The sequence below is a fragment of the Ixodes scapularis genome, unplaced genomic scaffold (genome assembly GCF_016920785.2).
Source record: "Ixodes scapularis isolate PalLabHiFi unplaced genomic scaffold, ASM1692078v2 PGA_scaffold4__175_contigs__length_147842914, whole genome shotgun sequence".
Taxonomy (NCBI): domain Eukaryota; kingdom Metazoa; phylum Arthropoda; class Arachnida; order Ixodida; family Ixodidae; genus Ixodes; species Ixodes scapularis.
In genome coordinates this window covers 95,316,857-95,460,457 of record NW_024609879.1, presented here as the reverse complement: position 1 = coordinate 95,460,457, position 143,601 = coordinate 95,316,857, and the positions used below count along the sequence as shown (strand labels likewise).

The window sequence follows — 143,601 nt, the reverse complement described above, 5'->3', positions numbered from 1 at the left end:
GGGAGCGACGCCGTGACGTAACACCTAGCAACCGAAGATCACCGGAGACGTCCCCCTTCGTAAATTTCGGCGCCGCGCAGTGGGAGACGACGGGTGTATCACTGGGGCGCGTGTTAAACCACCCCGGCGTCCCCAATCACGCCGCTTTAAATTAGCTGTATCGAGCGCAGACGGACGACGCTTCGGGGCGACAGTCTGCAGATGGCTTATTAAAAAATATTATTTAACCCACCTTGGGGCACCCGTCACGCCGCCTCGCGGCGCCCCGCCGGCAGCCCAAGTACGCCCTAGCCCCGCTGTCCCCTGCACCTCGGTTGGTTCCGTCCGCCATCGCTCTAAGCAGCCAATTCTGTGCGGCCGACGTCCTTTATGCACACGCTAAGTGACCTGGTCTGCCTGAATTTCGGGAACGTTGACCCGCGGAAAAGTGCCAAGTGACTGCGTTCACCGCGCTTTGTTATATATAACCGCTGCGCGGAATGCTAAGCATTTCTTCGAGAGTTGTGCGTTGCGGCTGCCGTGATTTCGTACCATTTTTTCTGTGTGTTGGTTTTGGACATCCTGACGTTGTATCACTTTTGGGGAGAAGTTGGGGCTTCGAGCCAGAACCCCTCTTGAAAAGTCCGAATCCATCAGTTTGAACTTCAGCTGGTATATTATGATACCACAATGAATAGCCGCGAGAGTTATGGCAACGAAAGCGGTCAAGCCTTCTGCAGCTGACGGGATGCTGCTCGAATCCCTCTGTGAACGGAGCTGTTTGTCAGTTGCCGAATTTTCTGATTGCTCTTGTCTTTGTGAAAATGCGTGTGCGGTGCGTGGTGCAATTTCTGTGAACCTATGAACACTAGGCATCCACGCCATCAGGACTTGACGACCGCAAAGAGGGTTATATCTTTTAGAGCGCAGCTCTTAGGGGCCCGTTCCCGGCTTGAGCGGCGTCGCCGTCGCCGTCGCCGTCGCCGTCGGCGTAACCGCGCGGTGCATTATGGGTAAATTTCCCCGCTAAATCTAGCGGAAAAAATTTCCCCGCTAAATCTAGCGGAAAAATTTCCCCGCTAAATCTAGCGGAAAAAAGTTCCCCGCTCAATCTAGCGGAAAAAATTTCCCCGCTAAATCTAGCGGAAAAATTTCCCCGTCAAATCTAGCGGAAAAAATTTTCCCGCTAAATCTAGCGGAAAACTTTCCCCGCTAAATCTAGCGGAAAAAATTTCCCCGCTAAATCTAGCGGTAAATATTCCCAGCTAAATCTAGCGGGAAAATTTCCCCGTCAAATCTAGCGGAAAAAATTTTCCCGCTAAATCTAGCGGAAAACTTTCCCCGCTAAATCCTAGCGGAAAAAATTTCCCCGCTAAATGTAGCGGAAAAACTTTCCCCGCTAAATCTAGCGGAAAACTTTCCCCGCTAAATCTGGCGGAAAAAATTTCCCCGCTAAATCTAGCGGGAAAATTTCCCCGCTAAATCTAGCGGAAAAAATTTCCCCGCTAAATCTAGCGGAAAAAATTTCCCCGCTAAATCTAGCGGAAAACTTTCCCCGCTAAATCTAGCGGAAAAAATTTCCCCGCTAAATCTAGCGGAAAAATTTTGGTCACGTGACCCGGGGGTCACGTGACCTGGGGAGTCACGTGACCCCCTCCCGATGTCACGTGACCTCTGAGGGGGCACGTGACCCCCGAGGTCACGTGACCCCCCCCCCCCCCCGAGAACACGTGGCCCTCAGTACCCTCCCCTCCTCCTCCTCAAGAGCTGCGCTCCAATTCGGCGTTACAGGGAGTGGTAAACGGCTTTCACTTTTTTCTGTCTGATTTTTTTCGGTAAACTTTATTCAGCGGTAGCGGTCGTAATGAGGTTTTAAGGCTGGTGTAAAAACGTGTTCGTCATTGTTGTGTGTATTTACTAGCTTGTGCTAGTATTGCTGCGAGGCAAGAAAAGCAGATCTATGTATAGTGTCCTTGGTCGGTTAACTTAGTGGCCCGATTTGCACGCTCAGTCCCGGTCGTAGCCTGCCGTCCTTGACTGTTAATTATTTTTGTCGCACAGTTGGTTCGACTTAGAATTAGTATAAATATAGTTATTTTTAAGGCCTGTTCACACATGCAGCGGACCGCTACAAGCATAGCGCTAACCTCGTGCTTAGCGCGTGCTGACGGCAGCGTTCACCAGCTTTGTATTGCATCGTCAAAACTGTTGCTCATGGCAGACGATAAGTAGCTGACGACACGTGAGGAGCGCTACATCAGCGCTTCGCTGCATGTGGGAACCGGCCTTTACTTGTACGATTTGTTTCCCCCGCTTCTTCTACTTACACTCGCATCCACCTCATACCAGCTGTCTACCGATCCAACTTAGTTCTCTCCGTTTAAGTTAAATTCAATTTGCTGACCTATCCTAGGTCAGCAAATTGAAAATATATATAATCTATTATTAGATTATATATATATATAATCTAATAATATATATAATCTGACTCGTATCAGTGCCTTCAGTTACACCACTTTTCTTGTCTCGCTATTCTTCTTCGCTTCAATATATATATATATATATATATATATATATATATATATATATTTCTTCTAACTCCTTTGAAGCACACCTCTAAAACCGCATTCTCTCACGGCTCCGAACAGAGGCAAATTCGTTTTAGTGAGTCGTTTCAACACGAACGGTTCGCCGACGGCACAGTGCACTCCCGCGCAAACTGCTCATTGCTCCGGGATGCATTTCTCTTTCCTTTATCCCTTTTTGTACGATGCAACTGTCGACGAGCGGGGGAAATAGAATGTCAAAATCTAGCTTTAGAGCTTCTAAAATTTCGACCGGTGAGTGTTACATCGGCTCGGTCTTCTTTACGTCAGTGGCACGTCGCGAAATGTAAGCCACGGATTTCCACGCTGAGCAACGTTGTTGATGTTTACGGCAAGACGGCGTTGCAGGTCAAACAGAATCATCATCATTGTCTAGACGGTTACGCCGGTATTCCAATTCCCTAAGCCACGTCAAATTGCATGCCCGGTTTCACGGAACGGTGGAGTTGAACCGCTCAAAATTTCGGAACGCATGCTTTCAAAACGACTCACGATAACTCCCTATTTTGCCGCTGCGGTGTAGTCGTTGAAACCAGCATTTCATTTAAACAAAGTGTATTGCTTAGTCCTTCGATGACGCATGAGGGTCGCTCAATCATTCGCAAAAAGACGAGCAAAGGCGATCCAATTATAGTTTTAAAAACATATATTTTATGAAGTTGACAAAAGCATAATGAACAATATGAAATCACAGCAAATTAATAATAGACCGATCTCGCTAAGCGTTCGGCGCATGCGTGACGTCGCCATAACTTTAGTTCTCAGGAGGCAGAAGGCCGTGCACGCGAGGGCTGATGCCCTCTCGCGCTTTACACACGCGGTGCTCCGGCGAGGTTGTCGCACGTGCAAAAAGACTAAAGTTCCCTCGATGCATTGCGGCAGCGGTGGCGTAGGCAAACTGGCTGGTGAGATCGGTCTATTGCTGTCGAAGTTTGTATCCACAGCCTATTGTCTTATTGTTTTCCAATAACGCTTCCACCCAAAGCAACGCAAAAGTAACGCTCGTTAGTTTTTAAATAACGGTTACGGTATTTCGTTGCGTTTGCACGTATCTCAGTAGCGTATTAATAGGGAATTGTAGTAGAGCGTTTCCGCAGCCCGCTAGGCACCCGAATAGCGCTCCGTAATCCGCCACAAGACCTTGAACTATGCAGACAAGGCTGGGGGCGCGCATGCGCAGCTGCGGCGTTTTCTTCGGGGATACCATAGCGGAGGAGAAAAACGATCTACTACAACTCCCTAATGTTTGACGATCTCAGGACCGTAACGCTATTTCGTTACTTATTTTAGGTAACGGGCACAACACTGACAAAGATCGGCCACCTTGACACTCTCGCCAGGCGCCGCCATGTTGCTGTGGATTTCGCTACGATGGCGCGTTTTTTATTGATTTCTGACTTCCGTTGACTGCGTTTCAACGAAACTGCGCTGCGTGCCGCAACTGAACGCATCGCGCTCAAACACAAATGTATGTAACCACCGAAAAAAGAGAAAAAAAAAAGAGGCGATGAAGAATTACACTTTTTTGGCACTTGCCATTAGAAAGAAAAAGAGCTCCTGGAATCAATATGAGCTTGAAGGGCAGGACGTATCGACGGAACGCCACAATTACGTCAACTCAAGAGGGAAATAATTATCTTCCATTTTTCCCACCTTTTTGCCTCTGCTTCGCGCTGCGCAGCAAGCTCGCTGCTGTCTCGAGCCATAAACTGGCTGTATTCCAAATCTTACCCAAATGGATCCGAGTTACTCTGGCGGGTCGTGTCACGTGACAATACAGTTTGAAAAGCGCTGGGCGCGGGTAGGTTTTGGAACGCCAAGGTACAATACCCTTACCCTGGAGTAAGATCGAGTAAATTTTGGAAGTCGGCCAAACTGTCTCGTGCTGGCGTCATTCATTAGAATTGCAAAGGGCGCGCGGAGTAACCTCGGGGGAAAAGAATGGACATGGCCGAACTTTTCAGTTTCTTTCTCAGGCCGTGCGCCAAGTTGCCCAGTCCGCACACGACAAAGGAACCGCTTCGCGAAAAAGCGTATTCGACCCGGACAAAAATGAACGTTTTAGAATGGAGTCTCTCTCGCTCCCTCTCTCTGATACACACACGCACACAAATATGCCAGTGCCCAAATATTTCTTAATAAAGTTTGCGATGTTCGCGAGAGACATCTTCGCGAGAAATGCGACAGCTGGCAGTCTCTAGCAAAAAGCCATAATCATCTCTCTCTCTCTCTCTCTCTCTCTCTCTCTCTCTCTTTTTTTTTTTCCTTAATTTTAAAGGAGTCGCCCCAAACGACTGAAACCTTCTTTGAATCATCGCTCCTGAGACATTTAGAAAAGAAATAGTGACAAATGAGTTTTGGCTGGACCAGCGGTTGCCGTTATGTATATTTTTCGTTTTATTCCTCGTTCCTCGGTTGAGAGAGTGAGGCTCTTTATAAAGAAATAGTTTCAAGATATATTAGAGCGCAGCTCTTAGGGGCCCGTTTCCGGCTTGAGCGGCGTCGCCGTCGGCGTCGCCGTCGCCGTCGGCGTAACCGCGCGGTGCATCATGGGAAATGTCCCATAATGCACCGCGCGAGCCCCCCACCAAGGTCACGTGACCTCGTGGGGGGTCACGTGACCCCCCGAAGTCACGTGACTCCCCTGAGGTCACGTGGCCCCCTCCTCGAGGTCACGTGACCCCCGCCGATGTCGCGTGACCCCCGATGACGTCATCGTCACTGATGACGTCACCGGCATCCACATCGTCATCGTCATCATCACTGATGACGTCACCGGCATCCACATCGTCATCGTCATCATCACTGATGACGTCACCGGCATCCACATCGTCATCGTCATCACTGATGACGTCACCGGCATCCGCATCGTCATCGTCATCATCACTGATGACGTCACCGGCATCCACATCGTCATCGTCATCATCACTGATGACGTCACCGGCATCCACATCGTCATCGTCATCATCACTGATGACGTCACCGGCATCCGCATCGTCATCGTCATCATCACTGATGACGTCACCGGCATCCACATCGTCATCATCACTGATGACGTCACCGGCATCCACATCGTCATCGTCATCATCACTGATGACGTCACCGGCATCCACATCGTCATCATCACTGATGACGTCACCGACATCCGCATTGTCATCGTCATCATCACTGATGACGTCATCAGTGACGTCACTGATGTCGTCACCGGCATCCGCATCGTCATCATCACTGATGACGTCATCAGCGACGTCACTGATGACGTCACCGACATTCGCATCGTCATCGCCATCATCACTGGTGAAGTCATCAGTGACGTCACTAATGACGTCATCGGTACCCGCATCGTCATCGTCACTGATGACGTCATCAGTGACGTCAGTGATGACATCATCGGCATTGGGGGTCACGTGACCCCCAAGGTAACGTGACCCCCCCCCTGGTTAGTTTAACCCCCCCCCCCCCAGTGCCCTTCCCTCCTCCTCCTCAAGAGCTGCGCTCTAATTCGGCGTTACAGGGAGTTGTAAGCGGCTTTCATTTTTTTGGTACTTTTCTCTCTGGGTCATGCTCGGTTTGACCGCGAGTCATACCGCAGCCGGCACTGCGAAGCCGAAAAGGCAACGCTATTTTGTCGTCTTTCTCTGCGTTTGTTGCTGCCGGCCATTCAAATCACGTGCGTCGTGACCTTGCGATTTTAACCTGCGTCCTGCGTGACGTGTACAGGCTGTCACAAAAAAAAATATTACAGGGATCCTTTTACTGCAAAAATAAACTAGGCATTGCCGAACGCTCATTCTCCACCGAAAGGTAGCGCTAGAGGTAACAACCAGATCTCAAAGTTCCAGCCCGATCCGATACCTTATTCAAAAGTTATAAGCGATTTTCTGAAAAGTTGAATGGGAAAATGCCGGCCGGCGGAGTTTTCGAACACATGGGGCTCTATGGCACCAGAAACCGAAAACGGGCAAAAATGGACTCCATTTTTCCATTGAAATTTTCAGAAAATAATTTACAACTTTGAATAAGGTATCGGATCGGGCTGAAACTTTGGCATCTGGTTGTGACCTCTAGCGCTACCTTTGGGCAGAGAATGAGCGTTCGGCGATGCCTAGTTTATTTTTGCGGTGAAAAATTTCTGTATGTAATTTTCTTTTTGTGACATCTTGTATTTGCACCGTACACACCGTTTGTTTAGGAGTTCCTTTTTTTACTGGATGAGATCTTCACGACATTATCATACATTTCCATGTTTGTGTCAACAGTAAGTAGAAAGTATGTGTAGGATGATCACTGCATTTTTGGACGTTTTCCAACAACCTCTTGTCTTTTGCGTGTTTTTTTTTCTGTTTTTTTGTTTTTGCTTTTTGTTTTTCATTACAAAAGCTTTTTGCTGTAGTCTTTCGTAGTCAAGATGGTTAAACCTAAGTTTAAAGGTGTTGTAATAGTTAACCATTTTGTTCTTAGCCCGAGACTGAGGCAGGAAAAGAGGAAAGTTTCGAAGTAGAAGAAAAATGAACAGTCGAGGACACGTCTCTAACACAGCTAAAGACAAGTTTATTTGGTCACCTTCTTATATACACTCCACAAACTTCACCACAGCACCTTCCCGATCTCGAAAGCCAAAAGATAACAAAGGTCTCACATCTTTCCACCACAATTGTCAAACGACCTTGACGTTTTCCACAAAGCAATGAACAATAGCTCCCCTCATCCGGAAGACACTTGTGAAGCCTTCGCGTACACAGTACACTCTCTCCCTCTACTCTCCGACCCATAATCACAAAGCATCCTGGTAACAGAAGATATCAATCCACGTGATACACAAAGGAAGAAACCACTTACACCTTCACATTCAACAAGCACTTCACAAAACTTTCAAATCCGCAAGAATGATATTGCGCTGCTGCTAAGCTGTAACGACACCTGACTAATGCAGTTGCCCATTGATTTCATTCTTATTGTTTCTTTTACAACCCTTTTGATGTCGTTTAACTCCCTGTGTATTATCTCTGTTTCAGACCAGTGGGGTATACAATTATTACATTCTTGAACATGTTTCGCTATTTCCGAATTGGCAACGTTGTTTTTGACATTCCTTTCGGGTTCAGTCAATCTGTCATTTATACACCTTGACGTCTGCCCCACATATTTAAAGCCACATTCCAGGGGGATTTCATATACCACTCCATTACCACACGGAATAGACTTTTCTCGATGTGTTTTTGCGCATTCCCTTACACTTTTGTGGAAAGGTGTGAGCTTGCTCAACTTATAATCCGAACTAAAAACCAGATCTACATTGAACTTCTTGGCACAAGCCTTTAAGTTGTGAGAAATTTTGTGATAAAATGGAATTACAATAGTTCTATTTTTTGGCCTTTGCTTCGGTTCTCCTGTACATTTGTTTGCGAATTTTACGGATAACTGCTTCCTTACAAATTCATCCTCATAACCAGCACCGTTTAGCCTTCTCCACTGTCTTTCTACCGATTCGGCCAAGAAATGTGTACATGATCTTTCCATTGCATTTGTGATTAAAGACTTTACAATACCCGCTTTCACTGTTTTTGAATGGCAACTATTTTTTGACAGCAGCGGTTTCGCGTTTTCTTTTCCATATTCCCAACATAGCCCTTTTTCATTGTGAATCATAAGTTCTAAGAACTGCAGTCTACCATTCGTAGGTCGTTCGACCGTAAACTTCAGTTCCGGGGCTGCCGATCTGATCAATGCTTCCAGAGTGTCAGATAATCCCTCCCGAAAAGAACAGATTAAAATGTCATCGACATATCTTTTCACAAAACAGGACTCCGACGTCATCTCCTGCAATCTATCAGATACAATACAATCCAAAGAATTAAGGTAAATTTCCGCTAACGCCGGTGCGACACTCGACCCAATGCATACTCCCTCTTTCTGTAAATACTTTTTCCCTTCATACTCTACTATCGTTGACTGCAAGTAATAATCAAGAATGGCAAGAAAACTGTCCACCGAAATGCCTGACCGCGATTGGAACCTTACCAAATTCATTTCAAGCACCCCTTTTACCCTTTCCATCAGCCGGCTCTTCTCTAATGAGTAATAAAGATCCTTGATGTCCATTGACAACACATCTCCTTCCTTTCCATGATGATCATCGAGTATTGTGATCAACTCACTCGAACTTCTCAGTGACAAAGACTTATCTAGAATTGCATGTTTTAAACCTTTTTGAAGAAACACGGAGACTACCTTCTGCCAAGTCCCATTCTCATTGATCACTACTCTAAGTGGCATCTCCGGTTTATGATCCTTAAGGAAGAATTTTACGCTCAACGCTGAGTTCGACAAATTTAACATAGTCTTTGCTATATCTTCAAATTCGTCTTCCTCTAAAATGGAAACTATATTTTTCTTTAACTTTCCGATGTTTCCACTCCATTCATGAAACAAGGATTCCATCGCGTCGCCTGTTTTCGTTTGAAATGACGATTTTGAAATAACCGCGAACCTACCGGATTTATCCGTTTGTAGCAATTGTAATGAACGATCCTCTAACTCCTTTCTAACCGAGTTGACGACACGAAAATTTCTTCCGGATGAGGGGAGCTATTGTTCATTGCTTTGTGGAAAACGTCAAGGTCGTTTGACAATTGTGGTGGAAAGATGTGAGACCTTTGTTATCTTTTGGCTTTCGAGATCGGGAAGGTGCTGTGGTGAAGTTTGTGGAGTGTATATAAGAAGGTGACCAAATAAACTTGTCTTTAGCTGTGTTAGAGACGTGTCCTCGACTGTTCATTTTTCTTCTACTTCGAAACTTTCCTCTTTTCCTGCCTCAGTCTCGGGCTAAGAACAAAATGGTTAACATCCACCAGCTCGCCTGCGCAATCACTACACTACATTATCGTTGTAATAGTGTTATTTTACTTTTTTATTCTCGAGGAACAAATGTAGAAGTCTGGGTCAGTCCGCTGCAGAACATATTGCAGCTCGTTGCGGATAATTATTCCAAAAAAAAAACGTCAGTGTTGCGAGGAAACTCCAAATGAATGGCAATTCCCGATAAAAGAATTACCCAATTGCAGTCGGCATATTATAAGATGGTTCATCTGTCTTATGCTTACACTTGAATGACTATATTAATACGAAAAGTTGAGCAAAACGTACAACGTACATTCGGATAGCTGTAAATAAAGTTCAGTTCATGATCCGTGAAAGGCCTACCATGCTTTCAAAACAAGAACTTTTTTTTTTGTGGGTTTATTACGGATTCTTTTTTAGCATTCTCTGAATTTAATGTCTCTTTATAGCAGAAGTACCCGGGTAGCTAAGCAAATAAACACACTATTTTACGATGAAAGAAATGTATCACTTAAAGTAAAAAAAAAAGACTCTATTCGGGCACATTTTAAAAGGATAAGCCTGAAGTTTGAATATACGCACACCTTTAGTCAGTTTCATATATTATCGACGGGGCAGCTTCGCGTACTGTAGATGACTGTGTTTCTTTCTCGGCTAAAACCAGCGCTGTAGATTTATCAGGACGATTTTGGATACGCTCAAAAAAGCAGCTCAATCTATCACCACCGACTTTGATAAAATGAACACTCCATTCCACCTGAGCATCGTCCACGTCCTGCCAAACGAAAACTAACACAAAAGACTAATCGAGCTTCAAATCTAGGGTTATAAAGTCCAATCCGCCAAAAAAAAAGTAGAATGTCTTAAATAGATCTTTTTTTTTTTTTCTTAATATCATTTTGTTATTTGTCTTTTTTTTTTTTACTGCCTCTGCGTTCTAGCTTTAGCTGCTTCTGGTTTGGAAAGCTCTGTGCGTATCGAACTCGGAGCAATACATCATTCGACACTTTTTGTTTAAAAAATATACAAAGATATATACACTATAAATAACCTAATTCAAGAAAAACCACTTATCAAGTGCGGTTTCTGCAAGTTGACTCGACAAGTTCTCCTGGTGATTTTTGCTTTCTTTTCCATTAAACGTTTCTAAGCGGAGTTTGAATGAAAAGGTGAAGCTGGGGGGGGAAGAAAAACATTTAGAGCAGTAACCGACGTGGAAACATCCGAGCAAAAATTAAACAATAACAAGTGAGTTACGAGTGCCGACGAGGTACTCTACTCTGAAACCGTCAGCTGAATTCTCTTCTTCAACTCTGAACGTCATCGAAAAATGACTTTTACCTCCACTACGGGTTCTTCTCTTTTTTTTTTTTTTTTTTCTTTTCACGTCCGCAAGTACGCATCTTCACAGAAAAAACGAGTAAAAAAAAAAACCCGTTAAAATCTTAAGTTGACAGAAATGAAATAACTGCTTAGTATATACTGTGGGGAACGAAAATAAGAGAATAGAGATGGTTAAGAACCGGGTGACTGGCGGGCGCGCGGGGCCAATCGGAGCTTGAGCACCGTGAGAATCGGTAGTTTTTTTGTTTTTTTTTTTTAGTCTTCACATTTGGCGCCCAACGTGGGGCCAAAAGGGGCCTATTAGAACGTGACCCACGCTGGATCCAATTTAATGGGGGAAAGCGACCTTGCAGGCGCCGAGTTTCGGGTGTTTATCGTCTTGCATTTATGAAATATACATCCTACAATAAAATCGAACGGTCTGGAAGGTTCCTTGACCTATGTGTGTAGCCACTGGGTACAGTATAATCGCGTTCCTTTATAACGCGAGCGATGTTTCCAAATATGTTTCCGAAGTCTGGGAAGCAGACGACTCGAAGGATGGTCGCGTTGCTCGCGTCTGCGGCGCTCGCGGAGTGATACGCGACCGGCACATCCGGGCACCGCGGACCAGACAACAACGCACAACTACGGCTTGTGAAAGAACGACGTGTTCATTGGCTACTGCGTTCTACCGAAGGCATAGAAAGGAACAGGAGACAGATGACGGGACGACGGCGCACGCGCGGCGCATGTCGCCGCACTATATCTTCGCTTTCCCGCACGTAGTAGCACGCCGCCTCACAATCACGCCATCCGCGCCTCCTGTCGCCTGCAGAAGCAACGGGCGCTTCCCGCAGTGTGGCCAGAGGGGTGCAACTTTCTATACCGACCATGGAACGCGAACTGGTAAACCCTGGGAGTACTAAAGACAATATGACTGCTCATCAAAACGGAAAACGAAACTTTAGGGCAGCATCAGCTTGTTTGGGCTGGTACAAGCTTAGGAATCGCATCGGTTTTTTTTGTTTTTTGTTTTTTTTTGCTAGATTTTAGTTGTTTTGCTGCTGGTTTCCCTGTTTCAATGCTGGCGGAAGCCAACGTTGAAACGCAGAAACCAACAGCAAAGCGGTTGAAGCCTAGCAAACATACACAAACGACAGATAAATGAGAAAAAAAAAATCAGTTATTTTCTTATTTTTTTATTAAACATGCATTTAAAAATACAGTACGAATTTCTCACATTATCTGATATGAAACATATACACTTTCTGCGATAACAGATTATAGCAGACACCAATTATAAATATTTTTTCAGTATTCACACCTTCTAGATTTCTAGAACACATAGAAGTTGTATTGAAATTATTCTTCCTTTTTATTATTTTACTAAACAGGCATTTGAAAATGCAAAAATAATTTCTCGCGATATATCTTACATAAAATATACACATTTTCTGCGATAACAGATTACAGCAGACGGCATGTAATTACAAATATTTCTCAGTATACACTTTCTAGATCCTTACACAAATAAGTTGTATATGTATAAATTAGTTGTTTGTACAGCAGGAGCTTAGTCTGCCAGACTATAGCGACTGGGTATATGTACATACAACTTCTTCCAGACCACCCGGACGAGGATGATCGAAAAAAAAACATGTTTTGGAAGAGAAAACGACAATGTGAAGATTTTTCTGTCACGCATAAAACAATAACCTTGCAAGCCCGACTTAAAGGTAAACGAAAAAATGCAAAAAAAAAAAAAAGGAATACAAGTTACAAAGACAAAGAACAAACAGCGAGTTGGTGAAAATACAGAAATGAATTAAAAACTGAACTCTTAAAGACAAGAACAAACAGCACTATGCTGTCTGTCCTTGTTCCTAACTGTTCATATTGTTTAATTGATTTTTGCCTTAAAAGTTACAAACATTTTCTTAGCAGCTCCAGATTTTCTACTACCGTGATTTGCGAATATGCCACATGAGACGTGTTCTTGTAAATAGCTTCACCACTTCAATATGTTTCAGTTTATTGCTGGGCTGCAGCACATTTGTGTTGGGGAACTGATGGCTTTCTTTCCTCATCTGAACCGTGAACTAGATAGGAGCATTGTGTTGGCGCAGCTATCGCAGATGCCTGCTACAGCGGGTGCTACCACAGTGCTTGTGAAAAGCCGAGTTTCCCTGAGGAAGAGCTGACAGATAACCCTGACATCGTGCAGGATAATATCCTATACTATGTCAGTGGTTACCTGGTGCGTCAGTTCCTGTTCCACCAGCCACAAGATTGTGTCTGTGAACGTTCTCCGAAGAAAGAGGACACAGCTTACAGCATCGCATGAGTTCTTTGCGATGCTGAGGTTGAGTGGCCTTGATTCGCACGCAGAGATTCTGCTCGCTATTTTCGGCCATGATGTCCCTCGGGCTGCAAAAGCGTGAACCGTAGCTGAGATGTCGACGTCGATACTGAGAATCGCAAGCAGAATCGGACCAAGTGAATCAGGCATACAAGTCGGTGATGGCCACTGGTAACAAATATTAAATTATTTTTGTATTTGCTGTTTACATCGAGCCTATTTATTCCAACCAATGTCGCGATTCCGCTGCATAATCGCAAAGAAAAAGTCGAGCTTTTTCCCCCACCTACAGCCGCGAGTGGCAGCCGAAGGAACTACGGCGAGAAGCTTACGCGACCTTGCTCGGCTCTAAGCTGCAGCATAACGCCCGCTAATGTCAGCAGAGAGAGGTGTTAGTTGTTGTTGTGTTGTGTTTTTACACAACTAGGACACGCAGGCGAAATCAGTTTTCTGTTCTTTACTTCAAAAGTGTCAGAGGGCAACTTCCACAAATTTTTGACCGAAGTCCGGAAAGCGTTGCACCCTCCTTTTAAAGACCCCAGGTTAGCGGTTGTACTGCACTGGCTAAATTTCTCATCTACAGCTAAGAGACAGGTCAACCGTTGAGGCGTACATAGCATCAAGGCTGTCTAAACATACAAGTAACACAATTTAAGAGAGTAGTTCTCTGCTTCGATTTGGTTCGCTCACGTCGCTTATAGGCAGCAAGTGTGTATTCATGGTAATAAAACCCGCGACTCAGGAACACATGAAGGGGACGAACCTTCTGTGTTCCTGAGTCTCGGGTTTTATTACCATGAATCACCACCAACTAGCTTGTTTCTTTAAGTAGTGTTGAAGTGTGTATTTGTGCACTCTGTAAACACTCTTCAACAATGTAATTAAACCAAATTTTCTGCGGCTTAAAAGTGTGCTTTTCCGCTCCACCCCTGGCCCTCTACATGGCTCGACCATCCTCGGAACCGCACCAAACGCAACAACCCTCATACTTTTATGCGTAAAAACGAGTGATTGCCAATCCACTTGCGTTTCCGCCAGAACTGTTGTCTTTTTCTTTTTTTAACTTTTTTATGTGACCCCACAACGGTAATTTTGAACATAGTTATTTGCGCTGCAAATAAATTAAATTAAACTAATAAATGTACAATTAAATGACACTATTTGCACTAAAAATATTTTGTTTGCGTATTTTTTTTTTCTTTCCTGTTTAGGCGCAATTATACTTTCTATCCCTGCGCCAGGAAAGGATTGTCAATATTACGTCTTTCTCTTTGAGCAAAATATAATTAATTTTGAATTAATTTTCAGCCGTACATTTTCAGTTATTTACCTTTGTGAGGTGTCCTGACGTCCTGGTCTTTTTTTATGTTTCTTTACTTTTATACATCCAATATTGCCAACACGTACGTTCTAATTATCGACCCAGGAATTTTTTTTTAAATTTCGTGCACTGCAATTATACCGGTTTCAGACTAACTACATCTCTTCAATAATATATTTTAAAAAAAAACGGAGTACAGCCGTCAATTTCTTTTTAATTAGGCGCTCAAGTCAGTACGTAATAGGGACTATAGATTATCTGCCACATTTTACCTCATATTTTTTGCCGCTTACTCGCTTTCTCTTGTAAGCTTCATGGAACCAAGTTGGCGGTAAGCAAAGTGAGCTTGGTTCTCACATTTAAAGTTGTTTAAAAAGTTGAAACTCATAGTCGGGTTCCTTTTGTCGACAGCCACGGGGAACCATCGTAGCTACTACATTGGGAAATTTTCGTAGAACGTCAGCTGCGGATTGCGGGACCTGCGGGCGCGAGCTCAGTCCGCCTTCAAAGTGACGGCCCCAAGCAACGCAAAACTCTTATATGCTGTTGCGTGTGGTCTACAAAAATCCTTATTAAGGTGACCAGTGAGTGTATAGCTGCACCATGAACCATGCGACAAGATAGAGAAATAGTCATTAGCCCTGTCGTCCGCACACCTGGCGATCGATCCAGGAACCGAATAAAACTTCTCGGGAGTCACATATTTACCTTTCTGTTTAATACTGTGCTGTGGCATTTGAGCACAGAACATTACCTGGTGCCCTGCCCTTCTGCATTCGGTACATTACGACAAGCGCCTCCCGCGTCGTCGGCTCCTCCTCGTCTGCTAACAAGTACGGGCGCACCTCGCCAGAAGGTGCGCCCGTACTTGTTAGCAGCACATGCGCCCGTACCCGCACATGCCGCCGAACATGCGCGGCGCGCATGTGCGGCGGCGAAACATCAGCCGCGCAGCCCTCCGTGCAACTGCAAGCTTGCCAAAGTCATGTTCACGCGCAAGATCCACGTGCCTGCGCGCGTCGGACACCAGTCGGGAAGTCATGCTTGCAAACTGACGCCCTAAACAAATAAAGAAGAAAAACCAGAATCACAAAATTTCCCGATGAGTCATGCCGGGTTTTCCTGGCTCTGGAAGTCGATGGCGAAGCAAAAGTCGGAGGGGGAGTCTGTCTACAAACTCTACCAAACACAAAATATTAGAAGGGGAATCAAAAGCAACTTTGGGATGCTTTTGGATAATCGATATCCTGTTGAGAAAGCAGCGTGATGACATACGCGAGCGTTTGCGCGCTCTGTGCGTGCTTCGAATGTTAGCTAGGATTCCCTGTGTAACGACCTGGGATTATCGTGCGCTGGACTTCGAGTGATGGCAACCTTGGTTGGCTAATACCGGTCGGGGAAGAATATTGACCACCGGTGTTTCCCGCTCGTGTGTCACACATCGGCACCTGTCCTGCATGTATGTTGGCGTCTTCTCACCAAGCTGGGGCGTAGCCGGGAAGTGTTTATGGGGCTTGAGCCAATGCGGAGAGCGAGTCGTCTACTTCTTGCACAGGAGTTGCGGTGGCGCCAGAATGACGCCGAGGTCTGGTCGGCTTTGATTGAAAGGATAGTGGGTAGACCTCAATGCTAGATGCCTTCAGGTCTACCTTCTATTCTTTTTCTATCAGCCAATAAGAGCTCGGCGTTCTGACATCGTCACAACCCCTGTGCAAGAAGCAGACGAACTTGCGCTCCGCATAGCAGACAAGGCCTTTTTCTCGTCACCAATAGTAGATAGCGTCACCTGAGGCAGCATCGCCTCCCGCGGGTCTTCTCACAACGAGCGCGGCGCTCGATGTGCGACGCCCAGCTTTTCATCGTAAACTCCGGATCTCAGCCATCCCGACTACCCCAGAAGTTTTTTCTGACTACGCTACTGTTACCACGTGAGCAACCTACAGGAGCAGACAGGTCACTCCCTCAAAAGGGCAGGGGGTCGCGTGCTGACTGCAGAAGCGCGTTGCAGGTGTCTGAATATATCGCAATTACGACGATCAGCATAATTTTCTACTCTTCTATATGTGTAGGCCTTTGCGAAGGGCGCACGAGCCTATTTGTTGCCCGTGTTGGTCGCCGTGAAACGCGTGGATTGTGCCAGCAGCGGCTCTGGCAGCATGAGTATAGTACAAGGCTGTGCTTCTGACAGCAGCGGGCAACGCCAGGGATCTTGAGACAAAACTTGTTACTCAAGATAAGAAACGAACTGTCTTGCTTCTTCGCCAGAACATACGCCTAAAGACAACAATAAAGTTTCGAATTCGTGTACACCAATACGCGGCCCTCACGGCACGCCGCTGCGGTGCAGCTGCTATTGGCAGGGCTCATTAGCAGACGCGCCACTTGACGCGAATCAAGTTTCTGCGCACGCGCAGCACCCACACCTCGTGTGGGCTTGTTTGTAAACAGTGCGTTGGCCTATAGACTACTTTATCATTTCCTTTTTGTTCTCAGTTACGTGCGACTGGAATAGACAACCATTCCTCAGGTCAATTCACTTGGCAGCTTTCTCCCTAAATTGACCACAGCAGAAAGAAGTTTTTTTGTTCTGTTTTCGTGTACATACTATCGGAATGGAAAAAAAAAAGCGCAAACAAAACGACGAACCAGTAAAACAGTATACACACCGTATCTGTGTGTATACTCTTCCACTGGTCCGTCGTTTTGTTTGCGCTGTTTTTTTCATTAGGATGCATCACCAACTCACCCAGATTTCTGCGCTTCTACATACTGTCGGGTTCGAATGAAATGCGAACACTGGAGCGCGTGGCCGTCGACATCATGCTGTGCCTCCTCTAGAAACTATAGTCGGTGACAGGTTAAAGGGACATTAACACACCCCAAAAATTATTATTTTTTTTTTTGCCAGGCAATTTATTATGGTGTCAGAAGACTACCCAATCAATATTTTGCTGCAGCATCACATATATTTTTTTTAATAAAGTCATAAAACGCAACTGCTCGAAACCGAAACCGAAACTGGAATGGGGAGGAAGAAGAAAAATAGAGGAGGAGTGAGTTGGTAAAAAACACATGGCTGTGCAACCTTTTGTTTTTCTACAGTTAACGTATTTGCAGTTTGTTAGAAGTTAAAAAAAAAATGGGTATAATCTTTCTTTTCTATATATAATATTGAGTGTGTGCCTTCGACGACCCATGACTTCGATTACATTTGGTGGTTGTGTCTAAACTATACACCTTTGCAAGTGGGATCCCGGCTTAACCTCGAACCGCGCGCCAAGGTGAGGCGGACCTACTCTCCAGCCAGGACGTTCGCTGATTGTCGTACAATGTTGCCAAGCGTCTCTCGCCGAAGCGCACACCACTGAGCGCAGAAAGAAATTTAAAAAATAACTATAAAACGTACACGTGTCGTCTTCGACCGCGAAAGAGCACGGATAATTAAATAAAATGCCTAAACCGGTAACAAATCGAAAAATTTCAAAAAGATCTAAAGTCTTAAGGCGCTCTTCAGAATCCGCCACAAGTCGCATGGCCTTTGCATCAACGATGGCTGCGCTCGAGGCAGCTCTGGCTACCACAACATGCAGAAACAGAGGCTGCGATCGTTATAGAGTCAGCTCCAACCCTTAAAGATGCCCCGTCCTACAATATGTGATGCTACGATTCTGTGTGGATACCTCCTCCTGCGTTCCGAGACAGTAAGTGTGCCACTAACGTTAGCCATCGGCGATGCAGCAAACGGCACCATCTTGTCATCGCGCACCCCACTGACGTGCCCCTGGCGCACCCCAGCATGGCGGAAACGGTAAGGGGCGCCAGCATCGCTCAAAATGGCAGCGCACAGGAGCCTTTCTTGCAAACGTGTATAGAAACCATAGAGCTACGGAGAAGGCAGTAAACGCGACTCAGACCGGCCAGTTCTCGATCGGCGGTTTTCGGGTGGAAAGAAAACGAATTTCGATCCGCAAACTGTTTTCTGGGTAGTTGTGATCTCATATGTCATGTACAAATAAAAACCTTGGCGAGCGAAAATACCCTGTCAGTGCCAGTACAGTGGAAGCTGCTCCCACCTCTTTCCACGTGAGCAGAACGAACGCCGGAGAGGAGGGCGACCCCCTCTGCAGCGTGGCAGCGTCCGCTCTGTCAAAGGGCAGAGAGGTGGAGAGGGTCATCACAACCCAAACTTCGACGCTGCGCCAGTGGTGCGCTGGAAGTTCCGTCACTTTCGTATTTCATTCGAACCCGATTACACGTATGCGCCGAGAAAATGAGAGCTCTGGTGGAACGATTACCTCAGACCTGTGCCTATCTTAAATACTCTACTCAAGATACTGTATTTCAAATACTTTTGGTAGTATTTCGGTATCGCACAAACACATCGTCTAAGGCATATTTGCTACCCTATCTTAATTACATTTTTCGCTATCTGGTACTCAATATCTCAAATACATTTTTCAACCTTCGAAAATCTTTGACACTGAAACAATCTACGGAACTAAGGATAGTCAGACTCCGGGAAAGAGCTGAACCGATTGCAGACTTGAGGCAAGCAGCCAAACACAGGACACGAAACAGGGCACAAGCAGAACGCAGTCTCCGAATGCCAACAAAAGACCAAATGGATAGCCTCAAGCAGACTTGTACGTAATCCGTTACAAGTAACGAAATTATTTGTAATCCCTTACATTTATCAGTAATTTAGTAACGGAATAATTACATATTTTCTAGATTAATTTTAAAGTAATTCCCTTACATTTTTGACGTAACGGATTCCTTGTAATCCGTTACATTTTTTTTGTCAGCTCCAGCCCCCCCCCCCCCCCGCCCTCCCCCCCTCCCATTCTAAATAAAGTTTTTTTTTTTTTTTTTTTTTTTTTTTTTTCATTTTTGTAAAGTCGAGTGCTGTGACACTGTCACGCGAATCGACCAGCGCAAAGATAGGCTTGGCACTCCTCAGTTCCGCAAAGCCTTTTTTTGCAACACCAAGCCCCTGAATATATCTTTTTTTTAGACCCTAACATCAATGTCAAAAAATCCAAATAAACAATTCTTTAAAAAAGAAAAAAAAAAAGGGGGGGGGGGGTCAAGCTATTTTCGCTTTTTTTTTTTAGTCCCTTTGTTTTTTCTTTGCGATCGAAGACGGGGAGAGGAGGACACCCAGTGATTGTGCGCCTCTTCGAGAAGCTCGAGGGGGTAAGTGCACTGAAAAGAATTAACAATGTCCTTCGCGGTTATAGTGACTACGACCATTTTCATAATGTCACAACACGAGACAACGCTCCGTGTACCCTACCCTTTTTGTGAGTCAGCTTTCTGCGAGCACTTAGAAAATGGTAATAACCTTCCTTTTTCTTCCTGTTTTGCCCCAGCAGGACGCATCTTATCTCAAGCAGATATTTTTACAAATGAAACATAATGGTGGCTGACCTAGACTTGATATTCTTAAGGTGCCTTCATCCCTAGATATTCTGGGCTTGAGGATAGAGTGAAATTCGCGAGTGGGGCCATAGCGCGGCTTACTTAGAACTCTACCCTTTGCTGCCCGTGGGATCAGTGGACGTCTATCTGGAGAACACCGGAGTAAACTGCAGTCGGTTCGTGCTCCGTGTGTTTTTGAACGGCACCAAGGTGCACACGGCAAACGTGCGTTTACATTTCCTTGTATTAACCGACGTTCTAATTAATTGTTGTTATGAATGTCCTTCTTTTTCTTTTATTACTTATATTTACATACTGGAAACTTTTTTTATTCACCAACGTCTCAAGTGAGGCTCGAACTGTTCAGATCCAAAGGAAGAAGAATATCGAGACAAACCTTATTTATTATTTAATTATCACCTTACTGTTACAACTATATTTTGCTATTGATGACTTCCACAGCTTCGCGATTTAGACAATAGAGAATTTTAGTAGATCGGTTCGATAACGATATCCGATACTTCGCCGCCGTCTTTGCGTATGCATCATATCGTTATCGGGTACCGTTATCGCGGGTAATGGAGGTATCGGAAGGATCCACTAAATCTCTCGAATAGCAGGCAACGGCTGCAACGACGAAGCTTTGCTCTACATTCGAGGTAGATAGTACTTCCCTTGCTTCGCTAAAAAAGCTCAATGCAGAGCATGAAGCATTCGTGAGGAACAATAAGGCACTCCCATCCAGTGCCTCAGCTCAAATGGTGTTCAGCGTAGCAGTCGGCATACTGAGTAAGAAATCACGCGAAATGTCTGACGAGACTTTCGAGAGCCAGCTGTTGCACAAAATACTGAACGTCATTAAATGGAACAGGTGGCAACAATAAGAACTTTAATAGCCCTCTCCTCTTTTTCCCTTACTTGAGGACAATAATGTTAAAAGTAACGCCACGAAAGTAACGGATTACTTTTTGTGGTAACGGTCAGTTACTTTTATGAGAGTGTAATTGTAATTGTAATAAATTACAATTTAGCCTCGAGTAATTGTAAATGTAATTCCTTACTATTTTTCAGTAACGTGTACAAGTCTGGCCTCAAGTACGACCGCCCATAGAGTTATTACAATGAACGCTAGAGGCTCAGCTGGCGCTAGTGTCTATGGGACTTCCGGTTGCAACTTGAAGCAGACAGCATACAGTCTAGATTTCCAGCCTCCCTGTGTATTCCTATGGGAAAACGCGCGTGAATTTTGTCTCTTCGCCGGAAAAGAACATGAATAACTTTGGTCATTTCGGTTGTACCGGATAGTATGTACCTTTATTGGTATTGTGAGAGTGTAATTGCTTTAGTTACAACATTTTTCTTTACTACTGAACGATGTTAAACTTCGCTCTATTTCAGGCCCAAACCTCTGTTGCAAGGAAGGTATGTAAAAACGAGCGACGATTCTAAGCAACCTAACGATCGAAAGGAATATAGAGTGTGTTCAAGGTTTTCTAGCATTTCGGTGGTGCTTATATAATGCAAATATGCCCGTCCTGTCATTGGATGAAAATGACTCCGTCGTGCATCTTGACGATCGATTAAAAAAACATTCGAACGCAAAAAATAAAGCATGTGAACTACGAAAGGTGTGTCTTTTTATTATTTCCTATGTCGGGCACTTTTTATTGGGCACCTGCTCTCTGACTCCTGCAAAGATTTGAAGCGTGCGGGTGATGGGTGATGATTTGAATTCCCCGAACAAGCATCTTCGCACATATTCATGAGGAGGAATGAAGCAATACTTATTTATTGCAAATCAGACTATATTACATGGCATTCAATTTATTTTGATCGTCCGCATGCACAATGAGTTACTTATCCAGTGTTAGTGCGTAGTTCTTGCCGTCTCTCCTGGTTTTCCACGTGTCCTTCGTTCGTTTGGCACGTATATCCCCCATGCTGGAAAGCGTCGACGCCGTGTTCGCGCTAACAGTGTCCGACAGTGCACATAAATACGCGTACCAAGCGGTTTTAGCACCGTTTTTCATGCCACGAACTTCAAATAAAAATGCTGTAACTGACCAATTATTTCGTCTGCGTGACTGAGAAATGTTCCAATGTGCCTAGTACGTACAAATTATTCGTGATATTTGCTCTTATATTCAAGCGCAGAAAGAAAATGCACTCGCTTTTTCTCATAGAAATGCATTAGCGGAAGTCAATTTCTGACTGCTTGCTGTCTGCTTCAAAATGCAACAGCACACTAGCGCCAGCTGAGCCTCTAGCGTTTATTGTAATAACTCTATGCGACCGTCTATGTTAATCCTTTTGTCCACTTTTTTTTTCCTTTTTTTTAAACATGTCTTAGTACAATAACTTCGTTCTAAGAAAGACAGGATTTACAGTATTGAGGGAAGCTCAATTCTTCGACGATGATCTTAGTACGCACCTTCGACCATGTTGATCAAAACCGGAATAAGACAACGCCAGCGACTCTGACGTTACCATGCCTGATGTGACGTAACGACACAACCAGCCATGCATACTTGCGAAATTTGGCGTTAAGTTTCGCATTGACGTCCATCATTGATTTAACAAATATTGGGGTGCCTTTTAATGAAATCAATATCGCGCATGACTATATTTAGGGTCCCTCTACGTGACTAGCGCAAAAACGTAGTAACTTCCGGATATCATCGGACAATCCTGACGATGGACTGCCTACATCATTTCGAGTGGACGGAAGACAGCTATCGCTCTAAAAAAAAAAACTGAAAAGCCACAGGAGCTGGTAAAAAGTCTGTTTGCAAAAAAAAAAAAGCGTCGTGACGTCAGTTCCTGCCCCTGCGAGTAAGGCGGCGATTCCGTCAACGCTCGTCTTTGCCCTCGCAGCCAAATTAGGAGATGGACTTGGGGGCGGGATTAAGGGATCAGCGAATACGCGCGAGGATTAGAGGACGCTGAGCGAGCCTCCCCGGCTCGCCTCAGGCTCGGGATTACGCAGAGAGGAACAGCGACGGGCTCGTCCAGGCTCGTCGGCATCTCCAATGCTCGTCCCTCGTCGTCGCTGCGCCAGCTGCGCGTTCAGAACGTCCGGAAGACAGCCCTCTCTCCCTCTCTTCTGAGAGTGAAAGATAGCCCCCTCGCCTTCTTACAGAACCGCAGCAGCAGAAAAACGTCGCGTTGTTCTTCAAAACAAGAACTGCAGGGAGCAAGGTCGTTGTACGTTCGAGACAGCGACAACCAGTCTATGGACACCGGGACAGTGGCTTCTTGGACGGCTCCTTCGCCACAGAAGGATAAACAATAAAAATAAATGAAGAGAGGGGGTGCGGACAGAATGGGAAGAGGGGGAGAGGCGGTGGGGAGATGAAGATGTCAATCTTCTCATTTCTTACCGACCGCGGGACAATCAACTCCACAAAAAAAAAAAAAAAAAACCTTTGTTTTTCTTTTTACTTCCTTCAAAATATCACGACAGTCCCAGCGATAACTCATCCGACAGTTTTCTTCTTTTCTAAACCCGGCTGGCTGCTATAAAAAAAAAAAAAAAAATACAAAAGAAGTTACCATTTATACCCTCAATAGCCGAACGTTTCTTTCCTCCAAGAGCTCATACAACGTAAATGAAAGGGCTGAAAACCCCAGAAAAAGCCCCACTTTTGCTAGAAGAAGCGAAAACATAAATGAACAAAATGGTAGAGATTTCGACGCTGCGAACGAGAGTGCGCCAGTGTGCCGCGCGGCTGCGAGAGTGCGCCTGGCGAGGCTCGGATTCTTTTCCTCCCCGCTACCTCCGCTCCCATCCAAAACCTTCCAATCAGCTAATAATAGACGTCTAAACAGACCGGAAACGTCACAGCTCGGTTTCTAATTCTGTCCGACGTTGCCTTTCTCCGTACCCGTAAACTTGAAACGAAACGGAGAGCCCTGAATTTAGTCGTAGTCGGAGCCAAAACACAAGCCGCCCTCAAAGGCGTCTATTTGGACACGATTGATTCGGACAGAGCCGTAGGCGAGCAACCGGATTGGACCGGTTTGTGCGAGTGGGATGGGATGGCGTCGGGGCAATCCCGGTAGACGGCGCTGCGCTCGGGATCGCTGGATTGCTCCTCGGAGGAACGTCGCCGGACGTCGCTTTCCCCACGGCACATAGAAGCTGAGAGACGACAAGCAGAGCTCGAGGTAAGTGTTTGTTTCCTTTTTTTCTTTAAAGACTACCTCCATATTTAGTTTTTAAAGCTCAATCAATCCTATGTTAAAAGCTACATTATCTAAGCTGCACACGCGCACGAGGCCGTACTGATCAGGTGCTCCGGAAAGCTGTTACTTGAATGCTTCCCACCGATGGAGAAAGATACTTTGGGATTCGGGATGGATAAAGCTCTTTTTCTGGGCGCTGCTTGCTCATTCCATCACTGCGTCTATTGCTCTCGCACGATGGTTGTTTCGTTGAGAGTGAGGTTCGCGGTTCCTTTATTACTAATTTGCTTATCCGAATTTATTTTTAATCATTTCGTTGTACTGGAGTGAAGAGCGTACATCATCCCTTATCAAATGAAATTATCCATCGCGCTGTGCTGCGAATTTTGTTTTATAGTCGTAAAATAGCTAAACTTCTCGGAGTACTGGCATCTATAAATGATTCGTCCGAAAATTGACATCTATAAATGGTCCGTGTGAAGTTCATAAACTAGTTTTACGCCCCAAAGAATTACAAGATTTTTTTTTTTCGTTCAAATATGTATATTGTAACTTTTTTTTTAATTTGTGATATAAATTATTGGTGTTTTATTTTGATACTTTTCTAGAGACGCAAATTATGAGTTGCTAATTTTTTTAATGCGGCGACAAAAAAAAATATTTCTCATTAAAGGATGTTGCTGTGGCGCCAGACAAACAAATAACAGAACGGTAAAAAGCACCAGAAGAAACAGGTTCCATATTAATGGCGGCGTCACGGACCTGTCAGCCATAATTTAAGACGCATCGTTGGGTTGTCCAAAGACCTAGTGTTTTGCTGATCCCCCATTGAATGTATAGTCGTTGAGTCGCTCGATCATATATTAGCTGGATGTACCCGAGTGTCTACTTAGCTCGAACGCAAGTAGAAAACAAAACTCGGAACTATTCAGATTTGGTTTCGGTTTCCCAATCTTGCCTATTAAATTTTGTTTAGCCTATGTAGCTTTCTTTTTTTTTTTCTCCGAGTTAGCAAATATTTGTGCTAAAAACGCCCCCTCCCCCCCTTTTCTTTTTTTTTTTTTTCTAACAAACACACGCAAAAAAAAAAAAAATAGAGGAAGAAATAAAGAAAGGTATTAATGAAACGCGCCGAGTGGACAGTGTGACAATTAAAGTTGCCCCCGAAATAACTAGAGTATCACGAATAAATATAATTATATTTTTCTGTTTTTTTTTTTATATTTCAAAATCAAAAAGCGTTTAATAATTACTTTTCAAAGGCAAATTATTAAAGTGTACATATTAGGCTGGCATATATATATATATAAAGAGATCCTGCTAATTTAGTTTTAATTTATCATGATGCTGCCATCAGCTCGAACAAGTCGCTAGTTCATTTATTACGCTGGCAATACTTAGCGTCTGGTAGGCAATCTTAGGCCATGAGTACAAGACTCTACAATATTAGGAAAACTAATTCAAAGCTATTACGCATAAGAAACAAAAAAGAAAATCGTATAATAAGCAGATTTTTTTTATCAAAGCTCGGAAAAAGGTTTCTCTGGGTGTTAATTGGGGCACTTTGGCTAGCTAAATTTGTGCGATGACTTCTGGGCTAGATTGATGACGCAGGATCACTGCGCCACCAATTCACTCGCATCAAAACACATGACAAATCTTCATGTGCAACCCCACTTGTTGTGAAGTCTCTAATGGAGCCAATTTGTTGCTTCCTCCCGCCATAATCTGGAGGGAGCTTTCGTTGGGGGATGATAACAGCCTGCGAGGAAGCAATTAGTTCAGCTTGTAGTATCGCACTTTGTTTTCACTTTTTGCGAGGTCAAGTTGCTGCAGCCCGAGATATCAAGTTGTCTTCTGTTGTGGTGTCCTTGAACTCCAAGGGGGCTTTGCGCAAGACAGATTTCACAATCTCTCATCATCACGTCCGCAAGCAGCCTCGGAAAATTGAGGTCCACTGACCGCTCCTAGCTCAGACCTAAAACTGACTATGGCCTGCTGCTTGTTCATTTAATCCACTTTAGGCTGATGCGCCATTTCCGTGCGCATGTGAGGCAGAGAGTGTTTTTTTTCTCATGAAGAACGGCAGGGCCTGATTGGCTGACTAATCATGCGTCTTTTCAAGTGCTAGTTCTAACAGGGCGATACTGCCATATCCTATTTTTAAAAGCTGTAATGTGCTGTGTCAAGAAAACAAAATAAAATATATTTCTTTTTTTTTATTTACAAAAATAATTTATGCATTGCCGAACGCTTATTTTCTGCTTGAACCAGATGCCAACGCTTCAAAACTATCCGTTATCACATTCAAGAGTTGTAAGTGATTTTCTGAAAATTTCAATGTTGAAATAGAGCTTCTTTCCCATTGAAATGCACAGCTTATTTTTGCCGTTAAAAAGCTGTAATTTTTTTAGACACCCTGTACAACCATACCGGTGGCAATCAGTTCATTGAACGACATTTTATCGGCACTTAATTCATCGATAAATTGTTTCATCGGCGGATTGTTTAATTAACAGCTCAAAATAATTTTTCATTTTTTGTAAACAAATTATAAACTTTTTAGAAATAGGCATTTTTTAAAATCACCCGAAAATCATGTGTGTTGGTTACTGAGTGTCCTCCACACTCCTTGCAGCCGGGCCACAAAAGTAATTTTATGTTTGACATCTTCATGCAATCGTAGAGCTGAAATGTAATTGTAGAACAGTTATCATTCACGTTTTTCGTCAGAATTTTGGTGACTTCATTCCAAACATGCAACTTAACCACTACGTTCAAATCGCGATGCACACTTTGCTGGCTGATTAAGACTAGATTTTGGCAACATTCTAGTTTCTTCCACATTTTTTACCCTGGAACCGTTTCTTTTCCCTAGGTTTAAGTTAATTTGGCTACTCTTGACAGCCAGACTTGAGTCAACATTCTGAATTAAATGCACGGGACACACTGAACCTACCGCCAGACTGCACAGGCTACAACACAAAGGGATACCAGCAGGAATCTCATCGTGAAATGAGAAGCGCAGAAAACGTGTTTTGTGCACTTTTTATCTCATCATGAAGGAATACCAACCCCTTCTCTCGTTTGTTTAATGGAACCAAAGCTTTACCAATATAACTACGCTTGACTCAGAGGTGGCACGACTGAGCCTTTATCTCTGCGTTCCTTCCCTAGGGCCATGCATCGCGCACTACTCCTGGTGGCTCTGGCAGCCATTGCTGCCAGCGTTGCCAATGCCAACACAAGCCACGACGACCTCTTTGCCGAATCAGATCACGAGGTGGTCTACCGAGTTCCCCGTGGAGCTAGGAGCAGTTCCAGGGGTCGAGGTAACCTCTCCAGGGCTTATCATTCAGCTCAATGTTTTGAGCTTGTTCAAAGCCTCCATGAGAGTTGCTTTTCTTCCACTCTTAATGCCTTCTCTCTTTCACTATCCTTTAGAGTTGGGAGAGGATTATCTGCCTTGCAGAAAACCAAGGTTGTATGTCAGCATGCTGGGGCTATATTTATAGTTTCGAAATGTGACATTCTGGGCATAGGCTGGGCAATGGGAGTGCCTTCTGAATTCAAACTTCCAACGCTTCTCGGAAACGAATTCGGAGGATGAGGACTCATCATCCAATGCTCTGTAAAGTACACCAGATTCTCATTATTTCAAACTCCAGGAAGCTGCAAATTTTGTTTGAATTATCAGAAATTAATTTAAATATGATGCAAGATAAAGTTATGCTTTTTGATATGAATGGCTACACATACAAAGCAGATATTTTGATGATTTCCTGTATACATACCTACTGATCATAAGTAGGTATGCCACCATAAAACATTGGTGAAATGTATAAGTTTATTCATTCCTCAAAAGTGTTTATCGTGAACTGTAAGACAGCACATGACACCTCAAAACAAAATTAGGTTTGTTCATCCAACAAAAATGTTGTCTACTGTGAAGCGAGCTGTGCAGGTGTTGTTTCTCTGCAATGCACCAGTGCTCGGTAAGAAGCGCACTCAAAGGGGCTCAGAGAACAAAAAGTATGAATTACACGAAAATGCCGTTCGAATTAAGCAACTTATACAAACATTGAAAACATAGCAGAACAACCAAAATCTCGAAATTTGTTTGAATTACCCAGAAGTATGAAATATCCAATTTTGAATTATCGCGAGCCTACTGTACCTGCGGTTTGAGTCTGAGACCGCAAAAAGGTTGATTGGAAGCAAGTTCACGAAGATGAAATCCAATCGAAGAAAGGCAAGTAACTTTTGTTCTAAATATTTGCATTTTATGCTTTCCCAATCTGGACAGCTTGCAAGCACTGTATATGCTCCCATTAGATATTTTAAAAAAATAAAGCAATGTGCATTGACTTATTGACTCGACTGCAAAAGGGTTATATGCCATGCATGATTTTGTGAGATTGTTTTGGCAAATTGAAAGCAAGCATTGGTGTTAATTATAATAGAGCTATCTTGGGTTCTAAAAGATACAGAAGACAGGATGAATGGTTAAGTGAAGCGTGAACATAAGCGAGTATAGTAGTGGACGCATATCAGAAATGATGACCCAGCATCGTTATAACAAATCTGGCTGAAGGTAACAGCTCTACTGGGATAGATATTGAGCAAGCCTCCGGAATTCTCTATATTCTTTTTATATAACTTCTGTTATACTCAGTTGTAGAAGTTTCACTTAAATAATGAAATACTGCCTGGACTTTGTGAACAAAACAGATGTACCGAAAAGCAGGCTATTTTTTCATCTAAAAAATTATTAAGCGCATAATTAAGCTTCAAGTGTAAGCAGTACAGATGCTTTTTGTCCCTGGCACATTGTAATCTTCAAGCCAGTTGCTGCTTTCCACATATCCTCTTGTATGGGTTATTTTATTCTCTGTTACAGTCCTGCTCATCGCTGTGCTACTCCCTTTTAGTATAGTACAAACTTTTTTTAGCTCATACATATAAATAAGTGGAAAAACAAAATATGTACTGCAGGGAAGCGACACAGCATGTGTGGGCATGAATGTGCATGTGCATGTGTGAGGGAGTTTGCACTGGCTATTAGCAGGAATTGCAAACACTTGGTTTAGAGTAATTTGATTTAGTCTAAAGGCTAGAATGCCATGGGAGGTGCAAGATAAGACTGTTGCTGTCTCTTGACTGTGTTTCTTATAGGCAATGTTTGATTGCAAATCGCTGCAGTGTTAGTACTCTTGTAAATACTCTTTGCCGAATATGCTGCCTTTTTACAAGGAAATTAGCTTCAACAACTGTCGTAGTCTGCTCGAAGTGTGCCAGTGCAGAAGTTGCTCAGCTATGTTTTTCTCTTTTTTTTGTTGATGATTCTTGATCTGCTTCCTGCATTGCCCAACTGGGCTATTTGCACTGGCTTTCTGCCAGTGCAACTTGTCAGCACTGGAGATCCTTGTTTTATCTTTAACTGCTTTCAAATGAGCTGTTGCTTTTGGCACTGCGTCTTTGACTTCCTCGTGCCCTCCTTTGCTACATACAAAAAAACACATTTCATAGATAAAAAAAGAAAAAGTGAAGTGAAACTGGTTATTAGTTTCCATGCTTCACATCTTGTGAAATAGAAAGGAAAGAAAAATAATGGAAAACCATAATGTGAAGGGAAAAACTTGGAGTCACATCGCTCAATATGTTTGAGGGCTGTGCATGGTAAGCAGAATTTTGCATAAATATATGGCAAGCATGCAAAGTTGACATGATCATAGTCACTAAAAATTTTGAACTTACACAGTCCTGTATAAGCATAGCCATCGCATGAAGATCAATTACACCCCCTCCACAGAGATAGCCTGCTACAAAGTTTATTTGCTGTTCAATCTACTGGCATCCGATCGAGAAAGTAAAACTGTTTTTCACCCCACATAAATAAACTATACATTGCGAAATGCTGAAGCTCTGCGACGACAGGGGTGGTAATAAAATGTGAAATTTTTGAGAACATGACATGGCCTTGATCAAAGGGTAAAACAGACAAAAATATTTTTATGAGCCGACGTCCACCTAGGCTTAATGTTTGTCACACCAAGAAATTACATTTCGACGCCTGTGACATTTATTTCAGTGAAAATGCTCGTCAACAAGAAAGACAGTCTTTTCTGACTTGCTGATAAGTTTGTTTCAACAAAATAAATGACACAGGTACCTACAAATGGCACTTCATGGTTTTTCTATAAATGCATTCAATCCAGCATCCACCTAAAGTGAAATAAATTTCATTAATTGTAAAAAAATTAAAAATCCAACATAAAAAAAGTTGGGGCTGCAATCCACGCTATGAAGGTGGTTGGACAGCAAAGCTGTGGTATCGCAGCTTCGCTGTCCAAGAGCAACGATTTGATTGCCCACTGCATTATAGACCCTTTTTAAAGCAAACGCCACCAGGTAGTGTTCCAGTCTTTGAAGTACCAGAGAACTTTCGGTTTATAAAAAGAATGAACAAGGGCCATCGTAACACTGCTGCTTGAAATGTAGATGAAACATTTAACCATCCATTCTCCAGGTGAATGCCAAAAGAATGAAGGAGTGCGAGATCTGTTAAAATGTTTAGAGTATTCTTGTAAACCAACTTGCATCCTCGAAGATGTAATTTTGTGCAGCCGAAGGGCCTCGTTCAATCTCCAACTTTGTTGTCTGTGTAGCACTTATGCTTCTAGCACTGGTGACATAAGCAAGCTCAACAGGCTTGCAAAGACGGTGCGACCGGAAGTCACTTGCGATGCAAGCGTCAGTGCAAGTTTGTAAACAGCAAAAGGGTCTATACCAAATGATTGATGAAAGAAAAGTAAATGCATTGTACCAAAGCTTTTTTTATGTATGAAAGACTTTGTATGCTGCCGATGTAGCTTATGCGACCGCAATCTCTGCTGAAAAACGCATGCGGGGATCGTTACCCGCTTATCATTGTTCCCCTGCGCCTCATAATCTATCGCATGGTTTTGACACTTGTCTTGCGGTATTCTTATTGAAAAAAGTGTGAGAACCACACGATAAATGATAAGGCGCAAGCATGGGTTTTCTGTCGACGAACACAAAAAAATCCCACCTGCAAATTATATACAACTTCGCTGTAAAAAAAACAAAAAGAAAAAAAAATCGTCTAAGCAGGAATTTTTAGTTCCAATATTATAATTTAGTTACCTAAACACAATTGCCTTTCGGAAAGGCTTGGAAGTAGGGCTTCTTCCTATGCCACTGGCACATTGCAGGAAAGCGATACTGACTGTGCATTTGTGCAATGGGAAAAGTACACATTGAGTCAAATGCAACATTGATGAAATCATTATTAGAAAGTTAGGAGTATCGACACATGCCCACAAGTATTTTGAAGACTAGTGGTTAATCGGGACAGTCGGTTAATCCTGAAGTTTCAGCCCAAAAGGAAGGTTTGGACAAACAGGCTGGATGATAGAATGTATTGTTCAGCTTGTTCGTCCGCATCTTTTTTTAATGCCCTTTCCAAACTTTTTGTTCGTAACTGTGCCATACATTTTTAAGCGTAAACACCTTTACAACTTGACAAAAACATAGGCAGGAATGAAAAAATTATGAATCGGGCACCATGAAGAAGTCTCTTAACATTCTGGCAAAACTGCCACCAGAAAATTTGTGCTCGAGCTATTCACTGAAGCCCTCCCGTCTATGCTTCGGTGTTCCTTACAATGAAGCTTTGCTTAGAAAACAACCATTCAAATTCAAATTCTTTTAATATTCTTTATTTACTTCTCTTCATGTAGAGAAGGGAGACAGAGAAAAAAGTAAATCTGTTGCTGCTTGACGATACCCTGCCTCCCCGCAGCAGCAGAGAGCATGTGTACATAAACGCAATATTTTAGCCATAAAACTTTTGACTCAAAAGATAAACAACAGGGGGTAGGGAGGAGAGTGGTAATCGATTGACCCAAATTTTTAAGAATCACAAATTCCATGGACACTCCCTCACAAACATTGAATGAACACTTTGCCAGGATTCACTCAACACTTTTACATTCAGTTCAGTCAAATGATATAAAAAACGTGGCACTGTGAATTTCAACATGTGATTATACCATAGTTCATTCTAGAGTGTGGCACTATCTGCATGTCTACACAGCAAGTCTCATAGGCAACCTCCCTCAACCTAAGGTTGGAAATCGATACGGATACATTTCCATTTTGCCTGAGAGACTTTTTTAATGCAAGAAAAAGTTTATAATAATACTGATTTGGAGCTTTTACAATATCGAATGTATTAAATAATGGACTGGTATGAGTATCATATGCAGTACTACATCTATTGTGAACAGCTTTTTTTATATAGAGTATGCATTAATTTAATGTTTGTGGCGGTCATATTCCCCCATACTAAGAGGCAATAATTATACTTTGAGTAAAAAAGGGAATTGTATATAAGAAGCATAACTGAAATTGGGATGATATGGCAATATTTGTACACAATACCTGCAACTCTGATAGCTTTTAGCATGTCTGTTGTACAGTTTCATCCCATGACATGTATCAATTAAATATAATTCTCAGAACTTTTCCGCTTTCCCCTATATTTATACAGTGTGTTCCAAGAGAAAGAATGGAGGAATAAAAACAGTTTGTATTTCGTGATCTGAATAAGACGGCTTTGGTTTCACTACAATTTATTTGCAAAGAGTTTGAACCTGTCCAAGCATTCAACTTTTCCAAGAATGTATGTGTACTATCTATAATCTGATCAGTATCAGCACCTGAAAAAAATATACTGGTATCATCAGCATAGATGATGAGACTTACATTGTCATCAATATTTGCAGTATCATCGATGTAGAGATTAAAAAGAAGTGGTCCCAGTATACTTCCTAGCGGCATGCCGGCGGTTTGTGGCCTAAGGTCAGAGTGTTTTTTTTGTTTATTACAATGCACTGGTAGTGGTCACAAAGATAACTTCTAATCACATGCAAAGCAACACTGGGAATACCGCACAGATACAACTTTTGAAGTAATGTAACATGATTGATGCGGTCAAAGGCCTTCGAAAAATCTACAAATACTCCAAGAATTAGCAACTCCTTTTCAATATTGTTTACATAAAGTTATTTTTGTTTTAACAAAGTAAGCTCCATAGGACAAGCCTTCCTAAATCCATATTGACTGGGCATTAGAATGGAAAATTTTTTGCAGAAAATATGTAGCCTGTGATGTATTATTCTTTCTAGACCTTTTGAGGATATGGGTACAACAGAAACAGGTTTATAGTTTGCAATGTTGTTTTTATCCCCAGACTTATATAACACAGTCACCTTTGCCACTTGCATTTTAATGTGAAGGCATTAACTGTCCCATGGAGCGAACTGGCATTATCAGCTTTTGAAGCCGTGCCAAACAGCCCCTAAATTCCCCTGTTCCATGTAGCAAAGCCTGCAGTCTGTAGCAAAAAATTGATGGATAAATTCCCATCGGCTGCCACGCATCATAGTTTCAAGGAACGCCACCCCACAGAGAAGCCTTCTCCATGGTGCTACAGCCTCCGCCGAGAAGAGCAGAAACGGCCACTTCTGCTCCTCTCGGTGCCAAGGAACATGGCGGCGCCTGAGGCATCTATATTGTCGGCGGTCGCAACCTGGGCAGTAGCGAAACCTGGCCGTCCACGCCAGTACACTGCAGGCAACTAAGGGAGCGGAAGAACGACATTCATGCTTTCACATTCACAACTGATAAGAAGTGCTCAGGTGTCCTCAAAATTTTTTTGTAAAAAAGTTCTATTCTCAAGTGCTAGATTAAAAATATGCGTTAGACAAGGAGCAATCAAATGAACACATGTTTGATTGACTTAGTGTGAAAATCATATATATCAGAGCTCTTACTATTTTTAAAATTTGGAAAAACAGAAAACATTTTGTCTTTGTCAGTTGAAAACAAAGACAGACTATGAGAGACCCTCTGCACATACCTCACGGCATGTGCACAGTGGACAAGTGAAACAAAATGATCATTGAACTTTTGCGCCAAAGCAGCTCCTTTTACGGTGATACCCTCAATTTATATCTCAGTTACCCCATCTGCGTGCGACCCTTGTTTTATTAATCCATTTCATTTTTTCCATACAACATCTGATCTCATTATCTTTAAATAAATTTTCAAAATATGTGCATTTGGACTGCCTTAAAGTCTTTGTTAAATGATTTTTAAGTTTCTTTGATGCAAACAAGATGTTAATGTCTTTAGTGTGTAAAAATCTGTGGTAGTGCACATTTTTTAAATTTATCTTTCTCTGTGTTTTAGGCGTAACCCAGGGTTTATGACACTTTCGAGGAAATTATTCAATTTGTAAGAAAAGCAATGATGATATATAATCTTAAACATTTCAAGGAAACAATTAAACGCTTCGTCGGCAGACATGCTAAACAGTACCGCACTTCAGCTTTTAGAATTTATCTGTTGTTCAAAAACATCAAGGTTTCTAGTGCTTATATTCCAAAAAAAAAAAGTCTGAGGATCACATATCTTTTTTTAACTGTAGTCCACATTAAAAAGCATGTGTATTGGAAGGTGATCACCAGTAGTTTCCCTGACCATGCCAGCAACTATGTCCGTTTCTGAAACATTTGCAAAAAATAAATTCAGCAATGCCTTATTTCTAAGTGTTATCCGAGTAGGTTGAAATACAACATTAAAAATTCATGATTGATATAGAGAATTTTATATCTATATGATTATATAGATATAAAATTCCTTGACGTGGGAAGACACAACCATGTCTATATTGAAATCCCCAGCAAAAATAGACATTCAATTTAATTTTACAAGTAAACTTAAAATACCCTGTGAGAAACTCGAGAAAGGAGGATATACTACCGCTTGGCAGGCGATCGACAACAAAAAAAAAAAAACAGTACTTGCATGTTGTAAAGTTAATATTTCATAGTCGTTTGTACTAGCTGTAAAGTCATTAGTAAATGTACAACCCAGACTTTTTTTTACATGTACACATACTCCCCTCCTACTTTATTGGTTCTGTTTGCACTAAATATTTCATAAATCTGGGGCCTATCCACTTCACTGACATTTTTATTCCCATGTTTCAGTGAGCATAATAACCTCAATTAAAATTGAAAACCTTTTAAAAATATATTTATAGTTCATCAAACTTATTCCATATCGATTATACATTTAGCCGAAATAATGAAAAGGGCACATTCACCTTGTTTCCAAAAACGTTTTGATTTCACTTCACAAGGAACAGGTTGTGTCATTCATAGCAAAAAGAAAAGAAAAAGAAAAACCATTCAAAAGAAACCACCAGCAGCAGAACTATTCAAGCGTCTGCAAGTCATTCAGTTTTCACTATACATGTGCTTGTGCCCCATGTTTCTCCCTTACCAGTACTTTTCCATGTTTGTACCAAACATATTGGCATCTTTGACGTTTGAGACGTTTTATGCTTGTCCCCTCCTTCGTCTGTCATCTCCAGTTTCTTCAAATATGTGTATTGGTATTGTTTTGCCTTTGCCCATTCTGTCATTTTCCAAAGAAGTGTGTGTCCCTGTTGCGTTAAGTTTTCCAAGAGATACCGTAGGCTCTGCTTCAAGCTCACTTCAAATTCGCCTATTTCTCCGGCCACAAGTCCCATGTTGCTTGGCTTTCTCTCCTTATTGCCCCTGAAGTGCACCTAGTGGTGTTTCATCTGCTTATCATTTGCTATGCTTGGCAGGCATATGCTGCTGCAAGACCTTTCAATCTCTTTCTGGTGATAACAAATCAGTGCAAGTTTAAGTTACACAGTGCTCAACACTTATAGGTAAATGTCCCACAGAGAATAAAGAATTGGTCCATAAAAAATGAATGCTTTCATTATCAGTATCTGTTCAGCTCACATCACGAGCATACCAGGATAAATTGATATCTCTTGATTGCAAATGTTTTTTTGTCTAATTAAAAAAAAAAATTAAGTGTGCTTGTTTGTACAGGATATATGGTACATCTAACTGAGGTTACACATGTTACCTTTAATGAAATCAGCTTATTACAATTACATGCCCATTTAATGCGACAAATTGATCGCTAACAAAATGGTGCCAAGCTGTTTTCAATTATATCAATTCATATGTGAATCTTGATTTCATACTATATTATAAATATTAGATGAAAATCTCTGGAGCTGCATATTACATATATATAGACAGCTTTAACATAAACGAGCGAGTTATACAGCTATAGCTTGTAAGCAACAAAGACATAAAAATAAGGGACATGAAATGAGCCAAAATGTGCTTTTAAACTCCTAAGGTTTTCCGACAAGCATTCAGCTTTGCTTCAAAACACTTCAAGCCGACAAATAAAAAGAAACGAGCCCCGTTAAAAGGTTTTACACTATACAGGGTACTGGCACAAATATAGATTATAAGTAGGGCAAAATAAGACAACATACAATAAAATACTGAGCATGCATTTCAGGGGTTCCCAGATATCGGGCGTCCCAGTAATGCACACCCACTTTGTTGGTTGCAATCTTGGGGAGTGAATGGGGAGGGGGGGGGGGGGGGGGGGGGTTGCTATGAGAGACATAAGGGCTCCGAGTGCCAGATGGCCCAGCTACGCGTGGCCCAGCTATGCGTGGCCCAGCTATGCAACTGGGAGCAACAACGCAACAAAAATGTAGAAGGGGCACATGAGAGGGTACACTCCACCAGGAGGTGGAGCCCATCCTCTCGTGTGCCCCTTCTACATTTTTGCATTCTGACATAAGTGCCCACCCTCTTGTTTTCTAAGATTATCCCCAAATATTGAGTGGGTGCTTGCTCGTTACCAGTAGTACTTTCATTTCTTTGATTCAGAAGTTTTAGTTGTGCATTAAACTGAAAATATAGCTGCAGATTATTAAGTTTCAGCTGTTTTCAAGGCCTCATCAAGTAGCTAACATTTTGAGAAATTTGCATCTACATCTTGAAGCTGCTCACGATGTGGGCCATCAGGCTCTTGCCACTCGTTAGATGTTCAGGAGCAGATGGAAGCGACTCTAATATAATATGCTGCTCTTTAACATCAAGTGTTCAACATTTGGCATCTGTGGGAATTGGAGTCAGAGGTCTCAAATCCTTAAAAAGTGACCACCTAGCTGAAAGGAGGTGAACAGGGGCTTCAAACACATGCATCATGCACACTACGATAAACGGCATCGCTGCTTTCCGCCCAGCTTGAATGCTTCAAGATGCACGTCGCCTGACGCTTCAAATTTTCGGGACAGCTTTTACGAAAGCTTGAGGCGCAACCGAACAAAACCACCGATTATAAAGCCAGCGCCCTTTTTTCACCTTTTTAAAGGCTCCAGCTCATCATCTTCATCACGCTCCTCCTCATCATCTCGCTCATCCTCAAGCAGTTCGTCTGCCTCGAGGCCAAGTCAATCCAGTAGCCACAGTTCATCTGTTTGGAAGCCAAGCCAACCCAGCAGTTCATCCGTCTGGAAACCGAGCCAGTCCGGCGGCCACAGTTCATCTGTTTGGAAGCCAAGTCAACCTAGCGTCTCCAAGCCAAGCACTTCCGGGTTTGACTCGCCTTTTTTTGCTGGCCACAAGCCGGCTCAGCAGCCAAGCGTTGCTCCTGGCTTCAGACCCATGATCCCCAGTGCTCCACCAGCTGAACCTTCTTCAGTCAGGATCCCAGGTCACATGCCAAGTGCACCTGGCTTCAAGCCTGTGGCATTCCCAAATGCTCCGACATTTCCCCAAGGAGGCAGTATGCCATCAGCCCACTATCCTAGCCATAACCAAGGTCACGCACCCAACTTTAAACCTGCAGCTGTCCCAAGTGCTCCCACAGCTGAAGAACTTGGCATAGGATCGAGCCACTATCCAAGCCAAAAGCCAGATCAGAGACCTAGTGCTCCTGGCTTCAAACCTGTGGCTATCCCCAGTGCTCCCACAGCTCAAGGGCCTGGCATCACGAGTCATTATCCAAGTCACCACCCGACCCAAGCCCCAAGTCGTTATCCCAGTCACTACCTGACCCAAGCCCCAAGTCGTTATCCCAGTCACTACCCGACCCAAGCCCCAAGTCATTATCCCAGTCACTACCCGACCCAAGCCCCAAGTCGTTATCCAATTCACTACCCTACACAAGCCCCAGGTCATTACCCGAGCAACTTTCCAGTAGTGGCGCCGGGCCATTACCCCAACCCTGTTCCAAGTCATTATCCAAGCCACTATCCAAGCCATGGCCCGGGTTCTTACCCAAGTGGTTTTCCCAACCTTTTCCCTAGTAATACCTCACCCCACCACCCAGGCTACATTCCAGGCAGGTCCCCAAGCCATGGCACAAGCATGCTTCCAGGAGGTATTCTAGGCATGATCCTAGGCAGCTCGCTTAAGCCAGGCAAACTGCCAAAGCCAGGCAAACTGCCAAAGCCAGTCAAACTCCCGAAGCCTGGCAAGATTCCAAGACCGGGCAGGATCCCAAGGCCAGGCAGTAACCCAGGGATTGTTCACAGTCCACTTCCGGGTGGCCTTCTGGGCCCGATTCGCCCTTCGAAAAAGTCCTTTTTCATTGACCTTCTTCTGGCTGCCATGCTGTCCAAAGGCAAGCTTGAACACCGAAGACGCTGGGCAGCCATGTTCGGTTCGCCTCAGAGGATTCGCTTAGGACGGAGGGTGCACGGATCCTATGGCAATGTAACATGGAACGGAACGATGGCCGACACTCAGATGGGAAACCCCAGCGATGATGCCTACGTTGGTAAGCGGTGCCTTGTGCTTCCGTGTGGGTAAGCTGCAACTCCGAGATTTGTGCTAGTAAAAAAGACCACTTTATTTAAAATAAAAACTACAAGGGGCTCAGTATTGCTGTCTGCCATTTGAGCACTTGTCAAGCGGTAATGGACATTGTGCACTCCAACATTTAAAGAATTAAACTTGAATAGAATGTTTGTTATCACCAGGTCATGTGATTGAAACTTGCAGATGACACCATTCAGAAAGAATATCATTGCAAAGTTGTGCAATTGTGGTAGCTTAAAGGCAATAATAACAGCCTGCAAACAATTGGTTCTCAGCAGTGTTTAAAGTAAATATTGCAATTGTTTATTGATGCCAAATGCTGCCCTGCATGCAAAGCCATGCCATAGAACAGAGACCCATCAAATTTCTTGGTTTAGAATATTTCTACATTGAACCTCAGCTGACTTTGGGCTGCCCGTTTCTAAATTTGATTTTTTTTTTTTTTTTTTTTTAAGTTTCGCTATGTTAGCAGAACTCCTCAAATAATTTTGTCAAGCAAAAGTTGCCCGAGATAGCATGCAAGGGCAATAGGGAGTTTCAGAAGACCATGTTTTCCTAGAATATTAGTATAGAAAACTCGCCTTGCCACTTCCACGACCGGGATTGGGAGTCTTTTGTCAATGTTTGTGTCTCTTGCGTGAGCCCCGATTGATGAACAGCACTATGCTTGAAAAGTCGTAACCAGACCACTTGGGCATGCATGCTGGAGAGACCTTGCAGTAAAATATCCCGCTTCCGCAAGTACCTTTATCTCTGACCACTCCTCACGTAAATTGAATGAAAATTTTTCAATATTTTCTCGATCACCACAATTCCTCCGCGCTCGAAGAAACTCCCCGAGAAGTCCCCCATTTCCGAGGGTTTCCATAGTGCACAAACAGAAGCTCAATCGAATGCGTCGTTCCTACGTCCATAGCACAAGGGCTGCGGACTCTGCCAGCGAGCTAGAAACAATTCAGTTTGTGCCACTGTCTATTTTGGGATGCATGTAGCACAGTCTACCCGTTGGTCTGTCTGTGTGCAGAGGAGTGCCGCTACAAAAAGGAGCCTTGGGAGGACTGCGACCGTGCCACCAACACCCAGAAGCGCAAGCTGGTGCTCAAACGAGGCAGTGGCAAGTGCGAACCTACCAAGGAGCTCACCCGCAACTGCAAGAAAGGTGTGCATGGGGCGCGACCCCCAGCGAGCCCATAGAAAGCAAGGCCTGCAGCAAACGTCGTCACTAGTGGATCCACACAGCGCTGCCTAGCTCGCGTCGCCGCCAGCATGTCTTTGAAGCGTCTCACGAGCAGTAGTGTGCGGTGATGCCGTCTGCTGCTTGGGGCGGATCCACTAATGACAACATCGTGAGCAGGCCTCGTCTTCTAGACGGGTTTGATGCAAACTTCTGCACAAGCACTAAGGAAAGTGTAAGCAGTGCTCGTGCGGAGTTAGCCACGTTGCTAAGGCTTCCGACGCGTTTTAGCCGACGTCAAAGTCTTCATTTTACGCAGCAGCCGGAATGCCTTCCCGCCGTCTAAAATGCCTTAAAATGGCATCTGGTGTCTCTGCTGTAGATGGGGCTTTTGGTTCCTATAGCATGACTGCTAACCGGGAGTCTTTAATGTAAATTGTTATAGTTGACCTCAATTATAACATAAGGTGGCAGCCACAAGTTTGCCATACGTTACGAAAGATACCGACGCTTTCTTCAGGGAGAAGGAGACGGCATTCAATTGTATTTTTGCAGGATGTCCCTTCTCAAGATAGTTAAATTTTAAGCTAAGAGCACCTCCGTGTATTCCAGCAACCTGGCACGTGCAGAAGGGGCTGCAAGAATGTGCATCACCCTAAAGTGAAAACATAAGCAAGCCGAGAATTTATATCAAAATGAAAGGGAGAAACGGACAAATTCCCTTTGGTTCCTCGCAGCATGCAGATACGAGAAAGGTGCGTGGAATCCGTGCAACACGACAGCCAACACGAGGACTCGGGTGGACAAGATCAAGCCCCGCAGCGACCCCACCTGCGAACCCAACCGCACCGTCACCAAGAAGTGCAAATCCGGTATGTCACATCCCTTTGCTCAACCGTTTTATATAAAAATGCTGAAAAAAATTTAATTTATATATTTTTCCTAACTTCTCAACTGCCTAGTTTACGCCGCACAACCCATTAAATCCGAATGTGATTTCATCATAATTTAATACGTGAAATTTTAGCAACCAAGTTCTAGCCCCTCATGGCCACTTTGGTTGCCACATGCACAAAGGTTAGTGTAAAGGCCCATTCACACACTTTAATCTGCTTGCGACCGAGCTCTTGGATCTCTAACGATGAGCACATCCTGGCACCATCTATGAGGTGACCCTGGAAGTGCGATTCACTCGAGCGGAGGTTTGGCGATATTAAATGTGTACATACTATCAACAAGAAATGAATGTTTTTACGTTTCAAAGGTTTTTCGAGCCAAGAAAGAATGCTGTTGGAACACAATAAAAACGGAAAGCGTTTCCCGATAGATGGTGCCAGTGCGAGAGGTTTTAAGGCACACAGGTGTAAGCTGTACTTCTATCTTTTGCCATGTGATCACACTCTCTCGTGGATACCCACGCGCAGAGAGTGGGGTCGGGTGATGGATTTAAGCTCAAAGGCGGCCGATTCGTCCGGCGAGTGCGTAGCTCCTACCACCCCGTCAGCCTAGGGGTGAACAGAGTATAGTGAGACCGTGTGTCACACAACGTGCTTTGGGTACCTTGGACATGTCGCAGTGAAAAGGCGGAGAACTTCGGAGGAAAGAAGGCAGAAATAGTCCGCTCTTTCGAATTTTCGTACCAAAAAGCGGGCTTTTGGCTTCTTACCTCCTTTCTTTTGAACATTATGCTATTAGTTCCAATCTAAATTCATTTATCCTAGCCCAAATTTAATTTCATGGCCCCTTTAACTACTCCTTACAACGGTCGTTGGAGCGATTTGTGAATGTGACGGTGCTCGATAATCTGCTCCGGTGGTACCGCAGGACTGGGCTGCCGCTACAACCGCAGCGTGAAGTGGAGCGAGTGTGACCCCCAAACGCTGACCCGGACCAAGACCATGCCCCTGGTGAGCGGCAACGCCCCGGGCTGTGAGAGCCACAAGCTGGTCACCAAGCCCTGCCGCAACGCCGACCGAGCCGCCAAGCGCAGGAGCAAGCAGGGTACGGCACGTGCGCCCACACTAGCTCCGGGGTCTTCCTCCGGTCCCCTTCTAGACACGTAGCCAATTGGCCCTGATCTACGAAACGGGCCTGGCGACGATATCCTCGTGCAGCTTTGGGAATGGTGGTTTGAATCGAATAGTGCCGCGTCATTCGCGACAACGTCCTCGTGTGGCGACGTCGTAGTCGCCGACGGATTGGCAAGTCTTTGGAACCTCTGACACGCGCTCTGTTGAGGTGCACGAGACGCGCAACTACTGTGGGAGGTGGGAAGCTCGCACCGGGGGTGGGACATTTCCTTCCCACCCTTCTCATTTTGTCAGCGACTGCAGCGGACCAATTGAATAGCTCCGCATCATTCGTGGCCTTTGCAGTACGACGTATCGATTCTCTTTCAAGCACTTAGGCTAGGAATTATAGTGCACTACACTCCCCTAGACAATGCCATCAGCGGTGTGATACTAAATGTTTCAAGTTAAAGGGATACTACAACGAAATTCCGGCGCTAATTTTTTGGTCTCTATGTGTTCAAAAGAGCAGCATCACATCGAACATACCAATATCTTGTTAAAAAAGTCACGTAAAGGAATTTTAAAACAAATTAAACAATTAGCAAAGAGCACCTGGTGGATGTCGCTAACGCCTCGCTTGTAATGCCCGTCTAGGAACCTTGACAGCTAGTGACGGAGGTTGTCTCGCCTCCAGCCACGAAGAGAGAAGAGGGGAAGGGGGAACTCCTGTCTTCCTGAGGGTCCCTTTTGTGTGTCGCAAAAGTCGCTATTGTCCCCCTACAAGATTACAGAAGATTAACCCGTCACTTAAAATTCTTACAAAAGCAGCCGCTTCAAAGGCTGGAATGACTAGGCCACCCTCTCGACGTCAGCCTCGCCGTAGCTTTGGTCGTCCTAAAATGACCAACGTCACGATTGCGTTGGATGTTACGTGGTCTCCGCTGGGCTTTCTCCGGGCGCTTGCCAGAGTGGGCCGTTTATAACGAAAAATACAGCCACCAGGCTCAAAATACAAACGGGCGATTGTCATTTGCGGATATTGTGGATCATATTCAACCTATTTTTGAACACGACGGGGATATTTCAAATTTTGTTGAAGTATCCCTTTAAAAAAGCAGGGGGGGCTTCCTCTTCCAGGAACAAACATTTTGTTTAATGTCATTCGTTGTTTGGCTTGCTCCGTCGACCGCAACAAACTGTCCACATGCTATGCTGGAACGTAGGTGCACGGGCCTCGCTCGACAACATTACTATTCTTAGACTAAACAGGGCTTGTCAGACGAACCTCGTACTGCGGCAAAAAGTCTTGGTCAATGGTGAATTAATATGCTTCTGTTCTCTCCCACAGATGAGGAAGAGGAAGAAGAGGAGGAATAAGATCAGCCTCTGCCTTTTTGTGTACTTTGAGGGGTGAAAGTACTCCACAAATCGGTCCCATTTACCTTCTCCCAGTTTCACAATTGCAGTGACTGGTCACAACATTGAAACATTCGTTTTGAGGGGAGGGCTTTGGGTTTGTTCGCAAACATTTGTCGCTGTGCCAGTTTCAGCCGCTCAGGCTCCAAAGAGATGGTGATGACATCCTCAAGGCACTACCATTCATTTTTCGTGCGTAAACTTGCTCGTTGCTGGTTAAATGGTTTGAGGGGTGGGTTGTCGCGAGTTTTCCGTCTTCACTCGATAGCTTGCAAAGAACTGTAACCTCATCGAAATCGCGGTGTCATAAAATGCAAGTTTCCAAACTCAAATGCTCATAAATGTAGGTCAATGTAGAGTTATATACAAAGAAAAAAAAAAAAAAAAAAAAAAGCAGTTTCAGACATTTGCGTTTTTGCAAGTTTGCTTTTTGCGTTCCAGCGTTACGACCCAAGTCCTGACACTTTTTAAGCCCGCGTTCAAATACCGGTGGCATGGATGAAACAATTCCCGGTTTGGGGACGGTGTAAATTTTTTACATTTTCATCGACATGAATCGCCCTTTCATACCTGTGGGTCACAGCACAAATTTACTCAACTGTTTGTGGTGGCAAAAACAAGAACAATTATAGCAGTTCAATCTTTTTTTGTTCAAGACCTTTTTTTTCAATTGAATGCCAGTGGCTCTGTTCTGCTAGGGTACAGCCAGCTTTCCTCGTGAACCTCCCTTCCTTCTCCCCGTGTGCTACGTGTTAGGTGTACCTGTGATGGGTGTTTTTCGGTGTCTGGACAACGAAAATATGTGCCAAGTTGCATTGCTTCCTCTCAAAATAAGATAATAAAAAAAAAGCCTTCAACAAATGGTGTTCATTATTACATTTCATGAAAACACGCTGCATCTTTAATAGAACTTGCAAACTTCCAACTGAAAATCCTTGAAAACGATGGACAACATTCTAGCGTTTTTAGTCACTGGTTCTCAAAGTAGGTGTCCACAGACCCAGTAGGGTCTCCAAGGCCTTGCAGCCCAGCCTTAAACCATCAGACCAAGCTGAGCAATACAACTTTTTAAATTTTTTTTATGATGTTTATTTTTTTACATAGCTAGAGAGACCAAACAATATGTGCCCAAGTAGGGTTCATTATTCTTCGTTTCAGAGCTTCAGAGTTGGAGTGCACCAGGGATGGGAAAAATACTTTAAAAAATGTATCAAGTACAAAATACTTCAACAAAAATGTATTTAACTACAAATCCAATTACCAAATTTTCCAGACTTTACATGTCTAAAAGTTAGAGAATTTACCCATGCAGACTATACAAGGATGTTTTTTCTCTTCTAGATCCTTCACTGTGACAATACGTGAAGAATTTTATGAATAACCGCCGAATTCACAAACTTCACTCCAATTGAGGGGACCCTCAGCTTCCTCGAGTTTGTAACAAAGAAGTGCCTTTTGAAGTTCCGTGAAATGTAAATAGTGCATCATAGGGTTTGTGCATGCCACCTAACACGATACAACATTTTACAGTGAAGCTGTTTATGGCTAAGGTTCCATGGAATTTTTCGTGTCATGACCAAAAGCTCTATGCTCGCTTCACCGCACGCCTTCCCGGAATAAGATTCAAAGTAATTAACCAAAATTAAATGTTGACAAATGCACCTGCAAGATGCCCTTTGTTTTACGCTCATACTTTAGAAGTTACTGCTGCAGATGCTAGCATGTGGAACACCATTCCCTGCATTCTCCTTGATGCTTGGGTAATTTAGCAATAGGTCTATTCAGTAGATTAGTTATCAATAGGCACCATTTTCAAGATCAGTAGACTCTTGGGTAGGTAATAAAGGTTTCTCAAAGATTTGCCGCTGTGCGACCCAACGTTACTCTATCAACTCGGTTGGCAAACTCCCACGGAGAGCGCCATCCCTTTTCATAACCCTCAGCCGGGCGAACGCCGTTTGAAGCGCCAACCTTCTTGCTCACTGCGACGAGTCTTGCAAGAGCAGTTCAAAACACAGCCGCAGCGAGCAAGAGGGGCGACGCTTCAAACAGCATTTCCGAATCTAGGGGTTATCAGCGGAAACTGGCGTGCGTCAGCGCGCCTTAGAAGGGATCACGCTCTTCATGGGAGTTCGCCAACAGAGTTGATAGAGTAACATTGGTGCGATCAGCGTCGGCCATGTCTACGCTCGCACCACCCTCTCTGTCATTATTCCAAGCCGTTGCATGCCTAATTTCCTTTCCTTCCGCTCTCCCGGGGTGGCAGTCCCAATGCATTGTCTAATTTCCTCCGGTTCCTCGGGGTGGGTTGGTCATCCACCGTCACAGAGTGGAATGGCTCATGATTTTTTTCTTCCATGTTTATTAGGAGCAAAGTGCAGCAAGTTTCACATGATCTTAGGCATTGCAGAGTGCATATCACATTTAAATGACAAGTGCCCAAAATTGTATTCGGGCAGTATTTCAACTACAAGAATTTTAAATACATATTTGAAATACTGCCCATTCCTGGTTTGCATACATCTTTTTCATTTACCCTTTGGTCCCTGCAATCGTCCTCCCTGGTGGATAAAGTCTGCCGATCCAGGCGGGGTCCCCGAAACATCGGCGGAGGGGAACCACTAATTGAACCAGTGGAACTATCATCCCTATATGTTGCAAAGAAAATATCTGTGCTCCACATTTTTACACGTTCCTGTACCTGTTCAGCGATTTGGTTTTTGTACTTTCCCTCTACTATGCATCTCATTTTGTACTCGAAAAGGATCCACAAAATAACTTTTAATCAAAAAAGCGAAACTTTTGCGTTTAAACTCGACAAATTACAACTTGAGGAGAAATATGTGGGGCAAGTGAAATCATGCCAGTCAGTCTTTACCTCTGGCACACGAGCCTTGGAGGTAAAAAAAAAATTACACGCACCCCATCGTATGTGTGTAGTCCTCCCAGGCAGAAAAACTATCAGTGCAAACCAGCCAGCACATCTAGAGGAATCTTATGTCGCGCGGAACAGTAGTCTTTACTCGCACACCAGCCGGGGGATGTTTAATTCGCCACCTCCTAAGCAATAGACCCTTTTCAAAAGTCCCTCAAGCAACATTGGCGGTCACCACTGCTTGCTCACAAAGTGCGATTGGATCAGATTTCATGCCGAACGCCGAAGCAGAACGTTGTGTCCAATAAATGCTCATAGTATGTGAGCAAGCAATGGCGGAAAAGTGATGGCACAGACTTTTGAATAGGAACTATTTCTCCAACATTGGGCAGACATCCCACATTGCTGGCACAGGGGCCTTGCCAGTAGGCAGGAACATGAATAGCCAATGGGCCTTTTTTCAGTAAGCTTCCGCACATGTGCACAACCTCTCCACCGGCCTTGCCGTCTCCATGTTCGCGGGGCACCATCTTGCACAACGAACATTGTTAGTGTATATCTTGCCGTGTATTTAGTCTTTCTTGGCAATTCTTTTTCTGGGTATCCGTAGCATCGGGCATTAAAAACAGTGGAGACCGATGCAGCGGCACAGTGTCAACGCGCTTTGATAAGCGGAGTCCTGTTCGGCTGCCCTTCATTCGCAGTTTGTGGACAAACCGCCGCACGGCGCTTGTTACTCGAAAAAGGTCCATCCAGCAATGTGGAGAGCAAGTCTTCTTCTTGCACATGAGTTGCGGTGGCATCAGAAGGACTCTGAGCTCTTATTGGCCGATTGAAAAAATGGTGCATAGACCTCAAAGCATCTAGCATCTTTTTCAGTCAGCCAATAAGAGCTTGGTGTTGTTCTGACATCACCGCAACTCCTGCGCAAGCAGCAGAGGACTTGCTCTCCGCATAGACTTACCTACTTCCTCTCGTGGCATAGAAGCAGCCAAGAGGTGGCCGCGCTTCGACTAGTCTGCACTTGTTTGCTATTATTGGAAACTGACCTTGAAGAGATTACCGAAACCAATTTATACAAGGTCCCCCGAAGTGGTAACGAGAGGAGGCTATGCACAAGCTAGACTGCAGACGAAACACCTTTATTGCTTCTCTGTACAAAAATTGTGCACGATCCCAAGGCCACCACAGGGTGCAACAATGTGCAGTAGAAAAGAACTGTCCATATGTACAATATCACAGGATTCATTCTCTGCACCTTTGCCGAAGTGTTGCACAAGGATTCAATACCGCCTAGCACGACTCGTCAAGCATACCTACCTGTCTTGGGTATTAGGAAAATGGAGAATGGTCTTAACCTGCCTGGCATTTTAGGATGTTGTCAGAGCTGTCTCTGGAGAGGACTTGGCAATTGAAATAACATCCAATAAAATGGCAATTGTGCTAACCCATTCTGTAATCATCGAAAAATCAACGCATTTAAAAAAAAAGTGACAGTTATTGATGACCAAATCCAAAGTACAGCCAGAAACACATAAAATATATAAAAGTGTTTAGCATTTTTAAAAATTCCTCTCCATCAGCTAGGTTGCCCCACATTTGATACAAAGTAATCTAATGTTTTGACTGACGGCATATTCGCTCGGTTTGCTTTTAGAACGTTGTCTATGAAATTACACTTGTAATACCAAATGTAACCTTGCCACGCTAAAAATACATCGAAACATCCTTTTCACAATGCACTTGGATCATTTTCAATGGGCAATAAGGCACACTGCAAATATGTCACACACACCTAGTCCAGCAAGCATTGAAATGACAAATGAATGGATATCACTCTCAAAACAAGTTCAGGTCTGCATTTGTTACAGCATTTGTAGCTGTAACCTTATGTTGGTGCGATTGTGAATTCTGCGCTAAAATAAACCTACAGAAGAGTTTTTTTGTTTTCCAGCAACGAGCCAGATTTAGCAAGGAATTAAGACTAAGGCAACCACGTTCAAACATGATAAAAATTAGATAAAAAAGATGGCAGCACCTTAGCATCTGCTATCAACTGCAAGTGCTAAAAGCACAGTTTAAAATACGAGTCAAATCTCTGCACTTTTTGTTTGCAAATTCCCTCGAAGACCATCAATAATGTACAACTGTTGGCTCCCTTGTGCTTTTGTACGACCTCACTTCGAGTATATGGTTGGACTAAGATAATATTTGCACTCGAAACAGTCATCTATTTCTGTGTAATTCATGGCAAATCTACAGGAATTGTAAAGCATTGTATCGAAAGGAAGTTTGTTCAGACATGCTTGTCACTTACCAATGCCTTCCTACATACTAAACACACGTAGAAAAAAAAAAATGTTTCCTTCGGTTGGATTGTTAAAGCAATTTTAAAAAATTGGTTTTTTTTTTTTTAGTTGTGCCAATAAGTGTTGAGTCTACCCATTTCATTTCTGTCTTGAAAGACTGGAATACACATTTTGCTCATTTACTAAATGAAAATAATGTCTCAAACATCATCAACTGTCAATTGATATATTTGAAGGATTGGCAATACTGTTCAGTGTGCAACTTTAGTTCAGGCTCTACCGACTTGCCACCATAAAAGAATCGTGCAATCTCCTGCGATCACGCGAAAAGCTGCAACTGCATTTAAGGCCCGCTACCAGTATACTGGGAAGTTGTGCCGCATTGCACATCGTGAAAGGGACACTGAACGTAGCTTTTAACCCTCTCTAACGAGCGACCCCTTATGCCCTTGACAAGCGAGAGCACTTTTGGCAGGGATTCTTGAGTTCATACTTATTTGCACAAAAGCAATGCGTTCTCAAGCCGAGAAGGCCTTTTCTTCTCTAGCTGCATGGTGGAAGACCCGGCGCCTACGTCATTTCAGAAAGGCGGTCGCAACTGTCTCGCAGCACGAGCGATTAACTTTTTGCGCTGCGCAGATATGTTCCCGCATGCAAGAAGACAATTGAAGCTGCGTGCTCGTACACCCCTACTTTGCAGGATTGCATCCGAGCTCGCACCCATGTTTTGTTCGCAGCTTGCGAGTCGCATCGGACATTGCGGCGACGTTCGCAGTCAATCACCGACCACAAAAGGGTCAGTGAGCGAGCCAAAATCGCACTGCGGCGCCCTCGTGTATATTCTTATTCTTGAAGGGGGTCTCGGAGAGTACTTCTGTATCCCCTTAACAAGAGCACGGTGAGGACACATAGAATATAGCGGGCAAGACGCTGCCCCAAAGCTGAGAAAATGCCTTCTTTCACGGGCTTTGGCAGTGCCACCCGAGTCTGGTACAACGAGCAAACTTTACGTATGAATCCCTGACGAGTGGCCACGAGCATATCGTGAAGAGACGTTCTAAAGCGCCGAAAAATGAGTGAGCGCTTACCAGAACGTATACTTCCTCGCTGATGAAACCAAAATGACTCTCAAGAAAACTCTAAATTCAAACTGCTCAAGATGACACCAAATCAATCACTATAGGGAAACTAAATCAAACAATGCGAGACTCTTTAAAATCAAACTGCTCAAGATGACATGAAACCAATCAATTTAAAGAACCTAAATAAAAGAAATAAAAACTTCAATTTGTAAATAAAAATCTGGATTACATGTGGTAAAGACGAGCAAACAACCCAGTGTTTACACAACTCTGAGGCAACTCTCGTTTAATTTTCTCGAAGATTATTATTTCTTTTTTTATGCCAGGAAGTTCTTTTAGAAGCAGTTAAGAAGCAATAAATGAATTCTGATAAAGAGGGAAGGAACTACTAGTAGCTGCCCCAGCGCCGAACAGGAGGATGGCAGGCAGAGAGCAAACATAAAGAAGTGCCTAGGCAAACCTTGCCTAAACATTCATTACATTAGGCAATGAGGGCGAGGCTTCAATATTGTTGGGGACAGAAGAGAGCATTCTATACGGGAACATTGGAGCCTTTGCTTCATTGTGCATGCTCAGCCACACCTTATGGCTGAACTGCAGCAAAGCCAGTCTGCCGTGAGCACGCACAATGGGTGCGTTTAAAAATGGTGGAAAATAATGTTTCTAATTAGTTTTCTTCGTTAAAGGTCGGCGACCAGACACAAGATTCTGCATGGCAGAAGATCCTCCTAACCTTGCGGGAGAAGGAAACAGGCAACGGTGCACAGGGTAGAAGGGGGAGAGGAGGAAGTAAGAGAGAAGTGGAAAGCGCAAACTGGTCGTCAATCTTCAAACTGCTCACGAGTGTTACTTAGGTAGGTATAATGTTGTTCCTACAATAAGCTAAAATCGAGTAAATCTTTTACTTCTTTGTCTGCATTTCTTTTTTTTTTTTGCAGTCTCTAAAAAGATTTTGTAGAAGAATTTTTTCTGTACACTGTAAAACCTATTTAATTTAGATAGAATAACCTAGGTGAATTTACAGTTCAGAGATGCGGAGGTCTGGCATCATGAAATGCACTATGCGGCCACAGCAACACGCACACAATTAGAGAAAAGAGATTATAGACAGGAACAGATTGAAGTTAAAGTGCCTTTTGGACTCGACACTTCTTAACCTGCAACTTAAAAAAAGAAAAGAGAAAAAAGCAACAACACAAGGAGGGTAAGAGGAGCCAGTCGCACGCAGCTAACCAGTTAATTAAGCTGCACAACACCGCAAAAGTCTCTGCACACAAAAAGCTCTGGGATGACGATGAACTTGAAAGCCAGTGATGAGCCTCCGACTAGGCAATGCTCCGAAAGATGGTGAATAGTCTGTATTGCACACTGTTAGCCTCCCCACGTTCACAAGTGTCTCTCCAACTGCAAATGAGCGGTCACCTTTGGAAACTGTCAATGAGGCCATCATAAATTCGGCCGACTGCTCGCAGAGAGAAAAAGTGGCATCTGTCTCTTGACTAGCATCGTCACCTCGAAGGGCACCGAGGCTTCCGGGCCAGGCCGAACCTGGATTCGCACAACGGGAGACACCCATTCCTCCTTGCCATCTAACGTGTGGGAAGTGACATGACGGAGAAAAACAAACTGAATAGCAACAACCTGGCTAAGTGGACAGGGTCTGGAGTTTGTTCCAGCAGAACACTGACCCGAACAGCCCGTCGATCTAGGAATGCTGTCGAGGCAACCCACCATAATTACCTTAAGCTTCAACCAAGTAATATAATAAAAAAATTTGCTAATTGCAAAAAGCATTGTTTTTAAGAGATTAATTTTAAGGTGCAAGCTTACTCGCGGTTGATCCCTCAAACGTCAATTGCATAGCTTTTTTTTTTTTTTCCTCTTTCGTATACAATTTGTTTTGCCTCACCCATCAGTCTTCCCTAGAAAAGGTCCTAGCACGCATCAAATGTACCATTAGTTCGGCATGTCTGGCCGTTTTTGACGAGTAAGACCCGGTGCCCCGACTGGGTCCTTCGAGGACGCGAGTTGAAAAAATTCCCACACACTTGTAAGGAAGGCGAATAGCTGCCCACCCCCGCAGTCGTTTGGGTCGAGAGAGGGGTCAGTCCTGGAAGTAGTGGTAGACACGGTCGATGTGTCGCCTGCAGATGGGGCAGCGCTTGTTTTGCTGGAGCAGCTTGCGACTGCACCTGTAGCAGCCGAAGCGGTGGCTGGTCTTGCCGTGCCCCAAGATGGCGGTCCTTGGGCGCACCAGGCACATGGAGCAGGGGTCCTGCACACTTCCCACTTCCTGGGACACCCCGCTCGGCCCCGCTTCGAGCAGGTCCCGCAGCTCCTGACTAGAAGTTTCGCTGCCGACAGACGCCTCTGGAGACTCTTGTGGAGACTCCTGTGAAGACTCCTGTGTAGACACCTGTGTAGACACCTGTGTAGACACCTGTGTAGACACCTGTGTAGATGCCTGTGAAGATGCCTGTGAAGACGCTTGTGTAGACGCCTGTGAAGACGCCTGGGACTGCAAAGTGCATGCTAAACTTAATACAGACCCTAAAACTATTTTTGAAATGTGTAATGCATTACAGGGTTGGTGCCTAGCAATGTCCCGCAACATAGATTCCCATAACGCAACAGTGTCGCACGACCATTGGCGGTCTAGAAAATTTGAGGCCCTTTCTCAAACACGTTTGGCAAAAAGCATGAAATTTAAAGATGTCTCGGACAAGCAAGCTACGATGTGACGAGAGTGTTCCCACAGCTGCGGGCGACGCAGCTGGAGCAAGACGCACATTGACACGCGATGCAGAAGCGTAGCCTCGTAATCTGCTACTTTTGTTACTTTTTTTTCATAAAAGATGCTGTGGCAAGATGCCACAATACTGGCGAACTGAACTTGGCAAATGGTCAGCATTGCGGCAGCTCGAACACTTTCTTAAAACCTTCCTTCGATGTTGAATGGCAAGGCGACAACAGTACGAGAGCATTTTGCGCTTTCAAAAGCGTCAGACAAGGCTTGGAAGCAGTCGGTCTCGAACCGGGGTCCCTCCGGCTGCGAATCCGACTGTGCAGACTAGAAAACAGAGTCAGAAATGCCGTCAAGAGGCAGCGAGCACACTTACACATGAGGCGGGCGATCGCGGGAACCAAGGGGGAAGAGAATAAGTGCATGCTTTGGAGGAAACGGGGAGGGGAGAAATAGTGAATCAAAGCTGGGCTGTGCAACCCCCCCGCCAGCCTCGAACTTCGCGTTCCACTGCCACTCGAGCGCGAGTTTGGCAGGGCTTTCATTCAGAGACACTACGTGCGACGACGTTCGCGTAGCCGAGGTTTAAATAAAAAATAATGCTATGTTTAGCTGTCAAGGCCAATGCAACTACCTAGTACGAGACACAAAAAATGCAAGAACTAAACAAAACTGCAACTAAAACTTACCGTCTGTGTCCGAGTACAATCCTCCTGACTGCTCGTACTTGGCTCCTGCATGCCACAACATGCAAAGCGTCAGGAATAAATAGGACAATTGGAATGTCTACTTGCATGACACTATTCCATACTTGCAAGACACAGCCAGATACTGACTACCGATAATCCCCTACGAGTGCCCTGCCCCGAGAGGTCGTCCATCCCATTTCTTGGGCCACGCGATGGGCCTGCGGTATTTGTTTCTGAGAGACGCGTGTTTGTAGCAGTTTCCAGCGTTTCTTGTCCGCGATCTGCACGTGTGACATCGGTTCCCGTGACATGCGAGTTCGTAGCATGACAATGATATGGAGTTCCTAGTGACTTCCGGCGTATCGGCTTCTGTGATAGCCTAACGTGTAGCGAATTTACCAGTGTTTGTCGCACTGTGCAGTGCGAATCTGCTTCGTCCACGATCTACGGTATCAGTTCCTGTGACACGGGAATTTGAAGCGTATTTCCAGCGTGTTTAGCACACTGTGGAATGTGAATTAGTCATGTCCACAATACCAGTTCCTATTTCTTGCAGTTTGTAGAGTGTGCCCCAATGTTAATGCTAATTTTTTATAAAATTTTGCCGTGGCACGCTTAAATATCCCTTACCCCATATTTTTCACCATTTATCTCTTCATTTCGGGTGGGCATTCTGGGATTTTACGGTATTTCAGTCCTCGTTGCTCAAACAGTGCAAAAAACTAGGCTCCCAAGGAGCACTGTATAGTCAAAACATACTGCCTGGATAGGCCTAGTATGCCACGAAATACACATGCACCTAGAAAAAAATGAAGACAATATTCACACCACAGAAGGCAATTTAGACAGAGCCATGGATGGAGCGTATGGTCACTCTACCTTCCCACCTTACGCAGTGCGTGGAGGCAACAACAAAAAGGTGTGAAGGAAAGGTAACCAGTGTACGTGCCCCCCCTCTGCATTTTTTCCAACCAATCAGAAGCTAAGAAAGTGGCTCCTATTTCAATGCCGCTTTTGACCCAGCACGTGCAAACGGACGAAATCATCCGTAACTCAAACTGCCTCGTGCGGCATAAATATGGCTCTAATTAACCTCCCTTTTGGGAGGACAAGGGTCTTAACTATAGCCCAAAATTGCAAAATGATGTAATTTTGAAGCATTCATAGCACCGCAACACCCCCCCACTGGATACCTTCCACTTCGGTGCATTTGTGAGACAGATATAAAACGCCGAAAGGCAAGGTGAGGTAATGGGTTGGTTAGCGTAACTTGGCGATAATGAGGAGAGCCGGAGTTTGATTTCGGGCCCTACCAGAACTTTGCCTTTGGACGGCCGTGGAACCTTTATCCCATTTTATCAATTCGGTCCGATCATCCGCACATTTAAACGCTTTCACAAAAAATAAACGCTTGATTCAATCTTTAAGGGATACTGAACCGAAATATCGAGCTCACTAAACAAGGCCGGGCGGATAGGCGGGAAGCTGCAAAACTAAAAAAAATATCCCTCATACGGCGATATATCTAACGGATCGCAGTTATTTTTGGAAAAGAAGCGCGCGATTGAACCCGGCCGACGAGGCCGACGAGACAAGCCACGTTACCGATTCCCATTCTCTCTCCTCCTCGCTATGTCCCGTCATGCTGGTGAACCGAAGTGAGGAGGAGAGAAGCGAGGCCACTTCTCCTCATTCTCAAATTTTCCCGGAGGACAGTTACGTCAAAGAACTCGCTTGATCGTCCCTTCTTTTCCAAACATACGGCCATCCATTTGAAATATTGTTGCACGAGTGATGTTTTGGAGTTGGTAGCATTCCGTTCAACACTCCTACAGCCTTACTTTGCGAAATCCGAATTTCGGTTCAGTATCCCTTTAGCTCTTAAAAAACAGCAAATTTCAAGGAAGACATTAAAGAAAACTTGGTACTATTGTTATTTTCTGGAATAACCATAGTGCATGCTAAACCTTTAGTTTTTAAACTTGGGCTGGATAGACAAAAATGAACGATCAGCAACTCTGCGCAGCCGGTTGTCGTGGGTTCGGACTGTCTTGACGGCAACGTAACCGAGCAACGGTGGCGAGGCGAGGGAAAAGTGTCAAGTCACTCTGGCAGGCTGCTACACACTGGCGACTGCTTACGACCGTGTAACCTAACTCTTACAGAACACACTGGCGTCATCTGTTGAGTAACACTCGCAGTTTCCCTCCTACTTTCATCATTCTTCCTTTCTTGGCTCAAAAATCTTTTGCCAACATTATAAATTAGAAATTTCCACAAATCTCACAACTACTCCAAACCTGCGCTCTAGTGAAACTCCAGGGCCACCTCATAAATGGCACCAGCATGTTCTCTCCTCATCGCAGCTGCTCTGTCCCAAGCAAACTTGAGTGTTTCAACGGGCGGTTGCCACGCGGAGTCGCTCCAGGCGCAAGCAGACGCCACAAGGTGCCCAATGGATGCAGTATGCTGAACGAAGGCAAAGATGTGGAATGCTCAACATATGAGGTATGTCAACAAAGGCACGAGTGCGGTATGCTCACCGTAAGCCCCTGGGAGCCCAACGATGCGGGGGACGGCTTCCGCTCGTCGTCTCTGCCTATGGGCGAGGAGGTGCTCTTCCCGCTTCTCCTTTCGTGTCTCCTCTCCCTGCGCTGCCTCCAACGGCGCTTCTGCGGGGGATGCTTCTCTTGGCGGTCGGGCAGCCAGCCAAAGCGCCGCTTCCAGCACTTCTGGCAGTAGCGGTGCAGGGGCGTGTTCTGGGTCTCGCACAGCCGGCACTCCCACAGGTCCTGCACCACGGGGAAGAACGGCACCCCCGAGTTTGCCAAGCTCATCAATTCCAGAGTTCAACCAGTTCATTCATTCGGCCGAGCTCGCGCGTCTATCGACGAGGTATTAGAAGCGAGTCGGAAAGCGTGAGAGCAAAGCGTAGAAAGGAGCAGGCGGGTCCAAACTCACCTCCTCGCCAATCTCCGAGTCCGATGAGTGAGAAGAGTCGGAGGAATCGGCAAAGAAGCCTGCGTCCTCTTCGACACAGATCACAACGTCCACGGGAGCAGAGTCCTGCAGAGACAGTGCAAAGTGAGCACCCAACTTTCCCTTCTTCCTAGAAAGGTAAAACTGAATGTGTCGATATTTGAAAATGGCATATTTTCTCGCTGGGTAGCGGTAAAAAGCATGATTCAGTACGGACATAAAACGCCACCGATGGGTTTGGTATCTCTAAAGAGCAAGCCGGACCATAGAGGTTTGTGACAAATTAAAGGCATTTAAGTGACTGCAATTAATTATGATTTCGGTAACAATAACTTGAAGGCCGACGTACAGTTCACACTTTCCCCTTTTGCCGCCCTGCTCCTTTCCTTTCACCTCTCCACTTTTTACTTTGCCCCAACTTGGCTCCCCTCGCAGATTAGGAAAGGGAAGCTCTAAGAGGATTATCTTCCCTGCAGAAAACCGAGGTTGTATGTCGGCCTGTGGCATTTTGGGGTAACTTAGTTCGATCCTAATGATGTTGGCAAATACCCAAACGTGTTTGCAACGTCAGCTCTTATTGGAGTGCTCCGATGAGACGGAACTGTTAACTCCAATTGGAAGCCCGGCCAAGAACGCTCACCACGATGTCGCTGTCGGTGGAGTAGGCGTTCCCGTCTCCAGAGCTGTGGGATTCGAGCTCGTATTCCACCTCGAAGGGGCAGTCCTCATCGTCCGAGCCCGCCAGGCGGGACAGGTGCGAGGCCACCGCCGCCACCACGGCTGCGGCGCCCTCCTTCGTGTTGTCTTCCTCCTCGGACTCCCAGAGGTAGTCCGTCGAGTCTCTCACCAGATCTGTCTCGTGGCCCTGTTCGTGCGGATTAAACCGCCCAGGCCACTCGTCTCAGTCACGGCTAGCAAAGATGCCGTTCCCCGACAGAAATGATACGAAGGGACACGTCGTCCGCGAACGATCAGTCGCCAGTTTCCTCCGCCTTTATCCGTGTCGAAAGACTCAACAAAATTACTACGGTAGTCGAAAGTACTCACCTGGGTCGCTAACCCTAAGTGGTACATTTTAATGTCTGCCACTTCAAAGCAAATTGTAAAAAAGCGCTTGTGTTTGCGTGAAAACTGAACTGCAGCCCAAACAGAGAAAAGCTTACTATTTTACCACTCTGGCAGTCTTTAGAAGTGGGATTTGAACGACTCGCGCGAGTAGACGAGAAAAAAAAAGAAGGCCCCGCACCTGGATGCTGAGTTCGGACTCGGCGCCGCTGTCATACTCGGGCGAGCCCGGTATGAAGAAGACGAGCGGCGTGGACGGCCGCTTCGGGGTGGAGGAGGTCACCGCGTCTTGCCCTTCCGTCCGGGCCCTCTTGGGGTCCTCCGCATCGCTCGGGCCAGCTGTCGCCGCTCTCTTCAGTTTCTCTACACAGGGACGGGGCACGCGAAGGACGTCAGGCAACGTGCGGCGGAAGTCTGCCCACGGGGTGTCGGACGTGTGTGCATGTCGGGGAGGGCCACATTCGCTCGGAACCACGCACGCAACGTTCGCTCGAGTGCAGCATCCGAAACGAGAGTGCGAGAGGCAGAAACGTGTGGTTTCGCAACTGCAGCATGGCGGTACACCCTTTTCAAAAGTCCGTCGAGCAACGTCGGCAGTCGCTGTTCCTTGGGCACGGCGCGTGCCGTCGGACTCAAGTTCTTGCCGAGCTTGTGCCAAATGCCGAAGCAACCCCCGGGTTTGATATGAGCTCGGTGTATGTGCCGAATAAATGAAGGGCCCGAATGTTTGGCGTAGCAGCTACTAGGTGGTGCCGACTTTTGAAAAAGGACCGGTGTGTCGCACTTAGTTCATGCTATTCAAAATTCATGCTCGTGCCGTCCATGTTACGACGAAAAAACAAACAAAACGAAGCAATAGCAGCGTCTCGTTGCTACGCGAAGCTTTTTCGGTAATACTGCCACGTCATACTCATTCTTTCTAGGGCATGTCCGTAACGCACATCTCGATTTCGGATCTGCTTCAGACACCCAGTTTCTGCCTCCACATGAAATGCTCTAAGAACATGCTTTCCTTTTTTTTTTTTCACAAACATTTTACGCAGGTATACATCATACGCATCTGATGGCTGTCCTATAATGAGGCGGCAACATTAATTAGTCAAACCTCGGAAATTGCGAAAGAATTCCGAATTCAACCTAAATCGGTCGCGGCAGTGGAACGGCCATCAGAATGCGAGAACCACACGCAACCAGTCATTCACACCGAGGGATCTTTGGCCGGAGAACGAAATTTCTCGGCCGCCCAAGTCAAATGCCGCGACGAGACGATGCAGGAAGCTTTGTCTGGCACGATGACGACGACGTGGCGTTACATGTGCACGTTGTGTCGTTAGCTTTACATTACCGTTTGCCAAGGTTCCATCGCAACGAATTGAGCTCTCTGCACCATCTCTCCACGGCATTCGGAAATGTTGAGCGGTGTAGAACGGTGGCAATAAAGTTGCAAAAGTGTCAAAGTGGAAGAAATGCACCAAACCACTACTTGGTCCCCAGCATGCAGACGCACATACTAAAAACTATGAGAAAAAAGGATCGTGAGTGATCTTCCAACAGGCAACCCACCAATCAGCCGTGTCAGCGCCACTACCGAGCAACATCCGAGATTTCTCTAGGGAAGACCCGGACTCGTTCGTGAGGGCAAGTTGGCAACCACGAGGCATTCACAATCGAGTCCAGGACCTCGTTCGAGCCATCTCAGACGGCTCGCACCAAACGCTTTGTCAGTTAGTGTACTTTTTTACGGAAGGTCCTAATGCAATGCCCGAGAAATGTCTCACGTCGTTTAAACCCCCCCCCGACTACTTGGTCAGGTTTGCAGCAAAATTAAGTTAGCTTACTGAATTCCACTCTCCGTTACGTTATAGCTATTTCAATATTTGGCACCGATAAACTATCACTCTGAGTCTTTAGGCATAAACTGCAGATATCTTCTTTTATTTTCCAGCATGCTCCTGCAAATGAAGCTCAAATTCCATTTACGACTTAGTAATCGTCAGTATTTATTACAGGCCTAACCCTTTGACGGTGAAGTTTTTTTCCAAAAGATGTTCCAAAGTGGTTGGGTTTTGTTTCCAAAGGAATAGTATAAAGGAAGAGCCAATGGACAAGCTTTTTCTTAAGTAACTAGTGAGATCATAGGCGTAGACTACGGGGGGAGGGGGGCATCGGGGCTCGTCCTCCCCCTGGTGAGATCCAGGGGGGAAAGAACCCCCCCCCGGCCGTGATCCTTACCGAGACGCTGTTTACGTGCCATGTAACGAGCTTCTAGTAGTGGCATGTAAATAAAATAACATACACAGCGACGGACACATGGCGATATACATATGCTGTAAAATGTACCCCCTAAAATAAACTACTGATAATTGCCAGTGTAAAAAAAAATGCAAGTAACCCCCCCCCCCCCCCCCCCCCCCCCCCTTCCCCGGAGAACTCAGCGTGCCCCCTTGCCCAGGAAAATGGAAAGACTACGCCGCTGAGTGAGATCAGATGCAGTGCTTGCCAGCTGCTCAGGTTTTAAGCATCAATGGATATATTGAAAGCAAATGTCACCTTCTTTTCATTCTATTTCATTTTGGCGCGTCCACTTCCGCGACATTCCGTAAGTTTCAGATTCCCAACCGGAAGTACTTTACAGATTCACCATCAGATGCAAAGCCCTGTTAATTTAATTCTGAGAAGCATCAAGTCTGAATAAAAAGAGCTGGTGCTCCAATTTCCACTACCACCAGACATAACAAATAGCAACACCTCCTGCGGTGCATGGATAGACAGGCACTTCCATATGTGTAATTGGCACCATATAAATGTAAGGCGACGACCGTCAAAGGGTTAATTGGCCAATCTCACTTGAAAAGCTAGCGCCACCCATCGCACCGCCAAGGGACCGACACTACCTCCCACAAGATTAACCGGCCAAATGAGCTAGTTATGGATACTTGTATTAATCGTACGTCAAGGCGCGTGGGCACAGAGACTTATCCATCTCAACAATGACGGAGCATGATCGAACCGACCGAAATGCGAGCACCGTCCAATTCTGCTGCAACTGACCACAAAGTGACTGATCCCCCGCGCGTTGCTTGAGACGCCGTGCAGCCAGCCGCCCAATTGGATTGCTTAAAATGGGCCGCAACACGAGCCGACAAGACGCCGTTCCGTCCACCAACGGCCAGAGGCCGGGGCGACCGGCTGCACCTCTATGGAGGGAACGCAACGCGAAATGGGCCCCCTCAAAACGTGAGAAGCTGTCGACGGCCTGGTTTGGAATCGGCAAAAAAGCATTCCCGCACTGGGCAACCCGTGGCATAACTTTTCTTTTCTGCCGTTTTTCAGGGCAACCAAGATTGTTGCGTCATCAGTGAAGCCCAATTTAGCACACCATTTCATTTCCCCAGCACATTTGCAGTAACAAAGAGGAGAGAGTTAGGGCTATCTGGCTCATCTAATTCAATGTATCGTCGCTTCATAGGGAAGGCTGGCAGTTATGAAGCTAGACTGACTAATTCTCTCAGTTTGTAGAGCGATTTTAGCGTGCCTTCAGAGCACGCACGATGCAGCCATAACTTTAGCTTATGAAAGCATGATACACGGGCACGACCGTGTTTTGCTCTGCCCGCGAAGACTCGAAGCGAGGTCGTCTCCCGTGCAAAAACGTTCTGTTGATGCATTGCGGCAGAGAGGTGAGATCAATTTATTAATCTCCTACTTATTCGGTTGGCTGCCCATAGGAAACATGCATTTTTAAATAGATAAAGCATACTTCTATAATTCCTCGTCAGCTCTCCAAGCTGCAGAGTTTTCCAACCCATTCCGTCGCGAGCGTGAACATGTCCTAGGCTATGCCATAGTAGCGGAGAAAATGGTTAGGCAAGCTTAGCAGGTGTGCAGGCCCCCCCGAAAGTGCTGGTGGGCCGAAGAGCTGCCTTTCAGGACGCTTTCTACCGTAGCAACCAGGCCGTCGAAGTTACAACAAGAGCACAGCATTGGCAGGCAGCCGGAGCAACGCAACACTCTGGGCTCGCGAAACTGGCCGGGGAACGTCACTGTTTCAAACTAAAACAACTGTCGCATACTGTTGAGAGATTATCTTCCCTACAAAAAAACTAGACTCCAACAAGTTAAGGTAAAAAAGCGAGAACGGATGAATCCAAAAAATGGTCAAAGCTGGCACGTTCATACTGGTATCCAGGATGGATTCTAAAGAACCGCGGTGAGGTTCCAACACCTGCCAGCCGATGGCGCGATCCGAGTCGTACGCTAGCTGCACTGGCCTGTGGCCTTCATGGCGTTAACCACCGGCTCTGTACGCCTTCGCCAAAGTCGTTGAGCCGAGGTCGTTCTCCGCTCGACCCGCCGACTCCCGTCTGCCAAATCCCGCGAGCCAGAGCCCCGCGTCCCACGGGCATGCCTGCAACCTACAACGACGACGCCCGTTCCGCACCATAGAGTTCAGAGGGCGCGGAGTCCCTCGTCGCGCCCCAAGCACCGCGACAAAGCCCGAGAGTTTTGGAAAAGGTGAGAGCAGGCCACCACTCTTAGTTACCTTGGGCATACACAAGCTGCGCTGGGACAGCCAATAAGTTTTTGTATAGGGGAAGGCTACTGTGGGAGAGGAGAGAGAGGGGCGAGTGAATAAAAGAAACGACGATCGCTCGTCGCGCAGCTCACTCCCAGAAGGAGGCGCCTTCGGCTTAGAACCAAAGGCGCCTGTCTTTAGAGGGACCAAAGGGAAAACAACGAAAAGAAGGGGTTCCAAGACTTCACGGCGGCAGACGACGTTGGCCGACGGGGGACGTTGTTGACGGGGTTAAGAGATCGAAACCATCTCTTAATTAGGATGAAGCGAGAAAAACAAAGTGGGAGGGGAGGTCAGAATGAGCCCCTTCCCAGTTTGCCCCAGTCGTCGGCTGTAATATTTTGAGACTCCCACGGCTGTCCCTGGGGGAGGAGGAAAAGAGACAAAAACAAGGCACAACAGCGCAACTCTTTCGTCAGCAAAGTGAATGCACTGTGGGCCTCTCAGCGAGGCAAGCCCAATCTGCCAAGGACGACGAGAAAGACAGACATGTCCGCAAGAATTGAACTCGGACGTCTTTAAGTTCATCGCTATCCCAGCACCGCAAAAGCAGTGCTGCAAACTTTCTTTTCTTTTTCATGTTAGAGACAAACTTTTGAGAAGTCGGCTAAACTTCCGTGCTTTGTCCCGCAGATTGGCTTCGCCTTCGGCCCATCTTAATACTCTTAGCAAAGAAGTACAAACCTGAGTGTGCTGAAAGAAAACCCCCACCAGCGTGCGCCACTCGTGTGGACGTGCGGTTCGATCCACATGCAGCGTAACTTCACCCTCTTATGAACAGTGACCTTTAAACGGACCACAAAGCCCATTTCTCGGACGTCGAGCAAACTCTGCAACCACCGACACGCATAATGAAACTCGGCGGTAACTCTTCACAAGATCTGGCAAGCTATTGCCTTTAACGTTTCATTCTAATGCTTTTAACGTCGTCAGAATATGGGACGGAAGAATACCGCAAGTGGATCAAACAGCAGCAATGCGCGATCAACGTTTTCTCCGTCACCCCAAGTTGACGATCGAGGATCCAATGCAAGCTGCATCTATCGAGGTATGATAAAAATTTGTGCCCTGTCATTACTTGTTGGCTTCCGCCATTTATCTGAGTCACGGCGCGGCTCTTATAACAGAGGCTAACATCCAAAGCCAGGAAGGAACTGGATAAGAAAGGGAAAGTTAAAACATTCCGATTCCCTTCCAACCTTTGTCACAAGGACAGACTTTGTACCTTTCCAATCCACAAAGCTACTCTTTCCTTTTCTACTGCCCTTGAGACACAATTTTGCAAATACCGGGTGTGCTTACGTTTGGCATAAAATGGATGCTGACCCAAACAATAAGTGGCCAATTATATATATATATATAAAATTCTCCTCTGGTTTTTGGATTCTCGATGACAACCAAACTCGAAGCACCGCAGCAAATGATAAGAAAGAAACATGGGTCGAGAAGAAAAGACGACGTCAACACTTACTTCACTTCCTCGGCTAGAAACTGCTCCACTCCAAAGACCTTGCCAAGCTTGTCGTTGGCGCACAAAACCATCTTGGGATCTTTGGGGTCAAAGAGTTGCCGTTCCAGTATGTAGGACTTCAGGTGGCCCAGAATCTGCAGATTGGGCAGCTGTAAGCTCCTTGGCAATGACGGGCTTTTTTTACCACTTTCAAGTTTAAACAGACACGAATGACACTATGTTTCGCCTTAGAATAAATTAGTTTGAATGAGATTGCAAGAATTGTGAGAAGAATCACTCAAGTGCCACGAATGGCCGAGGAATCATGTTCTCCTCTGAAAATTATACAGCCTAATGCTAAAAGGAATGCCATACTAAAGCCCTTTCTAGGGTCTTTTTTTAGACTAGGTTCTCGGAACTTACACTCAACCTAGGGAGGTCTAAATTCACGTTGACATGCTCGCTCAAGGATAATTCGCGAGGTTAACGAGAGAGCTCGAAATGACTTGCCGTAAAATAATGGGCATCCACCCATTCCACAAGCGCCCACCCCTCAATTTTATAACATTCAGAAAATACACGAGACATATCTTTACACATTGTTGCCCTAAGAAGCGAGCATCCCCCAGTTTTACACGATTGGCTCCAAACTTTCAGTGGGCGCTTGCTTGGGACTTTATGGTAGCTAGGGGTATCATGTTGCTGGCAGAGATGTTGTTGCGCCTCATTTTTTACTCGCTTTAATATTCGAATAAAAAATTTAAATCGACAGGTTGGGAGTCTAGCGAACGTGTAACGGCTTATGCTACAAAATCAAGCGCGGTTATCGTGCTACAGTTGTGTCTCAATAATACGGACACCCCGCTATATAGACAAACTTCTCGGCAACAAAGTATGTCAATATGTGCATTTTTGTCTCGTAATTACGCACAATTTTTTTTTTACCGAAGTGCCTACGTTAACGAGACATGACTGTACATGACAGCTTAGTCCAGTGGATATCGAATGAGGGTCTGCGGACCTTTTCAGGTCCCCGAAACCCCCAAACGTAATTGAAGCCGAGCAATTGAACTTTATTTTTTTCCTTCATGCCGGCTGTCTCACAAAGCTAAATAAACTAAGTCATGCGTGCCGACTATAGATTATTCTCAGAGCTTCAAAGTAGGCCTCCACGCATTCAGTATTTTTCATTTGCCCTTTTGTCATTGTGATCATCTAATAATCTCCCAGCCATCGGGTAGATATATCTTTTGCTGACCAAGAGAGGTTGAGAACCCTTGGGCTAGTGGCACACCTTCGCAACTATCCCACTGATAGAAAACTTGAACGCACACCCGTGGTACTACTTCAACCCACAGCTGCTTTCCAAACCTTGTTTCGACGCTTCACTGCCACGAAGCCCTCGGACAGCAACGGAGCGGAGTGAGGGGCCGGGAATGCTAATGCATCGAAGGCCCGGCCAGGTCTTAACCTCCTCAAACCAAACATTCCGCCTCCCACACCGAGCTTCTGGCCACTTCGCGGATTTTCCTAAGCGCTGAGAGACCGGACCATTATTTGTGCCGGAAGCGTTCGGCCAGCGTCGACCGGCTAGTGCTATTAAAGAATGCCGCAAACTCGGCATGACCAAGAATATCGGATAACGACAGTACGATGCCACACTTACGAATCTCTCCGCGGCGCATAAACATTAGTTTTATTTATTCAGATAATCCTACGTCGCTCAAGGGGCATACTGCGGGATAAAATTATTTTAACTATTTTTGTGGCACATAAATGCTACGTGCACAAGCTCATAAAGGCTGCCACCAAGTAAAGGTACATAATACGATAACACCGGGAGAAAATGCGTTACATTGGCCTCAAAATAAGTCAAATGGCGAGCCATTCGAGAGTAAAACAACATTGTTGGGCACGTTCTTCCGACTGTTTGTGGAAAAGATGAGTACATGAGAGCATCAGTTCTACAGTTGGATTTCCCAATTATGCGAGCGTGACTCAACCCTTGTGAAATCAGGAATGGTAGGTCCAAAAAACCTATGGTTTTGTCCATTCTTGTCAAAGCCGGACGACGCACAAAAATAAATTCTTTCCCGCAGAAAATGTTTTTCTTTTGTTTCCCCATCTTTACGTCCTCCTCGCATACCTCTAGCCCCCAAACATCAGGAATACACTGGAAGGAAATGAAAGGGGCTGTTGCTGTCAACGATTTGGCCGGGAGGACGCAGGTATTTCTTAAGTGGGGGGTCAGGTGTTGGTCAGCGTATCATATGTTTAAGACCCCCCCCCCCCCCCCCCCCCCCTTCTCGTTTCCACTCCCTAAATTTTTACACATGCAGAATTCAAGAGGGGGGTCAGGACATCCGGACCCCCCTCTGAATCCACCCCTAGATATGGCTCCATCTTCTTTTCCTGAATTGCTCTCAGGCTAAGGACCCATACTCCGTTCATTCCTCAGCTGACAGTAGGATGGAAGCTACCTGCTCGTTAAGGGCCTACCTTTAGCCACCTAACTACGCTCCTGCCCATACGCAGGCACAAGGGTCAGATGCTGAAAGGGAAGCTGTTGATCAATTCGGCCGAGCGTGTAACTCCCACTACACTGTCAGCTCAAAGGTCAACGTTTTTTCTTCTTCTTCATTATGTCCCAAGCTAAGTTTTAGCAATACACGTTCAAAGGCGCAGAAATGCCATTAACAAATGACTCGCAAGTCATTGTAAGCAGTTCTTTTTTTTGCTCATTGAGAAGTTGTACGAGAACACCAAGGTGTCTCGGAGGGGCACAGCGGAACTTTCACGACAATGACACATAGTGAAGTCTTCACTTTTAGTCCGTTTCTTTTAGAAAAGGGTTCAACATTAGTTTCAGTAATTATTATGATACATCCAATATTTTCTTTGAGAATACAGAGTATTAGTAAACTAAAGATTAGTTATGACATCCACCAGTTCTCTTACTATACTTTTCACCTTCCACAGATGCATCTCGCGAGACTATAAATCCCAACGAATATAAACAATGAGGTTTTATCTTTTTTTTTTTTTAAAAAAAAGAAAGCACACTGTAGTGGTTTGAAGTGCACTGAGGGGAGAAATTTAAAATGCGCCAAGAGAAACTTCAGCAACTCTGTTCACAAAAAAAAAAACAAAAAAACAGCCACACGCAGGCAGGAGACACACACCTGTTTCAAGGACAGTGGACCCCGCGGCGCCCCAACTTCTTTCAGACATTCGTAGAGGCCATCCTTCAGTATATAGAACTGCACACACACACAACCAGGCACGCAGCAGAAGAAAAGGGGGAAACAGGAAGGACAAGTTGTAATCATCGTGACCAGTAGTAGTGAAATGGCTATCTGCCTTAAACTTGTACTAAACACTAAAACCACTCCTGCAGTTCGTTTCACTTTATCTGCGAGCGAAGCCGAACATGTTCCCTGAATGATGCTTGCACTGCACAAGCGTGCGTGCTTGGCAGGGATGTTTACTCACTATTGAAGCTTCAGCTAGGCTCACACTTAAAACAAAATTAATTTTTGAAACGTGACTTTTACTACTTTGAACTCTCTCCTCACCACGTCTATTAAAATCTATCAATTCCATCGAGGGATTTAAAATTCCTATCTCAACGCAATCAGCGCTGAAACTTTTTTAGACATGCGGTACCATCTAGGACATTACGGAGGAGCTCTGCTTCGAGTTCTGGTTTCGCTTTTTGCTCTTCTGAGAGGGGTTTTTCACGCGACTTTCCAGGATCGTGAGCGATAGCATCAAGCATGGCGTCCTTGTCTCAGGCAGGCGCTTCCCAACGAGATAATCTAAATCACGACTCAGGTGCGTATGCAATAAATTTTGTGAATGAAATGACAGTAGCGAGTTAGAAGGGGACATTCATTCACTGGACTTCAGTTTCGATTGTGGCAGTGGGCTGAACTAGCCGGAATTATCCAGGGTGTTGGTATATTTTGTTCTGCATGCCTAGTGCACTTATTAGGGAGTTTTAAATAGCGTATGCAGAAGCTTTGCGTAAGCAAAGAATGGCATTGTCGCCACTGGGCATGCGCCGAATGCTAACTGTGCGTTGCACTTGGCATCCGCTATTTTTTGGAAATTGCGTGCATACTGAAAGAGTCTCTGCATTCCTCCAACGGGGATTCGTGATGCGTGAGACGCTGGCTAAAGCCAAAAAGAGCACAGTTAGAAAATAGCGGCTCCCAGAACCCCAGTTGCAGTTGTTTTGGCGGTCGCCGTGGGCACGACGTCGGCGGCATTCTTGCAACTGCGATTTTCAGTACAGGAGGACATTGCACTCCTAAAGGAGGTCACAAACAGTTTGGAAGGTTGGGCAATGATCGCCGGAACCTTTGTGCTTGCAATGCACAAACATTTCTCGGCGAAAGGTAGTGTGCGAAGGTGAGTACACGAGGCCTTCCTTGCCGAGGCGATGCACGCAGACACGGCCGATTGACCGCTCCCGTCACATTCTCATATTTAAACAAATCTAAAATGTTGTTGACCTTACTCTGGTGAAATAAACTTGTTTCTCATCAAGTTACAGCATTTCATGTGAGAAATGAAAATTTTTACTGTACTTTGGTAGCGTTGGAAGCATGAGATGCTAGGTTTTCTGTGTCGTGGCGGAGAAACGTTATTCTAAAACTCTCTTGCGTAGTGCGCAATAATGCAAGCGCTAAATTTAAAGCTAACATGCACTAAAATTGTGCACATTCTTCTGAAGACTCCTATTGCCTCCGTGAGCTTCTGTGGACATACTGAGTGTGTTCCGAACACATTATTTTTCGTCTGCAGGCTGTTAGCAGACAAATGTAGGGAAGGCATGGTCACAGTCAGGCTGCTGCAGCTTTTTCCCCCGTCCCCTTACCCCCATTTTGTATGTTGCATTCAAAATAAAATGAATTGAATACAAATACGATTCTATGCCACCAACGGGCGGCCTGCCGCCAAGCTCGGCATAACGCTACGGAGTAAGAAGATAACACTTTGGTCGGAGCTTCAAGGAATGATGCAGTCCATTTTAAAAAACAGCGCGAATAACACACAGACAAGGAGAGAACACACAGGAGGAGGTGCTGACTATCAATTCAGAAGACAAACAGAGAAATTCACGCAAGGACGACTTCTCGTCCTCGCGTCCTTCGCACCTTGTCCCGTGGGTTCTCTCCTTCTTGTCCGTGTGTTGTACGCGCTGCTTTTCAAAATGGATTCATACCAACTCGGCCAACTTTCCATTCTAATGATGCAGTCACCACGAGGGTGTAATGCTAATTTCCGCAAACCAAGTGTAGCATGGAGACTTTTCAAACTTTCAGAATTTGTTTCTAGAAGAGTTAGGTACAAAACATATATTTTTCAATTATTTTTAATCTTAGTACTTTGCAAAGCATAATAAATTAAAGCATCCATGCTGGTTACATAAAAATTTGACATTAAATTTTTTTTGTTGCGCTATTTTATAAAAATTTTGTTTAAAATTTACATTTTTAAAATTATGTTTTTAAAGCTAAATTTTGGTGTGCTTTGGTACCAGCAAAATTTGTGGCTAAACAATTTTCTAAACAAACAATTCCTACAATAAGAAAAAAGTAGTGTTCAATGGTTGCTATTAGCATCTGGTTGCTACCCCAACTACAGAGTCCCCGGAATATGATAAAATAGCCCCAATACATTTAATGCATACCTGCATGGCTTCTTGGGTACGAGGAAAAAAAAAAAAATCCTACGCCGGGTCACAAACTGCTTTGGGCAATAGATGATCAGGCTAGATGAAACATTACTTTCTGGTAAGATAGGAAATCAAAATAAACCTCTATTCACACTAAAGTAAACAAGTTTGGTCATATTTCAAGCTTATGCCCCTTGCACAGTCCTTTTTCCTTCCGTAGCATATCATCTTCCTTCAACCAAATCAATACTGATCCAATCACAGCTTACTTTGCTGTCACATGGTTATGTTAAAAACTATGATGAAACCCACTATACCAGTTCATTGCTGACGATTTGGATTTTGAAAAATTGCATATAGTCCACAAGAAGATCTGGAGGTCAGGGTTTGTGCCCACAAGTAAATGCAAATATTGTTCAGAGGCATTTTTCTCATATTTCCTTAAAGGGGTGCTGAAGTGCTTTTTGAGACCATTGTTGTACTGCCATAACTCAATCTACGACCTCTAACCATCCTTAAAAAAGTGAAATTCAACTAATGAACGTCCGATTTGCGTATTAAAACAGTGATCAAAGTTCCCAAAGCTTACCGATGATGCAGAACGACAGATGGCGCTACAGAACCTTGTTGAATATGGTCGAACGGACGGCGTCTGTCACTCGCTCAAAGTAACGGGTTCCCGCGTGGACGAACGACCGACCAGTCCCGCTCGTTTACACGGGACTTGATTATATTTATGACAATAAAATGAGGATCTCAAGAACTAGTCTAGTGCAACTTTAAACCTAGGCCAACGGTGGCGACCGATCCTGGTATTTCGAGCCCAGTCCAAACTTGCAGACATCGGCAGGTTCTCAGAAAATCACTTTTCACATTGATATAACCATTTGCCAGGCAAAACTAAAAATAGGCAACTGGTGGTTACCTGAATCTCAGACTAGAAGAATGTTACAAGGAATACTGAGGCAAATTCTTTCTTTTCAACGATCAACCCTCAATGTTTCTTTTTCTTATAAAGGGCCAGTTGAAAGTGAAGTCATTCCTTTCTTGGCCAAGGTTTTCACCAATCCTCCTTCCTTAAGATTACCCAGAACTGAAAGTTGGCCTAAGAAACCACTTCTTGTCATGGAATTAAATATCACTGGGGAGTGGGGCTGCACTGAAGTTTGTCACTGCCCAAACAACTGGGCATTTTGAATGGCCACTGCAGACAAAGACTGTCTTCTCTGTCGGAGGCCCCCAGTAACACCGAGACCAAGGCCAAATAACCAAATACGAAAAACAAATATTTTAGCCAATGATAAACAACTGTCTGCCTTCCCGGCAGCCACTTACCCAGTCAGATGGGTTGAAAGTCATAGTTTCTGCCTGCAAGAGCACACAAAGCAGACATCAAATTTGCTTCTGCTCCACCAATTGCCGCTGTGGAGGGTCACACGGCACTCACACACCACTTCTGAAAGTTTGCCCGGAAACCCCCGAGTCCCACTGCCAGCCACCATGTGCAAAAATGATTTGTCATGCATGTAGTAAGGTCCAATGACATCCCACTTGATCTTAAAGGACACATGCAAAGGAAAAAAAAAAAAACACTTTTTTAAAAAGCTTAGATGGAAAAAGGATGTCATAGAACAATTTTACAACAAAGAAAAAAATTGTTAGAGCTACATTTACGGCGCAATACAACTTTGTAGTTGGAGCCCACGGGCGCCGCGGAAAAGTGGCCCTTACTTATCACGTGACTGGTACATATTTGTCACGTGGTGCTTGCGTTCTTTTGGAAGCTTCGTATGGCCTCTAAAAGTAACTTATTCATCTTTGTTTGGTAGAACAAAAAACTAAGAATAATAAATAGCTTTTAGAGCCCGAAGGAAACTCCTGAAAAACCGCAAGCAGACGGGATAGACCTGTGCGCTGGTCAGATGACAGCGGCAGCGCCCCAAAGCACACCAACTTGTGCGGCGGCGGCGACGGCGGCATAGAGAAACGCGTTGGAGTGGCGTCGCACAACGCTCAGCGTGCGGCGGCGCACAGGCCTGCCACGTGACCAGCGAAGGCTCCCGCCGGCGCCAACTACAAATTGTTTTGTGCCGTAAATATAGCTCTAAATTTTTTTTCTTCGTTGTAAATTTGTTTTACAATATTCTTTTTCCATCTAGCCTGTTTAAAAAAAAAGTTTTTTTTTCTTTGCATGGCTCCTTTAAGGAGATCATTCCTACAGATGCTGTTCCTTAAAAGATTTTCTTCTGAAACTTCAGGAACGTTACCTGCATACATATTGCATATGTATGAAAAATACATATTGATGAAACAGTACGCTGGATTCCTGCTGGACTACATATGCTTGAAATGAAGATTCAACAAGTATGTGCTGGCATTTCAAATCTCACCATCAATTTATTGCAACCTTTTTAAAAATTTTATCTGAAAATTAGAGGTTTAGAGTTCAAAGATTTTGTGCTGAAGTAGCCATAAACATCTCAAGCTCTTGGTGGGTATCAATGGGGTAATTCAGGAGTTCAGAAGAATGTTGACCAGACAAGCCTCTAGCAGTGACGTGATTGGTCAGAGTCATTTTGGAGCACCTCCTAGAGCACCTTAAGTCCAATTTTGGAGCATAAGTCCCTCGCTGACCCCCGACCCGACCCCCTCCCCCACACACACACTTCATTTTCATTCCTAAAACTGAAAATAATATATGTTAAGATTCATGAGTTTGCCTGTCCATCAAGCGACATGGTCTAGTTTGCCTTCCCACTTCTGTGCAACCTTTTGTTAACATCAATGCACGATAGGTTTGGTTCCCTCAAACAGAGAATCAGCTGTTGTATGCAGAAGTACCAGGCACGGCAACAACATGCTGACTGATGGACAGTATGAACTACTGTGAAATGGTTGTTTTTGGTATAGAGCCAAAGGTATATCAAATAGTATATTCCATAAAAATATTGCTAGAACAGAATAATATTGAGCACCCAAATTGATGTTTCATTCAAATAAAAAAGGAAGGTTTTGTCATTCGATTAAGATCAATGACATTTTATATGTAGAACTTTATGATAAGAAAAGTCTGCATGCATACAATATATGAGACCTAGAAACAGTCCGGTCAAACTGATTAAGGTTATTCCCAAGTTTCTGTCCTCAAATCCAACTAATTTAGAATCTCGAGTCTAACCAGACTCGAGATTCTACAAGGCAGAAGATCCTCCTCACCGTGGGGGAGGGGGAAACAGGCAACGGTGGACATGCTAGAAAGGTGGGAGAGGAGGAAGCGAGGGAAGAGTGGAAAGTGCGAACTGGTGGTCGACCTTTAAGGGGACATGCGCCAGAGGAAAACATTTCTTTTTATTAGTTACAATAACTAAATGAAATATTTACAGTCTATAGTGTTTATTCTCCTCCATAAATCTGGTTAGATCTGATATAGCTTTTTTTTTTTTTTTAATGTTCTGGGTGCAACGCCCATACAGAAAAAAAAAAAAAAAAACATGTTCTTGCGCATACGTGGAGCATAGAAAAAAAAAAAACTAATTTGCTCCTTTTAAACTTTTAAACCACTCAGTGCAATGAACACAAATAATGTGTGCAGTGATGTGATTGGCCTAAGTCATTTTGGAGCACCTTTTAGAGCAGTCAAAACAGTGTTCTAAAGCACCAAATGTGGCCTTTGGAGCAAGCAACCAAAACAGTGTTTTGGAGCAGCGAAAGTGGCTTTTGAAGCAACCAAGACAACGTTTCAGAGCAGCAAAAGTGGCTATTAGAGCAGATACTGTAAAACCCTTTATTTTCGCGGCCCCTATTTTTCGCGAATCGGTCACAGATGACATAATCGCGACCACTAAATTTCGCGAATTCCAGACGCCTGCATTGAAAATCTTAAGGACCGAAATTTTTGCGCGCCCTTAAATTTCGCGAATTCTTCAATTTGCAAAATTCGCGAAAATTGAGGGCTCGCGAACAATAAGGGTTTTACACTATTCTTAGAAGAATAAAAATATTGGTCTTTGCTGTACAAAGGAAGGGCACTTTGCGTTGTGCTGTGTTCTGATCCGATTCGTCGTGACGGAACTCTGCTTAGGGCTTTACTAATGAGACATCCCACAAGTGTACAGTGCAGTAGGCATTTCCAAGCAATTCCGAAAAACCGCTTGCCGCCATTTTACTGGTTCTCGACGTGCCAGATTTTCCTCAACAGTAAGCACGTAAAACCGCGGATTGCAAGTGTCCCTGCTGGTGCCTCTGTCGTGCTATCATGTTCGCATGCACGTGAGGGCAAATTCGGCAGGCTTGCAGTTGCGCATACTTCGTTGCGCGAGCGGAGACAACAGCTGTTCCACCCAAACCAAAACCATGCGACTCCGCTCCGTCGCCAACTGATCCCCAAGTTGTATGCAAAATGTAACTGTTAAGCATACGACAAAAAACAGTCCAGCGGCGCGTGCTTGCCAAGCCAGCAAACAAGGTATACGAGCTACACACACAAAAAGGAAGAACCCGAGCGCATCGATGCAAGTCATCGCGAGCCAGGGCAAAAAAGTTCTTGGAGCACTTCGTGTAACGATTGAACTCGAGACAAACAAGCGCGCTGTGCGGGTTCAGCGTGCAGACATCGCCTTCTTTGCTTTAGCTCACGTCTCTTCACCAACCTTCTTTCGCGGCAAATTTTTCCCGTACCGGAGTCCCTTTCGAAAGCAAGCCCACCAAGAGAAACCTAGGTAATCAATACTTCGACACAGCAGCCTTTGAGTAAAAGAGAAATTTTTGTATTAACGTATGATTTAAACAAGTACAGGAATGTTGATAAACACGTGGCAGTACTTAGTTTCGTTTTAGAAAGCGCCATATCTGCAGCGACGTAAGGATGGCAACACCTGACATTGCGCGACCATGGTGACTGGAAGGCAGGGACCAAATATATAGTTTTCCCAAGGCCCTTGCTTTCAGTAGCAAGTGCTTCAGCTCAAAAAAAAAAAAAAAAGCAACTCCCGCCGCGCAAAAACGTGGTTTTATTTCATACAGTGATGTGATTGGCCTAAGCCGTTTTGGAGCACCTTTTGGAGCAGCCAAAACCGTGTTTTGGAGCAGCAAAAGTAGCTTTTGGAGCAGCCAAAACAGTGTTTCGGAGCAGCAGAAAGTGGCTTTTGGAGCAAATTTTTTTATAAAAATACAAAAAAAAATTTGTTCTAAATGCTGGACAAAGGAAGGGCACTTTGCTCGCCACAATGAGCAAATTATTGTCAAGTTAGACGACCTGGGAGTCTTTCAAGTTGTTGACTGAGATGCCAATGACACAACATATTTTGCAATGCTTCAGTTAAATGACATATATATATATATATATGTACCCGCTATAGATAAATAAGAACCAAATTGCACATATTAAATTTATTTGAAAATGACCAGCTTAGCAGTAAATATGAAAGCATAAACTTCACTAGTTATATAATATAATAAATTGAAGCAGTATCCAACTGATGAAACACGTACCTACTGCAATACAATACGAAACTATACACATGAAAAAGGTGCAATACGACTGGTGGGTGCTTTTTCTTTTGTTTGTTGAAACTTTCTGCAAGTCTGCTGCAATCCTCGCTTAGCTTTCGGCAAGTAATGAATGTCCACTTTCAATGTCTCCAAAGAGACGTTGAGACATCCCACAAGTGTACAGTGCTGTAGGCGTTGCCGAGCAATTCCAAAATGTCTCCCACCGTTACACTGGTTCCCGACATGCCAGATTTTCGTCAGCAAGCAAATGTAAAGCAATGGATCGCAAGCGTCCCCAGCTGGTACCTCTGTCGTGCAATTATGTTCGCATGCACGTGAGGTGAGGGCAACTTCGGAAGCTTTCAGTTGCACGCGCTTCGTTATGCGAGCGGAGACGGCTGTTCGATCGAAACCGAAGCACTGCCACTCAGCTCCGTCGCCATCTGGTCCCCGAAATTGTATGCAAAATGTAACAATCCAGCATAAAAAAAAGAGAAAAACAGTCCAGTGGCGCGTGCTTGCCAGGCCAGTGTGCGAGGCACAAGCTAATTTAAAAAGTTAAAAAGCGCAAACAAAACAAGGACAATAAAGCTAATAAAGAAAAAAAAAACGAACCTGAGCGCATCAATGCGAGACATCGCGAGTCAGGGTCAAAAAGTTCTTGGAGCGCTTTGTGCAAGAACTGAACTCAAGATAAACAGGCGCGCTGTGCGGGTTCAGCGTGCAGACATTGACTTTTTCTGCTTTAGCTAACTTGTCTTAAACTTTCTTTTGCAACAGACTTTTCACGTACCGGGGTCCGTCTCAAAAGAGATCCCATCAAGAGAAACCTAGGTAAACAGTACTTCGACACAACAGTCTTTGAGCTAGAGGGATTTTTGTAGTAGCGTTTAATTTAAACAAGGACAGGATTGCTGATTACCCTGCAGCGGTCCTTACGTTTCATTTTAGAAAGCGACATATCTGCAGCAATGTGTGGACGGGAACACCCGACGTTATAACCACGGTGACTGGTAGGAAGGGACCAAAAGTAGTTTTGCCACGGCCGTTTCTTTCAGAAGCGAGTGCTTCAGATAACAAGTAACTCCCAATGCGCAAAAACGTGGTTTAGTTTTACAACATGACGGCATGGCTGGTACCCGGCAAGCTAGCGTCGGGGCGTCCATATACGCTTGCATCTATCGTTAAAATATTTTCAAGAGGATGCGAGACGAGACCCACGAGAGCGCGAAATGAGGAACGGCGGGAAAAACCATGCGAGACCAGATGGACGATTGATGCAGCATACTTTCTGTCGGGCGGTCGCTTGCGCCACCTAGCTCACGCATGCTCAATTGCGGTACTCAGTTTAATTTCGGTTTTGAAAGGCGACCGAAATTGGTCCTTTGGCGCAGGCTTGGCAAAGATTACCCATATTTCGGCGAAATGTAGCAGGATGTAGCAGGGTTAGCCCCTTGGCGCAGTTTGGTGCAATTGGCGCAGTAATCCCATCACTGTTCATAGCACGACGGCATGGCTGGTAGCCGGCACGCGAGTGTCGGAGCGTCCGCACACACCCGCGTCTATCGTTGAAAATATATATATATATAAAAAAGATGCGAGACCACGAGAGCGCGAAACGTGAGACGGCGGGAAAACTATGCAAGACCGGATGGAAAACTGATGCAGGGTACTGTGTGCGGGCAGCCGCCTGCACTATATGACACAGGCAAGCTCAATTACGGTACTCGGTTTAGTTTCGATTTTGAAAGGCGACTGAAATTGGTTTTTGGGTGCAGGCTCGGTGCAGATTACCCATATTTTGTCAAAATGTAGCAGGATGGAGCAGGGTTAGCCCCTTGGTGCAGTTTGGCGCCGCAATCACAACACTGTGTGTGTGAGATTTCAAATTCTTGCGTGCAAACTGTGAAGATTTTCCAAAATTACATGAAGAGAAAAACATGTATAAATGTTATCATAGACGTGCATAAACCTTTCTCACAAGGGCAACTCCATCGTGAAATATCGACACTTACAGCATGTCGAAAACATTACCTGCATTCGATTTACTACACCTCCTGCACCGGTGCAGAAAAGTGTAGTAAATCGAATGCAGCTATTGTTTTGCCATCGCCAAGCCAATAGAATAAATTTAGGATACAAGCGTAATCATCACCCATTCTTCTTCTGTCTCCCCTCTTTTTTTTTTTACTGTTTGCAGGTTGAAACATTCTTGCTATTTTTTCGTTACCCATACCAGATATGCCTGACAGCTGCCTGGGGACTAGAGTTAAGTGAAAAAAGACTATATACCTACTCATGTTTACAAACAACCCTGACCACCCCTACCAGCATGCCACTGGCGTTGTGCATATGCGATGCGGCATGGACAAGCAGCACCGCGTCCTGCATCAACAAACCATTGAAATGTGATGCTGTCGGCATAAGTTACCGTGCTCTTTTTCGCATTGGAATTGTTGAGTCTACGTTGTCATAGCCAGGGTTGTAAAGCACCTAGGTACAGGTAACCGGAATTCAGTACCTAGGTACTTTTGCTGTACCTGAAATACAATCCTAGGTACTTTCATTTCTTGGTATCGGTATCTTAAGTACATTTTCCATTAACTTGCAACTAAGTGAGGTTACTTTTTGACACTTTAGCGAATGGCGGTGTTCATTTGAGCGCTCTGTGGATTAGCGATGCCATTCTAGTGACACCAATTTATTGAATCACTTCGGAACTCTGTTTAGGGAAAATAGCGACCTGCATCCTTCATCTCAAACCGAAATCAACTTCATTGCGTGTAGGAAGCTCCTCTGACAGCTGTACACGGAAGGAGATAACTTGAAAGATGTGCACAGTTTCTGTAGCCTGTGGTGGCTCTTCTGCCATAAATACAATATAAAATACAATTGAAAATAAATTATAATTACAATCGTAAAGCAATGTAACATCGCATATATAATACAGTTTCCACTCAATAAATCAGACTCCAAATTTTCAGTTATCAAAAGTGAAAAAGATCAGAAAAAAAAAAAAGCTTAATTTTCTTCAGATTATATTAAAAAAAGAATAGGAAGTTTGAAGCGTTTTTGCTTGTCGTCGTGAAGGTTCGGTGCATATGCCCTCGACTCGTGCGTTTCTTTATGCGGCTGACATTTTCTGGGCCTGTCGACTTCAGCACCGGCTCCGAGGGCAACGGCAACAAGAGAGTTTTGGCGGTTTCGGCGTGACATGGTTAACAGTGGAAGCTGTGGCTTCGATGAACCAGTTGGAGCGTGGGAATAAGAAACGTGAGGACAACTCTGATGTGGACATTGCATTCTCACCAATAAAGCACATTTATCAAACTCGTTTTTGTTGCTATCCTTAGTATAAACAGCTTTACTTCTGGAGAGATGTGGGGATTCCTGTGGCCTCCCCTCCCTGATGGCTGTGAGAACGGCTGCGGGTCGGAAAGCTCGGCCGCCTTCTACGTAAGCTCTGACCCGTTCGTGAAGCGGAGGGTCCCCGTCTTGGAGGGCCCTCCCCTCACTCTCTCTCGGGGGGGGGGGGGGGGGGGGGGGGGGGGGGGGCCTTTTTTCATTCCCCCGCTTGGATGTGAATCACTGCTGACAGGCAAGGAGGGTTTCGCCTCTTGTTTCCACGCTTTCGGGAAAGGGACTCGTCCGGTAACCGCGAAAGGGATGGGACGTGTATCGGCGACTGACTTCTCCAGTGCTTCCCCGATCTTGGCTCTGGAACCCCGCGTCTGGCAAGTAAGGACCTTTTTTTACCTTGCCGGCATGGGGGAGCATTTTGGATGGGGACATAATCATTTACAGAGTTTTAATAAATGCTCTCGGACACTGCCCCTGATCTGGTAAATGTGCCATCTCCTCCGCTATGCTCAGCCGAACGCAACAGCTGGTGGCAGTGGTGCGATAGCGGACCTACGAGAGCGCTACGGCAGCGGTCGGTGAGGCTTTGGCTCTTGCGTTTTCTGGCAAGTAGTGTTGTAATTTTCGTGTTGAAGCGAAAATAGGAAAGGAGACAGAAACAATATTTCGACGTTGCACCTGGCAGAAATGAATCTGGATAGCGTGCTTAAAGTGGAGTTTTAATCGATAGCTGAAGAGCCCGGTTTGAAATTAAGCAATGACGAAACGGCCGAAGCTGTCAATGAAGCGAAGAAACGACGCCTAGAGAAAAAAAGAGACAAACAACTGAAACAATTGCAACTCGATTAGCTAAAGCTGACTTCAGAAATGACCGCTGGTGGAGTCTCGAAAGCAGTTAACTAGGACATGAGAAATTTTCTGCAGCCGTTTTCTGTTAGGAGCGAATTGGGATTCTTCTAAACCAACTTTGAGCGCGCATGTGTTGGGATGGGTTCTAAAGAGTCATCTTGGCCTCGGAGGCTTCTAAGCGTGTTGCCGGCCGAAGCAGCTGATGTACTAGCAAGGTAAGAGGCAGAGCGTTACACGGATGTAAAGGGTGCTTAGTTGAGAAAATATAAGTTGTCACCCGAAGCTTTCCATTTGAAATTTCAAGAAGCCAAGAAAAACCCAGAAGAGAGCTACTCACTCTGCATGTAAGCAAGCAAGTTTTCTGGAAAACTGGCTCAAAGGAGCTCAGGCGTACAAGGACAAAGCGAAGATGTTTGAGCAATTTCGCTTAGAGCAGTTCTATTGTGTGTGGCCCGAAAAGCTCAGAAAATATGTTCAGGATCCACCAGACGTAGGAACATTACGCAAGGCAGCATAATATGCAGATGAGTACTGTGCAAAGGGGGGATCAAGTTGCAGCCTCGGGAAGACTAACCGGCTTCCAGGGTCTTCGTCCAGGGGAACTAGAGCATTCCGCAAGCCGGAAAAGAAGACGAACAGGGAAGTTCCTAAAGACGAATCCCCCAAAACACGCCTGAAGAAGTCGTTTGGAACACAGAAACCAGTAGTATGCTTCCGGTGTCAAATGCCAGGGCACGTGGCTACCGGATGTCGTGTCCCAAAGGTTTCCCCAGTCCAGTTCGTTCTTTAAAAGAAAAGTCCCTAAATTCATGACATGGAAGTAAACGGCAAGAATTGCAAGGTCTTAGGGGACACGGGTGCGACGTACGACGTCGTGCACTCTTCTTTTGTGAACGAGAACGACTTCACAGGCGACTACGTGTCTGAGGCAGGCCCTGGAAGGAGGCACTGTCAGCCAAGCTGTTGCAAAGGTAATCCTGAAAGCTACTTTGGGGAAGTAGAAACAGAGGCAAGCAGTCTCGGACGTCTTACCGAGATGCCCATACGTTTTGTCCAACAGAACAGCAAAGGAACTGTTTAAGTCAGGGGTAACGCTTGACATAAACCCGGTCATGGTTGTCACGAGATCAATGACAAAGAAAAGCTGCGAAGAAATTGTAGACCAAGCTGTAGCTTCAAAAGCCAGTGCAGCAGACGACTCGTACCATCCCGTCGAAAAAAACTACCGCCGTGCTTTAGATGAGCCCGACCGTGACGACGAAAAAGTTGACAATGAGTTGATGTTCATCCCTCTGACGGGCAGTGATTTTAAGGCGCTCGCTGCAATCGATAAGACAACCTTGATTGTAGAGCAGAAGAGTGATTCCACATTGATAAAATGTCGGGAAAGCATCCAAAGGCCTGAATCGCGCGGCTCGATTCTTTGAAAAGAGCGGAATACTGTATTGCGAGTTTTGTGGAAAGAAAGGGATGAACGTCGACAAAATTGTTGTTCTTCTGAAGTACCCAGAAAGCCTTTTGGAATTGTCTCACCTGGAGAGCAGGTCAGGCCACCTCAGTATCAGTAAGATTAAGGCACGGCTCCTAAGCGAGTACTACTGGCCTAGTTGCTTCAACGATGTCAAACATTTCGTTCGGAGATGTGACGTCTGTCAGCGGATGGGTCGATCTAATGAAAAATGCAAGGCAACCATGACAGCGGTCCCAATCATTACAAAACCTTCCCGCAGAGTCGTCACTGACATTGTGGGACCGCTGCCCGCAACAAAGGAAGGTTTAAAATATTTGTTGAAGGCGGTTTGTCCTGCCACTAAATTCTCCTAAGCAGAGCCCTTGAGCGGCTCAACGTCCGTGGAAGTTGTGGATCCCTTTTGTCCATTTTTGCACGCGTTGGATTTCAAAGCGAAATCCAGTCGGATCTTGGCAGCGTATTTACCAGTGCGTTGACCACGACATTTCTGCAAAAGTTTGGCATTAAAATAAACCACGGCTCAGTCAACCATCCATAGAGCAACAGTGTAGAGAAGGTACACTCTGTGATGAAGAGCATTCTGCGGGCTTGTGTTATGAGAACAAGAAGACTGGCATGCAGTGTTGCCTGCCATGTTGCTTGCTCTACGTTCATTGGCACACAAGTAAATGGGCTTCAGCCCAGCTGAGCTTGTCTACGGGCGAGCATTAGACTCACCGCTTAGACTCCTCCGAGAAAACTGGGAAGGAGAGGACGTAGCTTGCTTCAACGTGTGTATGAGACGCAGCTTCTCGTGGAAGCCAACGTGCTCGAAGCACAGACAAAGGCAAAAGAACGCTATGACAAAAACAGTAGTGTTCGCAGTTTCCGTGAGGGACAGAAAGTGTTGATGTTGCGAACTTCAAAGGCAAACAAACTAAGTTCAATGGGAAGGTCCCGGGACGGTACTGCAAAAACTGTCAGACACAAACTATATCGTTAATTTGCTTGGTCGTAGGAAGTGAGGATCTACCACTGTAATCTAATGAAACTGCACTGCACGTAGAACGAACTCAGGTTGTGGGCGTCTCGCTAAACAAACCTGAGGAAGTAGCAGTTAGCCTTCCAGAGATCCCATGAGATTTAACCACCTTCTCTCCAGAGCAGATCCGCACAACCACGGTGCAGCAAGCAACCTTAAGCGAAAGCCAAGTAAGGAATTGCCAACCTCAATAACAGAGTACCAGAAATTGCTTTTGAAGGTCCCAGGTTGACGTAGTCTGATGACTCATGACATTGAGTTGACTTCGAATGACACCAAGAGGTGCAAAGTTTACTGGTACTCGCCTCGACAGGAAAACCTGATGAAGGAAGCTGTCGAACAGATGCTTGCTCTTAAGCTGAATTAAGCCAGGCGAAGGTGACTTTATATACCCAGCGATAATCGTGGAAGCTAATGGCAAAGAACCATGGTCTTGCATTGATTATTGAAAGTTGAAAGGGTGATCGCAACAAGGTTTTTTTCTATTCCGCACATTGAGATTGCCTCAAAAAGTGGGCCAGGCAAAGGTCATTTCCACTCTAGATCTTGTTCGTGGATATTGGCAAGTCCGGACCACTCGAAACCTTTCCTCGTGCAGTGCGACGCCAGCGAAAGCGCAGACGGGGGAAAGCACCCAATCCTGTACGTGAGCAGGAAGTTAAGTACTCGAGAGCAGGTGTACAGCACAATTTTTAAAAAAAAGTGTGCTTGCCTAGTATGGGCTGTCGAAAAACTTTCATGTCATTTGTCAGGGTCGCAATTTGTTTTCATCACAGACCACCGACCGCTAACGTGGCTCCAACAGAAGTTGAACGAAAATTATTGATTGCATCGTTGGAGTCTATGTTTGCTGCCGTACGCGTTTACTGTTAAGCACAAAAAAGGATCCCTGCACGCTAATGAAGACTGCTTGAGCAGGGCTTTCTGTATAGGCGAAGAATGGCATTGAGGCAGATTGTTTTGTTTTTCTTTATTAATAAGTTTCTGCCAGTGCCGGTGGTTGGTTCTCTTTCTGGTAACCATGTCTGTTTCTGTAGCGCTGCTCTAATTAAAGCACTCTGCGTGCCGAAGGCCGGGCCTTCCTTTGCTTGGCCGCTGTTTGTGGAGTCCCTGGGTTTGCTTTCCCTTTCGTTGCCCAGGGCTCTTGATGTCAGGCGCCACGCCTTCCAAAGCACGGACCAGTTCTGCAGGGACAGGACGCCTCTCCAGTGAGGTGCTATCGTCGACCCCTGGACACCTCCTCAGCATCATGACATACCCTGACCTGCATTGTGTGTCGGCCGGAAACACGCCACTCCTTCAAAAGCACAGAACGGCTCCGCAGGCACAGGGCGCCTCTCCAGTGCAGTGCCATCGTTGACCTCTGCACACTTCCTCAGCGTCCTGACGTACCTTTACCTGCATCGGCCAGAAACGCGATCCACGGACTCGAATGGGACCTTGAGCCAAGACTCACCCCTGTTCTTCCGTGGGGGAGAAGTTGCGTTGTCACGTGTAAGTGCACGGGGGCGCGCAACTGTTGATAGCCGCTGCGCCGAAAGTGATATCTTCGGCATCCCAATTTTTCTTTTATTTGTTCTTGGCAGCAGCCGATAAAGGTCGATCTTGCCGCCACCAGCATTGTTTTTCAGATTTCGTCTCTTGGCGAGCCTGCCTGGGTCGTTGAGTCGTCTTCTCGCTGTGGCCTGGATGCCTGCTCAGCCAAACGCAACAGCGTGAACGCCGCAGAATGGATGCTAAAGCCCGATTCACATGATGAGATTCTGCCCGCTATTTTCAGTAGCTACGTCGCTCGGGCTGCAAAAAGCATGGAGGGTTGCTGCGATGCTCAACGTGGATACTAAAATTTGCAAGCAGAACCGGACCAAGCGAATAAGGCATAACAAGTCGGTGATGGACATCGGTAACAATGATCAGCTCCTCCTTGTATCTACTTTTTACACCAAGCCTACTTACCCTAAACAACCTTCAAATAAATCTTTTGAGGCCTGCACGTCTTACTGCAATGTTTGGTCTACAGGCCGCTGTTGTTTGAACGAGCAGACAACAATGTGAACGAGGTTGAAAGAGCAGACGACAGTTCGAACGATCAGACGGCTGTTTGAATGTGAAGAAACACTGAACGTAGTCCGCAGGTGGTCCAGACAACTTGATGGTTTTCCCGCGTTCATGTTGGAACACTACAAATAAATCTGATGACCACAAGATCCATGAATTCAACCAAAAGTGCTTCCTGCACTAGTAAGCGTGGTCCGACGATGTTTGCTTTGTTTTTTCGCCATACTGATCTTTACACCTTTCCCCACTCTTAGCCTTAGTCGCATGCATTTTGATGAGAAGGCAGGTTTCCAGACTGGTTTCTTCTAAAACAACACAAGAATGCCTGCATGGCAACTCCCACACACAGCCCCAGACCGGAAGTGTGCCCGACGGCAGCAGCACCGCGGCATGACGTAACGGGGTTGAGTTGGTGTATATGGCCTGCAAGTTTGTCTGCTTTTTGCGCACTTCGTGAGCTTGCTTACCCCAAACGCCCCCCCATACTTTCGTTTATCCCCGACCTCAACAAATGATGCGCGCGCTTGGCTGCCTCGTCATCGCGCATTCCCTACATTGCCCTTTGACTGGTGCACTTTTCCTTACATTCCGATGTGCGAAAGAGGCATTTTGAAACACTTGCTCAATGTATAAACCTTAAAAAAAAAAAAAAAAAAAAAAAAAAAAAAAAAAAAAAGGGCCCTTGGACGGTTTTATTTTTAGTGTTTGTGCGTATGGCACGTGATTTGCTCGCTTTCCAAAGTGACGAACATGCGCATGCTGGACTCGAGACTTGTAAGTATTGGAATGGAGTGTACTCCGTTTCATACTTCGTATTCAACGCTGCCAAAGCTACTGGCACGAGCGCATGGCTTTATCCATGGTTTCGTTCGTGCATGCCAATTATCTGCGAGATAAAATTCCATGCTTGTGCCAACAGCTCTGCAACATTGTACACTAAGTACGAAACAGAGTATAACAATACCCTTTTCTGACAAAACGGAAGCTACAGATTATTGCGATGGGAAGGAGACGGCTAGGCTTACTTGCCAATGTAAATGTGATGGTGGGCGACGTTACAATTTGAAGAGCCTTGCGGAGAATAAGGGACCAAAATTATGCCGTTCTGTCGCTTATTATTTTTATACATAAATTATGAGGATTCAAAGATAATAATAGACCATAAAACCCAAAGTCACATTTTTTTTTTCTGCAGTTTTTCGACTCGCATCTTTCTTTAATTTACTTCAAACATTGTGCCTCCGAACAGAACCTCACCTTAACAGACCCCGGATGTGAGAAATATTGTGCGGCTTCCGAGTACAGGGATCAAATTGAGTAGCACGTCATTTAAGGCAACAATCGAAAGTTCCGAAAATTCAGACGAGCATATTAAAATGACCCGGCCGTGGTAGCACATTTTCTTTACCAAATAAAGTGAAATTATGTTTTGGCACAATGTTGGTCCCATCAGTGGCTCCCTTCCAAGGTCATCTTATATCACCGTCGTTAGTGATTAATATATTAGACACATCATATTGAACCACGACCAAAGTTGCTTAATTCATTAATATTATTACTTGTTTCTGCCAAACTGAACACAATTCAAATACCCTAACGCCAGTTGTAAAACACGTACACATCCATCGTCCCGAAGGGCATTTAAAAAAAAACTTGCAGCCTTTCCACTCTGGTGAAGAAGAAAGACGAGCAAAGCTGTACTGTAGTGGGACTGAAGTAATGGCCGGCCACAAGTCGGCAAGCCAGAGTGGAAAGGCTGGAATGGTTGCCGCCATCTATGAGCAACGGCGTCAACCGGCAAGCCGGTTGTCTGGTTGCCACGGTTGCTCACAGATGGCGGTAACTGTCTATACTGTTGTGTCCACATTTATTTGCTGGCGGACATGATCCTGAGGAAACTAGCCCTTGAAACGCTCCAATGTAAAAATTAAAAAAACAGGTGCGCTTGCAGCAGTTCGCTGGCGAGGGGAGGCGGTTTCCTCCTTCCCTTGCCCTTGCCAGTGCTGCATCTATTTTCTCCTCTCCCACCTTTCTTTCCCTCGACCTACCTTCTTGAGTTGTCACCGACTATAGACCTTTCCTTTAACAACGCTGCCATTTTGAGAATTGCGGCGCCGATGACGCCGTCTAGCGGCTTAGAAAAAGAAATACCGGCTAGTTCTGGCAGCACAGCTATCTGGGTAGGCAACGGTGTGGGTAGGGGGGGAACTTGGCTAGATTTGGCTATGGTGGGCTGCAATAACTTGGTTGGAGCTTGTCCGGTTGAATCCAGCTGGCTACTCCCAGGCCATCACCTTGCCTCCTCGAGAGAACGAGGACGAAGACGGTGGGGTGTTTTGATTGAGTTTCCACAGCGAAGTATATATGAGCAGTTTAATGTAGTCTATGCAGGTAAGCTCTCGACATTTGATCTTGAGTGGTGGCATGTAAACTTTTTCATACCTTTCACATACCATGGGGCTTGCAGCAATAACCTAATTGGACCACCTGCACTGGGAATTAAAATCGGTCCTCTTGTCATAAACGAAGTGGTCGTGAGCTTTAACGTGACGTTGAATCTGATACGAATCGCTCGCGATTCAAGCTCGCAATCGACTGACTTCATAAATAAGGATTCTTGGGGAAAATGCGAAGCTCGATAACATTGCAGCTACACTCGCACTGCAGCTTCTTGTGCTCATGGCACACTTGCTGCTGTTGTTGTTATGCTTTTTTAAATTATTTTTCCATCGACCATGCAGTGGTAGCCAGACAACCGTAGATTTTCGGAAATTGCAGCACGGTAAAAAGGAGCACTCAGAACTAACTCATGCACGACGTCCGTTTTTAAGCCTTTTCGCCCATACCCTTGGCGGTTGCATACCCTGTGTCAGCGGGTAATCCAAAAATGCACCAGGTCGAGGGTACGTCAGTTACTGGCTGGTTTGAGGTTATACAAAAAAGGTCTACAGCAATTCATTTGCCCTTAAAGGCCATCAAGGGCATTACATAAGGACACAAGTTTGAGAGTGCACCGATTTTGACAGAATCACCCCCTTTGCTCATTAATGATGGAGCGCACATACACACATTTTAACAGAGAAAGTTCTATCTTATTTTTAACAACTTTTAATTTAGTTTTAATAAAAGTCTGGCATGAGCACCGGTAAAACTAGCCCCACAGCACCTAATAGGGGCCTCACACCACTGCCAACGTATTGTCGACCAAGTTGCTTTTTACATTTAAAGGCACCATGGTGGGTTTATGAGGAGGAGTTTGAGATCAAAGCACGCGTGCTAAAACATAGTGGCTTTGGCACGGAGGTCTCCTTTTGGCCAACAAAGAGATACAAAACTTTTTTTTTTTATGGGATTAATGCTCAGGCACATGAGACGACGAATCCACCAGCCTGTTCGATTTTTAGGAATCGAACGATAGTTTGATGGGCAACGACAGGAGTGATGAAAACAATGTGAATCCTGCAAGCATTTCATCAACTTCGGCATCCACACGTCAGTGTGACTCAGACCGGAAGTCCTTATTTTGAGTAAGATACGATATCTGGGGTTGAGGAAATATTTGCCTTATTTTAAAGCAAACTGCCCATTTAAAATAAAATTTTGCTGTACGCTCCTCGAAGAAAAAATAGAGTAGGCAAGGGGTTAACACATCCATAAGCTAAAAACACACAAAAAAAGGTGTTCATTTGTGTTCAGCGATTAAGAGGGAAACAATGTACAAAGTTCTGCATATAAGAATAAAAGACTGCAAGTTGGGCTCGTTTGTTCCAATTCACACAAAAGTTCTACAAAAAAAAAAAAAAAAAAATCTTGGGGACAAAAGGTGAGAGGCTTTTAGTTCTTATACTTTTTATTTTTCTTCGTTTTTTTTGGCACAGAACTTAGGGTTACAAGGTTGGGATAATAATAGTTAAATTGGGGTACTTTGTACTTTGTTTGCCGCCGAAATTCGACAGTTGGCCATGTGGCTATTTGAAATTCTAACACGGCAAATTTTTTTTTTTTTTTTGCTTGGTTTTGAGTATTAAATGTGCAAAAGACACTTCAGCATGGACAGAAAGCGACAGCCACCTGTTCCGGATTCCCGCTCTCAGGAACTTTTTTTTTTTGTGAAGATGCATGGGTGTGATGCAAGATGCTACTGGCTCCAGTGAGCTATAGTGACCTAAATTCAGCTCCAAATATCGCTTTTGTATTCATTGTGGCTTATCTTATGCACTCAAGGTCTTTTTACTTCCTACTGGCGTCTTTTATTTCCTCAAATTTCCTACCATCCTCCTACAGGAGGTACCTCTTGCGAGGAAAAATGACACTAAAGGCAACTCAAGACATCTAGCAGAATTTGATGTCTCCCATAACTCGTGCTGTACTGTAACAAATAAGGCTTTTCTACAAAATATGAAAGTTTCTTAAAGCAACATTGGACAACAGATTTATAACAATGAATAATCCAAACAAAGCCAAGTTCGAAGTGCAAGGGCTGCCACGTTTTCATTGCTATCCGAGCTTGCCATCGTGCTCTTGACTCTGCCCATGTCGAATGCCCCCGTGGAGAGTATTCAGTCACGTGTCCCTCACAAAGCCATTCCTAACAAACAGGATGTCCCTTCCAACTCTTCAAAACATCCTCTATGTAAAGTTTGCTTTCCTTGGGAAGAATGCGTGCTGTAAGGACATCAACCCCACTGAAGACTCTTTTTGTCCATTTTAACATGGAAATAATGTGAGGAATAAAATGTTTTTAATACAATTCAGGATGTCGTAGATCTCGCAAGCTGCTCCTAAACCCTAGATATGCAGATGCAATGCCTTCATCTTGAGCTCGTCCATTTGGGTGCACAATATTTTGGGCTCTGCAGATGTCTTAATTATAGCTACTTTTGGACTATATAAATCTTTAGCACTTGGGTACTTTTGGGCTACCCCATCTGGCACCTGACAGTTTGAGCTAGAACCTACCTGGAAACCCTGACAAAACATCAATTTGCAAAAGAAACAAGCTGTACAGGCTCTCGTCAATGGGTAAAGCCACTGCCACACTGACAAAAGACCACACAAAAGACAGTCCGCAGGCACTTTCTAGAGTTTTCAGTATGACTGTCACATTGCTCATACAAAAACTATTTACAGATATGTTCGAAGCTTACATTCATATCGAAGGGTCCATTTCACATCAGCAGCGGCAGTCTGCGGCAGCTCATTTCAAAGATGTTAGCCCACTTGGTCCACCCGTAAAGGCCGCTTGGAGGCGGTCGACTATTCACTAAAGTGTCTTTCGACCAACTGAGTGCCACCCGCGCACAAAAGACCGATTAAAGGGCCGCCCACACTAGCGAGAAAACGCGCGTGGCACGCCGATCGCGGCAAGTAACAAAATGTCGCCGAAGCACAGTCAGCGCCACGAGCGCGTGCAGAGACACGCCCTTTATCTTCCCGCTTAACCGATTTATCGGCGCGCCGGGCGCGTTTTCTCGCTAGTGTGGGCGGCCCTTAACGTCGTGAGATTGTGTTTTTGGCGGTGCTTGACCCTCCAAAATGAGAATAAAAGAGATCGATTTTTTTTTTTCCAACAAATATATTGCACCCAGTACAAATTACTACGCTATTTTTTAAACAAATATTAGACCTATCAAGATACGAGAAAAACAAGCAACTGACATTCAACAACTTGACAAAAAAAACAACAACAACAACAAAGGAAACCCACGTGGTCACATTGAGGCTGGCAATCAGCTCTAAAAATAATAAAAGACAAAACCCGCCGATACACATAACATACAGTGGCTAGCGATAGGAGCTAGAATGCACAAACGACGACCAAGCAGGACAGACCACGCGGTCTAGCAGGTAGCGAGCACAGGGTCAGAACGGCGGTGGAGGTATTTGAATGCGCCGACTCACCCGTCGCGCGCGATACCTCCCCACTTGCGACGCATGCACCGCAGCCGTGCGACAGCGTGGTTCGTACTGCAGTTTGCGAATTCTGGCTCACATCGCTAGCCACTGTAACCGGCCTTGGCAACTCGGAGAGAATCATCTATAATTCATCGAGTCGACGGAAACCTTCCAGAAAGCGAACATTTCACGTCGCGGCCCCTCAAATCGCCAACGAGGAGCCGTCCCAAACCCACTAGCACCGATTCGCAGAAAGTACAAAATATACGTCCTACTTACGGCTATGTATTGGCTGTTCAGACAGCGGGACAGTCCGAAGAGGCGAGTCGGGCGAGCGCCAAGAGAATGAGGGCCGCGCAGAAAGACAACGCGCTTCACGCAGTGGGAGGCAGCGCGGCTCGGCACGTCAGAACATGTCTGAACTTGTCCGTACGGGAGTTAACACGCTGGGTCAGCTCGCATTCTTGACTCACGACGTGTGACGCTGGAAGGTGTCGTACTGTCAACGTAGTTGACTCAGTTCCTGGTTAAACTTTCGATCCTGGAACGCTTCAATTAACTTGAAGCGGACGAGCTCGTTCCTGTTATTACACGATGCGGGTAGTAGGGTTCAGCTTCCAGCACGCCGCGGCGCCTTTTTTTGATCAGCTACTTTAGCCGTAGTTTGGGGCGTTTGGTCCTTGCGGGCGTGCGTTCGCCAAATAGAGACGTTCGAGCAAATTTGCTTACCTCCTTGCGCTTTGTTCAAGTTGGATTCGAACGAGCGCTTGAGAGTGGGCCTGGAAATAAAAAGTTGCTTTCACGTAGATCGTTGTTTTCGAAATTAGATAAAGGCGGGATTTGGCGAACCTCGTTCCTTAGCGAATCTTGAGTGCTCACGCAGTTCGCGCGTTCGCGTCTGGGATGTAATACTATTATTATGATTATTATTTACTCAATAAATTAACTCAAAAGTATTTTGTGATGAAAGGTTTTTCTTTTTTCAGACTTCTTTAAAAATCGTTTCAAACAACTTTTGTTTTAAAAATAGATACCAACGGAAAATGTTTTATGAATAATCATTTTCTTGATTTCGCTAGATTCGTCAATCGAGGTTATGTTTTTTTCTTTCTTTGGGAATGAGCTGCGGACGGTGACTGAAGATTTGTCAGCATCGGTAATTAAGATAAACCTTACGTATAACTGTGAGAAACTTACCTGACTGACCTCAGAGTCAAGTGCATGAAATAAGAAAGAAAATACATCTTCCGAAACTAGATTGTCGGATTCGCAATTCTAGTTTCGCAGCTGTTTCGGGAATGGCTCGCTGATGCCTTCTACTTCTGCATGTCGTTAAAAATGTATGTTACTACTCTCCTTGCTATTAAAAAGAACGGTTATTTTTAGTTTAAATACACATTTCAGCATTGAAAAGGCTGAAAACAAGAAACTTGGAGTTGGCCAGAGTACACAAAATTCTGAAGTCGATCCACTCCCGAAAGAAACTTAAATTCAAAGAACCAATCAAATCGTTCACCTCTTTCATGTGAGCTGCTTCCACCAATCAAAATGCTATTCAAACTATTGGGCGTGAACCCACCATTAAAAGTTTTGCCGGTTTTTCAGGCTCCGTGCCACGCCACGCAACGGCGGACGGAACCATAGAAACGGTCGGTTGGGTCACGCGTGCCGGGAAGGAGGAAGGCAGATTATCGTGTGCACCCCCTTATAAAAATCGCAGGCGAGAACGCGGCACTGGCATGAGCGGCGAGAGCAACAAACGCAGCAAGATGTCTTCGTCTCTGGATCAGCTCAAAGAAATCACCACCGTGGTCGCGGATACAGGGGACTTCGAAGGTGCGTCGATTGGTCTTACTCGCGTCATTAAATGTCCCCCCCTCCTCATCACACGTGCCTTCCGCGTTTGCATAATAGCACCGAATGGCCATTCCCCTGTCCTACATCATCCAGACTCAATCGAGGACGATTTTATCATTAGAGCGAGCGCGGAAGTTAGTCTAAATGGGCGTGGACCATGTGCACTTTTCGGTAATACTGCCATTTCATCAAAAGACAAAAAAAAAAAAAAAGAAGAAATAGAGCGTGCATGTTGTTTTCCCTTATCCCCGTACATTAAAGAAAAAAAGAGAAACTGCGAAAGATTCGCCGGCGTGTGTTGCGGGGTTTCTCTGGGGAATGCTGCTGCCGTTGCAGACGAGGATAGTCTTATTTTTATCTGGCCTTAGCCTTTCCTTCTTCCAACCACGACCGGTTCAAACTGACACTTTCAAAACGGAGTATTGCCATAAGGTAGTGCCCATTCTGCCGGCAGCCGGGAGCATAATCTCGGGAAAATCCTACCAGCAGTCGCCTCCCACTGGCGGTGGCAATCATTTCATCGAACGGCGTTTCATCGACAGCTCAGATAAGCTTTTTTTCTGCAGTGAGCCGCCCCAGACTGTCCCCAAAACGTTAGTGTCGACGAAACGTGTCATGAAACGCGTTTCCACCAAATGCCGGGAGGATGGTATTCTACCGGCAGTTGTCACATGATTTCTTCCGGCTGCCGGGAGAAAAACCGCCACATCTCGGGAGAGTTTTGAAGACGTTCCTGGTTAACTCTAATTAAAGAGTATGTATTATTGGAAGAGTAAAGCTATACGCACTCCGGAGTGCGCTTCGGACGGAAATGACTATACGCACTCCGCTTTTCTCGTATAAAAAGAGTGGACACAACGAGTTTCCTAAGCGGTGCCATGGCGTAGTGGGTCGGGTGTCCGCTTCATACGCAAGTGGACGCGGGTTCGATCCGCGGTGGGCCTACTTTTTGTTTTCTCTTTTTCTCAAACATTTTGTTTTGTTGAGGCATTTGGCGATATTTACGACATTTCCTTTTTTGCAGTGAACAGTAAAAAAAAAAAAATCGAATGTTGTCCAGAAACTTTGCAGAACTAAATGGTATCGGACTCCCTTTCCGGAGGTGCGATCGGGGACAGCGGGGCTTGGATTGCCGGCTGGACGCCGCGAAGCGGCGTGTACTGGTTACGCTTAGTAATTAGCAGCCGATACTGTCGCCGCGAAGCGGCGTGAACGCAGGCGGGGGGCTGTGTTAACGAGCGCCCCAGTGATTCACGCGCCGTTCGAAAAGGGTGGCCCGAGCGGCATGATCTCTCGGAGGAGTGCGTATAGCCATTTCCGCGCGAAGCGCACTCCGGAGTGCGTATAGCTTTACTCTTATTGGAATTGGATCTGGAATCAGTTTTCTCGTAAATTCGAATTTCATTTGAGTGCAGCAGTTTGAAAATATTCTTTTACATGTCCTTCAAGGCCGGAAACAATCTGCAAACAGATAAGTCTGTCTGGGATCTAATCTTTCCTGCTGTCTTGGTGCACTTGCAAGCTTGTCACCATCAAGTGCACAACAAAATGCCAGAGGTCTTGGGACCCATTGGCATTTTGTTGTGCACTTGCAAGCTTGTCACCGAAATAGTTTGGTTAGAGGTGTTTTTGTATGATAGAAGCATTTCTTCACTGTAGCTTGACAGGAACCAAGGCAGAACAATTTCTCTATATGTAGTTGACACACCGAACCTGAGAGCTCAGACTATTTTTTGAATGGTTGGGCAGTATGCAGGGACTCCTGCTTTTGGTACAACTTGCGAGAGGTAATCTCGGGCATTCCCCAAGGCAGTGTATTGGCCCCAACCTTTTTTAATATCTTTATTGATGATGTGACTTGTTCTCTTAACTCGACGCCATTTCTATACGCCGACAATCTAACACTTCTGCCCATCAGGGGCATAAGCCCTTACAAACGACTACAGGAGGACCTTTGCAAGGTTCAAGAATGTTCTGCGACAAACCGACTGCCCCTCAACACGGCAAAGTGCTCCGTAATGCTGGTCACCATCACCCGACAGCTTCTGCACCCTCCAGACTTGACTATCAGCGACGTCCCAATCGCAAGGATGCAGTGAACGAAGCTTTTGGCAATCGCGCTAGATCCACATCTTCATTTCTCCTGTCGCATTAGCGAGGTGCTTTCTAAGGCACGATGCACGCTGGGCTTCGTGCAACGTGTATCAAGGACTGGCCCGAAGGCACTGCAAAGTTTGTACACTTTGCTGGTGCTTCTGCAGCTTGAGTACTGCTCGTCTGTATGGAGCCCCAGGCAGATTGCTACGATTGCTTCTTTGGAAAGCGTACAACGGCGAGCTGCCTACGCTATCTTGTGCCTCCAGTCGCCGTCGCAGCCCCCACGATACAGAGATATGGAGACCTCCGAACTTCTCAGAGGTGTGGGGTGGAACCGCGTGTCTTTCCGTAGACGGGGTGGCCTCACTTCGCCTCCTAGCCTGCTGCTTACCGACCCTCTCGCACCCCTCCTGGACTATGTTAGATAGAATTGCTCTGGCGGATTACAACCATTCCTTGGACAAACAGAGCGTCGCAAAAGTATGCTCCTCCCTAGAGCTCAGAGCTCTGGCGATCCCTCCCAAGCGAAGTTACGCAAGGGCCATTTGAAGAAAAAGGGCACATAAAGAAATTCTGCAAGTGTGCAGGCCTCCAGCTAAAATAACTATGACAAGACATTCGGACCTTAATCCACTACACACTGTGTGATTTACTATTTATTTTATTTATCTTAGTAATATGGGTTTTTATAAACCGAATAAAACATTAATATTATTAAACAGCTAGCATCAAATTTATTCCATTATTCATTTTTCACATTATTTGCACAATACAAACAATCTTAAAAACTTCACTCCATTTTTTATTACAACCTAATTGGCCCTTATACTACATTTACTACAGGTCAGCCTGAAAGAAGGATGATTATGTGGATGCACAGATTTAAGGCTGATTGTTCAGATTAATCTATGCTTTTTCTGTCGCCGAATTTGCAAAAAAACTGCCTAATGTGAGCAGCTCCATATGATCGCTGCTATGTAATTTGGAAAAATGCAGTATTTTTGCGAGCTTCAGTATTTTAAACAATGTGTAAAAGGTGGACAGTGCAATGGTAATGCTGTGTACAGGCCTTCTGCCATGACCCGCCTAGATATGTAGGTTTTTTTAAAAATGGTCATACTGACGTAAAGTTTGTAGCTTTTACCTTAAGGATGGAATAGATGCTGGTGGCTATGCTGTTTGTATTGGACACCGCCTAGTCTACAACCACTACGACAACAATGTAGCTTTCAATCCTTCCGTGTTTGCGCCAACACCAGCTCTGAGCAGCCAGTGTTCCGGGTAACGCGACAAAAAGGCTGTCGTCTGGACAGTGTTCGAAAGTGCAAAGATAGAAATTGGTATGTTTGGAGTGCAGCAAATGCTGCAGGCTGTTCCACGATTGTAGTGTCAAATATATGTATGAAGGTCTTTCTTTTACGGCTAAGATGTTGTCGCTGTAAGTTAGCTGCTGCGCAGCAGGCTTTTTTTTCGCGGCATCCGAGTACATATGTTTTGCATTAATCTGGATCGAAACCGGTGGTTGTTTCAGTGATGAAGCAGTACAAGCCCACGGATGCCACAACCAACCCATCCCTCATCTTGGCGGCGTCCAAATTGCCACAGTATTCACACTTGGTTGACGAAGCGGTTCAGTATGGCAAGAAAACCGGAAAGTGAGTGGATTGGCAGCAATAGCCAATGGATGGCTACTGTTGTGCCGCTATTTGATCAACGTGAAGCCCGTGTTGAATCGCTATTGGTTTACGGTTGTGATTCTGACATAATGCATGCCCATATCTTGCTGAAATGAAACATTTGCCACTGTGGGACAGCCGTTTAATTATTTTTCTGTCCCACGAGCTGCATTTAATGTATTTTCAACAATTAACTGGTGTGTTTTTGTGATATGCTAGATACGTTTGGAGGGAGTATGTTTTGAATTTTCCCAGTTTGTAGAGAGCCCTGAAAGATGCTCAGTTGTGAACATCAGTTTGCTTGCCTGGTCTACTCTGCACCGTAACTCGGTAATCCCCCCCCCAATGACTTCGCTTTCTCCTTTGCTCAGTCCACTTTCCCTTTGGTGTTTTATTGATGTCATTTAAACTTTATTCCTACCTTAATTGCAATCTTTACACTGTGGTTGGGTTACCGGCAACATTAGACCAATCGGTCTACATTGTTCAGCTTACCCTCACATTGAACATTTTCGTTTTTGATCAGGTGTAAAATTGGAAGTCCTTCAAAGGCAAATTAAAATGAGAAATTCACTTTGGGTTGCCAAACGATTGAATTTATGTGCCTGATCCTGCCCGTAGTGGTCAATCGAGTCCTCTGAACAGTTTCTGCTCTACAAGTTCACTACCATTGCTAAAAAAAAAAAGGGGTGTTTAATTTGGCAATTTGAGTAGAACAATACACGAGTCTCCAACTATTGACTTGCCTTCATCGGAGATGTTCCAAAATTTGCAGGGGTTGGAGACCCATGTTTTTACATTTATCATTTCAGTGCCATTAGCTAGAAAGTAATAGTTTTCAAACTAGCACTCCACCAATAAGCACTTTTTTTTTTCTTTTTCAAACTTTTCTGCTTTTTGTGCCAAGCACAGTGATTGAGAGGGGTGTGGCCCGACGTGCAGGCTTGGTTTTTCCGCTTTTCTGCCGCAAGATCCTTGTCTGTTTCCTGCTTTCTTTTTTTACTTCCCTCCTCCCTTCATTTTCTTTGTTCCGTGCGACTCGGTACGACCTTGGGGGGTTTGGTTGACCTTGTGGGAGTCGCGGGCACGTTTCCTGGTCGAGACTGCTTGACCGTATTGCTTCACTTGTCCCCTTTTCTATTTGTTTTCTTCTGCATTCTGGCAGTAGTCGAGGTTTGACCGAAGAATGAGTCAGACTCCATTTATCTGATTGCCTCGTTCCCTTTGAAATGGTCCCGCAAAAGGGGCTACCGTATTGCCTGGAGAGTTGACCTATTTCGGAAACCTAAACCTTCTGGTTTTGTGTCGAGTGGATGATTAGATTTTGGATAAAGCTTTTCAAGACGGTTTCTTAAGATTTATTTGTTGCCTCCCAGAGATGCCTACACCTATCTTTGCGTGGCATAGCTACCCAACAATATAAACTGTAATGTTATTTTCTTCTGGGTTTCTTTTCTTTTCTTGATGTTACGTGAAAATTGTTTGAGGCACCTTAGTTCTTCCAAACTTACCGAGTCATAGACTATTGTGAAAATTTTAGTTTTCAAGCAAAATTGGCCCGTGCGGACTTGACTGGGCAACTATAGTAAGAAAAATATGGCATGTCGGTATTTATAGTCGTGTGATGGGCTTGGGAATAGAAAAAATTGTTTTGCCGCAAATAAGCACAAAGGGTAAAAAGAAAGAAAAAAGTTGGTACGTGTTTGTTGTCACCTGCCGTCTTAGTTTGATGCTATTTATTTTTGTTTTCTCGCAGGACACCCAAAGAGAAGTTGACCAATGCCATGGACAAGCTGGTGGTGCTCTTTGGCAGCGAGATCCTCAAAATCATCCCCGGCCGTGTGTCCACCGAGGTGGATGCCAGGTGAGCAAGCGGGGCAAATGCGCAGTAACTTTCTTCTGCAGAATATCAAACGCCACGCACGCGTCCGCAGTCCAGTGGTTCGGCATTTTTCACCCAGATAATAAGCGAATGAAAGGTGTACAAGGTCTTATCTATTGTGTAATCTTGTCCACAGAGGGAGAATGCCAGCCCCTTGGCCTCTGGCTGAGCAGGTTTGGCCTCCCTTTTGAAGCCCTTGGTTGTAGTGCCGGAACACGATTCTTGAACAAAGCTCGGGGCTTTTGTGCTCTGGGAACCCCTAGTGACTTTAACTGCGACTTTCTGGTGTATATCTGTGGGATGCCAGGGTATCTAAAAAATAAAAGCGTTACGGAGAGTAGGGCGCCGTGTGGACTGAATGCCTCGGCTTCCTCGCAGGCTGTCGTTCAACACAGAGGCGTCCATTGCCAAGGCCCTGCGTCTGATTGCGCTGTACAAGGAGGCCGGCGTCGACAAGAAGAGGATCCTCATCAAGCTGGCCTCCACCTGGGAAGGCATCCAGGCTGCAAAGTGAGTGGCCACTGTCGACGTCATCCGCTGCAAGGACTAAAGGTTCAAGTGGGTCGCTCTCGTTTGTGTTCCCGCCGCACAAGTTCAGCCTATGTTTCCTTCATGCCAGAAAACCTTTATCGTGAATCAATTGTGCCTTTGACAGCTTAGTGCTTTGCCACATCTTGCATACTAGAGTGCAGGGGTGTGTGTTGGCGCAGTTCTATGACCACATCGAAAGTTGTCAGATCAAGGGGTTGACCAGTAGCCTATTTAATTTTGAATTCACCGCTGGTTCATCTGTAGCTACTGTAGGTGTGCTGCAGCATGTAGCGCTGAAATCACTAATATAATGAAGCCACCAAACAATGGGTCACTACTGCTTCCAGCCTTCCTTCTCCATAATTTTCTTTTTCTTCTTAATAGCAGTAGCAGGACTAGTTCGGGCCATTTTTTGCAAGCCTGACTGAAACAATCCACGGAAAGATGGTTTTTTATATTTAATATTGACTGTGTTCAAACCCAGATGCTATTGTCTGACACGTACAGCTTTATTACTCTAGTAGCTACGAGCACAGGCTTATTGGTTTGAAGGGGGCTATACTGTTGGGCAAAGGCAAGCACAGCGGGACTTTCCGTAAACTTCCAGTTTGGATTCTGGCATTTGTAGACGATCGAATGGTATAGATGAACAATCATGGCTCTCTTTGGAGTTATCGGTATCTATCCGAATAGACACATTTTTCCTGCGTTTGTTCGTGCTTGGCATCTTTGTTGCCTTTCTCTACGATGCCATTGTATGGCGTGCTTGGGGCCAATTTTATTCATTTATTGGGAAATACCGTTGGCCCTGTCTCGAGACGGTCTTCTAGAGAGCAGCAGCACGTCACCACCGTAAAATGCCAGTAAGATCAGATGGACATCCACGCGTGTCCTGGGCTCAAATGACTGCCAAACTTTGGTGCCTGTTGTGGGGATACCGGAGTCTGGTCGTTCATGCACGTTGTGTGGCATGCTGCTGGGCCTCGGCTGAGAATTCCCGTCTCTGCCCCCAGGGTCTTGGAGTCCGAGCACGGGATCCACTGCAACATGACCTTGCTCTTCAACTTCACTCAGGTGAGGGGAGTGAACCCACTTCATCCAGTTCGGGAATCGGATATTGGCTCATGACAGAGTGCCTCAAAGGAGTATTGAAACAAAATGACATCACCTTGACCTTTCTACCTCTCGCTTCAAAGTCTGCCAGTGAGAAAGTCGATGCGTGCATGACGTCAATAGCAAGAGTTTCAACCATAATATTTATTTTTTTTCACTTGTTATATTTCTTTTGCATATTGCCATTTATTTTAGTGGATGCGTCAAAGTGAATGTGATATACGCCGTGCGACGTTGCTGGTAGATAAGATCATTTTTTGTCTCGTTTACTCTTAGTCTGCAAAGCGGCGTTCTCCTTTACCTCAGTCACTAATGAGGCTGCTGCCAAGATCTTTAAATGGATAAATATTCAAATATTGTCTCCAAGCCAATCATTTACCAAAAGGTCCAGTTACTTGCGATTTTGACACCTTTTGATGGCTGCCATCGGCACGTAGTGTCGGTTGCATTCGGACGTTAGGTGAAAGGAAGTTGGAGATGCATTCCTGGCAAGGTGGTGCTTCCCCGCATTACTGGCCTTCCCACGCAGGCGGTGGCCTGTGCGGAGGCCGGGGCCACGCTCATCTCCCCATTTGTGGGGCGCATTCTGGACTGGCACGTGGCCAACACGGCCATCAAGAGCTTCCAGCCCCTGGAGGACCCCGGGGTGCTCAGCGTGACCCGCATCTACAACTACTACAAGCGCTTCGGACACTCCACGGTGGTCATGGGGGCCTCCTTCCGCAACGTGGGACAGGTGCGGGCCCTGGCCGGATGCGACCTCCTCACCATCAGGTGCGTGTCACTCGCTCCGCTCGAGCTTTCCAATAAAACTTGAGCACTGGGGAGTGTGCCACGAGTCTAGTTAGGTGTGCGGCACCTGCTGGCATCTGCAGCACTATCCATTCCAAAACATGAATCGAGTCTCGCTTTGTACGTGCACTCTTTGACGCCTTTCGGTTAATAAGGCATAAAATCTGACGGAAATCTCAAAATCCCGAAATTTGGTCCATCTGTTCATTTCCCAATAAATCTAAAAGGGGAAATTTATGTCGCATGACCTATACACCACTTGTTTCCTCGCTAAATTTAGCGGTAAAATTTATGTTGTGTGGTCTCTCGTTGTGTGACCAGTAGACCTTTCTGGAAATATGTCGTGCTCCCGGCATCTGCTTTACGCTCTTATGACTGCTGACTGGGCAGGTTCGTGGTTCATGTTATTTAACCTTACAGTGAACCAAAAGAAAAACACTTACAGGCACACTAAAAAATAACACAATAAAAAAAAACTGCTTTACGCATTGTGATGCCCAGATGTATGGCCTGTTAAATTGTCCAAGAAGTGAAGACTAAATTGTTAATTTCTGACTTCAGAATGCAGAGAAGGCAGAAAGAAAGCAAAACGGAGTATGCGACACTAATCTTCTTTTCCGTTTGCCCAATTTTTTTTGTGTGTGCCGAGCTCCTAACGATAAGAAAGCATGAACCATGCCACTACCAGGATATGCAAAGCGTTTGAGCCGTCGAAGAGCATACATCCGAACAGCCCCACAATTCCCCTTGTTGCGAGGGTTCCTAAGATTTTCCGGAAAGGTCTATTCAGTTTTCTGCTAAATTGATACAATATAAGTTCTTCTTCACTCCTCCAAAACAACTGTTCACTATCCTCTAAAACAATTTTAAACGATTCTTCCTTAAATGTTGCATTTCATGGATTGTAGAACTTTGGAGATAAGGGGTTGCTTCCAATATTTCGCTTTGTCTTTTGTACGGACAAGTCGAGCACATGCAGCACATGTGCATATGTTCCCAGGATGCTCCTTGGTACTTCGGTTAGTCGGCGAAAGGTCTATTTGACAGACTTCTTGCACAGAAGGGTAAATGGGGTTATAGGTTGCACGTCAAAAGGTCTCCCAGTTAGTCTAAATGAATCTGTTAGGTGCACACACCTTCGTTCTAGTGCCCCTGGATAACTAGCTGCTGGATTCAGTCGTGGATGGACGGCACACAGCTAGAGAGTGCAGACACTCCAATGACTCCGAAAAATCTTCGAGTCATTGCATTCTTAAACGCCGTCAAAAGTTGGCAGTCTGATATTGTTCTTATTTCCGTCGATGAAAGTGAAATTAATTCGAATAAAGACATGGCAGTGAACGTTCGGCCAATCGCGAACGCCAACCACAGCGCTGCTTTTGATGGCACAAATCGGCAGTAGTGAGGATCTTTATAGCAGGGTGTGAAAATGGTAACTTGAGGGTGTGGATTGACAGTGCTTCTAGTTGGGGAGATGCGCTTTAGGCCACCGGGCCATGCACTATTTTTTTTTTTAACTGTTAGCCGTGTCCTGGTAAGAGCCCCGCTGAGAATTGCTCTGTGGCTGCCATATTTATTTGTTGGACATGTCCTTTATCCACGAGATATGTTGTGCACAAGCCTATGTTCGCTAGATGTCTTTCCTAGACTTTTTCTGGCAACGTTCAAGCAACTTCACACTGTTTTGTGGATGATCTGAAGACAGTTTTTGCTAAAGCAGAATTTGGGAGAAGTGAACTGTATCGTTGGCCTTCCTCTTTTCACTAAAAGCATACTTCTAACTTGTGTGCTATATTTTCGTTTGAGTGCACTATGTTTGTAACCGAGGATTTTCTTCTTTCGCAGCCCGGCTCTCCTGTCCGAGTTGGCCATCTCTATAGAACCTATTGTGCAGTACCTGTCGGAAGACAAAGGTATGTTCTCTGCCTTTCAGTGTATTGCTTTCGTTTATTCGACTCCTGGGACAGGCATGCATTATTTTGCCATTTCTTTTTATTTCCAATACCCCCAGGGTAGTGCATTGAAAAGGAGTGCGAGCTTAAAGAAACAATTACAAAGTGTACACATGTATTTGACGCATCTTTAAATGTAAACCATTTTGTTTAACTAAAAAGCGAAACCCTATCACCAACACGTACCAGGTTAATGACATTCCCATCAATTTGTCCCTACAAGTAAAATATTTACTAGGCATTTACACTTCATCACAGCAGAAAAATTGGCCCTTTTTCAAACGGCAGCGAAATATCTAAATATTTTTTTTTCATGTACAGTGCTAATCACACTTGGTCTATAACGCGCGAGCGTGTGGCTTTCTCCGGGGAGCGCTAGACTGGTGGCATTGGCGGAAACTAAGCTAGTCACGTGGCGCAACATGGAACGGCCCGCTCGAAGGGGTGTCGTCCTGCCCACTCTCAGCTGGCGGCGAACGCGGAAGGCTGCTCGCACGCTTTTTGCAAACATCATTGCTCGAACAATACGCAAACTAAAGTATGAAGGCGTATCAACAATATCGTCATCAAAAAACAAGAATGTGTCATAAAGCACTTCACTTTTATTGCTTATCAAGCTGATAGAGTGGGCAGGACACCCCTCGAGCGGGCCGTTCCATGTTGCGCCACGTGACTGGCTTAGTTTCCGCGAATGCCACCAGCCTAGCACTCCCCGGAGAAGGCCGCATGCTCACGTGTTGTGGACAAGTGTGATTAGCACTGTACAGTCGCCGATTGATTTTTCGGACTCGAAGGGGACCCCGAAATTGTCAAAATAATCAAGTGGTCCCGAAAATTGATTTCAGCCCAAATATTAATTTTCCCCGCATATTCCGCTGCGTATTGGCCACTTCCCACTTGCTTGATGTCAATTTTAAGTTCTCTTGCAACTTCCGATGTATATTGTTCACTTTTCACTTGTTTGTTTATCTGTTATCACAGTGCTGCACTTTGTTGGCACAAACTGCAAAGTTGAAGTTGGCGCCATTTGGCACTATTTGTAAATGTTTAATCCACCAAGGTCGATTCAATGCTAAGCCTATTGGCAAAAAGCTTTGGGCTCGAAGACCACAAGGACGGCAGACGACTGCTCTTTTCGCGGTCGCACTCGAAAAACACTGACCACGAGAAGAATTGGAAGAGCCATCGCTTACAAAAATTATCAACGAGTTTTTATTGAGTTTCTTATCCACAGTCAAGCCCGGTTATATCGCACCCGGGTATTTCAAATTATTTTTTTATATCGAACAGTCCAAACATCCCTTTGAAAATCTCATGTAATAGTATAGGAGCGTTGTTTTTCTGTATCGAACTTCCATGGCGGGGAAACTCAATATAGTAAACAAAGCACAGCCGCCGGTCGCAGGCCAGCACACGTGCACGGGGATGCACAGCAAAAAAGCAATTGCAAAAAAAAGAAAAAGAAAAGACTTAAAAAAAAGTGGGGGATGGCAATAGTAAGGGGAAGGGCACCTGCGCTTGTAGGGAGGGTAGGGAGTGCCCGCTGTTGGAACAGAAGCGCGCGCTCTTTCCCCGAACACCCCCGACTACTTGGCCCCAAAATAAAATAAGCAAAAAAAAAAAAAAAAGTTTTCGTCAAGTTGAGTGTGTTGACAACGGTTGAGCAATCACACTTTGAACGCCTTATCATTGTTTACCTTTTTCTTTTGCCGTTTTTGCTTTGCCCGTTTTTTTTTTTTTTTTTTTGTCTGTCTTTTTTGTTGGTTGAATTTAGTGAGGTTTCTTTTTGTTGCTTGCTTAACTTTATTCTATGGAACGAGTTTCTTTTGTACACGGCTCGCTTTTTAAGTTCTTTTGTCTGTTTTTTTTTAATTGTTTTTCTGTTTTGTTGCGATGTGCGGTGGTTGTGGCCCCGCGTAAACAATCGCAACTCCCTCGCGTAAACGCTGCGGTGTTTGCGATCTTCCACAACTAAGCTCTGCTGTACTTAGCGGCTCTTAGAGTTTCTTTTTGGTAAGGGACCATTCGTTGTGGCCTTCGGTATTAGCAGAGACGTGCCGAAATTTCAACTGGAGCTTCAGTGAACATATTCTTGTATATTAAATTACCGATATATCAAACTATTTTACGTTCTCCTTTCAATTCGATCCGGGTTCGACCGTATTCTATAAGAAGACTGTATTCTCGAAGAATACATTAGAAACTATTGAAACTCGATAGTTTTTGTAAGGGGTAAGAATGGGCAGACGGCAGCAATGTTGGCAATAGCGGAACCGGGAAAACCTGACTATCACCTTAACCCAGCTTATTTATTGTGTAGTATGTGGTATAGAGGCTACAGGGCAAAATCAAAACAACCAAAATGGCAATGACTAAGCCTGCGGCGCTATCGCGGCGGCTGTTTTGTGGCCGTAAACTGAGGAAATCGCGTCCGAAAAATTGGTCGGCAACTGTACTGGAATCGGCTACCTGAAAAGCTACAGTCGGTGACAGGCCAAGAACGAAGTGGAAGCTCCTCCCACCTCTTTCCACTTTAGTAGAGCGAACTCTGGAGAGGAGGCGACCTTCTCTCCGCCGTTCGCTGCGCTAAAGTGGAAAGGGGTGGGAGGAGCTTCCACTTCGTTCTTCACCTGTCATTGACTATAGTCTCTAAAGACAATCTCAGTTTTATTATGCATTGTCAAATTAGTAATATTTGCTCTTTCTACAAACTACCACTCCTTTATAATATTTACAAGGGGGGTTTATATTTTCATCACATATATTTTACTCTGGTTCGGGTATGATTTTTTTTTTTTTTTCTATTAGTTGCGAGTCTTCTCTGCAGGCAAAACACCTTTTTCCCGAATATTAAAAAAAACAAAAAAAAGTGTTCTTGGAATTTATTCGATTTTTTATTTGCCCCTCCTCCACTATAATGCCCTCACAGGTGCTGTGGGGTAATTTGAATAAATGAATAAATAAATAAATATCGGCGATCTTAGCAATGGTTTTGTCAATGTGGCAGCGTTTTGGTATAAAAAAAAACTTCAAACAATATTTCTTCTTGGTTTTTAGTGCAAATGTTTTATGTTCATAAGCTACTGTAAAACCCTTTATTTTCGCGGCCCCTATTTTTCGCGAATCGGTCACAGATGACATAATCGCGACCACTAAATTTCGCTAATTCCAGACGCCTGCATTAAAAATCTTAAGGACCGAAATTTTCGCGCGCCCTTAAATTTCGCGAATTCTTCAATTCGCGAAAATTGAGGGCTCGCGAACATTAAGGGTTTTACAGTATTCAGCAGGAATTGGTTTGCTTACACATGCTGGACTTCGCAAAAAAAGTGCCTTTGTGCATTCCTCTTCGAGTCTCCATTTTCTCAGCTGAACTGGATGGCTCTGCCCCTCAATAAACCATGCAAGGAGATGATTATCTCTTGGCTAATCTGCTTTGTCATGCTTGCCAGAAGCTATACAAATAAGAATACCTACACTACTACAAAGATACCATACTTTTGGAGTAGTGTGTCCCCAACCTCCCTTTTCTTTTTTCCACAGCCAAAAAATTGGACTTGGAAAAAGTGGAGGTGAACGAAGCCATCTTCCGCTGGGAGCTGAACGAAGACCAGATGGCGACGGACAAGTTGTCCGACGGCATCCGCAAGTTTGCGGCAGATGCAGTGAAGCTTGAAAACATCCTCAAAGAGAAGCTCCAGTGAGGTACATTGTGTTGCCCCACAACGGTTTTGGGAGGGGGGTGAAGAATTGTTCAAATTATTTTATAAAGAGACGCACCGCTCGCGATGCAACGTGCGTCGCGGCGTCGGCCTAATGTCCTATTCTCCGCAATAAATTGCTCGTTTTGTTACGGCATATTGTTTGTCTTGCGCGTTGACTGTTTAGAGTCACGTGCCCGAAAATTAGCATTTAAGCTTTGGCTCGCTGTCTTGCTGAGACAGTGTGCTTGTTTTACTTTTTTATTTTATTTCGATAACTTTAGGGAACACGTCGCAGTGGGGAAAAAAGCAGAAGTGCAGCAAATGATGCAATTTTTGTTAAAGGAAGTAACCTGATGAATTATATATAACCAGTGGCATTTTAAATTAACCTCGGTCAAGAGAGGTGGCTCCACTCCGATGTTCTGGGTAGGAGAGTATCTAAGCCGAGGTTTGGCAGCAAGACCAATTTAAACTGGCGAGAAATTTATGAGGGGCTTAAAAAGTTTGTTCGGTGAAAGGGCAAATCTGGTCGAAAACGAAACCAAAATAATTTACTGGTATCGCTTTAGTGGCACGAAATATTAGGTCAAAGTGAAGATGCATACTCCACTAGGCCAGATTTTAAAGATGCGACCAGCTGCTCTTTAGCGGGTTAGCTTTAGTCGAGGAACACTGGCGCAGCAGCCTTGTGACGTCGCGTGGCGGTGGAGCTAGAGTTGATTGGTTGTACCTTAGTTGTACTGCAGCACCCTTGTGACATCATGAATGGATGTTAATGGCTATACTCTTTGTAATGGGTGGTAGCTTGCGCCACCTAGCCCAAGTATAAAAAGACAAACATATGATTCCTTCCGCCCTTCAAAGCCAATTTTCTCCCTCTATCACTAGGCAGTGTGGGATATCACCAGGATGACCTTTGGGGGATCTGGCAAAAAACGAAAAACATTACCCCTTGTCTCTTCTTCCTGGCAAGGGAGTCGCCGATAGACCCTTTGCAAAAATCCCAAAAGCCCGAGCGTGATGCATGGGAGTACTCAGTACACCCCTCCCATCGTCTTCCCTCCTGCTACCATGTGGCATATGCAAGCAGGCTCAGGTTACCATAGCAACAACGTTCGAGCACCTCAGAGCCCAGTAGCAGAGTCGGATCGTCGAACGAGCGAAAAGCGCACGGGGGAGGGTCTGCCCCTTCTTTCATCACTCTCTTTTGTACCGCATTGCCTCTGTCTGCTGTGCCAACGCTTTATCGAACCTAGTCGCACTCTGCCATGGTCGCAATGCAAAATAAGTGGATTCTGCGACACTGCACGACGTCAAGGAAAAGTTAAGACCAATAACCTATTCGAATCGCCTTTCGCGACGGGTTTACGCTGCTCTAGATACGGTACGCCGCCTACGATATTATGGCAGATGGGCGGGATGGCAGATGGCTGCGACAGCTGCTGGCGACCAGCTGTTGCGACGCGTGCGCAGTCGCGGAGGTGCAGCAAGAAAGCGTGTGATCTATTGGCCTCGAGATCGACCTAGGGGTGGCGCTACGGTCGTGCTATCATCATCATCATCATCATCATCATCATCAAAGCGGGGATAGGAGAACGGCCGCCCCATAGGCTCTTCACGTTCGCGCGCGAGACGGCGTAGATTCTTGTGTTTATTTTGTCGCATACTATTGGTGGGAAAACAATTCTAGCGGAAAAGGATGCAATACTGTTGGGTGCTTCAGTGAAGATCGAATCGTGTTGCCAGCGTGCGGCCCAAATTTATATAATCGCTTCTGTGGGTGCGTCGTCTGCTCTAGGCAGACGTTGAAAAGCATGGATCACCACGACTGATGCCTGTCTCCGGCTGAACAGGAATATTTATGTTAAATAGTTGCTTCTTTTAAAATGGATGTTTCGGTTCATCGACGTGGGAATTAAAAAAAACAATAAATTCCAACCCAGATAACATATAATACTGGTACTGTGGGCTGTGAAATCGCAGCTTCTAAGCTGTTTTTTAACTTCTAGCTTTTCCAGTAATATAATTATTTAGAATGAAGATAAGTTAGCGCTGTATTGGATATTACCGTGCTATTGAGTTTTTCTGCCCTTTTACTGTGCCATAGTGTGGGTAAGTTTTTTGGAGTCTGTACAAATTTACTGCGTTGCGATGAGGAGGATGTGTCTCTTCTAGTTAAGATCTGGGGGGCTATGTTCGACAAATGTTTCGTTTCTCCTAAAAAGAAACGGAAGTGACAGAAGTGATGATTTTGCGTCTGATTGGTTAAGGGCTCAAACGATGAAAGTTCCCTCTTTCGTCATTTGAGCTTCTAACCAATGAGACGTGATATCGTCACTTCTGTCACTTCCGTTTCTTTTTAGGAGAAACGAAATATTTGCCGGACATAGCCCCCCTGCAAACTGCACGGTTGGCAGCACAACTGAAACAAGTGAAACAAACTGTTCTAATATATCTGCCGTGACTGTAATAAACGAGTGTAACCAAGCAACGTAGCAATGTTCCTGTTATTAATGTTTTTCTTGGTAGTGTGGGTTCACCCGCTTCGGTATTCTTGGTGAGGGCCGCGGATATCAAGAGGCTAATAGTATAAATTTCTGGCTAAATAATCTTGCATTCAAACACAGTACACTCTGCAACCCCGACAAACGACGCGCACGACACAGACAGCTTTGGCAGCAGTGATATTCACTACTGATGAAGGCTAGTGACCTTCACGAGATTTTCCAATCACCCTCCGCCCTCACCTAACGTATATTGGGACTGGGCAATTCATCGATTAACTTTCAGATTATTGAAGTAATGCATTCATTGCAATTTTTCTTTTGCCGGTTAATTGGAATCTTGTGCTGGAAAAAGTCAACGAGGAGTAAAAAAATGCCTGCTTGAATATTTTTGACGTCTTTATTTCTTTTGTGACACTGGCTTGCATTGTAAACCACTTCAGCGTGATTATACCGTTTAAATAATAACTTAAAAATACTTCACTTTAAAAGGCTTCCCGTGTTCATATTTCTGTAGGAATCGCAACGTGAAGTTTAGAATGGGAATGCAATATGCCATTTATGACAGTAAGACCAGTAAAAAAAACGTGGTATTAACACCTTTCATGCAATATTACAGGCGAAAAATCAACATACGGATTTATTGATTGATTAGTCTATCAAAAGATAGCGATCAGTCGGTTTAATTTTCTAATCAAACCACAGAACCACTCAACATTTATTGCCTCATGGAAGCCACGGTTTGTGCGAGATAACAAAAATACGGGGGACCAGCGATTGTATACAAACCAAAGCACTAAGATTATGGAAGCTTCCGACTTAATAATAAATCGCTTTGCTGAATTTCTACGCATGGGAAACGATACAACACAATTTTTAGTATGAAGAAACGGCAACAGAAACATCAAACATTTAATAAGGAATGCCGAGCTCAGCCTGAAACGGGCTTGCGTCGTCGAGATCCATGCTGTGAGCGTGCGCCCGTAGCAGACGACGCACGGCGGTATCCTTGCTTCCGCGCGTTTCCAATTTCGGCCGCACGGTGGCGGCACGGTTCAATCTCGAGGCGAATACCGAGCGTTCTCGAAATTCCCTGCCGTCGTGGCGCTGTACATTTTGCAGCAAGTCTATTTTCCACTGGTCAAACCTTGTCAGCGTTACCCCACCACTGGACCAACACCACATAAAAAAGCGGAAGGCCTCTGCATTGTCATCACAGTCGGATTGATTGAGGCTTGAAATTGGGCACGAGTGCTGCGTCGGTGTTCGGCCAGGGCTCGTGTTCAATCAGCGCGTCGAAGGTCTTACTCGAACGAATAGCCGAGTTAGTGCGACCTTTTTACAGCGGAGCTGTTAAGGGCTAGTTTCTCCAGTTTCGTGTCTCTGGACAAATAAATTTCGACAAACCTGGACAGCTACCGCCATCTATAAGCAACGGCGGCAACCAGACAACTGGCTTGACAGCTGTCTGGTTGCCGCCATCGCTCATAGATGGTGGCACATAGTACAGCTTCACTGCTCTTTCTTCTTCACCTATGTGGAAAGGCTGAACGTTTTTGATTGAAGCGCCAATTAATACTTTTTTTACTTTTTCAATTTTTTGGGGGAAATTTTGGGTGCAATGGAAAATTTAGTCACAGTAGAACACTATATTTTTTCCTGAAAATGTACAAGAAACTGTATACTTGGAACAAAAATATTTAGGATGACTGTTTAATTTTAAACTGTCCTAAAAATTTGCCGGAAAATGCTTTATTACTGAAAAGTTGCTCAGAAAACCAAGTTCGCCATTTTATTTCTTTTTAAGTATATGATCAGATAATATAAATTTGACTAATTCTAGTAGTCAAGTTTATGTACAATCGGCATAAACAATTTGATAAAGTTGACGGTTGTATTTTTTATTCCAGGTGCCTTCAAATTTGCATCAATGCGCAATTGGGAAAGTCCCATTTTCAACCTCATCTTACGTGCAATTTTTTCTCGCAAATACATACAAGAAAGTTTCTCGCAAAAGTAAGGTTTTTATCGTTGTCTGAAAACATTTCTCTACCCCGTGAAAAAATTCAATTGAAAAAAAAAAAAAAAGTGTGACACCACTATGAGCGTGCTGAACACATCCTATTTCTAATTTTTTTTTTTGTGCAAGTCTTTTTTTTTTTCCTTGAAAATTTTTTGACAATGTTATAAACGACTAGGGATAGTATGTGGATTCGATAGTGTAAAACTTTGTCTCTAGTGAAATACAGTCACCTTGCAGATGGTGCCAGCATGTTCTCTCGTCATATAAGGTCGCAAGGATGCGGTCCTAAGCAAACGGGAGTGTCTGAACGGGCCATTCGGTTACTCTGAAACCGTTTGTGGCGCTGACGGCCAAGATGAACGATATTTGTCCAATGAATTTTCGTCACTACGCATTGGTAGATCCGTGCCGCGACTACAGATCTACACAGTCCGGAAGCTCCAAGAAGCCCTCGCCGAGCGCCACGTCCCCCGCCTCATCCCTCTCCTCGACCGCCACCCTGCTGAAGAGGGCCACATAGTCCCTTGAGTCCTGCGGGATGTACATCTTGCGCGCCTCCGCAGCCTCCTCGTTCTCCGAAAGTTCCCGCGTGGGTCCGCATCGGTAGAAGGCCATGCAGTGCAGGTGTTGCCGCTTCTCGTAGCGCAGCTTGGGGAGCCCCAGGTTGCCCAGGGCCTCCCTCCAGCTGGCCACCATGGCCGCATTCCTCTGCTGGTGCTTAGAGTCCGGGGTGACCACCAGGAGGAGGCCGTAGGGCCTGAGGAGGGCGGCCGCCTTCCGGCAGAAAGTCCAGCGCTGGAGGCAGCTCGGCAAGTACTCCAGGACCATGCACATCACCACTGCCTGGAAGCTGGCCGCGGGGAGCTCGACCAGCGGATTGGTCAGCACGTAGGGGGACCACCGCCCGCCGGAGGGGTCCGTGACCCTCAGTTTCAGGAAGTCGCACTCAAGCACTCCCTGGAAGAGAATATTAAGACGGCATGTTGGGCTAGTTGGTTGTACGTTGTTGAGGTGAAATGCTTACCTAAATTCCTTAAAGACGGAGCAGAAGAAAATTAATGCAAAACAAGACATAGCGCAGCTGGCTTCGCGCAACTCCTGACGAGGACGGTCCAACAAATGGTCGTAAAGGGTCCAAACTACGGTGCAGACGACCGGTTCTCGGTTTTTATCTGCAGGCTGTCTCTGAGCGCAATGGTGCAAAAATATTTGTATAAATAAACAGACGAATAGAGTGCACTGAAACTTCTCGCAATTTTGTCTTAAGGTGTATATTTGTCGTACTGTATTTACTTCCATAATGGACGCACTCGCATAATGAAGGCACCCCCCACGACGGGTACCAATATTTTGAGTTTTTTCCCTTGCATAATGAATGCACCTCCAATTTTCGGCTTTGCAAGTCTCTAATTGCATCCAACTTAGCTGGCCTCCAAGCCCACCATACCAATTTTCTTCTGCCGCCAAGCAATCGGGCCAAGCCAAGCCAAGCCGCTCTCTTAATGGCTGCGGGTGAGCAGTTGCAGAAGTGATCAACCGTAAAACCTAGCGGTGCAAACACTTGACAACGCTTGGGTCGAGGAATTGCTAAGCCCCTAACATTCTTTGCCTATCGGAAGCATTGATGTCAATAAATACGCCATTGTCTGTGGTCCGCTTTCGTACAATGAAATCGTGAAAATGGTTAGGCCTAAGAACGGTTGCATTGCTCTCCGTGCTGAGTGAGCTTTGTAGGCGCTTTTCCTTCAGCAAAAGGCATGCCGAAAGCGCTCTAAAAAGGCTCGCAATTTATAAAACATGGTTACTGTGGCGCGCCGCCGACCAGCCGTGGGTGCACCTCCATCAATGGGGACGGGCCACAGTACCTTGCCATGTCATATTAGCACCTAATATGTCATTTGCTCGAATTGTGTAAATGCAAAAATTTTACTCCATGTAATAAACGGCCCCCACATATGTGTCAATTTTTCAGGAAAAAAAGTGTGTTCATTATGCACCCTGGGCCTTCGAGGAATAATAAATGATGATTATGCAAGTAAATACGGTACTCAAATTTTATGAGTGCAGGTTGTAGGAAAATATTTAAGCGTAAAATAAAGCTGTTTCTTGTTACGCACAGCAAGGAAAACGCTGCTACACGCAGGTGGTACCACGTACGCTTGATTTGCTTTCAAGCATCTCAAAGTTTACACTTGCTTTATGCTGTGCCATTTGCAAGCTTCAACCAAACAGTTTTAGCCGTTTTTCCCCTTGTGCGTAAGAGAACAACAGAAACGAGGGGGATTGCACGGGCAAGCTCGTGAGCAACTGTAACGAAGAACCCAGGAGACGAAGGGACACAAAGAATGAAAAAATGAACACAACACCGTCTCTAATCTTTCGAAACGGTGTTGCATTTGTCCCCTTTTTTGTGTCCCCTCATCTCCGGGGTATTTCAGTACGAGAAAAACGGGTTTTTATAGGTTTAAATTCTTTTCCTGAAACCACTCGTAAAATTTCAGTACAACAAATGCACTTTCGTGAAATGTTTAAGTGCATTCAGTTTGTTGGTTTATACAAATTGTTTTGTGCCTGTATATCGCTCGGAAACAACCCAGGCAAATGACCGACTCGTCAAAATTAGCGCTGCTTGGAACATGCTTGCCCCGTGCACTGGCTTGGGCAATGAAATTTAAGTTTGTCGCTGCCTTGTACAAGTAAAACGTAGGAAAGTGCAAAGTCTTTTGCAGCGTACGCTAACCGGGAGTCTGCCTAAACTGAGCGATCCGGAATTCCTGGAAGGCTAAGAGAGCTCGAGGTCTGGAAATAATTTATAGATGTTAACTGTTTCGTAGAGAAGCTGCTCAGTAAAATGTCGAGATTCCATATCCTTCTATACCGTGCCGCCTGGCCAGTGAGGTTTCATAATATGGGTTCCTTGCATTCTTCTTTACCTCTCCCGTCTAACGCAAGTTGTGAGAGACGCAATGCCTATGTGGGGTGGATTTCTTTTTTTTTTTGTGTCGAAGCATCACAGGCCATTTGGATTGGGGGCAACTGGGTTCCCTCGCAACGAGCGACATGCACTAACCTCGCGTGCGGGCGTGAGGTCGACGGCAACGGCTTCAATGTCTTCATAACACCTGAAAGGGTCATAGCAGCTCCCCACGTCCAGCAGACGAACTTTGCCTCCGGGTGGCAGTTGCAGCAGTCTGTAAATTAGAGTTGTGGCCAAATATCACTTTCGTGCATATGATAAGGCAATACAGTGCTGGCATGCAACTATGCTTGTCCCAAAGAGCTTCGTTGCATCCATCACATAGTAAAACTTGTTACAGAAATACCATGAATAGGCAGTTTTTCCGCATCCTTTACATTTCAAGAATGGAACACATCTTGAAGCAAGAACATGCATTTTCTTTGTGAAATTAAAGGAGCTGTGCAACAGTTTCAGTGCTTTGCTTAAATAATTTGGGAGTTGGTGTCTCGACCTTTCTGAAGTAAAGAACAAAAAAATCATTTTGCCTGCATATCCTAGTTTTTGTTTTAAAAATAGACAAAGACTGAGGTTTTCGGCACCTCTCAACCCCTTCACCATCTTCCGAGTCACGTGCGCTGTGACGTCAATGGCGGTGGCGCGGGGTTCCGGTGAAGCTCTCTCTCTACAGCCATCAGTGAGCAGTGAGAACTCATCTGCTCGCAACCGCGTGACCACATGCTGGCGGGCGCAGCGCAAACAATATGGTGAAAGGAGGAAAGTCTCATCCGGGTCCGGCCATACCTGTTTGGCCCTGTCCCCCTCTCCCTTCGGCTTCTGGCGGCTGTTCCGCTGTTCGCGGTAGCAGATAGAGCTGACAGTTTTGTGGACCTAGGATAGATGGCACCACTAAAACACCGATAATAAAAGTTTTGTTGATGATAGCAGGTTTTTGACGCATTTATATTTATGTTGGAACGACCCGATTTATAGAAAACTTGCCTTTTATCGAGCGGGTATTCGCACAACTTGCTATCTTTCTACAAGACCCCCTTGACGTCATGCCACGTGTTTCTCATGGCCGCCGCTCGCAGCTGCAGGTCGAGGAATATTCTAATTTTCGCCTCGCGATTACGCGGCGGAATCGCAACATTTCGAAGGAAAGAGGTGTGTTTTCTGTCCTTTGTGACAAGGTGAACAATGTCAAAAGTAGAAGATACCAATTCTTTCAACACTAAAATCGTTGCACAGCTCCTTTGAGGGGAAACTGACAGGGGATTTATGCTCGCCAAGGTTTTTATTTGCCCGAAAACTGCCAATCGAGAACTAGCAGGTTAGAGTCGCGCTTACTCTCTTCACTGTGGTCACGTGCCAATCTCTATGGTTTAGACACAACCACCAAATATAATCAAAGTCGTGGGTCATCAAAGGCACACACTCAATATTAAAAAATAGAAAAGAAATAAGATAACCATTTTTTTGTGGCTTCTAGAAAACTATAAATACATTGATTAAAAAAAAAAAAAAAAAAGTTGTACAGCAACGTGATTTTTGCTGACTCCCTCCTCCTCTATATTTCTTCTTCCTTGCCAGTCCAGTTTCGGTTTTGGTTTCGAGCAGTTGAGTGTTTTACTTTATTAAAAATATATGTGACGCTGCAGCAAAATATGGATTCGGTAGTCTTCTGGCACCATAATAGATTGCCTGGCAAACAATTAAAAAAATAAAATCTTTTTTGGGGAGGGGGGGGGGGGGGGGGGGCAGCGTCCCTTTAAAGGGCAACTCTGCTCAGTTCCGCAAAATTTAGGCTTACATGTGATTCAATTTCACAAAGCACTACTAAACAGCTCTACGTCCTCGGATTCGCGAAATGTGGAATATTATTTCTGTAATCTTAATTTGGCTGATTTGAAAGTTTGCTGGCCAGTTTATTAAATATATAGACGGAATTAGATCGTAATATTTGACATGGGGTCTTCCTATATGATACTGAAGAGGGCTGCATCATTTTCTAAATATCGAAAATGAAGCGGAGTTGCCCTTTAAAAGGTGTGCCACAGGTAGGCTCACAGATAGATCTATGAGGTTATTTTTTTGGTAACTATAAAACTTGATCCTGCAAGCTTCTCCATCGAAGCAAAACTTTTTCCCCAATGCAGCTAACCTGAGGGCGTGTTCCATGGCAGACTCTGCGTTCTGATCGAAGGACGGCAGGGACCGCAAGGCCCTCTTGAGGCCACCCTCGTAGAAGTAGCTCCTGCATCAGAAGACGCACATCTGTATCAATGTTTCAAGCAACAAGAAGGACTTTGGTCGATTGTACAATGATTTAGTTCTTTGCATCTGAAATTTTCAAGTCAACCACAGCTTCATCTTTCATCTTGGGATTGATTGCATGGTAGAAGGCCTGTACTAAAATTTCTGCAGAAAAAAATTTTAGTAACTGTAAGTGGAAAGCTTTTTATGCTAGAGCCATAACAAAATTATGTTGGCTACCTTGGTTCAGTGTGAATGCAGTGCCATCCAATGGGCTAAGAATATAATTCAAATCCAAAATACACCGATAAAACAGTGTGTGCTGTTCTATCTCCTTTAGCGTGCTTCTACCGCAGCATCAGCACACTGCGGCAAAGCTACGCTTGCGGCGTCGGTGTCGAAGGTGGCAAATTTTAGCAGTATGGGAATGCACTGGGGTAAGCACCACTTCCAGGCGGATCCGTGCGCATGCTTTTTGAAGCAGTTTTCTCTGTTTGTGTATGCTGAAAAATAAATCAATCTCTCCTTTAATCTAGAATGCAAAGTAAGGCCTGCTGCTATCATGGAAGTCTATCAGAGGTGCTCCGTCACTCCGAGGAGTTGCAATCCATGCCTCTGAGGAATAGATCTATAGAATCAAGATGTAAAAATACAATTTCCTCTTCTGATTGCAATGCGGAGGGCAAGTTCGTCTGCTCCTTGCGCAGAGGGTAGCGGTGCTGTCAGAACGCCGGGCCCTGATTGGCTGATCGCGACCCCCTATCTGAGCGTCGTCTGCTCCTTTGCAACGTCGTCTGCTCGCAACGTCGTCTGCGTCTGTCTTACCTTTCCTGCGACTTTCGGAAGCGCAGAGGCCAGATTCAAGAAACGATCTTACGCCAAAAATGTGCGCAAGACAAAACTTAAGAACATACTCGTAAGTTTTCGTAAGTTTTGCGCAGGTTACGACGAAATCCCACGACAGCTCCGAAGCTCTCTTAATCAAATCAGCATGGCCGACAGCGTTGCGGTCGCGACGAACAACGGACGTTTATTTTCTTACGTGCGCTTCTCACGCGTCCCGACTTCAAGCAGCAAGAAAAAAGTAAAAAGTACTTGAAACAGACCACGACGAACAAGAACGTTAAATCCACAAACACCCGGGAAAAGCTCCAAAGGCCACGATTCCACCGACAACGACCAAGCGAGCACGGCAGATGGGCCTAGCAGGCACTCCGACTCGGCGACCGTCTGCCCACGACCGGCTGGCGTGCTGAATGGAATATGCCCGCGCGACCCTTGTGAACCCTTCCCGTCTTATACTTTAATCGCTGACCTCAATTTTAGATTAAGAGGTCAATCTCTTCCTCTTGTCATCTCCTTGTTTTCCGAGGCAGCGGTGACTCTCGCCGGTAAAAAAAGTGGTGAAACTCCGACAGACGCAGGAAAGGTAAAGCAGCCATCGCTTTGACTAGCAGACGTAAAGCAGACGACGTTAAAGTTAAAGCGTGAGAAGTCTCGCCGCACACGAAAGGAGGGAAAAAGTACTTGGGAGGGAACTTGGGGACACTAACCACGCTCACTCTCGGTTCTTAGCAAACAAACCTCGGCGCCTCGGGACACCTCGCCAGGGAGTCCTTTGACTTCCCTCCCTGATGCGCGTCGCCTTGTTGTTAGACAAAAACAATGTAACACTCGAGTTATTTCGTCTGCTTCCTCTGAAAGGCGAAGTCGAGTTCGCTCGTAAAGCCCTACTTCAGAAAGTCGCAGGAAATTTAAGACAGACGCAGACGACGTTGCGAGCAGACGACGTTGCAAAGGAGCAGACGACGCTCAGATAGGGGGTCGCGATCAGCCAATCAGGGATCGGCGTTCTGACGTCATCGCTACTTCCTTTCTCATGCGCAGAAGACAAAAATGAGCCCACTTGCGAGGCGTATAGTTTATATATTTGTGCCACATTTCTCACTTACTCTCTATTAATGATAGAGATTTATAAAAGCTTTCCATCAGCCTTAGAAATAAAAACACAAAAACGTTTGAACCAACTGCTGACTTCACGTCGCAACATTGCCCATTAGCACAGTCTAATCATATTAGTAATCTGGTTCTTAGTTCCCCCTTTCGGTCTTTGGCCCCTAAGACATGTCTGTAATTGCATCATTTTTTTTTTAAATTTTAAGCAAGGATATTTGTGGGTCTAAGAAGTCCAAGCCCCCAATTTATCTATGTCACACATCTGCCAGATGCCGTAAGCTGTCCCCCAATACAAAGGGCTCAGCTATACTTATCTGTCCATCCATCCATTTTGAAAATGCAGAACACCATTAGACGGGACAGTACCACTGATAGAAACACTTATGCTTTTCTACGCAGCCTTCACATTTTGTAGAAATATGCAACCTGATATTTTGTATGATTATGTTCCATGAAATACTCTTTGGGAGGTGTAACTATCTGATTCAATTCCAAAAATCACTATGCACACATCTCCATATTCTACTGGTTCTGACAGTGCCCTCAGCTTCTCTGTAGAACAAAGGAGTAGCTTATTTTAGGCCCTCGAGTGTCAACTCAAAAGCATTGTTGGAACACTTCTTGACGCTACAGCATATTGATGGTACCGGGACTCTTTAGGGTGTGAACAAGCCCAAGTTATGCTCTATGTAGCAGAAGAAGGCAGGAGTTTGACACTCCACAAAATCAAGCTCGCAATTATGTATACTACAGTGTGCAACACATACACAAACCCTGATTGAAGGCTTGCCCAAAGAGCTATTTGCATGTGCTATCACCTAAGTCTGCGTCGGACACAGTGCACAAACATTCCGAGCTACAAAAAGAGGCAGCGACCAAACTTCCCAAGACCTGCCTCAGGGTTTGATGACACCACTCGATCCTGTCCCTGAACGGCCAGATGGTGGTGGCTAGTCTCAACATGCTGTCGGCGTAGCGCTTTCGCAACTCCGCATCCCGACAGTGGCTCTCCCAGACTCTCTCTTCGTCACCAGCTACGCAAGAAAAAATTGCAAGTTACAAACTTTAATGGCCGTTTCAAAATTCCACTTCTGTCATCTGTCATTCACTGAACCGGAAAAAACGTAAATGGTTTCACATTTTGTGAACTTGACCCACGCTGGACGTTTTTATAATTTCGTTGGCACTAAAGTTTTGCAAAGTAAAGCATTGGAGACAGAAAAATCTTGGCTAGCTATCTTATCTGGTTACAGTGAGCAAGTTTTGTTTGTACCGAATAAAATGTCAGGGACCCTTATATACCAATCCAGGGCTGCATTCAACAGAAGACACAAGTCATGTTCACTTTTCAACTGTACCTTACGTGACACCAACCCACTTTTTGTGATTGTTGTGTTTGGCAGTCATGTTTGGACAAATCTGGGAATTCTCATCTGCACCGACAACCAGGGGGTGTGCTGCTGCTTTTGAGACCTACCGTCCCACATACATTCTTTTGATAGAGCCACACGTCGTGGGAAACCTGGAGACCTAAAGCAATGGACCAGGTGGCCCGCATGCCCTACTGTCCAGTCATTTACATCGCGAAAAAGCCAAGTACATTTAGCCATGCGAGTGGCACTTCGTCGCTGATAAAAGGCCATCGCAGTGGATGTGCGGGTGCTCTTGGGATAGCGGCGCAGGCGACTACGGTGAACGAATGACTGTGTTGTTGAACTAGTGCGTCGTGTCATTTTCCGAGACGGGTAGCAGTAAGGGAATTATCACAACCTACATGTCACTGTCAGATGGCTACCAGCCACCAGGGCCTAGGAGGTAATCAGACTGCACACGCCCTCCCAAGCAAAGTCTGGGACCTCCTACACCCCCGGCCAGGACCCTACTATCTGAACACACTGCGCCAACAAATGCACACAAAACGCGGCCCTCGCTTCAGCCAAGCGTACACAACCCTCAACAGGCGGGCACAGACACAAACCCTCCTGGGACGTCCTGGCTGGCCAGCATGCCCCCACTGTACTGGCTCCAACATGCACACTACCTGTGGGACTGTACCAATGCTCTCCTTCCCCACCAACGCCCTCGAAGCTGGACATCCCTCCCAGGGTGCTTGAGACGACACTCTGGCCCCTTATTGAGACCACCACAATGGAGTTCCGATCACCAGAGTGATGAACAGACATTCTCTTTTGCCTAGGAAACCACAGGCTGCGTCTTTAAAGAAAACTATATGAGGTCACTGTCTCTATTGGAAAGGTGGGATGTTCTTAGAAATTTACTTTTTCAAGCTGTTTCGAAGTGAAGGAGGGGAAATGCAAGAACCGCGTCGGCAACGTGGTCTTACACACAGGTTGGACAACCTTACTTTCAGGCAGAAAGGAGAAAGGCACCGAAACACCGAGGACGACAAACAGTTTCCCGCTGATTGTGCTTATGTTTCCCGTACCCCTGTCGACAAGGTACTGTTCCGTTGTTTTACAATATCCTTTCAACATCCGAGAGTTTTACATTGACCGGTACAGTACTTTAGTTTCCCCCAGATAAAACTCCAAGAAAAGAGGTAAGGAAGAAGGTAGACAGAAAAACGTAACATTCTAAGGAGTTCACAAAGCCGAAGCTAGCACAGAGGTAGGCGTGCATAGCAGAGAGCAAGTCGTCTGCTTCTTGCGCAGAAGTTGCGGTGACGTCAGAACGACGGCGAGCTCTGATTGGCCGCCTGAAAAAGAAATAGTGGGTAGACCTCAATGCTAGATGCTTTGAGGTCTACCCACTTTTTTTCAATCGGCCAATCAGAGCTCAGCGTCGTTCTGACGTCACCACAACTCTTGAGCAAGAAGCAGACGACTTCCTCTCCGCTATCATCATGACTTCTTCCATAAAATGTGCCGGACCATCTGATACGTAAAGCATAAGCGAAGTTTATCGATAGTACTCTGGGGAAAGTGCAAAGTTACCCTACTTGATTGGTAGTCGAAGCGCAACTTCTCGTGCACTCCTCGTATGACGGATACGAGTTGCTGCTGCTCTCGGCTCATCGCAGCAGTCGGTTTTTCCAGCCTCTTCCGAGTGAGCTTAGAAATGCCGAGAAACAGTGACGACACCACAGGGGCTCGGAATCAAAACGTAATTAGCCGTCATGCGAACAAAGGCAACTGCGAAAAGCAATCAAGTATGCCACACAAATATCCATCCCACGTTTGTTTACATCGAGTCGGATTCGTCGGTTTGCGTTGATGTGGATAGTAGATGGCTTCGTGGAATTTCTTGAATAATCAATAAAAACTAAAGTTAACATAAATTTTGTAGCAACTCTAAAAAAAAAAAAAAAATTATATAAACCACAAATACGTTTTTTTTTAATGTTTCCAGTTGAGGAAAACGCTAATATTAAAAAGAAAAAAGAAAGTGAGCAATTTCAATCGTAATGTAACTTCGGTAGTTAAAACGATATTTACCAATAATTGTAGCAAATTTGACTGTAAAAATTTTGAAACAGCTCAGACGGCCTTGATTATTACCTTATTACGGCCGATTAACAATATTCGAATACGAAACCATTGTCGTCTGCGTTTGTGGAGTTGACGCCATTACCGCTCGGATCGCAACAAACAGAGCTGACGTTTGTGGCTGGGAATGGTAAGCGATCGAGACCCTTTTTCTACTAATTATCTTTAGCGGCTCGTCCCGCCCGCTTACATTGCTTTGGACCCCGACCGACGATCTTTTGGCCCCGAACGGGCGCTTCCCCGCCCCCTACGTCAGAACGGGACCTCGCGAACGGCGTTCCAAGAAGGGCGCAACGACGTCGCAACCGATCAGTTGTCGCAACTTTTTCGGGGGTGCTCGATCCGTTCCGGCAGGTGTGGGGCCCACCCCACCCACTCCCGCCTTTTATTCTTAGTTCGCGACGTAGAGCAATACGTCGGTCATCTCGGATAGAAATTCGACGCAGGAATTTCCTCGCGCGCATTTCACAAATCTCTAACGGTCTGGCGTGATTTTTTTGTTTTCGTTGTTTTTTTTCTTCTCCAGGTCGCATTCCTTTTGGCTTTTCGAAGACGCGGCCGTCTTGCGCGATCGTGACCGACCTCCTCTGGTTCTAATAATGCTCGTAGATAATTATCGGGGAACCCCAAAGGCGCCTGTGAGGTCCCAATGTCGTGCGGCAGTGCAAGAGGGAAATCTGAACCGAGCCTACATTTTACGAGCTTCGAGCCGAACTTACTGCTGCGTTCCGTGCGAGTATCCTGGAACGACGATTTTTGGTAGTGTAAAACGAAACAGAACCCAGAAACTATAAAATTGCAATGATATCGTTAGACACCGTTAAACTGGCGGCTATCACTCGGTTGCATTTTTCCCGTCCGTCGCGCACTGATCGATCTGTGGAATCTGGAATTTAATTTTTTCCAGACGATGTTTTGTTTTCATCTTCGTGTGGGAAATATTATCGGTTAACATTGCTTGTTTATAGTTATTCGGAGATGATGCACTTAAAAATGATTTTTACGATCAGCATCGCAGACATATCAGATCGATTGACGCTGCCCAGTGCCATGGGAAGTTGGGTTGGATAGTGGTGTACACAATCTTAAATCCAATTAAAACCGGGTAAAAAAAGCGATGTTTGTAGCTACGGCTGTGGCGTTATCGAATTACAAGTAAAAAAAAAAACTTTGTATATGCTGTTGTTACGTGCCTAGGATGACTATGCTGAGCGCAAAGCGCTGCTAGCTTGATTACAAGGGTTGGGGGTTGGGTGTGTCCAGAGTCAACGATAGTCACCAGACGGGCTTCCATAAAAAATCTAGGTACACGCTACACCGTGCTCTTGATTCTCGAAGGCGTAGTCGTCTGCAACTGCAAGCAGCTCCGTTTACTCGTCCCCGTGAACATTAAGGAGGCCGTGGATACGGCGCCGAATGACGCCATCGTCCGCAAGATGAAGTAACAAAGACTCGAAGTCATTAAGACAAAAAATTCCCCATCAAAAAGACCGGCAAGGCAACCAGTGCGTTAGAACCAAATTCGAAGGGGCGGTGCTGTCTCCGATGCTTTTAGCATTGAGATGGCGCCACTCCTGTGGAAACTTCATTACATACGGAACCTCCATGCCACAATGTATGCGGGTGACATAGCAATGTAGACAAAGTGCGGCAATCCTGACAAGCAGACCCGCACCCTCCAAGAAGGTTTGGGCACCGTTGCTGAACGCCTCAAGAGCGACATGTTGCCGTCCCCCGAGGAAACAAAGTGCTCCAGGGACGTTGAACCCGACCTCACCTTCAGTGGAGTACCGATCCGCGAGGCTACTAGCATCAAGATTTTCGGGTGCACTTTGGACATGGCAATAACCTGCCATATCCTGATTGGATGAACTCCACCAAGTGCACGTGGAAGCACGGACTCGACGTGATACTAGGGTGCCTGGAACACGTCTCCGACTGGTGTGTTTACCACGTCCAAAAAAGTGGTTCCTCGATTTCCGCCTAGTGACATCGTACGTGCAAGTGTCATGCTGTCGTGATCCTGGTGGCGCCTCAACAGCTCTCGTGTCAGTGGCTGATGCCTGTTCGGCTGCAGGTTTCCCTCCAGTGTGGCAGTCCACGAAGGCTTCGGCAACCAGAAGTTGGGACGCCGTGATGACAGCGACACTCGCGTTCGTTTGTGCTACTCGCAGCTTCTCGTTAGCCTTTCTATGACCAACCGCCAGGATCGCGACATGCAACTGCATGACGCTTCGGCTTCTGTGATGTCATTTGTCGCCACTTTGGGACCACTTCTGATGTATGGGCAGCATAGGACGCTAAACACACCAGTCAAAGATGCGCTCCAGGCACCATACTGATATGACGGATATGCATGTCATAAGATGGGTGGTGCTGGCGAGGAGACTGCCAGAACGCTCGTCTGTCCTGATATCCTGCGTCCTGTACGGTGCGAGGTTCTACCGCCTGTTTTCCTGCCACAAGAAGGAACTCGCATGTTCTATACAATGGCGCAAGAAGAGCAATCCTCGGCCTCCCTAACTTCCCAAATGTTGATGCTATCTGCCGCTGTGTCCACCTCACCGATTGGCGAAAAGACACCGAAAAACAGGAGGGGACGCACCTCTTCAGTCTCAAACATACACAGAATGGGAGGGCCCTCGCAACTCTCCTCGGGGTGGGCAGACTCCGAAGCCGTCGAGCACCCGCTCTTGAACCCCATCGTGCCTTGGGATTTGATTAACCTGGCGCAAGACACAAGTCCCATGCTGCTGAACATGGGCGTCAAGCGATGCGAGCAGTACGCAGAGAAACACACCAATGAAGTGCCTCCTCGAGAACTTCAAACTAACACTGGCCTACGTCAGTGCAGCGACGGGCACGATGAGAGGAACTGTGGTTGGTACGGTCCTCTATAGCGGCACCAAGGATGCCGGCACTGAAGCTTTTTTCGGCAGTCAGAACATACTTCCAAGGTCCGACCTAGCCGAGGCAACGGCCCTCTTCGCATTCCTTCGAAAGGTGCTGGGAGGGCACAGCCCCAGCAGATGGCACGACCAGTATCCCCGCAGCCTGATCATCGACACATACTCGCAGGCCACCATCTGCGACTGCAAGCACTACGACTCCACGGGGAGCCCCATGATCGGCAGAATCTTTGAGACAACTGTGCGGCTCGGAGGCGTTTCGGTACCGAGAGTCAGTATTTGATGGGTTCCCTGTTATACAAGCATGACCGCAAGAACGTAGTCGCGCATTGGACTGCCACAAGGGCAGGTTTTCTTCCACCCCTTGAGAGCCTGGGAAACTCTCCCAATGTGCGGAAGGCCTCATGACAGACGGCGACAGCTTCGAGTACTGCGATGGCGACCACGCTCGATACGGGTCTGCAACCCTCAACAACAAACTAAAAGTTTTGGCTTTGAAAGTGACGAACGCGACAGCTCCGATTTTCGTGAGAAACGACTCCATGCGAGAGAGTAAAAGCGCTGGGTCCGAGACTTCTAGACCCCCGAACCCGACCCCTTTTTTCACCTACCGGTCGAAGACACACTGTTTTGCTGAGGAGGATCCACACCACAGACGTTGTCACTCCGTACATTACGTATGTCGTGGAGACAAGACGAGCGAAGAAGGATCCCTACTTTGTACTGACAGACTCCCGCTGCCAGCACTGCAATGCCCAGGTGCCCTTCTGAAACTCCGCCATCTCCCATGGGAGTGTCGTGCCCTCAGCTACCACCGCACGCAAATCTGGGCCTACATGGACCCGAGCGAAGTATCGCCAATGCTCGAGGAATGGACCACGCCAACTGGTGACTCTGACACACGCATGCTACAGTCAAACTTTCTGCGGTCAACTCGGCTCGCCGAGATATTGCAATGGACAAACACCTGGGCACCGAACAAACCACGCGAGAGTGCAAACGCTTCAAAGTTGCATCGGCTAGGAGGTTGAATAAAACATTTAAATGCTGTTCACACACTTGCAATAGAGTTTGACCACAAGAGGCAAAGCCAGTTTTTAAGCTTCGTGTGGCAATGTAGGACCTGCTCCACCACAGCACATCTGATCCTACGCCATCGCAAGAGGCTTAAAGACCGGTCTTGTCTCTCTCGGTCCTACTCGGTTGTAAGTGCGTGAACGGCGCTTTACACAAGCAAGCAAGCAGCTAAAGTTCCGTGGGAAGAGAAACCCAACACTGAAGCTCCGTCTAGGATATACGAAGGTTGACCCCGCCGTCCCAGACCGATATCCAAAGTAAAAACTGGCAATGCTCCTTTTTTTTTTTTAACTTAGTCTTGAAGTTGAATGGAGCCCTGCCTCTATTACCTCATTACCCATTAAAAATCTCTTACATGCAGGTGTTTCATCCGTTTCTTGAGATGCCCATAGTCACTGGGGGCCGGATCCAGTAAATATGGTAGCTATTCCAGCATTTCCAAAGCTTGCTTCAGGAATGGCATCCATCGCAATGCAAGACCTGAGGCTGGGTGCAGTGTCTTAACGAAGGAGCGTTTCCGGTCTCAACTTTCCATGACGCTTCTCCTTGATTGCAGCGCATAATTTTTGAATCAGGTCCCCATAGTAAGAGCTTACTATTGCTGCTCCACCTTCTATAATCCACAAAAAAACACCTTTGACATCCTCCCCTAAAAAAAAAAAAAAAAAAAAAACGATTGAGAGCTTGTTATTGCTACTCTAGCTTGGACAAAAAGGAGCACCACTGGGCTCTCAAGACAAAACCAACGGTTCCTCTACTCCACCTGCTGTCGTTCCGTCTGGACGGAACTCTACTGGGCCTGCCATTGTTCCATCTGGGCAGAACACTACTAGGCTCTCAAGATGGAACCAGTGGTTCCTCTACTCCACCTGCTGTCGTTCCGTCTGGACGGAACTCTGCTGGGCCAGCCATTGTTCCATCTGGGCAGAACACTACTGTGTTTGCTATCATTCCGTCTGGACAGGACTCCAGACACTCCGTTTTAGTAATTAGTATGGAGCGTCTAGAGTTCAGTCCGGATGGAACAGTAGCAGATGCAGTAGAGCCCTCCAGAAGAAATGATAGCAGGTGCAGTAGAGCTCTGTCCAGACAGAACGACAGCAAGCCCCGTAGAGTCCCATTGGTTCTGTCCCGAGGGACCAGTAGGGTATTGTTCTTTTTCGTCCAAGCAATGGCAACAACATCAAGCTCTCTATAAATTTTTTTGGAATGCCAAAGGTGTTGTATTGTTGTTTTTTTTTGTGTTTTTTTTGCGATTATTTACAGGATGGAGCCAGAATGCCAGGTTTTTTATTATGCAAATCTAGTTACACAATTATGCACTGCACTGAAGGAGAAATGTTGTGGGAAGCTGAGACGGGGAGTACCCCTTAATTACGGCAATTCATCCAGCCTCAAGTCTTGCATTACAATTGTTTCCATTTCTAAATAAAGCTTAGGAAATGATATTCACTGTGTCTGGGTCCCAAAACGAAATAAATATTTGCATGGGAGATTTAATGGGTCTGAGGTAATTCAGGTTGTAGATGCCTGGTTTGCAGAGGTTGGACAAATTTTTTTTCAGGAAGCAGTAGAAATGTTGTAGGATTGCCTTGACAAGTGAATATGACATACTGAAGACTACATTAAAGATAACGTAGGAACATTGCCAGTTGTTACTCTGGAGATGGGTCAGGGGTTGAGCATAGGAATTTATTATATTTTTTTATTTATTATATTATACAAGCACTATGTCAGGAAGTGCATGTGCACACACTAAGAAATACATTAAATGAGGGCACTTGAAAGCAAACGAATGCAGCAAAAGCGTCATTGTCTACGATATCAACAACATCCGAGATCACCTGATTCCATTTGCCAATTGTTGGTTTTACATTTGTATTTATCATATGTACACATCGCGACACTGTTAGCGCGAACTCGACATCGGCGCATTTTCGTATTTTACTTCAAAATAGTATTAGCGAGCACGAAATTTTATCGCTTACATTATACAACTAAATGAGCTCTTTCGGTAGCAATAATAACTTGGATGACATCCCTTGGTTTCAAAGAGAAAAACTGGCAAACCCGGTGATCGCTTGTTCGCGCTAACAGTGTCGCGCTCTGTACCTTTTGCTGATGGTCAAGACATTGCAGTATATAGTAAAGGGAAAGGGGGGGGGGGGTATTTAAGTTTCACGTTGTATTCCAAATCTGCGATATTATGTTATGGAATAGTTTTAGCCTTAATTTATTTCTTCGTACTTCAAGTGATTCCCAACCGAAACATTGCTGCACACTTGTCATGCTGAGTTGTCTGCTGTAATTTCCGTACAGATATGTGGCTGTTAGGTTTTGGACCCTCTGGAGTGTATTCTTATCGACAGCCGTTTGTGGGTCCCCAGCTGTTCAAGCATATTCGAGGACAGACCTAATATACCTTTTGTGCAGCAAATCTCGCGCACCTTGCGGGAATTGCTTAGTATTTCGTCTTAAGAATCCCAATGTTTTTCAAGCTTTTTCAGTAATAAAATTTACATCTCGATGCCAACATAAAGATGGTGTTTAGGACATTTAAATTGAAACCGAGGGGGGTACTGGTCAATAATGTGAATTTTATTAGACATTTTTTTTTTTTGGCACTACATGTATTAAGTTTTGATCAAAAAGTTCCGAGACTGATTTTGTAGCGTAAAAAGAGAGGGCAGCACAGTGATGCACGTGCTTAGCATGCGCAGCAGTCGAAGGCAGGGACCCTCCTGCGTCATTATGCCAAGGGGTGTCGCTCTGTGAACATTTGGAACTGCGCTACACGAGTTTGTTTGACCGCATGCACGAGCATCTCGATTGACTGCAAACCAAAGCGAGAGCGAACGTAAATTTTACGTCAAACTCAGCAAGTCTAAAACATCTGAAATGATTTAGAAGGCATATGTCAAAAAGCAGTGAAGTGTGCGAGGTGTTTTAAGTGGCACTCGCGCCTCAAAAATGTCAGAAGTAGAACGCCACTGAAGTCAAAAAGAGGTCGGATAAGGTCGCTACCGCTCTTCGTCTTCCAGCAATGTGTGCCGTTCGCGAAGCGCGAGTGCCACTTAAAACACTTCGCAAAATTCACTGTTTTTTTGTTTTGTTTTTTTGACACGAGCCTGCTGAATCGTTTCAAAGGTCTCTGTTTTATAATTGCCGAGTTTGACGCAGAACTGAATATTCTCTCTCGCTCTGGTTTGCAGTCTATGATGAAATCGCCATTGTGCCCGTGCACGTGGTGTCAAAAATTCGTGTAGCGCAGCTCCAAATGTTCACATAGGGACGTCTCTTGGTGTACTGTCGAGACCGGTTATAACGAAATAGCGGTTACAGGGAAGCCATCACTATTTTCCATTCCCTTTTGCACTTCGTTGTAACCGAAGTCGGTTATAACGAAATAGCGGATATAGCGAAGTGATTTCCGATTCCCGTTGACTTCGTTATAACCGAACTCGACAGTAACGTGATACGACGGTCCCTTTCTTCGACTGCTGCGTGTGCATCGCTGTGCTGCCCTCTCTTTTTGCGCTACAAAGTCAGTCTCGGAACGTTTTGATCACACCCCGTGTATTCTGTCAAGGTCGCGTTGTAATGCATAGGCGTTTTCCACACTTTCGATTTCTTGATACACGACACAGTCGTCTGCAAACAATCTCACGTGAGGAGTAATGTTTTCTGAAACGTCTTTAATTAATATAAGCAAGAAATCCTTGTGTTTGCTGAACGGAGCTTCAGCGGTGGCTATATAGTTCCGTCTGCGTGTAACTCTAGTGGCGACTGTCGTTTCGTCTGGACGGATCACTACAGGATTTGCTAACTTTCCGTCTGCGAGTGACTTTTCACAGCGGACGAACGGTGTTGTTCGTTCGCGTTAGCGGACGAACCGTTTCGTTTCGCGAAAGGGAAACTCGATCTCGCGGTGACCGATTTCGGACCCCAGGGCGAGTGTGCGGAGAAGGACCTCTAAGAGGCTGGTGGCTTCGGCGGAAAAAGAAAGTGTGTACGGTACGCCCCTCGTTAATGCGTCATTTGTTAGCGCTGGTTTGCCTTGGCCCTAAAGCCGGCTCTGGGCGGCGGTGCAGACGGACGGAGCGCTTCCTTTCCTCGAGCGTTTCTGCAGCAAGACGAAACGCACTGCCCACACGTGCGCTGCGCGGAGCTGGGACCGTGCATGCTGCATTGTTAATGCCAGGCCGGAGTGGAAACAAAACAGCCCCTCCTCCTCCTCACCGGAGAACACGAACTCCAGCCGAACGCTGACGCCGCGTTCCGTTATGTCGGCCGAGCGCTGAGTCATTGCATTTGTTGTCCCCATCCGTGTAGTTCTAAAGCTAACCGCTTGGGGCGTCACGGTCGCTCCTTCTCCCCAATAAGCTGATCTTATGAACATAGATGACTTGAAATACCACGCAGACATCGGTCAGTGTGCGCATTAAGTTTTTTTTTTTTTTGCTCATATGATAGTGAATTTTATTTTACGGCAGGCAGTCTGTGATAACCTTCGAAAATTGCTTTTAAATACTGCTTACGCGCCGAAGGTGGCATGGCGTTAGGAACTGTTTATTTTCGCCGGAAGGAAAGCGGAAACTGTTTTTCTCGGCCCCGTAGTAGAGGTTTGCGGCGGTCTGCATGAGCACACGCGCGACCCCTTGGAACAAAAACGAGATTTGCGGCGGCCCCGAAATGCTAATACGCAGGTGGCATGAACGTTTGTGTTGGTCGCATCGTAAGAGGGCACCGTAGCAGGAGGGGAGACCTATAGCGCTGTTACATGACGCGCATAGGCCGCTAGCCGCTAAATTTAGCGGGAAAACCGTATTGGTTAGGTCACGTGACGTCGCCGCTGGATTTGGCGGGGAAACTGGTGCCGAGGTCACTCGACGTTAGGTCCCGTGACGTCAGTTTCCCCATAGTGGTAGATATTCTGGGATTGGGGGGGGGGGGGGGGGGGGGGGCGGCGGGAGGTTTCGTTCAAAAGCAGTTCATGCTTTGAAAGACGCGCGTTTTGTGAGCGCTGTGCCCCTCGGTCTTTGCCTCCGATGTCGTCCCGGGTGCAGTGGTATGCACGCTTCTTGCTCATCTGCGCTTTCTCCTTCCCGTCTGGGTCGTCGCAGCTGCGGCCTTCTCTGTTGCCTCTGTTCAGTCCCGCGTTGACCTTCTTTGGGCGACGCTGGAATACGGCTTTGTTGTCTGGGAGGTTCCGAAGCGCCCGGAATCGGATCTTGGGGCGGAAGGGCAGTCGCCAACGTGCCCACGGGCCACGCCCCCGCGACACCTTCCATGGCGTTCGCGTCCATTCCGCAAAACGTGACTGACAGACGCCTTGTATTCATCCGCGCCCGGCCTTTGTGTGTCTTTGTCTGCCTGTGGAATGACGCCCACTCACACGCAGTGTGCGACGCCTCCTCCCCCACGCCGCTGAAAAGACTGGCGTCACGCTTTGGAAGCTCCCGTGCCAGTCACTTAGAGAACAGGGCAATTTTTTTTGTTTGTTTGTATGTGTTTCCGCCTTGTGTGTTTGTGTGTGTGTGTTATTTTCCGCGCTTTTCGTCGCATATTTTTTTTTGTATTGCTTGTGTTAAAGAGCGCCTTCGGTACATTTTCTTGATTATAAGATTACGACGGTTTTTGGTGAAGGAAAGTCCCTAAATTACGAGTCGTCAGTTTATTTTGTTGTTGTTGCTTCGATGCCTCGTGTAGTTTTTAAGATATCCCATTTCAAAGTTTTGTTTCGGGTTCTACGGCAAAACCGAAATTATCGGCTCGAGCATGCATGGTGGCGACCCTTGTAATCAGCTGCACGGCCATCGTGCGATGCAAAGTTCGTATTGCGGTACCGCGAAACGTAGGACTGGCCTAGTCGTAAGAGCTGTTCCGATCAGTCAATTAAGATGCTGCGATTGTTTTACTGCTTCACTTTGCAGGCAGTAAACATCTGTATCAAATAATAATGCACATTCATTAAGTTGCCGCCTGAAAAGCGAGTTTGCCACGATTAGCGCAGGCTCAGAACGAACCTCCACTTATCTTTTGAGAAGAACTCCCCTGGTGTGTGCAATACACGTTGCAGAATCGTTGTGGAAGCTAATCATGCTGAGCAGGAATGGACTCAATTATGACCTCCAGGGAATGCCACCCTCGGCACCACGACGCGCTTGAGCGAACAGGGAGTCGCTAATCTTCCGGCGGAATGGCCGAGGAGCGCTTACCAACTACGGCCGCTAAAACATAACTTGGCAAGCAGAACTCGTCCGCTGGGGCGGCTGAAAACGCAGCGAGAAATCATTGCGAAAGAACTGGCAGTACAAACAAGAAACGTTCTTGAAAGGGAAGATGACATCAGGGCACAAGGTTGTTTGACAAACAGCCGACCCGCTGAATTATGCCCGCTCAGAAGCTGGTGGTAGGATTTTTAATATCGGTTTTAGAGTGGGGATCGCGGTTTCCCATTACAATAGTAATATTTTGACGGTGCTCGTATTTAGTCTCCGTAAATCGATATCAGTCATTTATTTTGGTTCTACTTTCGACCTGGTGGGCAGAATGATTACTCCGTGGATGCTAACGGCTGTGCCCTTCATAACGGGCGGTAGCTTGTCCCACCTAGCCCAGAAATTAAAAACGAAAAGTATGATTTCTTTATTCAATTCTCCCTTGATATTTTCCCCCAGTCTTCTAATCTGCTCGTTGAAATTCAAATTCACTTATCATCCACTCTTCCATTCTCGTGACGTGAGAAATGCTGTCGAAGCTCCAGCCTCCACGAATCCCCGAAATAAGGAAAATGCGATGGCGAGCACAGATCGCGAGTCGCTCGCTGCCGACGCGTGTGTCGACGTCGTCGCGGAACAACGTAAGGCGAGGGCCTCGGTCAACGGTCGTCGTTTGCGTCACGAGTCGTTTGTTGTCGCGTGGAAAAGATCACCGACTCCGTCGCTGCCTGGTTGGATGAGTCGAGCGTCGGTGGGGCCGCTCGAACCTTCGCCGCGTCTTGTTTCGATCGGGTTGTCTGCGCACGCGAGGAGGAGACGGCGGACCTTCGCGGCCCGTGCTCGTCGGAGTCTGCGATGCGGGTGAGCTCGACTAATCGAATAGAACTTTTTTCAAACACAAAGTTGGAGCCAAAAGCTCCCGAAGCGCGCTTTTGAAGAAAAAAAAAAAGTGCAAAGTCATTGTCGTGATTGTCGAATCGGTGCGCTCAGTCAGCTTCGGTCCCAACTTTGTGTTTGACGAGTTTGGGCCCCTGCGGTAATCCAGCATTGTTTGAGCACGCACTTCGTGTTGGACACTGCGTGAGCGCTCGGCATTAACTCGGCTCGGCTCCTATCTAGAACGAGTGCTGCGTTAGAGTGATTGAAGATCACACGCTTCCTGTCCCAGAAAACCGCCACTGTTGCTTGGTTTTGAAAAGGCTCTTTGAAAGAGTTGGACGAGGGTGCTGGTGGATATGGAAGCTAGAACGCTCGCCCGTCCCTTGTTTTCTGTCAAGTATCTTTCGTTGTACAGTTCGGCAGTGTTTCGGGGATAACAGGCGCTGTCTTCAACCTCACCCAAATCCCGCCAGTCTCGATACATTTTTACTTGACCAGTAATGGTTGGTGGCAAAGAGAGAGAGAAAAAAAATAAAAACGTTTACGGCTTATATATTTTTTACCTCGAAGGGTGCGGATCGGGGCTATCATTTCGCTAGGAAACGGGCAAATATCGGGGCATTTGATCCGAGCCTGAATCCAAAGTTTCGTTCGGAGCAGTAGAAGAGAGCGTCGAAATCTGACTGTTGGTTGTTTCTGCTGCTGGATCGCTTCCGACTCTCGTGAGAGAGCCATCACGGATATCTCTAAATTATACGCGGCAAAAATCTTTTGGAAAGACCATGTATACTTCTTCCCGAACGTTCCTTCACTCGATTGAAATATGTTTTCGATACTTTTTCTGCTTCCTTTCTCGCTTTGTTTTTGAGCTTCTTATTTGAATGTTTTTCGAGACGGACTGCCGATGATGGCTCCAACTGCCTGTCCTTGGAGGTTCCCCTCTCCGCGTGTTGTGTATGTATACGAAGCCTGATGATGATGATTTCCTCGGCGGCAGACGCGCTCTCTTTTGATTCCGAGGTTTCTATGCGCTCGCGGGGGGAGCATTGCATGGGAGCACCATTGCATGTTGCTTCGCGCTGCCTAGCCGCCCAGTATTTTAAGACTGGGACAGAATCCCCAAAGTGGTACCGCGGGCATAAATGATATGCCGCTTTTTAGTTTTTACAGCTTGGGAGAACGAGGTTGCTCACCGATTCGAAGCGCGTTTGAGAGTATTTTGGATTCGCTCCTGAAAGCTGTCGATGGCGATTTTTTTAAAGCTATACACTGCGATTTTGCGCGTGATTGTACCTACGAACAGTTGTTTAAAAAAAAATTATTTCAACCACCCCCACCTGAAAAAAAAAAAAAAAAAAAATTGATCTGCAGCACGAAGTGCATGTGCGGGAGAGTGATAAGCGGATAAATTGAGGAGTAACAAAATGTTGTCGGGTACATCGAAAGAAGAATATGCGCCTTAAAGACAGGGACAGTGAAAAAGACGACCCCGAGCTCCACGAACGAAGGAATATAGCAGAATTCCTAACCCAACATTGCGAGCACTAGTGCCACTAAATAAGCTACGCTTCAGAGTAACGACACTTGGCCATATTGTGGCTTAAAATCATGGTTGCCAGTTATCTGAAGCTTTATCTGAAATCACAGGAAAGGCTTTTCCGCCCTCCACAAATGTTTAAACCGTCCGCGACAGGGCAAAGCAATATTACATGACCTTCCTAACACCGAGTCTAATGCTGAGGAAGTCGCACTTTTGAATCATGACGATCGGCCGTTGAGTCTGTCCTGCATACGAGCCAAAATGGCGGCGCCCACAACAATGTCGGGGAACGGAGTGCCGATACTCTAAGCGCAGCTTATTTAGTGGCTCTAGCGAGCACAATTTTTGGGGTCATAGGTGAAATAAACAAAAATAAACTCCCTGAGCCTACACAACCCATGCCTCCCGCCGCAGGAATACAAATTCAAACCGGTTAAGCCCCTTCGTGATATAGTGACAATCCTTCTCACACCAGTGGCCTTTCCTTTACCGACCATGTGTTTTGTTAAAAATACATTATTATTACTTTATTATTATTATTATTATTATTATTATTATTATTACCCAGTGCCTACAGTCGTAGTTTGAACCGCGAACGAGCACATATAACTGCACCGGTAGTTTCCGCGATATTCTTTCAATTGTGAGCGAGAGAGCGATGGCTCGTTCGTGCCCGTCCACGATGCCGAGTAAATGGCGGAAAAACGTTCCCAGAAAGCGCCCACTGGACATCAGTGGCTGCGGCGGCGCCGAGTCGACGCGCCTTTTGGGCGCAGCGAACAACAGCTGCTGCAGGTTAGCAAAGCCGCGCACCGGGGAAAAAAGAACGAGATCAGGGGACCTGGAAACGACGCCCACCACTTCCACATTCCGCGCGAGTTTAAACACGGCACGGCGTTTCTGGTGCGTGGCCGAGCCGCCATTAAGCACTGCCGGGGTTTCTTCTTCTTTGTTCCAGTTTTGGTCCCCGTCTCACCAACGGCTGGCACTGCGTTTACTGTCTCGCTGGCACTATTTCGGCTCCGTCTAGTAATCACTCCCGTTTCGAGTCTTTTTTTCTTCTTTTTCCTCCTTCTTGAGTACTGCAAGATTCGCAATCACTGCGTGCTGGTTTTTAATTGGAACCTGGATCTCCCCCTTGACCACGGTGTGAGTAAGACCCTTACACCGTGCCATATCTCGCCCCTTCCACATCGCTTAGACCAACGGACCAACCTTCAAGGTCGGCTGGTGAATCGCAGGTAGATAGATGGCCGCGGGCGCTGGAGGCTCTGAAAGAGCACCCCACCAAATGCTCGCGATCCACATTGCGCGTCACTGCGCACGTGACTCGGAAGAAGGTGAAAGAGTTGAGAGGGGTTTAGAGGCGGCCAAAACGTCAATTGCTTGACATTTATTTTTTTCTCTAAAGAACTAACGCGCGCAGGCAAAGTTTGTTTTCAGTATTTTAATCCAGACGTGACAGGGAGCAACTACCACATTTATTTAACCGCGAAGTCCAAACATTGGTCCACGGCCCCTTTAACGATATATGTATACCATTTTGCGCGAAGCAAATGAAGTAGTGCATTTCATCGTTGCTGAAAACCAAATCACTGCAATCACTCATTGTCCCGAAAGTTTCGGAATTAAGCGGAGTTGTCCGTTAAAGGGACACTCACTGGGAATTAATGCTCGCCAAAGTTTTTATATGTAGTGCATAACGTATGAGAGTCGAACTGCCCAGAACATAATTTGCGGTTCGAAATTCTTTTGTCTTTCCGCTCGAACTCCGCGGTCGAGAACTGGCCGGTTCGAGTCGTGCTCACTCTCTTCTCCGTGGTCACGTGCCGTTTTCTATCGTTTAGACACAACTTCCAAATATAATCAAAGTCGCGGGTCATCGAAGGCACACAACCGATATTAAAAATAGAAAATAAGTATGATACCCATTTTTTTTTAATGCGAAAGCATTAATAACTGTCACATGGAACGAGCCGACGTGATCAGCTTTGAAGCCGCGCCAAACGGCACCAGTCAAGCCAGCTCCCAGCTGTGAAACCACGCGAAAAGCTTAGCCAAGCGGCACCTAGTTTTCCCGATCCCAAAGGAACGGAGTAAAGCTAATGGATTTCGGCTTCGGTCCCACTGGCTGGCGCGCGTCGACGAGGCTCCCATTGGCAGTGTTGCCGAATCGTGGGCAATTTCCCATATTGTGGGAAAAAGCATGACAGCTAGGGAAAAAGAGAAATTAGAATTTAAACGCATGTAAAACGTGGGAAATATTTTTTAATAAAAAACTAAACCGACATTTTGTAATTTTCTTATCTACATCGAACAAAAGAAAGGGAGTGGCACTAGCTGCTCAGACAGTTTGCTGTTTTGAGGAGCCAAACTAATGCATCACAACTTGCATCATGTGCGTGCTGCGAGCCTGCCGGTACAATACTGCCGGTTCGCGCGCTTTCCTCACCGCTAGCTTCGCACACACGTCCTCTATCAGTGCGATAGAGCATGGATTGCACAGTGGGTTTCACATCACGAAAACGAGCAGGAAATTTTAGTTTAGTTTAGTTAATCGCCCACTTGCCTTCATTTAGTTCCCCTGGTTCATTCAATCAATGTATAGTCGGGGAAAGAACTGGAGTGGGGGGGGGGACAGTTTGCCGTATGTCAGCTACTACATTTCGTATATGTATGCGATGCAAACTTCTACAAAACAAAAACATACATGAGGTGCTGCTGCATTTAAATAAACTTGGCGTCATCCGTATTTTAAAAATGACTTCTGTCACTAAAATGGTGTGGGGAAAAAAAATAGGGAATTTTCGCCCCTCGACGAGGGAAAAACCAAAGTGGCAGTGCGGCGACATCGCGCATTGGCCGCTGCGCGTCAGTTTCCACGACCGCCACCCGATGGCGCTGCGTGTCCGTCAGCTCGCCGCTAACACGAAACGTCCAAGGTCAGCGGCAAGTAGAGAGCGCGCTCTGCCGTCGGCGTAAATACGCTGCAGACGAAATAAGGGAGAGGAAGAATGACGTGCATGCTTTCGCATTCACAACTCATATGAAGTGCTTAGGTGTACCTCGAGCCTTTTTTTGTGGACTTATAGCTGCAAATACGTTGAATGAAGAAAATAGGCTGCATAGCCACGTGACTTCCGCCGACTGTCTCCTCCTCTATACTTCCTGCTTCCTCCCCATTCCAGTTTCGGTCTCGAGCAGTTGCGTCTTTTAAGTTTACTAAAAATGCACGGGGTGCTCTAGCCAAATTTTGATTAAATACTCTTCTAACACCATAATATATTCCCTAGCAAAAAAAAAAAAAAAAAAAAGGGTGGATGTCAGTTTTTTTTTTTAAAGAGGTTTACAATTGTTTGAGAGACAGTGTGATAGGCTCGGCCCTCTTCTGTATGCTCCTCCGTTTACCCTGTTACATCTTGCCTCCAAAATGTGAGGACTTAGCGCTTGCATAAACGGGCGAACAACACCCGATTTGGGCAATTTGGTTAGCGCCTTGTCTCAGAGCTTTAGATTTCTTGCTCTCGGCCAGGGGGCGCGCGAGGGGCGTCCGTTAGATGCGTGCGACCATGTAATAATGCCTGCGCCGAGCATGAAGCGGCACTGCAGCGTTCGATAATGCACGACTCACGGTCGTTTCTAATCTTACAGCGCGTCTGTCTACGCGCTGTAGAAAAGCATCTGAAATAAAAAAAAAATGAAGTTTCCGCTTTCCTATTAAAATGGGCTTTTATTATAGCTCTTTATTTCTTGCACAAAATTATATCCCGCGAAAAAATTCTTCCAGCTCTGACGTCAGTGGTCAACGTCAGAGCCGAAAGCTCTGACGTCACGCCTCTGCGGCGCATGCGCAGAAGCTTCATCTCGCGCGAATCTGGTTCCTGCGCACGCGCAGAAACCAGCCTGCGTTTGCACCTGGTTTAAACAAGCTCGCGTTTGCACCTGGTGTGGGCAACACAAAGCTGGAGCCGAAAGTTCGCGAAGCGCGCCAATAGGGAGTATTCACTGGACGCCATATTTGTGCGTGCTGTCTAGAGCGCATGCTCAGAACGAGCTCACGTTAAAGGGGTCATGAAAGGCTTTTCCAACTTTTTCTTGTTTAGCTTTCCTCCTCAACTCATAAATCGCGCATTCCGCCAAACAGTTCAAGACGACGAAAAGAGGGGGGCCCCTCTTGCTCGGAATCTGGTTTGTGTACTCGGACAGAGCCATTGTCCCCCTAGAAGATTAGCCCGTCGCTCAAAATTCAGATAAAAGTTGCTTTCCCCAACCCGTTCACCCCGAAGCTGACAGTGCTGTGGAAGCTACGTGCTCGTTGGGCCAGCCAGACCTGCCACGTACGTGATCACGCTCTCTCGCGCATACCCACGCGCAGAAAATGAGGTCAGGTGATGAAAGGGAGGCGGCTGATTGGTCCGGCAAGCGCGTAGCTTCCACCACAATGTCAGCTTAGGGGTGAAGGGATTAAGTGAGGTCCGGTGCCGTGTGACCTGCCATAGCCTGGCGCGTCGCGTGAAAAGACGGCCGCCGTAAATGGGAAAGGAGGGGCGGAGAAACGGGAGCGGAGAGAACCTTATCCGCTAGCGCCACAGAAGAGCGAGCGGCCAAACGCAGAAACAATTTTTTTTCTCTCTCTCTTTTCTTGTCGCTATCGTGGAGAGGAGAAACTCAACGTCCACCCTTTCCCGTTTCTCCCTGCGCCCTTTCGAATCGCCGCGCCCGTTTCTCCCGGAGTACGAAAACAACGGTGACGAAAACACAAAAACAAGCGTGGTTCGGGGAGCGGCCGCTCATGACCCAAGCGCTCGCTGTCTAGGTCTGCCCTTTCTGCTCTGCGCTACCATATTGGTCACCGTTCGGCGCGCTCCTCCTCTCCTTTTTCCTGCGGCCGCGCGCTCTATGGCTCCGTCGTCGATGTGCCAGGCTTTCTCCGTATACACCAACTCAACTCTCCTACGTCACACCGCGGTGGTGGCGCGTCGGTCGCACTTCCGGTCTGGGGTGGTGGGCAGAAGTCGCGGTGCGAGACATGCATTCTCGCGTTCTTTTGGGAGAAACCAGACAAAAAGCCTGCCTTTTTGTCGAAATGCTGCGACGGGGCTGTACCAAGAGGGTCTAGAAAGGTTTGAAGATCAGTTTTCATGTCTTTCTGCCCCCTCCGTTCGTCCGAGAACGTGGATAGTGGCCGTGAAGAGGTCAAACCAGACGCTGTCGAACTACGATTGCTTGTGCGGGCAACACTTTGTGGTCGCCAGATGTATTTGTTTTGTTCCAACATGAACGAGACAAAACCGCCAAGGTGTCCGACCACCCGCGGGTTCAGTGCGTCTTCAAATTCACACGGCCGCCTGATCGTCTGCTCTTTCGAGCTTGTCTGCTTTTTGTCGTCTGCTCGTTCAAACAAAAGCGGCCCGTAGACCAAACTTTGACCCGGTGATTGCAATAAGCTGTAATCGCAGGCCTCAAAAGACTTAAGTTGGCTCGGTGTAAACAGTAGATACAATATATTGATCATAAGTACCAATGGAAATCACCGACTTGTTAGGCTTGGTCTGTTCCCGCTTCCGATTTTCAGCATCGACGTCGATCATCGCTGCTACCTTCTACACTTTTGCAACACGAGCGACGTTGCGACCGAAAAGAGCTAGAAGAATATTCATCATGGCTTTGGCGTCCATTCTGTGGCGTTCATACGAATGAATCGCCGCACTTCAAATTATTTACGCAATGTTTAGCGGTGTAACGAACCTTGATAATTTCGCTCAGGCGATTAAAGTGGTAAGACATATGGGGACGTAAAATCGACAATTCTAACGCGAAAAAGAGTATGCAGACTCACACAGACGCCGACAGCGTGACACTCCAATGGTTTGTTGACGCGGGACGCGGTGCCTCCTGCCCGCACTCCATTGCGCATCTGTTTGAACTGTCGTCTGCTCTTTCAAACTTGTCTGCTTTTTGTCGTCAGCTCGTTCAAACAACAGCGGCCCGTAAACCAAACGTTGACCCGGTAATTGCGATAAGAAGTAAGTGCAGGCCTCAAAACACTTTTGAAGGTTGGTTGAGGTAAGTAGGCTAAGTGTAACAAGATGTTGATCATTGTTACCAGTGGCAGTGGCCGTCACCGATTTGTAATGCCCGATTCTACTTGCGGTTTTCAGTATCGACGTCCACCATCTCAGCTACGGTCCACACTTTTGCAACCCGAGCGACTTCGCGACTGAAAATAGCGAGATGAATCTCATCGTGGGAGTCAGGCTTTAGCGCCCATTCTGCGTAGTCCACGTGAAATGAATCGCTGCACGTCACATTATTCACGCAAAATTTCGCGGTGTAACGAGCCTCGTTAATTTTGCTGAAGCCGCTCAAGTAGTTAAACATTGTTAAGAGGGTGTAGAGTCAACAATTCGAACGCGAAAAAGTGCACGGGGACTCACACCGACGCCGACAACAACGCAATTCAATGGTTTGTTTATGGGCGACGGCGAGCTTTTTGCCCACCGTCCAACGCGCATGCGCGGCGCCGGTAGCGTCCGCTAGGGGCGCTCCGGTTTGTTTGTAAACATGAGTTGGTGTATAGAGGAGGCTATGGACCTGCGTTTGGGCCCGGTGACGCGCTTTTGGGACCGCGGATGTATCACAGTGAAAAGGCAGACAGCTTACGAAGGGGAGGAGGTACGAAATAGTCCGCTGTGTTTTCAAATTTTTGCACTGAAAGTCAGGCTTTTGACTTTCTACCTTTTTTATTATGGCCCACTGAACGATGTGCTATTAGTAAAATCACAATCTAAAATGATTTATCCCAACCCAAAATTCGTTTCATGGGCCCTTTAATAGGCTGCTAAGACCGGCACTGTCGATGGTGCGGAACGAACGTTGCAAAAAAACTGTGGAAGCTCGTCGTCAGCACGCGCTCAGCATTCGCGCACACAGCTATGGCCGCCAGTGAATACTCCCTATAGACCGATATTACCAGCCAGTTTGGCTACGCCACTGCGCTGCCGCAATGCATCGAGGAACTTTAGTCTTTCTGCACGAGCGATAACCCCGCTGGAGCTCTGCGCGTGTAGTGCACGAGACGCCACGAACCCTCTCGCGCACTGCCATTTGCCTCCGGTGAACTAAAGTTATGGCGGCGTCACGCACGCGCCGAACGCTCAGTGAGATCGCTCTATTGGACGCCGGCGACAAAAACGCCAAGTCGTCGTCATGATAGTCCAATCGGTGCGCTCCGTCAACTTTGGCTTCAGCTTTCTGTTTAACGAGTTTAGAGGCCCCGTAGGGCATTCGGCACTCGGATATCGGGAGGAAGGCGGGAATGAACTCTGCTTTCTTGGCCGCTGCTTGCTTCGGCTCATTCGGATTGTGGCTTTGGCTTTTGTCGTCGGCACGTGCGCCAAGAGAAAACTCCTTTTCTTTTTTATTATTATTTATGATAATCGAATGAAACCTTCGCAGTTTATATACTCTGTTTCATACTTAGCGTGCCACGCTCTCAAAGCTACTGGCGCGAGCGCGTGGCTTCGCCTATGGTTTTGTTTGCGCGAGAACTCGTGCAAATGATCAACGAGATCAAGCCCCACGCTCGCGCCAGTAGCTTTGACAGCCTTGCACGCTAAGTATGAAACAGAGTATAGTGCCCCTTTTTACAAATCGGGTGTTAACTTCGATAGGGCTCTTTTTTTTTACGTTCTGGATGCTGCGCACGTGCAGAGGGAACCACGTTCTTGCGCGCACCTGGGGCGAGATTCTGCAAGGCGGAAGATCCTCCTCCCCATGGGGAGGAGGAAACAGGCAAGGGTGGACAGTGGAGAGGGGGAAGGATGGGAGGAGGAAGCGGGGGGAAAGTGGAAAGTAAATGGAGCTAATGCGCTTCTTTTAAACCACAGAGTTCGACGAACGACAAAGATAGTTGGCGCAACACCTATTTTAGTTTAAAATAATTAAAAAGGGCGAGAACGGCGTCTTCGAAGGGCTAATGAAAGTTTCTTACATTTTTCATAAATATGTATTCTATCCGAACCTCGATACTTGCATTGTACAAATTCTAAAGCGTATACGTACGCAGATTTTGGTTGCGATACATTATTAAGAAGCAAAATTGTCGCGCGCGATCTGCGAAGATGCCGGAAGTTGACGTAAAGACGCGTTCGAATGTTGCATGCGTGGCGACACCCTTTGGCGGCAGGAAAATGATTTCTTTCTCAATCATTTTCGGTGTTCAAATGACGGAAGAGGACTGCGATAGAGAGGAGACGACTAAACCTTAACATATATTTCACGGTGGGCGACGTCACATTCTTGAGAACCGCTCGCGGAAGAATGGCTCCAACCGTTGCCGAGAGCGCTTCAAATGTGTATTGGACTGATTTCGCGATCATAACCGCTCCTATTTATTTTAAAGATCACAAAACGCTTTAAAACCCCCAATCACATTTTTTTTTGTATTTCTTTTTCCGACCCGCGTTTTCCCTTAAAGTGAAACGAACTATAACCGAGGTGGCATGAATCGCGTTAGGTACGAATAGGGCGTGTAATTTCGGCGTAAATCGGTGTTTTCTGTGTGGTCATGATTCGGCGCGGAGCGTCTTCGGCAGCTTTTGCGTTGCAACAGATCATAGATTCAGGAGACATGATTCATCATCTTGCGATTTGGGCATGCATAAAGTGTCTTCGTAACGTCCCGCAGCATATTCCCGCAAAGACGGCTCGTGTATATATAGCCCCGCTTATATCCTCTGACTAGACTACGGTGCGATTAAAAATCACGAGCCATTCCACCCTACGAAGGTGGATGCACCAGTGAAGCTGTTTAGCACACGACACAGACTTGACACAGAATTTCGAACAAAGGCAGGAACACATTTATACACGATCTTCATCGGTTACGTTTGCTGCCCCCCGCTGCCGTTGACACTCTCGTTGCCGTTCCCGCCGTTGCTTTTCGTAGGCGCGTTGGTCTTCGGCAGTCCGGTCTATACGCGGCCTCCCCATTATGACTAGAGAAGTGAAATTGAAAAAGGAGAACGGCAACTTGTCTTTCTGTTTTTTTTTTTATATACATTCGCGTGGACGACTATCGCCGCCCCGAGGAGCCGGAGGAAACCAGACACACGCGACGGGACCGCCACCCGGCGGAAAGTAGACGCGCGCGACGCGACCGCCATCTCGGGAGAGCGGAAGGAAACTAGGCACGGAAACGCTTGGAATGACGACAAAGAGAGGGCGCTGGGAGTTTTTGTTGACGCACATGAAAAATCCACGGAACCTTAGCCATATACAGTTTCGCTTTCAAACAAAGAAAGCGAGCAAATGCCCGCGGAGGACCCTCCCACGGGGGAACGCCAGCTGCGCGGTCAGCGGCCACGATTATCTGCCGTGGAAGAATTCCGTCCCGAAAAAAGCGAAACCCCGTCGACTTTTCGCTTCCAGATCCGGACGCGTCTTATCGCTTTACACGAGCCCATCTCGAAAAAAAGGAGATAAACTAGTCGTGCGAGCGCGACACTGCGTAAACCCGCTTGATATGCCGCGTGGGAGAGCGGACGCGAAGCTGCACTGATGGGATTTGCTCGGCCGCTTGCACCAAAAGTGCGCCGAACACCGTATCCTGCATGCTACATTTGATCAAAATGTGAGAAACGCCTAATTTCACTTAATACCGAGCATATCGGACCTCGCTACACGGCCGGATCGTTACGATATATGCTTGTGCGAGATAAGGTCCAGTGACTTCCGCTTTCGATGCTGCTTGATTGATCCAAGTAGCTCGTAGCTTCGGCTGCGTATAAGTGCCAAGTTATTAGGGAGCTCTCGTAGACCGCGCCTTCGCCTCCGCTAAGCCCTCCGCAACGGCGAAGCCGCTACTGCGCCTGCGCGCCGATGGCCTTGGCTGTAGAGTTCTGGGTATCGTTGCGGAGAGCGTTGCGGGACGGCGAAATCGATCTACGAAAACACCCTATTAATTATTGCACTCATTCCACGTGCTTTCAAACTTTCGCGCGACTTTTCCCCACGGAAAAACGCCAATTAAAAAAAAAAAATTAAAAGAAAAAACACGGTTACTGTCAATTTATAAATAAAAAGTAATGCAAAGGTTACGTGCGTTACTTTTTAACCATAACCGTAAAGGCCCGTTCACACTCTTGCAACCGAGTAAGACCGAGAGGGACCAGACCGGTTTTTAAGCCTTTTGCGACTTCTTAGGACCGGATGCGCTGCAGCGGAGCTGGTCCTAAAGGCCCATACGCACATTCGCGTTTGAGCGCGATGCGTTCCATAGCGGCAAGCGGACGCGTTGCGTTGCGAAGAGCGCTTGCGCCAAACGTGTACGCACAGTTGCGTTGACACGCAGTCAACCGCAGTCAAGAGCCAATAAGAACGTGCTATCGTCGCTAGCGGCTCACCAATAGTAAACGAAATCCAAGGCAACATGGCGGCGCACAGCGACAGCGTCGAAGTGTTCGATCTTGGTACAATCCCGCCGGCTTCCCCGACGTTTTGTCAAGCTTGAACCATCGCAGCCTTGGAAAAGATTACGAGACGGAATGTCCAACGAGCCTGAATGTCCAACGAGACGAAAGATCCAATGATGGATATTCAGGCACGTTGGATATTCAGGCTCGTTGGACATTCCGTCTCGGTTGGATCTTCCGACTCGTTGGACATTCAGGCTCGTTGGACATTCCGTCTCGGTTGGATCTTTCGTCTCGATGGACATTCAGGCTCGTTGGACATTCCGTCTCGGTTGGATCTTTCGTCTCGATGGACATTCAGGCTCGTTGGACATTCCGTCTCGGTTGGATCTTCCGACTCGTTGGACATTCAGGCTCGTTGGACATTCCGTCTCGGTTGGATCTTTCGTCTCGATGGACATTCAGGCTCGTTGGACATTCCGTCTCGGTTGGATCTTTCGTCTCGTTGGACATTCAGGCACGTTGGACATTCCGTCTCGCCTGTCACGTGCTAGAATAATTTGCCCTCTTAAATGTACAGACTTGTGTGTATATTTAGTCCGCGTTCCTGCAGGCATTGCCGTAGTTACATCGTACTAAAATGTTTTGCCACAAAAGCCGACGTTGACGGATCGACAAAGAAACAGAGCAGATACAAATATTATAATTTCATCTATAGGAAGGCTTGATGGTTAGTTAGCTGAGTGCCGATGC

The 143,601-nt window shown here is 45.7% G+C and overlaps 4 protein-coding genes across 10 annotated transcripts; 2 read left to right on the top strand and 2 right to left on the bottom strand.

The window, feature by feature from the left end:
- Positions 1 to 23,645: 23,645 nt before the first annotated feature.
- On the top strand, positions 23,646 to 43,777 carry LOC8043427 (mucin-5AC). Of its 2 annotated transcripts, XM_029981530.4 has the most exons (7): positions 23,895 to 24,019; positions 27,215 to 27,369; positions 37,355 to 38,764; positions 39,830 to 39,964; positions 40,717 to 40,851; positions 41,804 to 41,980; positions 43,340 to 43,777. In XM_029981530.4, exons 2-7 carry the CDS (start codon positions 27,219 to 27,221, stop codon positions 43,366 to 43,368), a joined length of 2,037 nt encoding a protein of 678 aa, XP_029837390.3. In that variant the 5' UTR covers positions 23,895 to 24,019; positions 27,215 to 27,218; the 3' UTR covers positions 43,369 to 43,777. The 2 variants fall into 2 exon arrangements, with proteins under 2 accessions (XP_002416343.2, XP_029837390.3); XM_002416298.5 differs by lacking the exon at positions 37,355 to 38,764 and having other exon boundaries at positions 23,646 to 24,019.
- A 6,813-nt stretch (positions 43,778 to 50,590) lies between these two features.
- Positions 50,591 to 90,199, bottom strand: LOC8043426 (E3 ubiquitin-protein ligase Mdm2). Of its 6 annotated transcripts, none has more exons than XM_029981517.4 (11): positions 89,282 to 90,199; positions 70,194 to 70,226; positions 66,358 to 66,435; positions 63,197 to 63,330; positions 61,693 to 61,751; positions 57,331 to 57,512; positions 56,725 to 56,949; positions 56,067 to 56,171; positions 55,649 to 55,897; positions 53,106 to 53,150; positions 50,591 to 52,191 (listed from the first exon to the last, which is right to left on the bottom strand). In XM_029981517.4, the coding sequence occupies exons 2-11, from the start codon at positions 70,215 to 70,217 to the stop codon at positions 51,778 to 51,780; spliced, it is 1,515 nt and encodes a 504-aa protein (XP_029837377.3). In that variant the 5' UTR covers positions 70,218 to 70,226; positions 89,282 to 90,199; the 3' UTR covers positions 50,591 to 51,777. The 6 variants fall into 6 exon arrangements, with proteins under 6 accessions (XP_029837377.3, XP_040356812.2, XP_042149156.1 ...); XM_040500878.2 differs by having other exon boundaries at positions 89,732 to 90,199; XM_042293222.1 differs by having other exon boundaries at positions 50,591 to 52,101; positions 89,732 to 90,199.
- Positions 90,200 to 90,564: 365 nt separating this feature from the next.
- Positions 90,565 to 104,755, top strand: LOC8043425 (transaldolase). The gene is made up of 8 exons (XM_029981521.4): positions 90,565 to 90,838; positions 94,488 to 94,611; positions 96,389 to 96,496; positions 96,893 to 97,024; positions 98,059 to 98,119; positions 98,688 to 98,932; positions 100,796 to 100,863; positions 104,446 to 104,755. The coding sequence occupies exons 1-8, from the start codon at positions 90,742 to 90,744 to the stop codon at positions 104,604 to 104,606; spliced, it is 996 nt and encodes a 331-aa protein (XP_029837381.1). The 5' UTR covers positions 90,565 to 90,741; the 3' UTR covers positions 104,607 to 104,755.
- A 4,240-nt stretch (positions 104,756 to 108,995) lies between these two features.
- LOC8043437 (S-adenosylmethionine sensor upstream of mTORC1) lies at positions 108,996 to 119,536 on the bottom strand. Its single transcript, XM_029981487.4, has 5 exons — positions 119,261 to 119,536; positions 117,197 to 117,335; positions 114,254 to 114,346; positions 112,204 to 112,324; positions 108,996 to 110,090 (listed from the first exon to the last, which is right to left on the bottom strand). The coding sequence occupies exons 1-5, from the start codon at positions 119,334 to 119,336 to the stop codon at positions 109,548 to 109,550; spliced, it is 972 nt and encodes a 323-aa protein (XP_029837347.3). The 5' UTR covers positions 119,337 to 119,536; the 3' UTR covers positions 108,996 to 109,547.
- Between the last annotated feature and the right edge of the window lie 24,065 nt (positions 119,537 to 143,601).

Excerpts from the sequence above, each read along its gene's own strand:
- LOC8043427 (XM_029981530.4), top strand. The coding sequence starts at position 27,219 with ATGCATCGCGCACTACTCCTGGTGGCTCTGGCAGCCATTGCTGCCAGC. Across the intron at positions 38,765-39,829 it reads CAGCGATGATGCCTACGTTG|AGGAGTGCCGCTACAAAAAG; the intron begins GTAAGCGGTGCC and ends GTCTGTGTGCAG. Across the intron at positions 39,965-40,716 it reads CACCCGCAACTGCAAGAAAG|CATGCAGATACGAGAAAGGT; the intron begins GTGTGCATGGGG and ends GGTTCCTCGCAG.
- LOC8043426 (XM_029981517.4), bottom strand. The coding sequence starts at position 70,217 with ATGACTTTCAACCCATCTGACTGG. Across the intron at positions 61,752-63,196 it reads TTTCTAGCCGAGGAAGTGAA|TAGCCTTCCCCTATACAAAA; the intron begins GTAAGTGTTGAC and ends CCTCTCCCACAG. Across the intron at positions 53,151-55,648 it reads TGGGCTCCCAGGGGCTTACG|GAGCCAAGTACGAGCAGTCA; the intron begins GTGAGCATACCG and ends TGTGGCATGCAG.
- LOC8043425 (XM_029981521.4), top strand. The coding sequence starts at position 90,742 with ATGAGCGGCGAGAGCAACAAACGCAGCAAGATGTCTTCGTCTCTGGAT. Across the intron at positions 96,497-96,892 it reads TCCACCGAGGTGGATGCCAG|GCTGTCGTTCAACACAGAGG; the intron begins GTGAGCAAGCGG and ends GCTTCCTCGCAG. Across the intron at positions 97,025-98,058 it reads GAAGGCATCCAGGCTGCAAA|GGTCTTGGAGTCCGAGCACG; the intron begins GTGAGTGGCCAC and ends CTCTGCCCCCAG.
- LOC8043437 (XM_029981487.4), bottom strand. The coding sequence starts at position 119,336 with ATGAGCCGAGAGCAGCAGCAACTCGTATCCGTCATACGAGGAGTGCAC. Across the intron at positions 114,347-117,196 it reads TGGTGTCATCAAACCCTGAG|GAGCTACTTCTACGAGGGTG; the intron begins GCAGGTCTTGGG and ends CTTCTGATGCAG. Across the intron at positions 112,325-114,253 it reads GCCATGGAACACGCCCTCAG|ACTGCTGCAACTGCCACCCG; the intron begins GTTAGCTGCATT and ends TCTAATTTACAG.